The sequence below is a fragment of the Meriones unguiculatus genome, chromosome 19 (genome assembly GCF_030254825.1).
Source record: "Meriones unguiculatus strain TT.TT164.6M chromosome 19, Bangor_MerUng_6.1, whole genome shotgun sequence".
Taxonomy (NCBI): domain Eukaryota; kingdom Metazoa; phylum Chordata; class Mammalia; order Rodentia; family Muridae; genus Meriones; species Meriones unguiculatus.
Genome location: NC_083366.1, coordinates 50,506,027 through 50,650,205, shown reverse-complemented (window position 1 = coordinate 50,650,205; position 144,179 = coordinate 50,506,027). Strand labels below are relative to the sequence as shown.

The 144,179-nt window shown below is 42.7% G+C and overlaps 2 protein-coding genes and 1 long non-coding RNA gene across 8 annotated transcripts; 2 read left to right on the top strand and 1 right to left on the bottom strand.

Annotated features, from left to right (window-relative positions):
- Positions 1–42,130: 42,130 nt before the first annotated feature.
- Positions 42,131–72,887, top strand: Eci2 (enoyl-CoA delta isomerase 2). Of its 3 annotated transcripts, none has more exons than XM_021652072.2 (10): positions 42,131–42,250; positions 59,235–59,397; positions 61,191–61,289; positions 61,619–61,807; positions 62,335–62,404; positions 63,159–63,258; positions 64,556–64,676; positions 69,767–69,856; positions 71,834–71,977; positions 72,569–72,887. In XM_021652072.2, the coding sequence occupies exons 2-10, from the start codon at positions 59,290–59,292 to the stop codon at positions 72,722–72,724; spliced, it is 1,077 nt and encodes a 358-aa protein (XP_021507747.1). In that variant the 5' UTR covers positions 42,131–42,250; positions 59,235–59,289; the 3' UTR covers positions 72,725–72,887. The 3 variants fall into 3 exon arrangements, with proteins under 3 accessions (XP_021507747.1, XP_021507745.1, XP_021507746.1); XM_021652070.2 differs by lacking the exon at positions 42,131–42,250 and adding an exon at positions 58,385–58,556; XM_021652071.2 differs by lacking the exon at positions 42,131–42,250 and adding an exon at positions 58,453–58,743.
- Positions 72,888–74,680: 1,793 nt separating this feature from the next.
- LOC132649255 (uncharacterized) lies at positions 74,681–83,786 on the bottom strand. 4 transcript variants are annotated; one of them, XR_009587691.1, is made up of 5 exons: positions 83,483–83,672; positions 80,358–80,444; positions 76,596–76,649; positions 75,575–76,495; positions 74,681–75,475 (listed from the first exon to the last, which is right to left on the bottom strand). It is a non-coding gene; the product is annotated as an uncharacterized LOC132649255 (long non-coding RNA). The 4 variants fall into 4 exon arrangements; XR_009587692.1 differs by lacking the exon at positions 83,483–83,672 and adding an exon at positions 83,680–83,786 and having other exon boundaries at positions 75,575–76,649; XR_009587690.1 differs by having other exon boundaries at positions 75,575–76,649.
- A 1,658-nt stretch (positions 83,787–85,444) lies between these two features.
- On the top strand, positions 85,445–120,805 carry LOC110557581 (enoyl-CoA delta isomerase 3, peroxisomal-like). Its single transcript, XM_060372525.1, is given in 10 exon segments — positions 85,445–85,603; positions 103,766–104,020; positions 107,604–107,792; positions 109,459–109,528; positions 111,521–111,544; positions 111,547–111,619; positions 112,605–112,677; positions 117,615–117,704; positions 119,324–119,467; positions 120,489–120,805. Coding segments are annotated over 10 exon segments (1,233 nt in total). The 3' UTR covers positions 120,645–120,805.
- The last annotated feature ends 23,374 nt before the right edge of the window (positions 120,806–144,179 follow it).

The following is a 144,179-nucleotide window of genomic DNA, read 5'->3' as shown; positions in this document are numbered from 1 at the left end:
AATTCGATACTACGATGGAGCAGCTGAGAGTGGCCATTGTCACAGTAAATTCTACCAGAGTGGACGCAGGACTAGCCACAGGATTATCATCATGGATTGCTGCAGCCATGAATCATCTGAAGGAATGGGTGGGCATGGGAGCGTTAGCAGGCCTTCTGGTGTTGGTCTCCTTGGTTTGCCTGTGGTATATATGCAAGATTAGAGTCTCACAACAGTGTGATGCAGCCATGATCATTCAGGCCTTTACAGCCATTGAAGCAGGACATTCTCCCCAAGCATGGTTGGATACCATAAAAAGCTAAAATGTTACGCTCAGGATGCGAGGCTAAGTACTGCACTCAGGGTCAGCCGCTTTGGACCCAGAAAAGAGCATGTCTGATTGCATGCGGGTTGATACCCCAGGTCCCGCCTCTGAGAAAAAGGTATCAGACGGGTCTGATGCTCTTTGGGTGGATGACACCTAAATGAACATCAGTACAAAGTCCCAATTTATTTCTAATATCAGAGATCAGACCTCTACTCTTGCCTGATGCGTCTAAAACAAAAAGGGGGAACTGTAGAGAGCTGCGGAATGCTGTGCCTCAAAGATGGAGCTGGTTTCCGCCTTCCACCTTCCCGATGGTGTTTGCTCTCTGTCACGAACAATTCCACATTTGGCTAAGGCTGAGGATCTGGCTTGCTTCCATGTATGTGGACCTATCTGCATTGCCCCCGTGGCACGCCTGGGTTGGCTACCCAGAGGCTATTTAAGCTGTGGGCTGGCTTTCCCCAGGGTCAGATGATTGTTCAAGGTTCCTGAATAAACTGCATTGAAAAAAAAAAAAAAAAAGAAAAAGAAAAGTTTGCCAGGCCAAAGATGAAGGCGGAAGCTGGAGAGGGGAAAACAGTCATGGAAAAAGTGAGGGTGATGGTTAATGGCTAAAAGTGAATGTCCCAGAGAATTCACTGACACTTGAAAGTTACCTTCAATATCTTTCTAGAACCAAGACAGAGGACAACAGTGATTCAACTATTGAAAGGGAGAGCCTCTTTGTTTAAAGAGAACATTAGGGAAATATGAACCACCCACAAGAAAAATGCCTGGCCATGATTAAAATTCCTCTTAGAAACAGAATAGCTTACTCCTGAGTTACAGGTGGAGGAGGAAAGCAGGATCTTGTGTAATTATTTATACAAGCTGGTATGTATTTAATAAGTGTAAGTTACAAGTATAAGTTGACACTGTCTTTGATTTTTGTGGACTTTCTGATGTTTTTATAATGTATGCTCGTTACCTAGGTTATTTGGAAGACAAAACGCACATAGAAACCAACCAGAATTTCTCCAGTAGTATGAGCATCAAACGTGTATCTGTGACTCTAGTGTGTGTTGGGGGGTATGCACATGTGTGTACACATGGGTCTTCCCAAGCTACCATGTGCTCCATAGCCCGACCTCAGAATAATGATCAGTAGATGCATAAGAAAGCTGCCTTCTCCACGATGACATAATTACATCCCTGAACTGTGTTAATCTGGCTGGAGAAAACTTTCTGTAGGCATCTGAGTTTGATTCCTAACCCCTCCCATTCTCATGTACTTCTTGTAAGACAATATCTCTCTTGAATATTTCCAGCTAGGTGTGCAGTGATTTACCTCTTCACTTTATGTGTAAATAAGGCAATGAATTGCCTCTGATCTCCAGGTTCCCTCTCCTAAGTCTCACCCCAAAGGTAAGGAAGCTGGGGTGGTTATACAGCCAAAACCAAAACAACAACAACAACAACAGTTTTATGGCATCTAATCACAGGCTGATAGGACAGCTTTTTAGAGTCTCATTTTTTTCAATAGCCTGTTTCATATTGTAGGGTTAACAGGGAGAAGGGAAGCTGACAGTAAATTGAGAATAGAAAGTTTAAGCTATTTCAGGAAAAAAAAAAAAAAACACCCAAGTAATGATTACTTGGAGTAATACTTAATACTTCCTCACTCTGTGCTCGGAAGTATATGTTGAAAAGGTAAGAACTTCTATAGGAAAATCATATAAGGGGCTGGAGAGAAGGCTCAGCTCTTAAGAGCACTGGCTGCTCTTCAAGAAGTTCTGGGTTCCATTAACAGAATCTACATGACTCAATTGTCTGTTACTACAGTTCCAGGGGATCTGATGCCCTCTTCTGGCCTCCATGGGCATCAGGCATGCACCTGGTGCACTTATATACATGCAGACAAAACACTCATACACATAAAATAACAATAAATAGATCTCAGAGGAAAAAGAAAGCCAAACATGGTAGGACTTTTCCCTTCAGTGTGATGAACTGGATATCCTAACTCTTTTGCTCATAGAGATGACCCTAATTTGAAGAAGAAACCTTTCAAAATACTATTCTGTAAATTCATTGTGTAAAATGAAGCACATGGCAGTCTTCACAAACAAATGAGGCTTCATGAAACCCGGGGAGTGCCGAGGCTCACCCTGGCCTGGAGAGTTCTGCCACACCTGGAGACACGAGCTTCTATGCCAACATTTACGGGAGGAGCAGAGAGAAGAAAATTAAGCTCATACTCAAGGTGGGTGTGATGGCTAAGCTTGGTCAGCTGGATGGGATCTTGAGTCAAGTAAGCGACACACATCGAGGCAGCTCTAGCAGGCATTTCCTCACTGAGAACCAAGTCCCTCCCCAGAGTGGGAGGGCCCTTGCAGCATGAGGTCTAGATATAGAGAAGGGAAGCCAGTGCTGCCTGCCCTGCTTTTAGTGAGCTTGTTTTCCTTGCCACTGCTGTCATCCTCTGCTAGGATGGCCTTCTAGGGTGAAATGAAGACCAGCATCTCTCCAGGAACCATCTGGGCTTTCAGCACCATATTGGGAGTGCCGAAGCGACCAGCTACGTAGAGTAAGCAGCTGTTTGTATCTGAGCCTCTCCGGCATGCAGACTGTCATTTTCAGACTATCCAGCCCCTACTGTGTGGCACGTTCTCATAAACCTTCTCTTACACATATACTTTTCATCACTTCAGTTCCTCTAAGCGAACCCTGCCTAACGCAATGAGGAATAGCAACATGATTTCTATAACCAGAGAGGATCCCAAGGCCTTTGTCTACAGTGAAGCCCACTGCGCAGAATGGGGACAGCCAGGAAACTACTTGTCTCAATCTGAAGGTTGCTAGAGGAGAAGCTAAGACAATAGTACACGTGAGAATTTGTGTACTAGTTGGACTTCATACAAACTGGGATTCTGTCTATTTGTGTATGTACTGGAAAACCCTCCAAAGCAGTGGTTCTCAAGCTGCCAGATGCTGCAACCCTTTAATACAGTTCCTCAGGTGGTGGTTGGTGACCCCTAGCCATGAAAATTTTTCATTGCTACTTCATTAACTGCACTTGTGCTGTTTTTATGAGTTACAATGTAAATATATGGTATGAGGGATATCTAATATGTGACCCCTGTGAAAGGGAACTTTGTCCCCAGAAGGGGTTGTGACCCACAGGTCGAGAACCAGTGCTCAAAAAGAAATTAACTGTGGGGTCAGCTTCCGTTGGTAATACAGCAGAGTGACTAAAGGGGAGTTTCAAGTTCAGCATGGGCCTCAGGGTACCTACAGATAAATCAATTTCTAATAAAAATGAGAGGTCCAGAAATACCAAATCACAAGAAAATTGGGCACATTCTGCCTCCTTTAATTTACTCTTATTACTGGGGGTTTTGTTTGTTTGTTTGTTTTAAACAGGGTCTTGCTTTACAGGCTGCCTCTCCATCCCAAGTGCTGGAATTGCAAGCATTGCCACCACTATCAGCTATTTTGGTGCCTTTAACAATAGGTTTATTGTCTGGATAAAACTTCCTCATTGCGAGGTCAGGGTAGAAAACAAGGATTCTAGAAATTTTTGTTATGTGTGGGTGGATGTGCCTGTCTGTGTGTTGTTTTGTTTTGCTTTGCTTTGCTTTGCTTTGCTTTGCTTTGCTTTGCTTTGCTTTGCTTTGCTTTGCTTTGCTTTGCTTTGTTTGTTTAAGGGGAACACTGGTATGCCTTCTTCACTCTGGCCTGCTGGGATGAAAACAGCTCTCTTTCATGTACTAATGACCCATGATGTCCTGTTCAAGTACACAGAATCAAGCAACTATGGTCTGAACCCTCTGAAACTGTGAGGTGAAATAAATAATCCTTTCTATATGCTGTTCCTGTCAGGAATTTAGTCACAGCCATACAGAGCTATCTAGCTCAGGAAAATGGTGTCAGAGAAACTGGCTTTGCTGTGAACGAGTCTGAGCACATGGTTCCCTTGCTCCTTTGGCATTAGCCTTTAGGGTGAGGCAGAGTGATGTGCTGGAGAAATATTGTCTACCCGCCGGGATTGAAGTTACTAAAGCAAATCAAAGTCTAAGACTCTTGTTTTGTTAAAAAGAAACTAATATAATCATTCAAATATTTGTAAGTCAAAGAAAGTCAATAAAGATGATAAATGCTACCCAGAAAATCTGGGCTGTAACAGGTAAACCCATAGCCAACATTCTACTCATGGGGCCCTTTGAAGTGTTCCCTCTAAGACTAGGAATAAGACAAGACTATCTAGTTTCCCAACTTCTACTCAGCTTAGTATTGAAACATTCTGGCAAGGGAAAGAAAGAAATGACAATTAAATCAATAAAAAAAGAATATGCTAAATTGTTGCTGCTTTGGGGTGATGTTAAACAGCATGTAGACAATCCTGAATACTCCTAAACAAATCTTAGAGTGTGTAACAAATTCAGCAAAATTTCTAGATACAAAATATACACACAAAAATGAGCTGCACTTCTTTACCCCAAGAAAACTATCCAAATTGAAAACCAATCTCATTTGCAATAACATCAGAGAAATGAATACACAATTCAAGTCTTAAAATTATATGGAATCAGAAAAGACTAAATAGGTACCCCAAAAATAAAAAATAAATACTTAAAATTTTGAGGAAAAGAAAAAAAATGTTGCAGGCTTCCGGGTAGCCAAGCCAGCCTGCCCTTGCTGGTAGGTGGGGTTACAAACCATCCCAGTTGCTGTTTCCTGCCATCAGTTCCAGCCTGCAGAAAGGAAACCACCCTGGTCCTGTCCCCTGGTACTCCTTTCTCACAGGCTCACTGGAGATGGCCTTGATATGTGGCATGTTTCATCCCTATGGAGTATAATCTTCCGGCGTGCTGGGTGGTTCAGTGTGCCCACCTCCTCAAACTGTAACCCCTTAGTCTACCGACTGTCAGGGAAGTAGCTCAATGTTTCTCAGATGAGATGTCGTGTTTCCTAAGCCACGAGACGACCTGGCAGTGTTTGTCTCTTTTCTAGCACGCACTGCCTGGACCCAGCTTAGCCTAAGATAGAAATGTCCTTGGATGGCTTTTCCCTTTTTATTGAATAGCTCAGAACACATCTGACTGCTGATCTGGCAGGGACATTCCCTCCCTTAGCCAACCGAGATGTTCCTGAGTGGCCTCTGTTGCAGCTTAACCCCAGGTCTAGGTTTGGTAGCAGACAGAGATGGGTGGACATGGATCATGGCATGGGCGACTGTTACCTTGCTGTCTTGCTCCGTGGAATGCTAGCATGCAAAAGGAAGGGAAGAATTTCTCAGAGCAGGCCAGTGCCATCAAATCCTGGACTCCATATTCAGTGTTTTCTGCAAAGTATGGCAAAGCCTGAAGGCTGCTTTGCAGCCCTAACATCTAACATTTTAGAATTACTTTCATCTTTGCTTTATTAGCTTGTAATGCATGCATGTAAACTTTCTGTGTGTGTGTTGCTATTGATGAGATTCTCAATCTCACACACAGTAGGCAAGCACTGTACCTCTGACCTATATGACAAGCCCCATATATAACTTAATAATAACTGTTGTAATAATCAGCAGGGTTAGGCAAATGGGCCATAAGATCATGATGCTCATCTCAAAAGGGAACTTCAAAGGAGGGAAAATCCTCCAAGTCAAAGCTGGTTCCTCAGAAAGAAGGAGAAAGCTGGTAAGGCCCCAGCAAGATTCACCGAGAGAGAACAAGAAAACTGGAAAAGGAGAACCCAAGCTGCTGACCCATCAGTCACACTGAAAGATGATAAAAGGATATTATGGACATTTTGTACCAGGATATTTGTCAACTTATACAAATTCCTTGAAAAACACAATATCAAGAATAGTCTTCAATAGTCCTGTGTCTGTCAGAGTAATTGAATGCAAAAAGAAAATTCTAGGCTCATATGTGTCACTGGAAATTCTTACAATTGTTTATAGCTGGATTATACCCATCTTATACGGACTCTTAGAAATAGACAATAAGGGTGCCCTCTCCCCGTATTTTATGAGGTCTTGATACTCTACGTTTGGGTAGCATAAGAAAGTACAATTACAGGTCAAATTTTACCAGACTATGACACAAAATACTAAAATTAACTATTAACAACCCAAATTCAGCAAGTGTGGCATCACGGCTTGAACAAGGAATATTCTTCACAGGTTCATATTTTAAGCACTTGATCCCCAGTGTGTGGTGATATTTTGAAGGACATGAGACCTGGATCAGTCGCCAGGATCAGGCCTTTGAAGGTTATGCCCATCCCTGATTCCAGGTGAAGTCTCTGCTTCCTGATCTACTCTGAGGAGAAAACACTACACCACACGCTCCGATCACCAGCTGCTCCTGCCAGGCCTCTGTGCTCTGATGGAAGAAGACCCCCCACAACAAGTGAACCAAAATAGGCCCTTCCCCCTTGCGTTGTTTCTGGCAGATGTTTGGTCACAACATAAAAGCGACTAATACATCAGGCTTACTCAAGGAATCCAAGATTTGTTTAGCATTCAAAAATCAATCTGCAGATATGGTTCACTTTGTTAAAAGAATGAAGGTCAAATATGTAACTACAGCATTAGATTTTAAATGCTATTTGATAATGCTTTGCCCACTCATAATTTAAAATAAAAAAAAAAAGAACCCTTAGCAGGAGCTGGGGAAATAACTCTGCTCCTGCAAAAGCGTGTGGATATGAGTGTGAGTCCCAGCACCCATGGGAAAAGCTGGGCACAGCGCCATAGGCTTGTAATCCTAGTTCCAGGAAAGTAGAGACAGGCAGGTCTTTAGAGCTCACTGACCAGCAAGGCAACAGAGATTGGCAGTTCAGGTCCCAGGGACAAACCCTGCCTTGAAAGACCTGAGGTAGATGGCTCCTTAGGAAAGACACCAAGATTAATCTCGGCATACACAAATATATCCACACATTTACAGAGAGAGAGAGAGAGAGAGAGAGAGAGAGAAAGAGAGAGAGAGAGAGAGAGATGCAGCACAAAATGTCTTCAAGAAGTTGGAACTAAAAAATGTACTTCCTCAGTGTGACTTTAAAAAAAATTGCAGCTAGAAAAGTATTTCACACTCAGTATTTCAAGTTTTCCATGAGTTTCAGAACAAGGCATGCCATTCATTGTTCCTTCCTGCAACTTTTGAGTTTCTGCCTCATTCACTAAAAAAAAGTGATAACAAAAAATATGAAGTTTGTGTAGAAAAAAAAATGTAAAACCTTCATTTGGAAACAACGGTTTATGTCATAAATTATTCCTATAATCTGCAAACTACTGAATTTAATGACTAAGTTCAGTATGGTGATTGGATGCATGGTGAACACACGAAAGTCAGTTAAGAGGTTGTCCCAACAGCTTAAGTTGGCTTCTAAGTTGAAAATGAGGCTCCGTTGGTCAAGCGCTTGCCTGATCCGTTCCCAGAATAGCGCCAAATCAGGTGTAAGATTCCCAGTTAGGATCCATATTTGAACATGAGTCACTTCTCTTTCTGGGACTGGGTGATCTTACTCGTAATTTTTTTTCCTGTTCCTATCCATTAACCTGCAAATTTCATGATCTCATCTCATTGTATGTGTGTACCACACTGAAATGGAAGTTTCTGGTTTCTTTGAAGAATCCGTTTGGCTATATGATGTTTTGCTGTGTGCTCTTTTGTGCAAGGAGAGTGACTTTTGGCCAGCTGAGAACATCCATGGGTGGACTCTGAGGAGAGGAGATAGAGGCCCACACAGAGAGAGACATTGCCTTTTGGATTGACACCGCCGCTGCGCTGATCTTTGTGCTTCAACATAACTTTGAAGAGAGAAACGTTCTAGAGAACTTCTTTGGGCAATCCAGTATTGCAGTATTGAGTATTGAGTATTGCAGCTTTCACTGACTTGTCGTGCTGATTTGTTCTTCTGCTTGGTGTTGGCCTTTGGACTGGACTGCTGGTATCCTGATGACTGAGTTTGGTAATCCCTTAAAGACCCATCAACCCTAATCAGCAGGAAGTAAATAAAAGAGATCTACAGCCCCTTTCCCTACTAATCTCTTATCTAAGGTGGGGAGGCAGGGTTAGAAGGGAGGCAAAGATGTTTAAAAACCCTAAATAAAGTAGGTTTAATGAAAAATCTCAGCCTACACTACACTTTCATTATCCATTCATCAGTTAAGAGATGTGTTGGTTGATTCAGTTTCCAAGCTATTGTGAATTGAGCTGCGATGTTCAATGAACATATTCACTGAATAGGTATCTCCATAGTATGAGATTAAGCCCTTTGAGTATATGGAAAAGCTGAGTCATGTGGTAGTTCTAGTTCTAGTTCTTTGAGAAATCTCAGACTAATTTCCACAGTTCCTGAACTAGTTTACACTCTTACCAACTGTAAGAATTCCCTTCCTCCCACATCCACACTAGAATCTGTTGTCTTTTGGATTCCCAATTTTGGGCATTCTGACTGAGGTAAGATGGAATCTGAAAGTAACTTTAATCTGTATTTCCCTACTAGCTAAGGATATTGACAGTTTTTTGTTTTGTTTTTACATTTTCAGCCATTTGTGGTTTCTGTTTTAACAACCTTTTGTTCAGTTCCGTGGCCCATTTCTCGATGCTTAGTTGTTTAAGTCCAATGTACATTCTAGACACTACCATATATATAACTGGACAAATTTTCTCCCATTCTTTATATTGGCTCTTCGCGCATTTCCCTATTTCCTATCCTTTACAGAAGCTTTCAAATTTCCTGAGATCCCATTTATCAATTGTTGGTCTCATTTCCTGCATGAGAAGTCCATAGCTGTGCACGACCTATAGGTGACCAAACACGGTCTAATCTTGTGTTCAGGCCTGCTCCACAAAATATGCCGTAAGCCTGGTCAAAATCCCATGACTAGAAAGATTATAGACCCTAGCAGGGGAAACCTACGGTTTCTTGTCAGGTATTTGATGAAAGCTAATACCATGTCTTATGTCCTCTCTATTGTCCTCCAATGGCTTTAGTGAACCGTAACTACTACATTGGTGTGTGGTTTATTTAGCATTTTGTTAGAAGACAAAGAAAAGGCTGTGATCTTGTTGTTGGGTTAACTGGACCACACACACACACACACACACACACAGGCACACACACACAAGGCCATAAAAGTCTCTATGAACACCAAAGCACCAGAGCACCAAAGAGGGAACCAACAAACAGCCAGTAGTGACCCTGAGTAACTCAACTTTTGGAGTCTGCAAGTGACAAATGTCTTCTTAAATTTCTCAGAAATCTAAGGAGAAAACTAAATTTCCCAAAATTACATATGAGGTGAGAACCTGGGTTGTTTTGCTCTCTGTAGAAGAAAAGTTCCATTGTCTATAGACTTGAGAATATCCAGGTTATAATTCCTCTATCAATAAATAACATCTTTCAGAAGCTATGATACCCTAGCTTGCAAAGCATTTTCATTTTTTATTATACCATTTCAAATATAATTTGTTACTGTTTTGCTCTCTGGATCTACCTTAGAAAGGTGATATATTTTCTCTAAATAATATGTTTGGAGGCTTCTAAGAAGAACCAATTCACACTTAGAATAGAGCTATGTAATCATGTTTTCCACAGGTATTAAATACACCATCCTCTTTACAATAAAGTAAACATTTAACTTGTTTGGAGTATTATGTTTCAAAAGTTAAATTTCTGGACATCTTTATTGAGAGAGTTAGTTCATGCCCGGCAGTAGTGTTTCCCTGTGGCTTACAGGCCTGCTCTCCTTGGATGCTGTGATGAAGGAACAGAAAAGTAAATAAAAATCACAGCAACCACTTGTCTCCCTCTGCAAATGTGGACCTGGAGCCTCTATGGGGAGAATAAAGGTCATCTGTGCTTCACAAGAACATTTCAATGGCTTTTGTTTTGCCAAGGAATATTTTTGTGTGTGTGTTTTCCTTCCCTAGTCTGGAGTTCATTGTCAAATTATCTATTTCTCAAAAAAAAAAAAAATCCTTCCTTCTTCATTGCAAAAAGCACTTGCAAAGATTTTCCAGATGCAGCCCACAATAACTAAGGCAAGAGGCTCTATGTGTGACCAGAGCATGGCGCCCATCTGAAATTCCTTGCAGATATAGCTAGTGCCAGGTAGAATGCTGGAGAGTGAAAGACATGAACGTTTACAAATCTGGAATGAATATTGTTTTAACAATTCATGTTATTCATTAGTTAAACAGTAGCAGAATTGTGAAGTTAATGCAAAAGAAATTGGAGACAATGTGTGTACCTAGGCTTCAAAAGAATGAGATTCTTGACATAAAAATTTGGCTCCTGGCCAACAGGGCAATAAAACCATAACCTTTGTTAGCTTTTATTTTCTTATTTTTTATACCTCTGTGAGTGCACATGCATGCCCATCTACGTGCATGTGCATTATATGTATGAATGCAAGCCTACATGTGTGCACAAGTAGAGGTTAGAGGATAACTTTCAGGAGTCAGTTCTCTCCTTCCATAATGGGTTCTGGGGATTGAATTCAGATTATCAAAATTTCCGTGCAGAAGCTCTAAAGAGTTGCACTACTTGGATAGTTCTTGTTATCTTTTTGAATGAAGAGAAATTATAGCGACATTACTAAGAAGTTAATGCGCCTGAAAATATTACATGGTAGATGATCTCACACATGTTTTTATGTCTTTGTGCTTCTATTAACGATATACTTAAAATTTAAAAATCATTTCCACTGGTAAGTCTATAAATTAGCATTTCATCTCACAGAATCTGTACCCTGCAGTACCGTGTATCAAATGGTCAGTGGGACAATTAAAAGCATGGTCTTCCTTAAACACATGGGGTCTGGGTATTTTTCTTCACATCAGGAACATACAAAGAAATAAAATCAAATATATTTTAAGCATGTGAATACAAAGATTTAATATTTTCAGTCTATAAGTGCTCATCACTTTTCCTGTGTTTTTTTAAATTTATAGGTATATTTGCTTATTTATTTTCACAACAAAGAACTCTAAGTCTGTCTTGCTCACCTAGGAAGTTGTGCAAAAGTTATCAGATCTCATTTTCTTTGCAGTCGCTGTTGTCTTCTGAGAGGTCAGGCCTCATGAGAAGGGACAGAAGTTTCAGAACATTCCAGCCATTCCCTGAACCATCAGCCAAATGCAAGAAGATGCTTATGACACTACGAAAGAAAGTTTGAGGGACAAATGTCCAGAAAAATGGGTGAGGCCAATGCTGAGAACAGCAAGACAAAATACTCTGCCTCTGCTCTGAAAGGCGGTTAATAAAAAGCAAAACAAATACTAATATTGCCCACATGGGTGTACCATGCTGTGAATAATTAGACATGAGTAGAAACTACAGATTTGGGGAGAAACTAGGTACTCTATTGGAAGTTCCATGGGACAATACATTCCCTGATGAGTTGGAACACCAAAATGAAGAATGCACAGAAAGATCACATTCAAGAGTGACCATGGCAGAAGGCAGCTCAGAGAGATGAAAGCACACACATTATAGCATGGAGTAGCCAATCCCATTCTGTAATGAAAAGGCCACCCCTACCTCTTGAAAAGAACGTTTGGAGTAAAGCAGAGATGACCACAGAAGTTGATAGATGCAAATTTGGTGTTCATCGACAACTTACTGTCTAGGCTGGTTTGCAGTCTTAAAACTCAAGCCACAAATGTCAGTACATATCAACACCAGCAGCACTAACCTAAATAAGGGTATTTAGCTCTATGCAGAACAGAGAGAGCTGAAGACACCCAATCCTGTTGAAGGTGGGTAGACTGTATCCACGACCTGCTTGTTGGCCCTTGGAAACAAGGATTGACCTGTGCCAAATCTTTGGCTTGGTTTTTGAAGCTAAAAATAATAATAATAATCTCAATTTCTGTGTGTACACATTTAGTTCTGTGAGACTGAATTATTTTAGAAGATTGGTACAAAGGGAAAAAAAATCTACACCTACAACCCAATGGTTTATGACCTCTGTGTACATGGTTCCCTATTGACACTGCATCATTAAAGCTCTATAAAAATCCTTAACCATCTGGTCCCCATCCCCAGACAATGCCTCCAAATTGTCTCTTGCTCTCTTGTTTCTCTGTATGGAAGACTCTCTGCCAAATGTTTAATTCAGTCTCTCCTAAGATTTGCCTTTCAAATCATATCTTGGCGTGGTCCTCTGCAGGCTTTGCATGAATAATACTCTACCTGTGTCTGACCTTGGTATCTACAAAATAGACTCCACTCTGGGCCTGGAATCCCTTCTATTGCTTGCATAGAAAGCAGTGGGGGAGGAGGGCATGGCCATGGTTAATAGTAAGAACACTGAATTAAACTGAGAAAAGGGGATTTGTCCTGACACACAAGCTGAGATATGAAGAGCATGTAACACGGAGTATTTAATAAATCAAGACTACTTCTTAGTCACACTGCTTCACAATTACCAGCCCTGGCCCTCAACCTTGGCTACACATAACAATTCTGTAGAAGCCCCAGAGATACAAAGCAATTTATCTGGATTATGCAATCTGGGATCAGAACTTTTAGACGATCTCTTTTGATCTAAAGTGTAACAGGACTACAAATCAATGAGTAAGAGATAGATGCTAGAGAGCAGGGTTCCAAGGATGATTCCCTGAGCTTATCATACCTTCGTCTCCAGCTTTATTATTCAATAGCATGTTACCTTTGCAAGAGGGCCCGTGATGCCAGAGGTAGCCCATTACTATGGTAAAACACTATGACCAAGGCAACTTATGGATCCTTATTTTAGCTTACAGTTAATTCCAGAGGATTAACAAGAAAGCTGAGAGCTCAGTCTTAAGCCTCAAGCACAAAGCAGAAAGAGTAGCTTGGGAATTGTGTGATGCTTTGAAACCTCAAAGCCTGTCCCAGTGACATACTTTCTACAGCAAGGTCCTACCTCACAGACCATTCTCCCAAAGCAGCGCCACCAACTGGGAACCATGTATTCAAATGCCAGAGCCTATGGGGGACATTCTCATTCAAGCCACCATACCATGTCATCTAAAAAGTTCAGAAAAAAAACTAAATATACACTTAAATTCACAATAAAGACTGGGTGAAATGTGAGAGGTTTTAAATAATTGAAATAATACATGTAAATCAGTGCATTGCTCAGCCCTCAAAGGAATGTCCTCTTGCAGTAGATGACAATTAACATAGAGACCTACAATTAGACAGGATGTCTGTATCAAACCCTTCCCCTCAAGGCTCAGGGATATATGTGGAAGAGCAGGTGGAAAGGCTGGAAGATCCAGAGGTGATGGATGGCTCCAAAACAAACAGTGTCTTGGAGACACACCAGGGCCGATGCACCTATGATCTCACAGAGACTGTGTCAGCATGTGCAAGACCTGCACAGATTCAAGCATGAAAGTAGGTAAGTGGGCACAAAGCCCCACCCTAGCCAAGAAGCTATTCACAAATGATAATTGCTTCAACAGGGAAAATTAATTTTCTTCAATGGAGTGACACTGAGTATATCAACTACACTCCAGAGCAGGCCCCATTCTCAGGGGTAGTTAGCCAACACAAGACTCCATTTGTGTGTGTGATTGTGTGTGTGTGTGCACCTGCATGCATGCTTTTTTTGTTTGTTTGTTTTAGGTTTGGATTTTTCTTCAAGAGAGAAGAAAACATGAAGTTGGGTGAATGGGGATGTATGGGAGAGCAGGGAGAAGTTGAAACAGGAAGAAATATAATAAAAATATATATTGTATGAAATTATAAAAAAAACTAAAAAATAGTTGAAAGGAGAATAAAAATTTTTTTAAATGTTGAAAACTGAGACAGTTCAAGAGCAACACTGAGGCAGATTACTAGGGAATAAAGAGGTTTTTATATTTTTATATAAAATAAGCTATTAACAAGCCAGGTAATGGTGACACATGCCTTTAATCCCTGCACTCGGGAGGCAGAGGCAAGTGGATCTCAATGAGTTCGAGGCCAGCCTGATCTACACAGTGAGTTCTAGGACATCCAGGGCTACACAGAGAATTGATTGACTATCAATAAACAAACAAATAAATAAATGAGTGAGTAAGTGAATGAATGACAGAAAGAAAGAGAGAGAGAGAGAGAGAGAGAGAGAGAGAAAGAAAGAAAGAAGGAAGGAAGGAAGGAAGGAAGGAAGGAAGGAAGGAAAGAAAGAAAGAAAGAAAGAAAGAAAGAAAGAAAGAAAGAAAGAAAGAGAAAGAAGTTATTAACAGATGGCAGCATGGAAGGGACTGTCAGGAGAGTTCAGGGCCACTGTCACCAGAGACAGACAGCAAGATGTCTGAGTCAGAGCCTATGTGACAGAAATTCGGACTCTCTACTCTTCTGAGAATGAGGATGGTTTCACAGGACAAGTCTGTAGTCAGGCTCTTCAGTTCTCATGCAGGAAGTAGAGAAAAAGATGGGGAACAAGTTCCCCTTCAGGTGAGATATTCCAGACCAAAGAAACAGTTTCATTGAAACCTAGCGTGTAAACAGTCTGTTAGGTACACTAGGCGACACACAGGTAGATGATAACACATGAGAGTGTGAAAGACTCCAGTAGCAGCATAAATGAAAAGTCTAACCCCAACCCCAAGACCATATGCAAGCTAGGGCAGAATTACACTCGACTGGAGGCAGGAGGGAGAGAAACCTCAAGTGATGGCCTGATGGCCTTCCTGCCCTTCTGTACAGAGACTGCTAATAGGCCTGATCTTATGAAAATCTTGTGCAGGCAATCACAGTTGTGCTGAGTTCAAACCATGCCTGGAAGACAGAATTCCATGGTGCAGAATGGAGTAAGCAGTTTTCTGCTCATGCACACTCCAATCATGGCTCTTGCCAGGCTCTTCTCTCCATGGTTGGAAAACAACAGCTATGGAGAGCTGCTTGTTTGTAGGGATGCTTTATTATTGAGCTCTCAGTGAAAAACACGTTTTCAGCCTGGCGTTCACCTGGAGACAGGCATAGACAGGGTGTGTTTGCCAAGTTCACTTCGTTTTGTTTGTGTGAGGATCACACAGACAGTGGTCGAGGTAAATAAATTTGACTTCTTGATGAACTTCATTGTATCAAAGTGCTTTGCTCTGACTACAAAAAGGGACTGTGGAATAAACCGAGTGCCTAGTTCCTACTAGAAGTCCTCTCAAACAGATCCCAGGTGTAGTGTCTTGTTTTTTTGTTCTTTTGTTTTCTTTCAATCCTCTTTCGACTCTGCCGGCGGGCAAACAGCATTAGAACAAACGAAGTTTGCAACCCTCTGACATCAAAAAGGTCACCCACCGGACATTTGCTCACACCCAACATAAGGCCTTCAACTGGGTTATGTTGGACAAAGCTACCTGAAGTTCCTGAAACACAGCTTCAGTGATCATTACTGCTGGGGCCACTGTCTACCAGAGGTGTTCTCTACAGCTCCATGCAGTCTAAAACTGCTAACAAAGGCAGGGAGCAACTTCTAAAACAAGTCGTAGAAGCAAGGAATGACAAGCTAGTGAACCTGGAGGATTCATCCAAGCTTACCCTTGGATTTAGTCATTCCGATGTCAAGTAATTCCTTGACACCCACAGCAAACTGCCACTCAGCCCCAGGAATGCCAGTAGGGTGCTACATGCCTTATGAATGTTTCATTGGTCCAAACATTTCATGAAGCATGCGTCTGAATCTACTGTGGGCACAAGGTCACTGTGGTCCGGAAACGGGACAAATTATCTCTCTCTGCTGTCCTGTGCTTGGACTTGAGTGTAGGGTCTGAAAGAAAAGCAAAGGCAAAATGAAAACACTCTGGAGACAGCCTCAGGGACACTGGGTCCAAGAAGGCATGAGATGTGTCATAGCTGACACTGAAAACCGTGTTCTATTTTCATGACCCTTGGCAACAGACATCGATCCACTGGCCCAGAGTCAAAACTACACTTGCTGGGTCAGGGGTCAGGAGCATACAACTACTGCATTTCAGTCAATCCACTATAGCCTATAGGCCACAGTACCCCTCCATTCATTAGCATCTTAAACAAATAACGGTGTGTCTGCTAAACTGAGTATCCTGAAATCTCTCTCCCACTGCATTTGCATTTGGTCCATATTTCTGCAAAGCTGCAATCTTTAACAGCGTATGTGCATATGTGTCTATGTCTCTGTGTGTGTCTGTGTTTCACTAGCTAGAGGAGGAAGATGTTAGGATGGGAGGGGGGTCTTTTAGTGCCTCTAAAACTTGGCTGCACAATGGAATCATCAGAAGATTGGTATAAAATCCCAGTGCCAGGCTATCTGGATCCATTTCAAGTTCATCAGTCTCTCAGAACGAAGTAGTGCTCAAAACTCTCTTGGGGATGGGCAGGTTTAGCCAAGGGTGTAAACCCCCAACTCTTTCTCATAGCTCATCGCTGCTATGATATGATGTCTTTCTGTCTCCCATATTTTAAACTTCTCCTTTGACCAAGGTTGAGAACCATAACTGAAGACTGAGTTCCCTGCATCAGTCATAAGTAGAGCATGTTCTCCTTGGTGTTTATTTTAGAATAACAAAGCAGTCAAGTTAAAAACAGATTGGCCTCTGCAGGCCTGCCTCCTGCTGGGGTTTAGAGCTTCCGTCATCGTCATCCTGCCCCACGTGTTATTGTCTGTTGTGCTCTGTTCTCAAGAGGATGCACCTCTGGGACCTGGGTCAGAATCTGCCACCTGAATCCTTCCCTCACTTTGTTCTCAAAGGGGGTTCTGTGGGCCTGTGATTTCCAGAGCTTTGCACTTCTGCCAAGTAGCAACATTTTAAAGTGGGTTTGTTTTTTGGGGGGAATGCTGTAGGATAAAAGGGCCAAGGGAAAGAACATCCCTGCCCTGACTTGGAACACTTACAGGAACTAAATGTACTTTTCCTGCTTCCTCTGAGCATGTGTGTTCACATTTCATCATACAATCCAGGAACAGCTCCTTCTCACATCCCTCTTTCAGTATTTGCCCACCTTGCTTGACAAACTGCCTCTTCAGAATGTTCTAGCCGGATTTGGTTTCCATGGAAACCTGTCTCCAGTAAAAGGGGGGAGGGGTGTACCTTTAGGAAAGAGTATCTGCTGAAGTCCCTATTTACCTCCTGGTGTGAAAAAGCCACCAAGAAGGCTAGAAAGTGAGTACAGAGACTCACACAAAACTCCAAAGAAAAGTGAGTTTGTCTATACAGTCCAATACTGCATCTACAAGAGCAGAAGTGTTTTGTTCTGATTGTTGTAGTTGTTTCCCAACTCAAGACAGAAGTACTTAGAAGCACCTGGTCACACAGGCTGAAACACATGAATTTAGCATGTTCCTGTCCCTGGCCATTTCCCCTCCCAGGGTAAGGTAGTAGATGAGGAGGGTATCAACACTAAATGAAGCTTTGCATAAATTCCCCCGGACTGACCAGTGCTAGGGCAAGAGAAAATCATTTAGCAGAGATCTTAGATGCACTTCCCAAGCACACCACGAGGGGTCACAGTGATGCAAGGTAAGACTTTCCTCCTCTTCATGAGACACAGTGCCTGTCTTCAAGCATGCGAAGAAACTCTCAGGCCCCAAGGGAATGCTCAAAGGAAGCTTGATTGAGACCAAAGAAGGATGGTCACCCAAGGAGAGGTGCCTATGCTTACTATTAACCAGGGCTCACAATTTAAGAAGTGATGTGTAAGATCTTGAATTATAAAGATTATTAACTCTTCAAGCCTTTACTGTGGGAACTCAAGATGTCAGGGTTTGCTTGTCTGTGTGTCTGTCTGTCTGTGTATCTGTCTGTTTTTGCAGAAGGGTCTCCCTGCGTAGCTCTGGCTGTCGAGGAACTTGCTGTGAAGACCGATCTGTCTGGAAGTCACCCTTTGGTGGTTATCCAGTGCCTGATGTACAGCAGGCACCATAGAACAGGCACATTGGCCATTCAAGGCTGCTCTGACCAATCAGAGAGGAGTTTATGTGTTTCTGTTCCCAAGTGTTTCTGTGTCACTGATGGTTGTTTAGAAATGGTTACTGTGGCCAAACTACCTTCTCATATCAATTCTAATATTCTAAACAGGGAGTCGTTATGAATGCATCAAGTTGGCATGTTCACGGTAAAGAGGGTGAGCTTTACCTAGAGCTTGAGGGTGTCCTTCTCCCAGTCCATGTATTGCACACATAGTGCTTAAAGTCATCCCCTCCCAAAGACGCTGGTAAATATGTGGATCACTCTAATAACAGAGTGGCCCCACAAATATGGTCCCATTTGGTCATAAAACTTAGATCTTGCCAGGCACAGTGATGCACACTTTAATGGGATCTTAGCATGAATGCAAACCTGTCCCTTCAACCCACTGTCCAAACTGCTGAACTATCCTTGCAGGCTAGGAACATGGGTTTCAAGAGAAAAATGCACACAAGTTCATGGGTATGATCATGTTCTCTGGGGTCTCTAAAATGGCCCCTCAATCATCAGCAAAGGAGTCCCTAGTCACAGTACTTTGGAAACCAAGAATCTTTCCTGAGGGATGACTTCACAGGGTTCGAACCGAGGTCCTTTTTGGAAACAAAACTGTGATTAAACCAGCTAGAACAGCTGTATGGGTAGTCCTTTAGGCCGAGTGTGTGGCTGTGCCTATCAGCAGAGTCCCACTTCTGGTCAGAAGCTGTGCAACCATAGAGAAAACACCTGGGGCGAATCTGTCCCAGCTGTCAGTACTGATCAGTTTGCTGTGTGGATTTAAAAGCACCTATAAGACTGTAGTACAGAGCCTCAAAGCAGAAAAGAACAAAGGAAACATTTTAAGATCAGAGAAGGACTGCCGGCAAACAAACTAAATGGATTCATAGCTTCAGTGAAATTTACAAAACCAGGTTAACATAAAGTAAGACCTTCTTGTCCGTGTCAAGAGGCACACTCATTGCAGTAAAAGTATAGCAGCTACAAATATATAGATATTATTTAATTATATATATTAATAATATAATATCTAATTATATATTAATGATGTAATTATAGTATATTATTTAATATATAATTTAATACATATTATTAGATATATATATTTAAAACTGACAAAGATGCTTTGGTTGGTCAAGCTTTAACCAGTATTCTGAACCTTCTGTGAGCTGCTTGTGCATTTCCTTGTAAAAATCTAATTTAAGAACCTTGCTAAACCAGTTCAGCCAGAAACCTGCCCCTCCTTCCGTATATCTAATCAGGTCCCTCGGCCTCCACCATCCCTCACATGATATCTGGTCACCTGGGATTATCTTCAGCAAGAATACCATTTAGTTAGATTGTCTAGAACTCCCCTTTTCCTTCATGTGACTGTTATTACATCTCTACCCACCGGCACCCTGCTCCTTAGCTAATTCTGCCCTCTTCCCTCTTGTATGCGGACTTAAATCCAGTCCCTCCTCAACGGTAAGACCCATTCTCACGGCCTCTGTGCCTTCCAAGTGGTCTTGATAGTCTTTCATACTGTGCTGCTACAGTTGGGTCTTGACTGTCTCACCAAGGCCCGTGTGTAAAAGGCCTGGTTCTCAGCTCGATGCTGTGGAGAAGTGGTAGAAGCTTCTAGAGATAGCATCCAGAGGAAGGCCTTCCGGTCATTGAGGCTGGACCCTTGAAAGAGATAGCAACTTCAGCTCTCACCTCATTCTCACTTGCTTCCTAGCCACGAGGTGAGGAGTTTTGCATTGTCATGCATTCCCTCCTTGCCTCACCACAACCCCAAGGTAATGGGGGCCACCAAGGAGAGACTAGGCCATTACAGAACAATGATCCAGAACTATGTCTTCAGAAGCTGATTTTCTGGAGTATCTGTCATAGTGACCGAGAGCTGCTGCACGTACCATGTTTGAATTGTCAGCAGGTACTTCTGCCTTGCTCAGATGAATTCTATCAGCAACATTACAGTTTGAGGACGTGGATTACTTCCGGTGTTCTCTAGAGCTTAACCCAGCCATGCCTGAGGCTGAGAAGGATCCCATGGCGGACCCCTGAATAGAACAACTGGAAATGGAAGAGGGGCAGATGTGGGCTCAGGTGCCCTTGCCAATCTCCTCAAACCTTGAGCAAAGCACATGCCACCTGGCTCTTCACCTTGTTGCCACCCTCACCATACTGAGCTATGATATTAAGTACAGTTCTCCACAACGAAGCGTAAAATGTGCTGTGACAAGAATTATACAGAGGCTCTTTTTCTCTAAAATCTTTAGAATTTTAGACATAACTATTGAAATAAGGATCACGGGGCTCGGACATTAACATGTCACAATAATCACCGCAGCACTTTTAAACCTCCAAAGACTTCAAATAGACAAGGAAAGTGTTAGTTGAGAATGGTTTCTTTCTCTGCTGTGCGGTTAGAGCTCTGTTGAGACCACAATACACGCTCATAACAGACGCACAGTCCATTCTGGTGTCCATTTCTGACTTCTTCAAAGAACGCAGAGAAAATGTCCCGAAGTTCTTGGAGTTTTAAAAACAACAGAGCAGAAAGCTCTAGGCCTCTTGCTTCAGTGAGACACAAGAGGAGAGGCGCAGGATGCTCGGACTTCTTCAAAACCTGGTGACTCGGCACTTAAGACCAAGCGCCGCCGCTCTTGCAAAGGACCGGAGTTCAGTTCCTCGGACCCACAAAGGCAGCTCACAGCTGCCCGTAGCTCCAGCTCAGGGCATCCAGGGCACTCTTCTGGACTCCATGGCATCAACGTGCACATACCTAGACACAGACACACACAGATGTTCATAGTTTTAAAATAATTAAATCTTTTTTAAAAAAACGGATAGAAAAGTATAAAATTAACAAAATCGCTTTTAAATTCAAAGCATGATTCTACTTTTTTTTTTCCTACAGCATGATTGCAACATGTTCAAGATACAGTAAGAGTCTCCAACAAAAGGGGCACTGTGTGGATAAATTACTAATTGTGTGCATCCTTTGTTAATTTACTCTTTTCTTCCTCCTCTTTCTCTCTCTCTGATAAGAAAAAAACACAGTATGAATGATAATTCAAGTTGTCTTGAGCCAAGCCAGTCTAAAGTTCCACAGGGAACCAACTGTGTGCTGAGTCAGCAGAGCCAGCAGGCAAGGGGCTGAATCCTGGGGGACAGCCCCAGGAGAGTAGATATGAAAGCAGAAATGCTGACGCTGACAGACAAGCACTTAACAGAGGACAAGTGAGAAAGTAACAAGAGGATCAAGGAGGCCTTGTTTCTATGTGCGCCCTAGGAGGCTTGTTTTCACGTGTGCCTCAAGGAGGCCTGTTTTTATGTGAGCCTGCTATAGAACACAAGGGTAAGAGGCTAGATGCCTCCGAAGACAGACAAAGAGAGTGACGGGACCAAACAGAAAGCCTTGAAGTCAACACACATTTTAGTTCCTCTAGAGGCAAGCCCTTGAACAGAAACGACTTCCCTGGGGAGGTGTGAAAAAGTGAGGTGGTGGAAGAGGAGGCACGCATAAAGGGGGAAACAGCGTAAGCAGTCACAGCAGTAGATGGTGAAACCATGTCCTGTGAGGGTATTAAAACTCGTTTCAGTCTGTGAGTCTGAGGCCAGCCTGGTCTACGGAGCGAGTTCAGGACTGCCAAGGTTACACAGAGAAACCTTGTTTGTTTGTTTGTTTGTTTGTTTGTTTGAAGTGTATTTCAGAACCAGCATCGGAGGCAATGTGGAGTACTGATAGCCCAGACCCTCTGACTTTAGGTTGTGAACAGGCCCCACAGGGTTTTGACTCCCCGTCACTTAGCTGCTGTGGTTCTAGAAAAAGTCTTCAGAGCTCCGATACAACCGTGGCCACTGGCATCCCCAGCAGAGCCCTGAAGTTCCGTTATTACATATGTTATCCTTCATATACGAAAGTGGTACCCTACAAACAAATAAGGAGAAAATGGTGAATAAGTGATGATGACCCTCACAATGGAAGTAGCTTCCTATCCCCCAGATGGAAACACAGATCTGAAAGAAGAGACACATACAAAAAAGCATGAACAAATATCTGTCTGTAAGATATACACAGGAGATTTTTTTTAAAGGCTAGAAAAGCCATAGATTATAAAGGAAAATGCATATTGACTTTCCTAGAAATTACAATATCCAGAAAAAAAAAAAAGTCTAGTTGTATGCCCCATAAAAACATGAATGGATTTAATTCAGGGTAGCAAACTTAATGTTTGTGTTTCACCATGATAAAAAGTAATATATACATGATAACATGATAAAGGAGTGTTGTGTATCCAGAAGAACCAGCTTACAGGCTATAGGAGTCAAGGATCCAGGAGGCAGGTCAAAAGGTAGTGGAGTTCAGAAAGGCATCCTTTCCGTTGGGTGAAGAGGCAGGGATCTCTCTCTGCCTTGTGCTTTCAGCTCAAGATCGAGCTCTGCCACCGTGCCTGCAGTCTATTCCTGTGCTGCTCCTGCTATTCTGGACACTAACCCTGTGGAACCGTAAGCCAAAATAAACTCTTCTGTAAACTGCCTTGGTCCCGGTGTAGTATCGAAGCGACATAAAAATAACTAATGCACTTTAGTAAAAATATGTAAGCAGAAAACGCCAAATGAGGAAAACAAGAGAAGTCAAAATCTTTACAGGGTATTTCTCTAAATGGTGTGACTGTAGGTTGTTACTTTCCTCCTTGCTCTTCCTGATTTTTTTTTTTTTTAATAATTGAGACTTTTGTTGGAAAATGGATACAACAGATTCTAAGGCTGAATACCTGACTGGCCAGTCTTGCCTTACCTCTGGGAGATGTTGAAGGAGCCATGGCATAGAGTTAGTGCCAGGAAGCTCTGAGCAAAGGCCTGGAAGACCTAGCACTGCTAGACCAACCAGCAAACAAGCAGTACTCTTGTACTTGAACTTCAGGGCTCTGCTGGGGATGCCGGTGGCCACGGTTGTATCGGAGCTCTGAAGACTTTTTCTAGAACCACAGCAGCTAAGTGACGGGGAGTACCTGGGCACACCAGGTTCAGTTTCAGCCCCGGAAGGGGTCACTATGCATGTCTGATGGCCAAGCATGGCTCAGGGGTAGATGCCCCATGTGAAAGGAGGGCAGAGATGGAGCACACAGGAGACCCTGCTGTCCAAAGAGCCCTGCCTTCCAGGCTGAAAATGCCCCTCGGAGCCTGATTCCAAGGAGAATGGTCTGCTCTGAGGGCGGAGAGGCTTCCATCTTAGAGGGGAAACTAGAGAGCCAAGCAAGCACCATTTTTCACTTGTGTTCAGAAAAGGTCCTTGAGGGTTACTGAGGGCCCTTCACACAGCTCTAAACTGCGGGCTTCCAGGCAAGTCAGATGGATCAGGATGAGGAACAGTGACTCAGCATTGTAACTGAACCCCTGAAAACCAGTCAATGTATAGACAGTTCGTTTCCTAGAGCTGCCATAATAGCATACAGCGACCCATCCTTGTCCTTTATACGTTCCAAATACACTCCTGAAACAGAATAGCGGCAAACCCCGTGTATACTCTTTACCTACACACCCACACCGGTGAAGAAAAGTTCACTTCTAAGTTAGGAACAGTAAGAACCTCGCACCTTACTGTAGATCTAGGTAACCTTAGCCATGGTTTTTTCTTTACTTATTAAGTGGGAAAGGTTCATTTTTTTTGTTCTCTTGCAGGAAGCATTTTTTGCGGCTACTCTTTCGAGTATCCAAATTGCCAGCACCGCTACTCTCATGTTTTGAGGACATTCAGGAAAATATACATCACCTGAATCCAAGCACCGCAGCACACAATTGATCTGACATATGTGACAGCTGCCAAGTGATGAGTGGGTGGGTGGCCCAGACAGTGACTATGCCAGACAAAAGGCTCATTATGCTTCTTTGAATAGCATGCAAATTAAAACTTGTGGATTATCTTCAGAGGCTACCATTTGCTCTTTTTAGACTATAGTTAAATGCAGGAAACTATGAAAAAGGAACAGTAAACAGAGAGAGGAGAGATGAAACGCGAGGGATATATTCTTTAACTATAAAAGTGAACTGGTTTTAAAGAAATGTATTGTCTTATAATTCTGGAGATTGGAAGTCCAAGGGCCAGGTAAGGAGGGCCACGCTCCCTCCAGCAGGCTGTGGATGAATCTCCTGGTAGCCAGGATCCCCTTGGCTTTCAGAATGTACCCCGAATGTTCACATAGTGCTCTCCATGTGTGCGTGTCTGCCTATGTCCACATTTCCCTCCAAGGGCACCAGTCATACTCGATTAGAGCTCACCCTGTGCCAACGCAGCCCCATCTTCACAGAACTGCATTTACACTGACTCTGTTTCTAAATAAACTCACATCGTAAAGCCACGAGCACAGGGGCTTTCATCTAAAAATTCCAAGGTAACGCAAATATTTCCATACAAAGCCGAAAGTTAATACGTACTGTTCGAGTATCCGGATTCAGCCTCCACCAGCAGATGGACACACATGTACAAGTAGTTCTGATGTAAAGATTCCAAGGGAAATAGAAGCAGGATCAAAGGATTAAAATTCTCTCATGGGCAGATGAGAATAGAAGAAGGGAAGGTCTTACCCATTTCATTTCAAATGTCATACATGAGTCTAGCAAAATGGGATGAAGAATCATCAGTGATACCACTGTAAGAATCACCATCAAAATCATAACCCAAAACCGTCGTGCTTGTCCACAGAGTGCTGTTTCACATGTCTTCTAAATACAGCTGATGAGTCTGTATGATGCTCCCCTCCATGAGTTCTCCCCTAACCCCCAGATCTATGCCAAACTCCAGGCTTGGGCCAGGATGCACACCTCTCAGGTTTTCCTAAGCCCTGTGTCCACCTGACTTCATTACACCTAAGCCATGTCCAACTGTTAGGCCCAACCTGTCATGTCCTGTGTATCATAGTGTATTCCGCTTCAACCTGCCTTATCCATATCTGACACAGATCTAACAAAAGTCCATGTATGTAGGTCTCATCACAAAAATATAAACAACATGAAAGATCAAAGCACTAGATCCCCCTTTATAATCCACCAGTATAAAAATATTCACCAATGAGAATTACCTACATGAATCCAAGGACACAATTTAAAAGAAAAATCATAATCATGAATTTCATCAAAGAATTCAAGGAGTTTAAAGAAGACAAAAAAAATTCTCAATGAATGAACTTAAAAAGAATAAACACTTGAATGGTGCCCAAAAAAAACACAAACAGAAAGCTGATGAAAATGAAAAAGATAATCCAGGATTTGAAAAGGGAATTCTATACAGAGATAGAAGCATTAAAGAGGACTTAAAAATGAAATTTAAAAAATCCCAATAATCCAACTAGAAAACTCAAAGGTAAACCTTACAAATAAAATGAATCATACAGAAGAGAGACTATCAGAGCTCAAGATAAAGGAGAGAATCTAGAAAAATAATAAAAAAAAAAACAAAAGTTTGTTTAAATGCATGAAAGGAACATACAGAATCATGGGACAAAGTGGTTAAAAACCAAAAAAACAAAGCCTTTGAATTATGGGCATAGCCTTCAACATCATAAAACTTCTCCCAAACTAATGTACAATAAGTAAATAAATAAATAAAATAAAAACCACACTCACACAGACACAAGAAACACACAGAACACCAAGTAGACTAGACCAGAAATAAAAATAACCACAGTATACCATCACTAAAGCACTAAGTATATAGAACAAGAAAAGAGTACTGAAAGCTGCAAAAGAAAAAAACACAAGTCACATACAAAGGAAAACCCATCAGAATAATAGCTGATTTCTTAATCAAAACCATGAAAGAACAACCTAGAGCAATGTATTCCAAGTCCTAAAAGACTATGAAAGCCAACCTAGACTAATATGCCCAGCAAAACCATATATCATAAAAAAATTTCCACGATATGGGCAACCTAAAAGAAATTTATATCCAACAGATGAAACTTAAAGAACAGGAAATAATATTTCATGCTGAAAAAAAGAATGAGAATACAGAAAAAAAAACAAAACCATAATTACTGAAACACTTAATAACTACTGAGAACAGAAACAAAAATACCAAAAATCAGCAATACAGTGACTATAATCAACACACATCTTTCAAAAATTACTTTAAATACTAACAGCCTCGATTCTCTAACCAAAGGACACATGCTGACTGAATGGATCAAGAAACAAAATCCAACTATCTGTTGTCTATAAAAAAACACATCTTAGCTTTAAACATAGGCACCACTTTAGAGAGAAAAGATGGATAAAAGTACTCAAGTAAAATATGGGACCAGGAAGCAAACAGGTATCACTAGCCCAATATCTGGCAAAATAGTCTTCAAACTAAAACTAATAAGAGGACATAAAAAGACGTGGGTGTATTTTTTAAGCTATTTTATTTGGGTTCTTATATTTACCACCCTTCTCCATTGCAATTCCTTCTAATCCCCCAACACTAGGTAGGCGAGAAAGAAGGATAGAGAGGATAGAAGGGAAAGAGGATGTCACCTCTGTAAACTACTTCCTGCTGATCAAGATCACTGGGTTCCTAGGGGCAAGTCCAGTCTTCTTCATCAGAATATCCAGCAATCCAGCAAACCAGCAATCCAGTAATTCAGCAATAGCAAATGCAGCAACAGGAACCAACCACAGCAGAAACCAGTGACAGCAGGGACAGCAGCAGGAAGGCAGCAGCAGCAGCAGCACTCTCTCAGAGCTTTCCTATTTCTAGCTTCTCAAGAGTGCCCAGAACTAAACTATTTACAGCTGGCAAAAATCACACCCCTGCCAGAGCAGGAGACACGTTGTAGTTAGCTACTTTGGACAATCTGAAGCAGCCCCATATTCCACACCTGGGATTAAAACAAAAACATATTCACACAACATAACCGGGACAGTTCATTTTAATCAATGGAACAGTTAACCAAAAATACATTACTATCCTAAACATATATGCACCAACCTCTGTAACACCTAATTGTATTAAACATGTACTATTGAAATAAAAAATGCAGATTAACATCAAACCATTAATAGTAGATGGTTTCAATACCTTACTTTTTCCAATAGTTCATCTGGGAAAAAAAAAAAAAAAAACAACACCCTAACTACACGTCATCACACAGCAAATGGACTTAACAGATGTCTACAGAAAATTCTTCCCAAATACCAGAGTATACATTCTACTCAGCAGCACATGGAAGTTTCTCTAAAATTGACATCTTGAGACCCATGAGGAGATGAAAGGCCTCTACAATAAAATCTCTAAAGAAGAAGAAGAGGAGGAGGAGGAGGAGGAGGAGGAGGAAGAAGAAGAAGAAGAAGAAGAAGAAGAAGAAGAAGAAGAAGAAGAAGAAGAAGAAGAAGAAGAAGAAGGAAATGAAATAAAGACTAGAAAATAGAAAGACATCCCATGCTCATAGATTTGTAGAATTAAGAATTAATGTTGTAAAAATGACTATTCTCCCCAAACCGAAAGAGAGACCCAATGCTATCCCAATCAAAATTCCCATCTCACAGAAATAAAAGGAAAAAAAGCCATCCTAAAATTTATCTGGCACCACAAAAGACCCCAGATGATCAAATCAATCCTGATCAAGAAGAATAATTACAGAAATAAAGTAATAAAAAATTATATGGCACCGGTACAAAAAGAGACAAACATCAAAGCCTCAAACATGAGTATAGCTAACTACAGACACCTCATATCTGACAAAGATGCCAACAGCACACACTGTAGAAAAGACAGCACCCCCAACAAATGGTGGGGGGGAGAAGAACAAAATTAGATCTGTGTCTATCACCTTGCACAAAAACTAACTGCAAGTGGATCGAAGACCTGAGTGTGTAACCTGAAACACTGAAACCACTAGAAAACATGGCCAGTACCCTGCGTGACATAGGTGTAAGAAAGACGTTTCTAAATAGGAGCCCATTTGCCTAGGAACTGAGGCCAACAACTGACAGGTGGGACCTCACGAAGCTAAAAAGGTACTAGACAGCTAAAGAAACAATGGACTGATTAGGAAGCCCACAGGATGGAAGACAAACTCTTCCAGATACACATCTGACAGAAGATTAATATCCTTAATATATAAAGAACTCAAAATGCAATGAAATTTATATATTTATTTAGATAGATAGATAGATAGATAGATAGATAGATAGATAGATAGATAGATAGATAGATATGACCCATTCAAATAAATGGTATGGGATCTAAACAGAGAGTTTTCAAAAGATGAAATCAAAACCACTAAAAAACAACTAAGAAAATGTTTGTCATTCCTAGCAATTATTGAAATGTAAATCAAGACAACTTTGAGTTTGCATCCTACTCCAGTCAAATGGCAAAGATCCACAAGACGATAGGCAATAAATGCCAGAGAGGATGTAGGGAGAAAGTGAACTTTCATTCACTATTGGTGCGATTACAAACTGGTACAAACAGTGTGAAAAGCAGCATGGAGAACCCTCAAAATGCTAATAATAAATCTATCATATTGCCAGGCTACCGCTCCTCAGCATATACCCAAAGGACCCAACATCTTACTTCACAAATACTCAGCTGTGTTCGTTGTTGGCTTTATTCACAATAACTAGAAAAAGGAAGCAACCTATATGTGCCATTGCTATTGGTGATGAAATAGCACCGGAAAAGGAGCTCGCCCTCCAAAGCTGTTTGACTAGCACATACTGAACTACAGAGGGTGAAATTAAGCTGTCATAGTCCTGCTGGCAGAAGAGAAGCAATTAGAGCCCCGTACACTGTTAGTGAAGAGGAAAACTGGCCAAATAGGAATGAAAACAGCTTTTTCTTAGAAAGTTACACATCTGAATGCAAGTGTTCCACATCCCCAGATACATCACACACACACACACACACACACACACACACACACTTACACACAAACACACATAGAAAAAACATGGCATCTGTATTGAACTTGTATAGACTTCTTTCTTGTCATTGCTCCCTCAACAATGCAGTTTCACTGTTTACATTCATGTTGTCTTTAGTATGTAAGTCATCAAGAGATCATTTAAAGACCATAGGAGTCTATGCTAGAGACTGTGGAAACACTCTTTTTATATGTGGGGAGTGAGTGACCATGGATTTTTCATATCCAAGGAGGGTTCTTGGAACCAATCCTCAGTGAATACTTGTGGCTAGATACACTGTAGTCCTCAGCCACTGAACTTCTAAACGCAGGTACCTATGAGAAAACAAGGTATCAGCATACACAAGGAAACCCAAGTGCACAACTGTGCATGAGGCTCACAGGAGCTCTATGGAAACAGCCCACACTGTGAACACCCCAAGTGTTTTCAACAAACAGACTAATAATCAGTGATACTGTATCCATATAGTGACTGTTTAGCCAGCAATAAAAGGCAGATGGAACATTCAAGGTCATGGGCAACTCTCAAATCACAATGCTGAATAGAAGTCAGACTAATGAGGGCACGTGTTGTGTTACCCCGTTTACGGAATGCTAGACAACGCAAACTTATCTGTAGTGACAGAAAGCAGATTCATGATTTCTGGTCAGGAGAGATCAGTAAGAGGCATGAGGAAACCTCCCATGGTAATGGGCAGGTCCGCCATCATCACCTGAGTCAGAATTTCAGAGGTATCTACATCATCAAACTGTAGGCTGGAAATACATCCATTTTATTGAATGTCAGCAGAGAGCAATCTTTCAGATGTTGTCATTGTGCAATTTTGAGACCAAAACAAGTAGCTTGGTCTTCTCTGAGTAGCTAAAGATGCCACCACCACCACCCCCCACCATCTCCTTATCTGGTTGTCTTATTATAGAGGATCAGAATTCTCCTACTCCAATCAACTCAGGGCCAGGTACTAGACAACTAGGGGAAGGCTCTGTGCCATTAAATCCTAAATACATAATCAATAGCCAAACTGGCCAGTTTCAGAACCAGGTGATTATCCACAGTCTATCACTCTGGCTTCTGGACCCATCTGTGCTTCCCTGAAGGACTCTGCCGCTTCAGCCTAGTGCTTCTCTTCAGGGAGGTGTGAATGCAGCTGAATTCTAACAGTGCTTCTTTCCTCACATCTCTCCAAAGTCACGGAGTTAAAATATCTAGACATGGTCTAGGGGTGAAGCTCAGTGGCAGAACACTTGCCTAGCCTGTGCAAGCCCTGAACTCAATCTCCAGCACTGGAAAAGGAAAAAAAAAAAATCAAAGAAAGAAGAAGAAAAAGAAAAAGAATTGAGTACTTTTACACAATGGAATACTACTCAGCAATTAAAAACAAGGAAATCATGAAATTTGCAGGCAAATGGTGGGATCTAGAAAAGATCATCCTGAGTGAGGTAGAAAGACACACATGGTATATACTCACTTATAAGTAGGTACTAGACCTCTAAGATAGGATAAATATACTAAAATCTGTACACCTAAAGAAGCTAAACAAGAAAGAGGACCTGGAGTAAGATGATCAATCTTAGAAAGACAAGTGGAATGGACATTGGAAGTAGGAGAAAACAAGTAACAGGACAGGAACCTATCACAGAGGGCTTCTGAAAGACTCTATCTAGCAGTTTATTAAGGCAAATGCGGAGACTCATAACCAAACCTTGGGCAGAGTGCAGGGAATCATATGAAAGAAGATTTAGTATGACCTGGAGAGGACAGGAGCTCCACAAGGACCAAATATATCTGGGAACAGGGGTCTTTTCTGAGACTTTTTCTCCAACCAAGGACCATGCATGAGTATAACCTAGAACCCCTGGATGTAGCCATGTAGCCTATGGCAGCTCAGTATCCAAGTGGGTACCCTAGTAAGGGGAACAGGGACTGTTTCTGACATGAACTCAATGGCTGGCCCTTTGACTGCCTTCCCTGGATGGGGGAGCAGGCTTGCCAGGCCACAGAGGACATTGCACCCAGCCCTGAAGAGACCTGATAAGCTAGGGTCAGATGGAAGGGGAGGAGGACCTACCCTATCAGTGAACTTAGAGAGGGGCAGGGAGGAGATGTGGGAGGGAGGGTGCGATTGGGAGGGAATGAATGGGGGGGGGCTACAGCTGGGATACAAAGTTAATAAACTGTAACTAATATAAAAAATAAATAATTAAAAAAAAACAAAAAAGAACTGAAAAAAAAAAAAGAAACTAAAGCATAGACACTGTGCCCCCATAGCATTGCTTTTCTTCCTTCCTTCCTTTTATTTCTTTATTTCTTTTTTTGGAAGTGAAAAAAAAAATATAAAGATGGCTTGGGTTTACCCTGTTACTGCTTTTGAAGTTCTGGAAATGGAACCCAGAGTCTCATACAGGTGAGGCGAGTACTCTATCACTGAGCTACCCTTCTAGCCCACCTCCAACATTTCACAAAAGAGAAAGAAAAAGAAGGAGAGAACCATTTTCCTGGCTTGAGGCCATCAGCTGAGTCCCCAGACCACCAGCCACAATGAGGAACCTTTACGTGTAACATTTCCAAGCCTCGTTGATTGCATAGGGGAGGAACATATCCTGGAGCAGAAAGCACACCTCTGCAAAGAAAATGATCACAACAAAAACACAGGCAGAATGAACAGAGCTGTTATACAGAAGGAGAAAGCAGCTGTGGCCACATGTGTAGGAATTACATAAATAATTAGACTCCAAACCATCAATGCCAAGGCCCACTGAAGAGAACCGACACGTGCCAACAGCCACCAGAGAGCCCGGGACAAACATGGTAGTACCTATCTGACCAGAGGAACCTTTCTTCTTGAGTGAGATTTGGGCACCAAACCAGTTCACATAATGATAGTCTCTCACCGAGCAAAGGGCCAGACATATTTGGCTCTGAACAAAGGCCCAGGTGACTCACAAACCCCGCCATAGACATCAAGACAGCATTCAGTGTGATGCCTCCTGATGCCTCCCACTGTGAGAGGCACTTCAAAGCAGTCCTCCCTCTTCTTGCTTTTGATGCCCTGGCTCCATGCAGCATATGTTAGCTGTGACACTGTCTTCTGATCCCTTCTGGCCCTGCTGGCCACCTGCAGAGGAATTAAGGGCACAGCAGGTGTAGGAAGGTTCTGCCTAGCTGCAGTGCTAGCTGCTGCTGCACTCCAAAATCCAAGTCACCCAGAGGCTCATAGGGCCTTATCTGCCTTTCCAAACACCTTTGCCTCCCTCTGGCTACCACACTATGAAGCAGGCTCTCAAAGGTTCTCATTTATTCTTCCAAAAAATAATTCCTTAGGAACTAATGACCAAATTTGCTAAAGCACTTATGCCCAAAGCCAATGTGCTAATATATTTGTTCACTGAGGCTTTGAAATGATTGAGTAGGCCAACAAGCAAAGACCAGGGACTCCTCATAGGGTTGAGATGGAGAGATATATTAAAATAATAAGCATAATTTTATTTGTCTGTTTTGCACTGGGGATCACAGCATCTTCCACATACAACCAGAGAATTGTGTTAGCAATTGGTCCAAGGATTTGGGGATCTCAAGTGTCCACCATTGCCCTCTTAACCTTGACCTATTACCCAGGAGACGCAGTGTCCTTCACTGTTCTAGTGTTGTTCATAAAGGTCTATTTGCTTTTGGGTTGGAAATCAAGACTGCTGGTCTCCAAGGCAGAAGGTTGGGGGTGGCAAGGCACAAAATCTCCATTGTCTTGGTGTCTAAGGGGTCCATATAGCAACCTGATGCTCTTGACAAATAAACCTAAGGACGTATTGGATTATGAGTTGGAAACAGGGCAGCTTCCCAGAATGCCTGCATCTTTTATGGCTCCCAGTGGTGAAGTAGCTCACCCCTACCTCACCATTGCTCTACCCTCTGTCTCAATTACAATCTTATTATAAGAAGTGATCACCAGTGGGTTAATGATTCATTTTGAAATGTACCCTTTGGCTTCCTTGTCAAGGTTCAGACCATCTCAAGGCTTGCTTGGCACGCTGCCACTTTCCAAAGAAGCCAGAAGGTACTTTGTCACTCAGCCATTGATTCTGATTGGACTACTACAAAATGAGCTGGCTTGCTGTGGCCTGATCAGCGTGGAGCCCAGCCCATCTCCGGACGCAGGCTGCAGACCCTTGGCAAGGATGTGATACCAGGACTGTAGTACCTGAGCTGCACCGCCCTCCTCAGCTTCTGCAAAGACCTGAGGAATATGTTTTGTTGACCTCTTTCCTGGCACATGATACAGTCTTTCCACATCCCAGCAACAAGCTTTCATTCATCTCCTTCCTGTTCCCTCTAGCGGCTCCCTCCTCTCCATATTCCAGCTCCATATCTTCCCAAATTCTCCTTTCTCTCCAAAAGGAGAATTGGCTTTGTTTAAAAGCTGCCATCAAAAATATTTGTCTCTGATCTCTCCTTTAAAATTTTTGTAGGACAAATGTAAACTAATGGAAGACCTAGAGTCAGGGAGAAATGAGTACACACTTTAAATCAGGAAATGAGAGAGAATACCACTGGCCCAACCTAGCTGCCATCCCACATTTCATCAGTTTAAGGAGCCTTCCCCGAGAGCCCTTCCAAGCAGTGAGAGCTAAGCAAGAAGCAAATGTGTCCATGGCAACAGTCCATATGGGCAGATCTAACCACCAAAAGCATGTTGAATTCAGTACTTTGAAATGCAGGTGTCAAAAGCCAGCTGTTTTCCTGGCCCCTTTAGTGGCCCTGAGTGGTATGGAGTAGGGGAGCAAAGTCGAAGAACAAAGAGTCAACATGGGTGTTGACCTTCACAGAAAAGTGAGGGCAATGCCTTTGCTCTGACTTACCACTGCTGGGACCCGGCTGTGCTCTAGTGCTGGGGCCGAAGCTCACAGAGATGCCTGGGGGATATCAGAACAAAGACTAATATTTAAGTTTTCCCAGACCACGGACGGGGTCTTATGACTATTACATTAGGACTTATCCCCAGCAGCTCCAGGGTCCCTCATCCTGCACATTGACATGGCTCACACCTAGATGGCAGCCTTAGATGTTTCTCCTTTCAGCTATTTTTTGCCTTTTGAGTTTTATGGATTCCATTTAACATCCCATGTGCCAGACTGCCCTGGGTCTCTGCTATTCTAAAAATCAGGAAGAAGCCCCTCAAAAAAATCAGTGAGAATCTGGCTGCCTCATATATAGCCACTTAGCTTGCATCTCCTTGAAGCTCAGAGCCACATTCAGGTTTCCAGCCCAGACATAACAAGACAGAACAGACTCCAGGGAGTGGGCATGTACCAGGGAAACACCAGCAGGGCTGGGCTACAGAGAAGGTGCTTAAGTAAACAGCTCTCATACATGTGAGGGACACAATCCGAGGCAAGGGCAGGCTGATGCTTGAGGTAACAAAGCTCAAGAGGAAATAAGGGAAGTTGGAGGGCAACCAGGGTAAGGCATGAGAGGCACAGGGGTCTTTGCGCAGTGATTCCAGCCTCCCTCTGATGGCTGCAGGAAACCTGGCATCCATTCTTACTGCTGCCACTGCTAATCTTCATATTTTCAACACAGTCTGACATTTCAAAATTGTAGATGAGCTGAACATCAAGCATCTTAGAGTGACAAGGCCAACTAACCCTTAACGCCACCCTCCCCCATGCAGAACAGTTTTATGAGCAAGACTGTGTACCTACCAGTGTTTGTGAACTCACGGCAAATGCATGGATGGAGATTAGGGTGCTGTGGTTGTCCCCATGTATATTTGGTGTGTGTGTGTGTGTGTGTGTGTGTGTGTGTGTGTGTATGTGTGTGTGTGTATATATATATATCTTAGGGAGTTATCATTCATTGTAAATTACTCATTGAATAGTTCAGAATGTATTAGAAAACACCATAATCTGTTATGGTTAGAATATCACTTGTTTCCCCGGTGACTGGTGGCTCATTTGTTGGAATCTGAGAGCTGGGGCTTGGTGGGAAGATGCTGGGTCACTGGGCATTTTTCTCTTGGGATTTTCATAGTTCTCTTGGGACCCATCTCTGGCCCCATCTTACTACATGACCTCTTTTTCCCATGTACTCCCTGCCATGATGTCATCCACCATGTTGTGACACAGCCAGGGAAGCCCTCTCCAGAATCATTGCCACTACCAACGAAATGGTAAGGTAAATGAACCTCTCCCTTTGTAAGTTATTCGGCCTCTGGCGTTTCATTATGAAGCAGAAAGCAGACTAATACATGAAGGATTGGCGAGCAAGCCATGAGAAGAACAGGGGAGTTCTTAAGTCTGACAGCAAGAATAAGAATGTATGTGTCACTGGGAGCCTTCCTTTATCTCTCTGTACCTCCCTGCAGAAGGCTCCAACCTTCTCCCTCCCTGTAGTGGAGCTTCTGCAATAAGGCAAGAGACATGGAGTCCACACCCTGACTCTCGCTTCCTGCTGTTCTGACCTCCACAAAGGGACATTCATTGGCAATTCAAAGCACTCTGGAGACTGTCTCTACAGACTCAGTGAGCACTAGCACGCTAATACTTACTTGAACAGTCACCTGTGGCCACACCCCCAATACTAGTTACTTGTAATGCTCAAGGAAGGGCTCTCCAGGAGCCCAGCAACTCCCGAACTGCAGAATTAAAGCACAGGACCCGCCACGGTGGGAGGGAGGGAAGAGGCAGGTGTCTGTCCCACAACATCGTACCCAAGGCAGGCTCAGAAAGTCCTTGGGGCTCAGTGGGCAAGAGATCTTACTGTGCAAACATGAGGAGCTGAGTTTGGGTACCCAGCACCTGCGGGGGTTGGAGTTTCTGTTTTTTGTTCATTTGTTTTGTTTTGGTTTTGCTTTTTAAAGAGCTGGCTTTGGCCACACACGTAAGCCTAAATGACAGTTGTAGGGGTGGGGCAAGACAAGAGGATTATTTGTATTTGCTTGCTTAGCTAACTAGTCAAACTATTGGGCTTTGGGTTGAAAGACCTAATTTCAAGGGAACAAGGCTGAGAATGATGGAGTGGGACACCCACAGACTTATGCACGTACACTACACACATGCTACACATACAAACATACACACACATACTATACACACACTACTCATACACGGCACACATACACACACACACACACACACACGAACACCACTCCTGCACATGCCCTTCCTCTTCACCTGGAAAATGCTCTACCTAAATACACAGAAGTCCTTGAATCCCATGGAGATCAGGAGCCCCGCAGGTGAGCTCCTGAGCATCCAACACACATCTCTCCTTAAAGTCCCACTCTCCAGATGTGTGTCCTTCAGAGTGGCAGGCACTGTAGGGCTCAGCCCTGCAGCTGCCAGGTGGCAAGCCCTCAATGAATATTTCTCTAACAATGCACCAAAGAAACAAGCCTAATAAATACTGGTACAGCAGCAAAAGGAAAAGGGCCACATTCCAGCTGCCATAAGGCAGCCCCAGAAGCTAAGAACATGACAGTCATGGGACAGATACTGTCACATATCCAGCCTCAGGCTACTGACATTGTTGGGCTGCAGAGAAGCCTGTGGCCCCAATAGAGGAAGGTAGTACATGCTCAAATGTATTGTCCCTGGCCATGGAAACAAAGGAGAGGAGTTATCTTTCAAGATAATCAGTTGAGAATCTTCCAGAAGCTTTGTTATAGAAGGTGAGAGGTAGGTTAATTGGGGTTTTTATAGTCTAAAAACAGGGTCTGACTGTTTCATTCCAGTTTCTCTTGCTCTCTCAGAGAACCCGTGAATGGGTAGCCTAAAAAGAAAAGAGGTTCGCTTGGGCTCATGGATCTAGACATTTATAATCACGGTGCCAGCAGGTGCTCAGCTTCTGGTGAGGCCTTTCAGATGAAAAACATGAAGAATATGGTGGAAGGCTTCATAGGTCAGAATTCTGGGTGAGTAGGGAGTAGAAGCTGCAAGAGGGGAAAGCTCCCAAGGTAGCTATGGCCTTGAGAAATATTCATTCATTCATTCAGACACTAATTCATCCCCAATGCCATATTCCCTTCACAATGAGTGCCTCTTAAGATCCCACCATCCCCTCACACCATTGCACTGAGGACCAGATGTCAACACGAGTTTGAGGGAAGACAAGACTTATTCCAATAATAATGGCCGCCTCTAACTAACTCAAGCAAAATGGAACAGGTGAGAAAGAATAAAACCAAGGCTGATTCAGGCAAGCAGGAGTTATGGCAGATCAAGGAACCCAGGCAGCAAGGACTCAGTGGCCAGCAAGCTGGAATCCAGAGTTCCTGGCATGGGTTGTCATTCCCTGTAACACTTTCAATCATGGTGGCAAGTCGGAGCTGAGAACCTAGGAGCCCAGGCAGAGTCACGCCTTTTCTGCTTGGTTTGGAGGGCAGAGCCTACAGCAGACATACCAACCACCTCAGTATACAGTGGTTTAGAGAACACAAGCTCTGGAGAATCAGGAGGAGGGGCTGCTGATTGAAGACTAAGAAATGTCTGGCAACACAGAAATCAGGTAAGCGAGGGGAGAGGAGAGCTTTGAGGCTTTATGGAGAAGGGGTTAATGGTGTGATTACAGCAAAGAGCCATTTTGAACGGGACAAGATTGTTTAAGAGCAGTAGACAGGGACTAGCCACAAGGCACCATCCGAGCCACACCGCTGTGTGTACTTTATCCAAGCAGCCTGACTGACAGACCACTGAAAGTTTGAAGATGGAAATTAACATGATGAGACATGCATTTCTCAAAGATCGCCTGGCAGAATCAGAGTCTGCTGGAAGGTGGACAGACCAAGTAAAGAGCTACTGTGGGACTCAGGGCATGAATGATGAGGGGCTTGGCAAGTGGCAAGAAGTGCTGAAGGAGGAGCCCTAGGATTTGATGGCTAAACATGCTATCAGCGAAAAGCATAAAGAAATGGTTTATCCTGAGCCAAAGAAGGCTATAGCATGAGAACAGTGATTCAAGTTGCTCTGAGTGGTATGCCCCACTAAAGAAGAAGTCGCTTAAACATTTATAGTCCTGGAACCAAAGAAAGTTATCAATGCATCTACCAAATAACTCAGTGAGGACATCAGACAGGTGGGGTTCTGACAGAGCAGCAGGGATTTCTTCTGTAGGTTTTAGGTGCCATCTTGTGGTGCTCTTAACTTGGGTTTGGTGGAAGCTAGTCGTCTGCTAAATTTACAATACATCCCACAAGTTTTACTTGGCATCATGAAGATGTTAGGTCAGATACAGAGACTATTACGAGGATTAAAGATAGACGAAGATATTTGGCTCCATATGCAACTTTCCATCTTCCCATAATTATGAATTTCTCATCAGTTTGTCTTTGGGATCTTCATATAGATGCAGTTTCTTCCAGGAACTACAGTCCGCTATGAATAATCGGCGAAATGGGGCTTCCTAAGTTCAGCAGAAGTTTTATACTTTGATGACTAAGTGTATGTGGGGTTAGGATGAAGATGAGTCAGAGTAAAATGAAAGCTCAACTGGGACCCATAAAGCCTAAGGCTCTTATGGGGTCTTAATACCCCGAATCCTACACACTCAAATTTAAACAGCAGCAAAAATGACAACATCATCTCCTACTTGTTATAAACACCCCTACTTAAAGAATCACTGTCCAGTACAGTTAACCAAGGCATGCAATACAGAGAGATAACGTGCTGTTACATAAGCGTAGGTGTGCCATTGCTTGTGTAAACTTCCTCTTTTACTCTCTGACCTAAAGCCAGCATTGGGCAGGAAACAGAGATGGATTTTAATGATTATTGTTCTCCTGAGGTCATTTTCTTGGGATCCCCATAATGAACATTTTCAGCTCTACAAATATCTTTAAACTGTGACCATATGGAATTGTTTTTTAATTTTCCTCTATAAATCAATTTATTAAGTAAGTGTATTTATATTTAAACATGTACATATCTGCATAAATGTGTGTAAATGTGTCACATTGCTGAGCATGAACTGGTGGAGAAGAGTTTGCAAATGGTGATAATCAAACAAAGGCGTGGGTTGTGAAACAAAGAGCCCTCCCAGCTGCCTGGCTGCAGGAACAGGGCATAGTCTTGGTGTGTGGGTAGCTTGCTCCTGTCTACACATTTGAAGACAGCTATGAAAACAGCTCTAAGGTGCTTCCCTGGTACCTCTTGGGGTGGTTAGTTTTATGTGTCAACTTGACAGGCCTACAGTATCCAAACATCAGGTCAAACACAATACCAGATGTCCTGGTGGAGCCCTTTTTTTATGAAGTAAGCATTACTTTGGGTTCATAGACTTTGAGGAAAGTAAATAATGTGAGTGAAGATCAGCTAACCAGTTTACTATTAAAGCAAAGACAGAAGCCTCCTGGCCAAAAGAAATTCTGCCAGAAGCCCGCCTTAAATTCAAACTGAAATTCTCCAGGTCTTCAGCCTGCTGGCCATCTTCAGACTTTACACCGGAAAAGTCCCTAACAGGTGGCTAATTCTTTAAAACACCAAACCTCTCTTACAAGGTCTCCCTAGTTCTTCCTAGTGGTCCCTTTCAGCCTTTGCCTTTAGTCCATCTTGACTCTGTTGACCCGCAGAACCTCTTGCTATACCAGGGACCCACAGCTGCCTCACTAGGCTAGGACCCAGGTAGAGGACCTTCATCCTCTTTCCTCTACCTCATTCCAGTTTCTCCAGACTCACCCTGAGTCCTGCTGCATCCTGCCTTCCCGAGCCCCTCCACCAAGACCACATCCAAGACTTAGCCTCTTGGTGTGCACCCAAGGTCCCCTGACTGTTCCCTGCCATGAATCTCAGCCTTTCCTTCTAGTCTATTCCTTTGGGACTCCAGTTGACCTGTGGAACAGTAACAGGACCTGCACAGCCACCACACTTGGCTAGCACCAAAGAACAGAACGTTCACCCACCAAAGATAAGACTGAATATCTACACCAAGAAATGCTTATAACACCATGACTCCAGATTGTCTAGAAAGTGGCCAAAAAACACAACCATGACAACGTGCCTCCTCCAAAGCCATGCAGTAACCCTATTACAATAGGCCCTAAGAAACGCAATTTAGCTGAAGAGCAAGACAAGGACCTCAAAAATATAGTCATTATGAACATGTTCAAAGACCTCAAAGACGGTATGAATAGAGGCCACAATGAAACCATTATAACACAAACAGTCGAATGAAATAGTGAAAACAAGTCAAGACATGAAGGTAGAATTTTAACCAAGAAATAGAATCACCAAAGGAAACCCAAACTGAAATAAAACTCAAGCCGTCAAACAAAAGCCTCAGAGATCAGAGCATTGCTCAGCCCTTATCAGAGAATGGTAATTAACAGAGAGCCACAAATACACAATGGGCAGACACTGAGGTACTTTGGAGTACTAGGCTCCCAATGGCTTTATCAAACCTCTCCCCTCAAGGCTCAAGGATCTAATGCAGCGATTCTCAACCTGTGGCACTCCAATACAGAGTCTCAGGTTGTGGTGACCCCCAAGCCATAAAATTATCTTGTTACCACTTCACAACTGTAATTTTGCAACTGTTATGAATCTTAATGTAAATATTTGATATGCGACACCCACCCCCGCCCCACCCCCGCCCCACCCCCCGCCCCACCCCCGCCAAGGAGGTCGTGACCCACAGATTAAGAGCCACTGATGTAAGCAGAAGAAAAGACAAAAAGACTGTAAGAGCCAGAGTTCACAGATGACTCCAAGAACTGCATCTTCCAGTCACAACAGGACTGATGCACAAATGAAGGAAGAGGGACAACACGCCAAAACCCGCACAGGTTCGAACCAGACACAATCCAGCACTGCGAAAGGGGAAATAGACACGCAAAGTCCCATCCCTCTAGTTAAGAAATCAGCTGTCTCCGATGAGTATCACTGGGCCTGTCAATCATTCCAAGGCAGCCCTCATGCCCAGGAGTAGTTGGTCGACACAAAATAGACTTCCCAATTTTTGTGTGTGCTTTTGTTTTGTTTTGGTATTTTTTTTTTTTGTCTTAGTTTTGGTGTTTTTTTTTTCAGTTTGTTTTTATTTTTATTTTTATTTTTATTTTTGTTGGGTTTTTTTTTTAAGAAAAAAGAAGAAAGATCATGAAGTTGTGTGGGTAGCGATGTGGGAAAGATAGGGGAAGGAAAAGAAAATAATCAAAATATATTGTATGAAACATTAAATAAAATTTAAATCTCCTCTCTCTCTCTCTCTCTCTCTCTCTCTCTCTGTCTCTCTCCAGTTTGTTCTATTTTTCTAGAGAATCCTGGCCGATACATTCATTTCCTTTTTGAGCAATTTTGTCCAGACATTTGCTCCTAAGACCTTCAGCCGTTTCTGTCACCTTCACTGCATCAGTTTCTGGAACTTGCGGTCTGCAGTGCAGAAGGAAAAGCGGAAGCAGGCAGTCAGCCGCAGCTTGACAGTGTGTGGGTCTCTGAGAGCCGTCTCTACTTCCTGTACCAACCAGCCTGCAAGATACAGGCTTCAAACAACGCTGCATGTTATTGAGAAGAACGGCAGGGAATGACGTCACCAAAAAGTCTAACCACTTGAGGCACCCCTAAAAGAGACCATTCAGTGTGTCATCCCTGTCTCCGACACATTCAAAACAATTTACTTAGCACCTAACTCCAATTAAACTTTTAAATATAGGGACATAGATGGATGGATAGATAGATAGATAGATAGATAGATAGATAGATAGATAGATAGATAGATAGATAGATAGATAGATAGATAGATAGATATTTAGAATGCTTCCTCGTGGCCATGGTTAGTATCATTTATCCCTCCTCTGCCGAAGCTTCCCACTCATCCATACCCCCATTTAAATCTTTCCCCTATCCCCCGCTATATAGTTTTTAGAGTTTCTAAAGTAAAGACAGTTTCGTTAAAAGGCAGATCTTTTAAGTTTGTATGAAGCTAATGATTTTTTTTTTTTAATTTTAGTAAAACTAGAGCATTAGAAGAGAATTGCAGGCTTTGTTTCCAGTGTTAAAACTTTTCTCTGCACCATGTAGTTGCGATGTGACGTCACCAGGGGGCAGCAGAAGGACTTCGTGACTTCTGACTATTGTTTTTGGAAGGGAAGACGACTCTCTGTTGTGTTTTCCTGGTCAAGAGTGTGGGGATATTCGTCTTGGCCTCAACGACATCGAAGCAACACAGGTCAAAAGTAAGTACCAGTACCCGGAATCTTGGAACTGATTTTACAGCCCACTGCCAGCTGAGTGTGTGGGCAGGAATGGGTGTAGGCACAGGCATTGAAGTGGTTGGTTGTCAGACCCAAGTTCGGTTGCGCTACCCTTTGCTTGCTATTCCCGGAGGGTTATTTGAAGGCTGGTGGGCTCCTGCGTGTTCTCACAGCTCCATTGTCTCTGCCCCTCGGGCATTAATTAGGACCCAGTTCTGTCTACTCAGACTTCCGCAACACCAAAGCTCTTTGTCCTCAACTTTCTAATCTGTATCTCAAGAACTCTTAGTAAAAGTCCGCCCGCCAAGCTGCCCCTTGAGATTCCCAGGGGGTCAGATCCAGAATCCCTCACAGGTATCAAAACATGCTGACCAAATCCCTTATAGGAACTTATGACGTAGCTTTTTCTGAAAATATCTCATTTTCAGAAACAGGACTTTTGCCAGACCTTGAAAACAAGTTAATAATATGCCTTGCGGTCATTTGAAACTATGTGCTCTCCATACTGAGTGATCAGCCTGTTTTAGTTTAGTCTGCCTTTAAGAACACAATTTTCCCTCTCTTCAACCGCTGTCCCTAGACCCCCTGCACAGATATGGCCCATGGGCAGCTCGCTCTTCACGTGGGTTCCCTAGTAAGGGAAGTAGGGGGCTGTCTCTGACATGGACTCTGTTGCCTGCTTTCTGATCCCTTCCTTCCGTCTGGCAGGGCTGCCTTGCCAGGCCGCAGGGAAAGAGGATGCATGCAGTCCTGATTCGACTTGATGTGTTGGGGTGGGCTGAGGAGGGGGCTCCCCTTTTCCAAGGAGTAGGGGGTAGGAGAAAGAGGGAGGGTAGGACTGGGAGGAGAGGAGGGAGAGGGCTATGATCCAGATGTAAAGTGAATTAATTAATTATTTTTAAAAGGAGCAGAAAGAAAGAAAGAGAGAGAGAGAGAGAGAGAGAGAGAGAGAGAGAGAGAGAGAGAGAAAGAAAGAAAGAAAGAAAGAAAGAAAGAAAGAAAGAAAGAAAGAAAGAAAGAAAGAAAGAAAACTATGAGCCAACCTTACCATACCTTTGGACTTTCCACGTAACCAGCTTTTACAACGCAAGCTAAGGGCATAGTTTTAATTTTAAACCAAATACTCTTCCATGGCTTTGAGCCAGAAGTAAGTAAATAAACATGTGTGTGTGTGTGTGTGTGTGTGTGTGTGTGTGTGTGTGCGCGTGTGTGTGTGTGTGTGTGTGCATGCACGAGTGCGCTGATGTAATTATTTGCTAAAAGCAGCCAGCAGGTTGAAAACAACCTAAAAAAAAAAAAAAAAGAAAGAAAGAAAAAGAAAAACACAGATATCCTGTGAATATTGAAAGCAACATGTGGATACAGGATGAGGTTTTAAGCACCATTCCGTGTCAGCTGGAGTTAGTAAAGTAATTTCTTCCCTCAGAAAATCTGCTAAAAATTTTTGAAAAACAGAGTCCTCATTCTTTCCCATATCATGTTTCCTGTGGTGTACAACGAATACAGAGCAAAGCCCTTTGTTATAGGGCTTTGTTATATAGGCTGCAGGCCACAGGTGACACAGAAGGGAGACACGGGCAAAGAATGCAGAATTCAAATCTGGCCTTACTCTTGCTCTCAACGTCTCCAAGAGGAAGAACCTTATTTATCAGTGAAGAAAATGGTAGTGTATTTTCAGGGAACCTACCCATGCACCTTAAATAGTCCAATGCACCTTAAATAGTCCTTGCATTGGCCGTGATACCTAATATATCTACAATGCAAATACTCAGTAGACTGTATTGGTTAGGGACTCAAGAACAGAAAAACATGTACGTACTTATTGCAGGCTTGAATTTGATTTTACAAATATTTTGGTTTGTGGTTGGTTGGATCCACAAATACAGAACCATGAGACGGAAATAGCCTAGTTGATTGTTATTTAAAGTACTTGGAAATGATGTACCAATGGCCAGTTAGGTGTGTTTCTAGGGTACAGAAGGATGAATAATAGACTAGGAGCCTAAGCCCATTCTAGTCCTGGGATGCCACTGTTTATAAACACAGCAATTGCAATAGCCCCTCCCCAGTCCTCATAGTGAGCATCCCTGGGGAGAAGCAGTTCCCATCTGAGCCTCAGATCAAACCAGGCAGCTTTGGGCTGGAGAAGCTGCCTCACCTGCTCCTTTCTCTGTTACCCTCACTGCTCTGACTTCCTTGGGCTTTTGCCATCACAGTGACATCACATTAACTGAGAGCTTATGACCTCAGGTCTACCTTCCAGTCTTCCCTGAGATCCAGTCTGGCTGTGCCGTGTCCTTTCTCTGGGGCTTTGCACAATAGTAGAAGCTCAGTTATTACCCGAATGTCTATCTTGGGCCCGTCGTTTTTCAAGGTTTGATGGTTTCTGAGGACCTGATGTTTTCGTGACCATTTCATACTTCACTGAGCTAGTCCTGGCTTTCTGCAGCTCACCTGAGTGGCCAGCGGTCAGTCTTTTGAGAAATCCTCCTTCCAGCAAACTTGACACTTCACTGACCCTTCAAGACTTTGCTTGAACCTGTTCTTTCTGCTCTAACTCCATTGTCTCAGGCTGCCACTGTTACAGAAACAACATGCCTTCCCAGTGAGAAATCAGATTGATAAAGAGAAAAATTTTGCTAAAAATAGCATGTGGCCAGCTGTGGCTAGTGCCCGAAGAAAGCCAGGCCCGAACAGAAGGTGTTAATAATGTATATAAACATATACTGTCCATCTTAAATCTCTCTTGGGCCCTTGCCCCAGATTATACTTTGAACAGTTTAAACAGAGACAGGAAGAGTGCAAGTCTGGCCACTTACAAAGCAAAGACTGCCATGATTAGAATTATTCCTTAAGGTCACCAGCCTTGTTCTTTTCCGATAGTTGTTCCCCAGGTTGATCTTGCTCACCTGGCAGATGTATGCTTCCCCCGATAAGAGGAGAGGGGTCCTAATAGCTGACCAGGACTTAAAGGTGCTTGTGACCCTGTTCTGCCCACTTGAGCTTCCCTTTAGATACATGTTCTTTGCTATGGGAATGGGCCTAATGGCTGACTGTAAGTTAGAATTGTCTCCTTTGCTATGGGAATGGAGTCTAATTGGAGGTCAATCTTGATGAAAAAACATAAGGAAAAACTTTCTCACCAATACCAAACCCCAATTATGATACAGAATTTTCTTTCTTACACTTTCTGGTAAGCCTGGCTTGTACTGCTTATCTCCAGTTGCATTGCAAGCAGCATTATTTTAGCTAAATTCTACTTTGTGTAATATTTCCTACGCAGGCTTATTGGTAAATTCTTTATAGCACAAATTTCACTATTTCAAGTTTCAGGAGAAACGTCACCACCTCTGTTCAGAAGCTAGCCACAACAATAATAAACACATATTCTCACTAGCTTTTACCAAATTTCGTCTGAAGACAGCCAGTCTTTTCAACATTCAGAATTCCTCCAATGACATTGTCTCAAGGGAGTATGTGTCTCTTTGTAGCCCACAGAGCATACAGCCTGAGGGATTTACCCCAAAGATCAGCAGAAAGGAGCTTGCAGAGTTAAGATATGACCCACTGTGACCTTCAATGGCACTTTTTTTCATTTCATCACGTGTAACCTTTAGTTTTGTTTTTGGTAACGGAAGGTTTGTTCAGATAGACCTCAACATTCCTGAAAAATCTGTCGTTATGGCTGTGGCATTTGTCCCAAGAACAACTACCTGATCCCAGGTGAAATGAAGCAATAGAGGTTGTTACCCAGATGGCTAATGTTGAAATATAATGGCTGGGTGTTTAATACATATATTTTGAGCAAGGCCCAGTGGAATTAGGCTTCCCAAGAGTACTAAGCAAGTGGAGTTTCGTCATCTGTCAGTTAACCCCTCACCCTTTTCAGTTTTCCCAAGTACTTAACCATGATTGCATGACATATAACAATGAATGATTTTTTTTTCTGAGACCTCGTCAGGAGTGTGCTTTGCCAGAAAAAGTCTCATTTATGTCTTTCCACAATGTCATTTTTTAAAATAACAATAAATTCACAAGCTATATCTGGGTGTTGCTGGCTGCAGTTTGCCTAGTTGTGCCACTTTTCTTTGGTAGATGGCCATTGGCAAACATTCTTTTCTTATTAATTTAATTACTTACGGGGAGGTTTGAATAAAAGTAGTCCCCATAGGCTCAGATATTTAAACACTTAGTCACTAGAAACTGAAAGGATTAAAAGGATTAGGCGTTATGGTTTTGTTGAAGGAAATATGTCACAAGGGGTAGGCTTTGAGGTTTTAAAAGCCTACACCAAGCCCAGTCTCTCTCTCTCTTGCTCACTCTCTCTTTCTCTGCTAACAGATCAGGATATATCTCTGAACTACTTCTTCAGCACCTGCCTGCATGCCCCTGTGCTTCATACCATAATGATAATGGACTAAACTGTAAGCAAGCCCCCAATTAAATGTTCTATGTTAACAGAGCTACCTTAGTTATGGTGACTAAGACAACACACACACACACACACATATATACATGCTACAGAATGGCTACAGGCTACAAAGAATTAAAGAAGTTTCAGAGTTCAAAGAAAGCTCTGAAGAAGCAGGACAAAGGGCTGACATGGATGCTTAGGAGCCCTGAAGCTGCTAAGTACCATATGAGGTAAGCTCAAAGGAATGGTGGCAAAAGGCACACAGCTGTGTTGCAATGTGAGCCAACCTGCAGAAGCACGGGACTGGTTTGAACTGGACAGAAAGGCTGAGTGACAGCAGGTGAGCAAAGGGCAAGGCCAGCCAGCTCTGTCATTGAAAATCTCATAGAAGCTGTCAAAGTTAGGGTTTTATTGCTGTGAAGAGACACCATGACCACGGCAATTCTTACAAGAAACTGACTTGCTGTTCAAAGTTTAATCTATTACCATTATAGCAGGAGCCATGGTGACATGGAAGCAGACATGGTGCTGGAGAGATAGCTAAGAGTTCTACATCTGGATTCCCAGGCAGCAGGAAGAGACACTGACCAAATGGCCAGACTTGAACATCTGAGACCTCAAAGCCCCCACCCCTACTGCCACCCCCAATGACAGACTTCCTCCAATAAGGCCACACCTCCTAATTGTGCCACTCCCTATGGGCCTATGGGGGCCATTTTTATTCAAACCACGACAGAAGGTGTGAGAAATTGGCCGAATGTTTTTTTTACAGCCCTGTGTTCTCAATCAAATGCAATGTTAGGTGAATTTAGAGACTGTCCCCACTGCACCCCCGTGTCTCAAGGCTGTCTTCTGCATCTGTCTATGGCTGCATCTGTCTATTGAACTGAAGGCTAATTGCCCCAGAATACGGTCTTCTAGCTGAGTGTCTTCAGCAGGGTGGCATAGACTCCAATTCAGAGGGTCTTTATCCTTATGACATATCCGGGGTCCGTTGACTCAATAAATGGCTATTACTTTCTCTAAGTAGGAAATGAAATGCCAGCTCACTCAACTTAGAAACCAAGAGAAGCACATTACAAAAAAAATTAGCAGGACAAAAAAATAAACTTGTTCTCCCCACTTAAATGTAGTTCATCTTCTAAGAAAGAGACTCAACAGATATTCAGGGAACATTGGTTCGAGAAGAACAAAGTCAACAACTGGGTATGTGACCCTTAAAGCAACAGTCACAATAGTCAAGTTCATAGAAACAGACACAGAATGGTGGTGGCTAGGGTGAAGATAAGAGCAAAATGCAAGGCACAGGTTTGTGGGGACAGTAGACACAGCATGGGGACACCCTAGCTTTGAAGGTGAAAAGGGTTCTGGAGATGGAGAGTACAGCTGTGTAAAGGCTCCTATCACTACGGAACTATACACTTAAAAATGTTCAAAAGGGTAAACTTTGTGTCAGGCATGTTTTACCACACACACACACACACACACACACACACACAACATAACCTCAATATTCACTGCTCATCAATGCTACATTTTCCTTAAAACATCCGCACCTGGGAATATCAGATAGTCTTAGACTGAAGCTTATTGTTGAGAGCTTTTCTATCACATCTTTTCACTTAAATTTAGCATTAACATCCATGTTGGTTGGTTAATTTTGTCAGCTTGATCGGGTCAGTAATCGGCTAAGAAACAAACCATTTGGCATGTAGGCAGACATGGTTCTGGAGAGGCAGCTAGTGGTATTCCCAGGAAGGATTATCTGACAGAGTTGGAAGACCCACCTCTGGGGTAGAAAACATCTTTCCAATGGTAGTGGGTGGGAGGGGGACAGGTATGGGAAGGTAAAACTGTTGCTCCTTGCCTATTCTCCTTTTCTGGCCCCTGCTGGTCAGTAGAATATAGCTGCTCTGTTGCCGCTGCCTTCCTCTGCTTCAGTAGAATCCAGCTTCTTATGTCTTCCACCAAAAACCAGGAGCTCTTCAGGAATCCTCCTGGCCCTCCTCACTAGATGGGACTTCTGAGTCACTGAGCCTCAAGGACTGAGCAGCTACTGGGCTCTTAGTCTCTCTAGTGCACAGGCAGCCATCTTGGACTACTCAGTGTGCGTTGTTTCTGCCAATCTAATTAATCCCATCTGTAAGATATATTCTTTCTATCAGTTGTGTTTTCTAGAGAAAACAAATACAATATTGCATTCATTTACCTAAATTCAATTTTACAAAGATTAGTTTTGGTTGCATCACAGTAATAGGTGAGTTGAATTTTAACACATTTACATTTTCTAACTTAAAAAAAAAAGATTGCCAACCAGAAACAACTCATGTTTTTATTAAAATTCTTGTTCACTCATGAGAATAATTACCAGAGAAATCGCTGTGGTCATGAGTTTGCGCTCCCAGATGAGAGTCACTAACTCCAAGACCCTGAGAAATCTACTCAGACTCCCAGCTTCAATTTCATGGCAGTAAAATAACAGAAACAATGCATTCTGTACACAGTACTTGTGGATGACCATGACTCGTTGATGACGCTGAGCTTAACTTATTGAACTTCAGCGTCATAGAATTCTTGCTAATGTTGCATTTCAAAGATGTGGCTCACAATACAAGATCCTCATTGAATGGCTTCCTGGAACTGATACTGATGGAAACTTGCTGTCCATACTCTGTATAGCAAGAGGAGCAGAGGCCTGAAGTCCACAGCCAACTCACTACTCCACAGCTACAAAGAGAACCACCAAAAAGCCTCAACTTTGATCCAGTGACCTTTGCTAATATCTGGCACCCAAGAAATGATCAATAAATACTTTCTGGGGACATGACTGACAAACAAATGAGTGAATGTTGCCAACATACCAATCTTGGCAGTGCTGCCAACACCTCCATGAAGCAGGTGTCTGTGGCAGATGAATAACAGATAAGTCATTTGACATGAATCATGCTAATGAGTTATTTGTCCTGTTGTCCTGTGATTGATGGCAACACTTTAATACATTAATTCCATCTGGCTTCCGATGACATCTCAGTACAGCATGTCATTAGATTAATGAAGAGTATTTTCAGTAATAATTGGGTGTAAGATCTTGAGGGATAGGAAATGAGTGCTAACTTTCTCCCCATAAAACTCTACAGAGGCTTAGAATTAAAGGAAAAAAGGGATTTATCCAAAAGAATAATCAATAATAAAGTATGACATTGGCTGGATGGGATCTGTGAATTTTCAATCAGTGAATCCACTATTTTAACATGGTTCAAGCAATTCATCACAACTGAGAAAGACACTATTTGGGAAGAGAGCTCATAGTTCAGCTGGGGACCCGAATCATGTCTCTTGTCTGACACTGTCCAGTCCAGAACTGCCCTGTGCAAGCTTAAACAGTACAAGAAAAGGAGTCCTGATACAGACAGGAAAACTTGAGGCATCAAGTACAAGAGACCAAACCTTTGAGCAAAATCAAACCAATGAGATGAGACAATCGGAAGCAGGCATTGTCATCTTTCTCCTGCATACTATATAAGGGGGCACGTTAAACTGGAAAGACAGATACAAACTGTTGCCTGAGAAACTGTTTTATTAAAAGCCAAAAGGAAAACTGATAATTAAGAAAAAGAGAGAGAGAGAGAAACTATCTCAGTTTTCAAAGGGTACAATGTAGGCACCACAGCAAATTGAGAAGATAAAAGAAGGCGTCAATAAACTTGAAAATAGATCAGAAGAAATTAATTTGGAAAAAAAGGCATCAAATGATATAAAAAAAATTTTAAAGAGCTACATGAACTGGAGTTAGGGTATCTCCATCACTGCATGCACAGAGAAAAGATAAGGACATTGGATTGACATAGGCAAGATATTTAAAGAAATCCTGATTTAAAACCTCCTTTGGGTGATGAAAGATATAAATTCACACATCTAAGAAGCTCAGCAAACACAAAGCAAGATAAACCCTAAGAACACATTGCTAACAAGCATCAAAACTGAACTGCTGAAGGACAATAACAAAGAAAAAAAAGTCATAACTAGAATATATGGAACACAGCTATGACCATTTGGGAAAGAAGTGCAGAAGGATTGTATAATACCAGCCAATCTGGGTGACGTGGATTGTGGCTGCAGCTGAGAGATTTTGGAAGAAAAAAAAAGCTTTAAAAAGACTGCAGCAAGGAGATGCATGTGTGCAGGGAGTAACAGCTCAAATGTTAGACAGTGCAGTACATGAGCAGTCATCCAAACTCGTGCCAGGAATGCAAAAAAAGTCTTCAAGTGCTGGAAGAAAAGAAAGGTCAACTCCAAATTCTACACATACTAGAAATACCTCTGGTATGGTATATGTGGTGTGGAATCCCCAAATGAAGGAAAACCAACAGAAGCTACTGCCAGTGTGCCTGAGGCAGGCTAGGTAGCGGAAGGCCAACAGGATAGCAGAGCTGCTTTCCAGCAGGTCCCAGCCTTGGGTGCTGACTCCTCACCAGAACCAAGTGAGATTCTCAGTCCTCTGGCACGAGGCCTACCCGTCCTTTGCTTCATTAGAACGGCATGTCTATTGTCTGCTCCCATCATGCGTCTAAGTCTCGGCGCATCTGAAAACCCTAGACGAGGACAGAGGTGGGGAGTAAATCCTCTTTTAACAGTGTGGAACATACTCTCCCCAATTTTGGAATCGCTGACCCCCCAAAAAAGACCAAGTTAATTCATCAATATTCATTAAAATTCGCTCACAGATGAGCTACCTAAAGCTGGTGCATGGGGCTCACTGTGAGAACTCCCATACTCACACCTTGAGTACTTTAGTTGTGTAAGAAAAGTTCCCTCCCAATTCCTTACACTGACTTCTCTCTGAATTCTTTAGCCAATGGTGGTAATTACCTAGATATAGTGAAAAGAAGTCTCTGTATCTCTCCCCTAGGTCTCCTCAGGCCCTCACAGTCAGCAATGTAGCTACTGTAAAAGAGTTATTAAACAAAAATTAAGACTGAAAGAAAATGTTCTCAGAAAGAAACTCACAGAATAAATAAGAAGAATGGCAAGCCCTTAGACAAACTAACAGAAAGAGAGAGAAGACCCATATTGACAAAATTAGAAGTGAAAAGGATGGCATTGTAAAAACAAACGAAAAACAAAAAGCAGAAAGAAAGAAAGAGAGAGAAAGAAAGAGAAAGAAAGAAAGAAAGAAAGAAAGAAAGAAAGAAAGAAAGAAAGAGGAAGAAGGAAGGAAGGAAGGAAGGAAGGAAGGAAGGAAGGAAGGAAGGAAGGAAGGAAGGAAGGAAGGGGAAATCTATATCATCATTAGGGAATTCACTGAAAACTTATATTCCAAAACTTAAAGAAACAAACAAACAAACAAACAAAAACAGAAAGAAATGAAAAATTTCTAAATGCATGCAACTCATCAAAATTCAAGTCAGACTATATAAATAACTTCAATATATAAATAGCTTCAGTAGAGCCATTACCAGCAATGAGATTGAAGCTATAATGAAAAGTCTTCTCACAAAGAAAATTCCAGGTCTACAAGGATTCACTGTTGAATTCTACTAAAGATAGGGGAATATCTAGCTCCAACATGCCTCAGATTATTCAACCAATAATGAAGGAGAAAGAATCAAAATTATTCTGTGAAGCCAGAATTATTCTCGTATGGAAACCAGACAAAGACACAGCAAATAAAATTATAGAGCAATTTTTCTGATGAACATAGATGTAAAAGTTCTTAACTAAATACTTGCATACACAATTCAGGAACACATTATGAAGGTTATATAATGTAGGCTTCATCCTGAAGTTGCGAGGATGACTCAACATATGTAGATCAAAACACTTTTTAAAAAATCACATGATCTTCTGGACAGATGCAGAGAAAACATTTGCTAGTGCTCAACATGCTTTCATGGCAAAGGTTCTGGAGGAATGGGGAATGGATGGAATATACTTCAGAACAGTAAACGCCGTGTACAGTAAACCTATGACCAATAGTACCCGACATAGGGAAAACGGTAATCACCTTCTATAAAATCAAGAATGAGACAAGGATGCCTACTATCACCTCTCTTATTTCATGTACTGCTAAAGCACAAGGGATTAGAAAAATATGAAAAGAACATGTCAAACTATCCCTACCTGCGAATGACATGGTTGTATAATTAAAAGATCCTTTATTCCCTACCATGAGGATCTTAGACCTATAAACAGTATGAGTAAATTCGCAGGATACAAAATCTACATACAACAATCAGTAGCCTTCACACATAACGATAATGAACTCACAGAGGAAAGGATTCCATCTGAAATAGCTAGAAAAAAATTATATTACTCTTCTAAGTTGCTTTTCTCTTACTGTGATGAGCACCATGACCAAAGGCAACAGAGAGATGAAATGGGCTTCTCTCAGCTTGCATTTCCCAATTACAGCCTATCATGGAGGGAAGTCAGGGAAGAAGTTCAAGCAGAAAGCTGGAACTCAAACAGCAAGCAGGAGACAGAACACAATCTATTGAAACCTCAAGCCCGTCCACCAGTGGTATACCTCCTCTTAATCCTTCTCAAACAGTTTCACCAATGGGGGTCCAAGTACTCAAATATAGGGGTATTGGGAGGCCATTCTCATGAAACCATCACAAAACTGTAGCCATCATTCTCATTTTACTTTCTCTGTTTGAACAGAGTGAATATTAAACTTTGTATAGACCAGGAAAATGGGGGATCTATTTCTTACACACTAATAGTTAGCACTTGCAATTTTTCTAGAGGATGTTACCTGGAGGACATTTATTTGCTACAGGAAAGTAGTTGAGGATAATCATTGACCATGAGTTGTGCTGATACTCATTGCAATACGTGTGCTGTTATGTGAGACCGGGATGCACAGTCTAATGAGAAAAAAAGTAGAGACAAAGAGAAAGCAAGTTGATTCTGTAAAGAATACTTAGCAATTGTGTTAACGGAGTTTCGGATTCTGGGCTGCTGGCTGCTGTCTTGAAAACCAGGGAGACAGGCAGTATCAGAAGGAAATAAATTCATTCCTGGTGGCCTTCGGCAGGACAGCTAGTTAAAAAACAGAGAACATGCCTCCCCCCTCACTTTCCTGCTTCTAATTTCCATCTCACTGGCTCACATCCTGGAGCTTCTGCATAATGAGCCCCAAAACCTGCAAAAGGAGCTGAGCTGGACTTTCTGAGGGCATCCCAAAAGACTGTTTAAGATGGTATAAGCCTTAGTTCACCCTCTTGTGATCAAGGTGTTAGTAAGGGTCCCACTGATCAGCGTTCTCTCTCTACTAGCACACCCTTCTCCAGCATCAAGCATTCGCAGAACACCTTCAACACTGTCTCCTCCTCAGGGGCTGAATTCTGTAGATAAGAGAGAGAATTCAGCAGCACACACTTTCCCTGACATCTACATTCAGTCACAGCTTATCAGCCTCATGGCCCCCAGGTCACACACAGCTACTGCCAAGGACATATGGGCATTCATCTCCTGGTGCAGGTGCTTGACCCATTCAAGTGTCTCTTGTCTTCCTGCTTCATCAGTAAACTCACTAGCTGCTTCATTTTCACTCATCCAGTAGATGAGTCAGGGGGAGACTCTTCCGTCTCCTGAGTCGTGAAGGAGCTCCTCTGCCTCTCACGTCAATGAGCTCTCCTTCCTCCTTGAAGATGAGCATCAGGCTACCCTGTTAGCTTCGTCAGGTTCAACTTCCCGCAGCTGGTTAGAAGGCCTAAAGAAAACAGAAGTCTGTCCTGTCTCAGATCTCCATCTTCAGGGCCTTAATGGATCAAAGGGGGATGTTGAGGCACACAGGGGTTACAACGAGACAACAGGAAGAGCCCTTCCCCTGGGGGGAGAGGGCGCCTTTCTCCCAATAACTCTTATCTTATCTCTTTCTCTTCTTTACCATCAAAATCAATTAATCCTTGACCTCTGGACTAGTGTTAAAGATATCTTTATTTGTTTGAAGCTGAATCTATTATGAGATGAGAAAGGAAAGGATCATTACAGAGTGATGCCTTTAGACTTAAGAACACCCTTTGTCATATCAAATACAGCTGTAATGCCAGAAAGACTGAACAATCCTGATATAAAGCACAATCTGGACTGTGTGGCAAGACCCTCCATTGACAGGAAGCAGGGAGGAGGAAGAAGAGGGAAAAGGAGATAGACAGGACAAGAGAAGGAGGAGGTTAGGCCTGGTGCACACTTGTAACTCAAACATTGGTGACACTGAGGCACAAGAAGGCTTTGAGGACAGCCCAGGTTACATAGTAAAACTCTGCCTTAGAACACAACACAACAAAACAAAACAAAAAGTCATAGTGCCATGACTAAGGATTCAGCTTAACTGGTACAGTTCTTGTCTGGATTCAATCCTCAATGCTGCAAATAATACAAGCATTTGACAAGAGGAGGCAGGAGGGCCAGAAGTTCAAGGTCATCTGTAGCTAAGTGGAGTTTGAAGTAAGCCTGAAATACAGGAAACTTAATCTGAAAACAACAACAAAAGATTAGGGAAAAGACAAGGGAGGACTGGAAAGGCCGACAGAAGCATACGTCTGGCCAGTTCTGTTACCCAGGTTTAATTCATCTCAAGCAGCATCATGAAAGTGAAGCAGGAAGCACAGGAGAGAAAGAAGAGTGCAAAGAATCTTTGTGACTAATGGAGTCATAATAGGCCCCATCCCCCTGCAAATACAGGTGAACATCACAGTTTCCTTGGTACCACTTTCCCTGGTGCTTTCAATATAGGAACCTGGCAAAAAGTCCAATTCCTTTGCTTGAGCTGTGACTCACTGTAAAAGAAATACCTGTAGGCAGAGTCACTTCATTTAACACCTTCTGACTGCCTCCAGAAAAGGCGGCAACTGACCCCGAAGTTGTCATCGTGTGTGGGAACACACAGGTTAGACAGAAACTTTCAACAGTTCTTTTACATTCAACAAAATGACTTGACCCCTCAATTCTAATTCAGGAATAAGAGTCCCAAACAGCTAAGCTTCAAATAGGAGGACTTGGGATCAGAAATGAAGAAGACAAAAGCAATACCTAGGACCAGGAGGTCTTGCATGAGCTTGTGGCTTATTGCAAGAAAGTTTCTTAACAAGTTCAAAGTCCTATATATTCCTATCAGGAAGAAAATTGCCAAGGTCAGCACAGAGTCAAATCAGATAATATTGGAAAAAAAGAACACATGATACCTCAGACAGAGCTGAGCTAGGACTGATCATCACAGCCTTGAGGGAAGGGTCATGTCACCAGAAACTGCAGCCTTGAATATTTTCAGGTTCACCCCTGGACAAGGACACAGAACTAAAGTTCTGGTTGTCTTTTCAACAGGGCCTCTGAGAAAGTCTTTGGCCTCTCTACCACCCCACCAAAAAAAAAAAAAAAAAAAAAAATCCGCCATGTTTCCTGTCAAGCGAGGGATGAAAAAGTTGCTAATCAGAAATAAACTTACTGACATTACTGACATCCATCCTAGGAAATAGAGCAGCTCTGGAAAGAGTAGAATCACAGGAGGAGAATGGAACCAGTGAGGGGGTCAGAGATTTCCCACATAAAACAGTGTCTGCACTGAGAAGTCCTGGGCTACAGAAACCCAGAGGGAAAGAGGGCTGTGCATCCATTTCTAAATGGACAAAGCAGACAGGGATGTCCTCCTGTAATCCAAGCACTTAAAAGGCTGAAACTGGAGGATTAACACAACCTCGAGTGAAGCCTTTATCATGAGATGTTGTCTGAAAACAAATATTTTTAAATTAGAAAAAAAAAAAAAGAATTCAGTACCATGATGCAAATTTATAATCCTAGAACCGAAGAGGCAGAGGCAGGAGGATCACCCATGTTTGAAACCAGCCTGAGATACATAGTGAGACTGACTCAAAAAACTAACATGATGAATAAATGAATGAGTGAGTGAATGAAATGGAAAGAGCAAGCATGAGAGATGATTAGACATTATGAGACAAATCTCAAAGGCCTTATGTGCTGCACTAAGAACTTTGGGTTTACTTATTAGGCAAAAGGACCCACACAAATTCCAGTGACAGAGGAAGGACCAAGAGAACATTGTGAGTCATGACAGCATCCTGGTCCATTTTATTTTTCCACAACCAAAAGCCACCAGCTGGGTACATTACAGACAACAGAAGCCAGTTCAGCATTCTGGAAGCTGGGAAGTCTAACTGTCAAGGTTCTGGCAACTGCCAGGGCCTTCACACTGCATGTTAATGTCTAACCTTAATCTTTGTTCAAGGTCCTTACATCCAAAGGCTATCAACACAGGAACTGGGAGATGCAGTTTTACAAACATGAACTCGGGGATGGGGAGGAACAGTTCAGAGTGCCATAGACAAGTTTACAATGTAGGGGGATCAGTCAGAGCAGGAAGAAAATGGAGAGATGGGAATCAGAGCAAACCCAGTGAAGGCTGCAAGTAACAGCAATGTCGAAACAGTGAAGCCTGAAAGAAAGACTGAACGGATAAAGGAAATTGCGGGCGAAGGAGGAAAAAAGGCAAGAAGCAGCTGTGAAGGGACAGCAGATCCACAGAGGGGAGCCAGCAGTGAGACAGAGGGGATTCAGGCTTCTTTCAGATTGCTAGCTTTCACTGTTGATTGCACATTATTAAAATTAATCCTGACAGTATATATGTGGTAGGATGTTATATGCTCTAATAATAACATGATCCAGTGGAGATTAAAACTCTGGCTGAGGTCCTGAGGAGGATTGTGCCATTCTTACTCTAGTCCAGAAACAAAACCAGGCGTGTGCTGGGCATCATTGCCCGAACTGGGAACTAGGTAAAAAGCATGCCAATTGGATCTTTTAAAAAATGTATTTAACTTTGTCATTTAACTTTATTTATGTTTGTTTATTTTATATGTGAATGGTTTTGCGTACCTATATGTGTGCACACCATCTGTGTTTGGTGCCTGCAGAGGTCAGAAAATGGGGTCTGTTCCCCTGGAAGTGGAGTTATGAATGCTTGTGAGCCAGCGTGTAGATTCAGAGAAAAACAAACCCGGGTGCTCTGCAAGAGTAACAGGGGTTCTCAAGCCGCTGAGCCAACTCTCTAGCCCTACCAATTAGCTCTTCCATGGCTCCCTAGTACTCCTAGCACAGAATCCAAACTCCCTAGGATGTCCACGGTAATCCTCACACTCAAATGGAGTGCTACCCAACTCACAGAACTGGCCCACCCCAACCTCAATCTTGAGCCTTGTTTACTCTGCTCCCAGTACCATTAATCAGTTGCTAAACAAGCCGGGCACTTTCAGGGACAAACGCCTACATTAATACAGCTTATACAGTGTTCTTTCATGTTTAGCGTAAACTTTCTTGTGCAAGATAAGCATGTCCAGAGGCATTCTTCTCCATTTAATCTTTTAAACATATGTTCCATGACCTTGAACTGAGTGTGCTCAGGAAGGTGCCCCTAACTGAACATGCTGAGAAATGGTCCGGTTTCTAAATGCATATGCCGAGGCGCTCTGATTAAAATTCCCAGAGCCCAGTGCCCTGCTTCCGGCCCTCTTTGCCAGGCTTTGTGCCAGTCACCTATGTACAGAGTTGGACCTGGTCCAGGGATTCTTGGCTCCTCCCTGAAACCCGCCCATTCTCACAGCCCCGCCCTGGGCTATCCCAGCTCGGCTCTGCCAGTCCTTTAGTCCCAGGGTCCTCTCAGCGCCCAAGCTCACTTCCTGGCTCCGCCCCTGAGGCCTGGCTCCGCCTACGCCCGGGGCTCACTTCTAGCTCCGCCCGGTCCCAGTCCGCCCAGTAGTTTCAGCTGGGCCCGACTGAGCTTCAGGGCTCAGTTTGACCTCCGCACCGAGCCATGTCGGCGGTGATCTGGAGTCGGGCGCGGTGCTGGTGTCCGAGGTAAGCTTGACGCCACGGCTGTGCGGACCAAAGTCGCCAGCGGGGTTTGTCGCCCACGCGCGGAGCCGCCCGCTCTGTTGTCATCTGGTCTGGCTAGCAGGACAGCAGGCTATTCCTGTGGCGGTGTCCCTGGGAGAGAACCCTAAAGAGTGACCTCGAATGTCCTTCTTCCACTGAATCCCGAAGGGTAAGGATGGACCAGGCTCCTGTCGCCTCCGCCCACCAGGGAATGTTGCGAGCTCGGGTCCCGGCGGCGTCCGGGCCTGCAGGCCCAGCCCGGGAACTTCCTAGGGCACGTATTGCATTGTCTAAGGTGACGTTATACTCAGGATTTCTAGTTAGCTGAGCGCCGCGGATGCCCGATTCGTTATCGCCAGCATGGGTTTCAAACAGTCGGTTCGTTGTGTAAAAGCGGCTGGATAGCGTGACCTGTATGTTAGAGGCCAGGAGCAAAGCCTGGTACCTGGTGCTTGCCATAAAATGGTGGCGTGAGTGGCTTTCTCAAAACTTACACTTCATTTGAGTAAGTTTGCACTGCCGTCTGTGGGAAGTTGTTCACTTAGAAACAATGTCGTACGTAGATAAGCATGCCGTTCTGATCAGTAGGGGTTGCAGACAAATCATCAATCCTGCTGCAGAAATGAAGGGCTAAGAACAAACAGAAGGCACTGTTTTCAGTCTCCAGCAGCTCTTTAGGTTCCCGGTGGCTCAGGTGCACCTCGGCAGACCAACCATGAGAGCCAGTCAGCAGGACTTTGAAAATGCAATGAACCAAGTGAAACTCTTGAAGGAGGACCCAGGAAACGAAGTGAAGCTGAAACTCTACGCACTGTATAAGCAGGTAATAGCCTGAGGTCTGAAATTATTTAAGCACGTTTTGAGCAAATGATGCCTGAAGTTATGTGTTTCTAACATGTAGCTTAGACAGGTTATAACATGCAAGGTGGCATGGCTGAGTCCCCTTTGGGGTGTACGTGTGCAGGCTTTGTTCTGTTTTGCTTTTTATGTTAGGCCTTGATATGCTATCCAAGCACAGAGTAGCCAGCCCCCTCAGCTTCTCTCCAGAATACAGAGATTTGAAAGATACAGCATTCACATGTTTGGTCTCTGCTTGAGTCCTTCCTGATGAGAGTAATTCACTGAAAAGGTATTTTGGGGACAATTGGGGAAATTTGAATATGGACTGAGTTTTACCAACTTTTATTTGGCAGTGTCCTGCCTGGTTCCATTATTATACAGTAAATTATGGGTGTTTCTGGAAATGGATAGTTAGTATTTAAGGATGAATAGTGTGGTGTCTGGATGTTTGAAATTAAAAGATAAAAATAGGTGAAGACAAGGTAAAATGTAATAACTGTTCAACTGATTAATTGTATACTGTAGCTCATATACTTGTGAATGATTGAAAAATTTTATAATCATTGAGGGACAAAAGGTTGGAGTGACAGACTTCATTCATATCTCTGCCAGCCTGGACTCCTGTGTCATCATTTATTCCTTTCATCGTTTCTACTGGGTGTCTCTTAATCATGGGTGTCTTGGCTGTTTCGGTTTGCTCTGTTTTGTTAATGTAGCATATGCTAGTCATTTGCCTACAATTCTGGAGCATTCTGTTGATGATTAATTAATGTAGAATATATAAAAGAGCAGGCTGAGCAAGCCAGTGAGCAGCATTCCCACTCCCCACCCCCACACATGCCCTGAACCCTGTCTTCTGCTTCAGTTCCTGTCTCCAAGTTCCTGTCTGCATTTTCTGCCTGGACTTTTATGACTGACTGATAGAGTGAGACCTGAGTGTTGTGAGCTGAAATAAACCCTGCCCTCCCAAAACTCAAGGTCATAGTATTTTATCACAGCAATAGACACCCTAAGGAAATGGATGTGTACGTTCAAAAATTTTACTTGTTCAAAAAAGACTTTGCCCTCAGCTTCTAGGAGGTATTCTCTGGCCCCATGGACTGTCTGAAGAAATGCAAGGACTAGGAACAAATAGAAGCCACTATCTGAAGTCTCCCGCAGGTCCTTAGGTTCCCAGTGGCAGAGGGAAGAGCAGCCCTTTGCGAACGTGGTCCCCTGTAGCTTCCCAGATGGCTGACTCTGTGAATTTGTCTGTGTGAAGTCAGAGCCTCCGCTGCCCATGGTTATCAAAAACCTCTTCTGTCCTCTGTTAACTATTCCAAAATGTAGAAAGTTTAAATTGTTTAAAATCACTTCTGACAAGGAGCCGACTGCTGACTGGCGTATTTTATTCATCTCTGGCTATTCACTCTATCTACCCTATAACAAAATCAGTTTTCTTTGTATCTCCTGGAGTGGCCCTCAGCTAAGCTTCCCGAGAACCGGGAACTGAGGGCCAGGAACTGTAAGACCCCATCCTTATCTGCAAGCAGCTGCAGCCCTGTTGAACAATTAGTAGGAGTTTACCACTAAATTTCTGGTCCTATCCCCATAGATGGGGCTTCAGAATACAGTGTGGACTTGTAAATGTTCTGTAACTTTCGGAAATTGGCTCAGTATTTTCACTGCCTATGGAAACCGAGGTCAGGAATACAAAATTGATGAGCACTCAGGTTTCTAGAACCAGTTTCTCCACAGCTTCCTCTTGAGTATGAATCACTCCTGTGCTCTTTTCAGGCCACAGAAGGACCCTGTAAGGTGCCTAAGCCAGGTGTATTTGACTTTGTCAATAAAGCCAAGTGGGATGCATGGAATGCCCTGGGCAGCCTACCAAAGGTAAGCCTGTTCACTCTTACTAACTAGACAGCACTAGAAGCCCTTTATGCTTTCCAGCAAATCTCCATCGATGAGCCTTTGAAATGTTTTTATTTTTTTCCCTCACAATTGTAGTTGACATTGGTCTTGAACTCAACAGTCCTCCTGCCTCAGCCTCCCAGAGGCTAGAATGACACATAAGGCTCACCTCTCCCGCTGCCGCTGAAGTTGCGATGTCTCTCTATTTATCAAAGCCTCTGTTCTTTACTGCATAGTGGTGTTTATTAGCATAGTATGTTTCTCAAACTGCTCATTATAAATACTGAAGGGGTTTGTCATCAACTCTTCAGGAAACTGCCAGGCAGAACTATGTGGATCTCGTATCCAGTTTGGGTCCCACATCTGAAGCCTCTAGCCAGGGAAAGCGTGGAGCCGATGAGAAAGTCCAGGAGTCTAAAGGCATCATGGTAACCTCTGAAGATGGCATCACGAAGATCACGTTCAACCGGCCCACCAAAAAGAACGCCATAAGCTTCCAGGTGATGCTACTGCCCAGGGTGTGGACACATTTCTCTCTTCTTCTATTTCTTTCACTCATGCAACTGTAGGATTTCAGCATTGTTTCTATTCTTGTGGAAGAAGATTAGAGCATTTAGTTTCATTCAGCAGACTTAGGCATTTGTTTATGTGTGAGTTTCCAGTAGGTTCTACATATCCAGAAGGCAACGAAGCTTTGCTATGAATGGAAGCACAAGTCAGTTAAATCAGTCTGAGTGAAAGAGTGTTGATAGGAGATGCACGGTGTTGATAGGAGATGCACAGAGGCCCGTTACGGGATCATAAACCCTGAGTCACCCAGGGTGACTCCAAAAGCACCAGGTGCTACACAGAGCACAAAGATACACGAGGCAAAACATTGACACATATAAACTAAAATAAATAAGTTAAAAAAAAACAATTACTTTGTTTGGCACTGTGTCAAGAGAAGGTCTACAGACGGCTACCCTGGCTCAGGATGATGGATCTCATTTTTATTGTTCTTTCCCCTATCTTTCTGTTCACATAGATGTATCAGGATATTATCCTTGCACTTAAAAATGCCAGCACAGACAACACAGCCCTAACTGTTTTCACAGGTAAGAGGACCACTTTGAGACTTACTCAATTTCTATTTTAGGGAGTCCCTCACTAGGTAGAGAACTGAACGATAATCGCTTGAAGGTCTTTTCCAGTGCTTCAGTGGTTTGATTTATAAATGTGCCGTGTTATCATGGACATCATATAACCACACTTTGATAATTATTCCTGATAAATCGCCAGTCTAAACCTGACTGATCAAGTAAAGATCATCGAATGAGTCACAAGAACCATGACAGGAAACAACTCATCTGTCCAAAAGCAGGTTAACTTATAACTATCTGTAGAACTCCGCTCGGCAATGAAAAGAAACAAATGTTTGAGACATGCAAAAATATAGCCTTTATAGCGTGGCTTAGCGGAATCAATGAAATGCAGAGAGCATATTGTTCAGTCCAGTTACCTAAGTCTTACTGTATTGAACAGAAGTTCTACTCTGTTGATGGAGTCTGAAAGTAATTTCGTTGGGGCAGTTGGAACGGCAGGCTCGAAAGAACATCTGGAATGTTTTGAGGTGCCCTGAACACCCCAATAGACCAGCCCTGTTCCATCTGTCACGTTGTACTCGCACCATCTTCATTTACTTGTGTTCTTTAACACCCATGTCTTGCTGGTCCCTAGTGTATAAATAAGGCTCACCAGTGTTCTCCTAGAGCCTGGCTCAGAGCCCTCTGCACACAGCAGATATACAAGAGCTCTAGAATGAATGAGTATAGGAAGGACTGATGGCTCTGTTGATTGCACTGTTCACAGGATCCGGCGACTACTACAGCAGCGGCAATGACCTGACTAACTTCACGAGTGCCGCTGGAGGGATGGAGGAGGCAGCTGACAAGGGTGCTGTGGTCCTAAGGTAAGAGTGACATTTGTTTGATCCTAGGGGGTTAATCTTCCCCCTCATCCCCCACTTACATGAGTCTGCTTGTGGTGTGCATGTGTGTGAGTACAAGTGCAATGTGCATGTGGGTCTAAGGCTGATGTCAGAAATCTTCATTGCTTTTTGTCATAGTTAAGACCAAAAAACACTTGGGGAGTAAAGGGTTTATTCCTCTTACAGTTCCACAGCATAGTCCATCATCAAAGGAAACCAGTGCAGGAACTTGAAGGCTGGAACCAATCCAGACACAGTGGAGGAGAACTTCCCACTTGCTTGTTTCCTCATGGCTTGCTCGGCCTGCTTTCTCATAGCATCTGGGGTCACCAGCCCAGGGATGGCACCACCCACAATGGCCTGGGCCATCCACATTAGTCAGTAATGAAGAAAATGTGCTGTAGACTTGCCTATACCCAATATTATGGAGGCATTTTCTCAGTTGAGAGTCTTTCTTTCCAAATGACTGTAACGTCTGCCAACTTGACCCAAGACTAGGCTGTACACTCTTTCACTTTATTCGCTGAAACAAGATCTCTCCATCCCAGAGCTCACTCATATGGCTAGTCATGCCAGCCAGCTTGCTCTAGGTTCCCATCTCCACCTTCTGAGGTCAGAATTACAAGCAGGCCTCCACACCCACACAGAGTTTATGTAGGTTCTGGGGATCCAAACTTCACTCCAGTCCTTGTACTTGATTGGCAGATGTTTTAAAGGATGAGTCCTCTCCTCAGCCCCCCAAGAGAGTTCATTCTTAACATGTCAGTAAAACGTCCACTTGTCCGTGCTGATGCTCTTAGCTGTGAGTTCTCATTAGATCCCCCTCTTCATCCTGCCCTCTACAGGAGATTGACTGGAAAGTGTGAGGAGAGAAGGAAGCAGAGGGAGTGTGCGTTCTCGTGCATGGGGTCAATAGACAGTACCTATGAATGCTAGCAGTACACCAGGAGTAGTCTTGGGAGGTGATGAAGGAGGTTTGAGGCTTCGGCTTCCCAGTTCTTCTGAGTCTCTGAGTCCCTGGTTCTGCAATATGGGACCATGCACTCAGTCCTCATCATGAGCTCTCGGGTCACACACAACTGGCACACAGTCCTGAACTCACTGCCCAGAAAACAGTGAATCAGGCTCAGTTTGTAGAAGTCGGTCTGACCTTCCATTAAGATCTTGGTTTGGTCTAGGAAAGTGATCCATTAGGGTGGTATAGCTTTAATGTACGTAATTCTTTCTATAGTTGTACCACTTTGGGATGTTTAATACTTTCCTACTTCCATTTCTTTAGGGATTTTGTAAACAGTTTTATAGACTTCCCCAAGCCTCTGGTTGCAGTAGTAAATGGCCCAGCCGTGGGAATCTCCGTCACCCTTCTGGGACTATTTGATGCTGTCTATGCATCGGACAGGGTAAGTGTCCTTCCACAAACATAGGTCAGTCAGTGAGGACTTCCAGTCTCCCTTACTGTGCCTGTCACTAAGTATATTACAAGGGGTTCATGGTGGTGCTGGGTTTGTTTTTTTGTCAGACGGACACAAACCAGAGTTACTTGTAAAGAGAGGAACCTCAGCTGAAGGATTTTCCTTCATCAAATTGGCCCATGGGCACGTTTGTAGGCATTTTCTTGATTAATGATTGACATGGGAAGGCTCAGCCCACTGTGAGCCATGGCACCACTGGGCAGACAATCCTGGGTTGTGTTAAGAAAGCAGGCTGAGCAAACCAGTGAGCACCATTCCTTCATGGGTCCTTCCTCTGCTTCTGCCTGAAGTCTTGCTTGGTTTCTGTGATAGATTGTAACTTGTAACCCAGATAACCCTTTCTCTCCGTGTTGCTTTGGTCAGTGTTTTCTCACAGCAGTAGAAAGGAAACCAAGACAGTGGCAGGATGCAGTCATTTAGATAGTTCTAAAGACTTAGTCTAATTTGACAGTTTATGTTTTCCCTTCATTGTTCATTAATTTTTCTAAGTACCAGTATTGTTGTGAACATTGCCCCAACACTGATGGTTCTGTATTTTAATCAGAGTGCATAGCTATTCAATTTTCAGTTTTCATATTACTCAAAAATGCTCAGGAGATGCTTGAAAACTTTCAGGGGAGGTAATAAGCTCTGTGTGATTTGATTGATCTTCTTTTCCTAGTTTAGAAGCCTAGCTTTTAGGCTTCTAAAATGGGAAGGGACTGTAGTCATTCACTCCTCTACCTCCATTGCATATATTAGAAAACTAAAGCTCCAAGCAGTCCTGAGGCCTCAAAACAGTTCAGACTCGTGATCACCTCTGTGTTTAGTGTGCGTGTTAATGTAGGCATCTCAGTGTCATTGAGACCTAGAACTAGCTGGCCTAGAACTCACAGGGATTCTCTGTCCTCACTTACTGGTATCTGTATTTGTATTCGTACTCTTACCATGCATTTCTCTGTGGTGACCAAAAATAAAATTTCTAAAAAATATAGAAAACACAATGAAAAGATTTAAGTTTCAAAAAAATGGGGATATGGGGGTTTTAATCTGTAGCCTCACATGGGAAAGGCTCTATATAGGATACCCAGGGCCATTTAAGAAAAATCAATCTATAGGATGATGGGTGGGGGCAGAAGGATTAGGGAGATACAGTTCAAAGGATACACAGTAGCAGATATATAGTGCCATAGCATCTCATGAACGGTGTGAGGACTGTAGTTGGTAAGAGTGAAAGGTATCCAAGAACAAATGAATAGATTATAGCTATATCTGGATATGACTGTATGACTTCATTGGTGTCATAAAACAGCAGTTTTACTGTATACCTGTATATATGTGTATGTATATACAGGTATACTAATGTATACATTATACATTACATTATACTAATACATCACCTAGCTTAAATATGTATCATAAAATTAATCAATTGGGGAAAAATGACTTCTTTTATCACTCAGATGTAAACCAGTGCTAGCATTTGGTTTCTGTAACTTAGCAAATTTCATCAGACCCTGGCTGCTAAAATCCTGGGCTGTTTCTAAGTTTCATTATTTTAAACTCGGACATGATGAAAAATTATTGTAGTGATTACCACAGAATTATAGACTAGTAGTGCCTTCTCCTTAGAAGGTACTAAAGTTTCCTGGTTAACCACTGAAGAGATTCCCTGGGGTTTTATTGACTTCATAAACAAATATTGTATTTGCTTTTGTGGCTAAAAATGCTTGTAGCTCCTCTGTCAGCAAATGCACCTTTTTGTGTGTGTATTTTAAATTTCTTCAAATGAACGTTTGTACTCACACAGTGTGTAGATACTCTGTCAGTGCACATTACACATATACACACTTTACAGGGTACACACAGCAGCCCTATGAGGTCATACTAGGTTTACAGATAGAGAAAACTGTCACAGGGAGGTAAGGAACTGTCCCAAAGCCTTTAACCAATCTGATGTTAGAGCCTCAGCCCTTAACTGCACCCACCATTCTATCTCCATTGTAACAACTGCTCATTGTCAAGTTCTTGTGTACCTGTTGATGGCTCCTTAGCTATGGCTTTTCCTATTTTTCTGATTCTATTCTTGCTTTGTAGACCAGGCTGGCCTTGAACTCAGAGATCTGCCTACCACTGCCTCCTAAGTGCTGGAATTAAAGGCATGTGCCACCATGCCTGACAAAGTACATTTTCTTGATTATGGTTTCTGGGGTGAAAATTAATGTGAGTGTTTTATGTTTCTATTTATATGCTGCATATATTATATTTTCTCACAAATATATACTAAAAAAATACTATGTCTTATTAGAAATTAAGTCTAAGTATTTGTCTACTTACATTCATGATTCTTTTTCAAAGTTATTTCTTACTCACCAAAAACATAAAAACAGATGTGTGTTGGCTTATACCTGTAATGCAAGCACTTGAGAAGCTGAGGCAGGAAGATTGCCATGAGTTCGAGCCAGCCTGTCTGGGCTACAGAGTAAGACCCTGTCTCACAAAAAATGTTTCATTAAGAATAGAAAAAGAAATGAACATGCTTATCATTTAAATCACCAGTATTAAAACTGGCTGTGAAATCTGAAGTCTGGAACAAAATGAAGATAAATGGAAGGTTAAGAAAACAACATTTTAATTTTTTAACTCACCCAATAAAAGCTGGTTGTGCCACAATATTTTTAAAGTATATCTATAAAGCAATAAATCAAGCAGTGAGAGAAATAAACAGCACACAAGAAATGAAACAATGAAAAAGAGCATTAAATATAGCCTGCTTCTTTAGGGGCCAGGCAAGATAGCTAGTAAAGGTACTTGCTACCAAGTGTGACAACTGTCTTAGAGTTCCTATTGCTGTGATGAAACACCATGCCAAAAACAAGGTGGGGAGGAAATGGTTTATTGGTTTACACTTCCACATCATAGTCTATCATTGAAGAAAGTCAGGGCAGTAACTCAAACAAGTCAGGAACCTGGAGGCAGGAGCCGATGCAGGGGCCATGAAGGAGTGCTGTTCACTGGCTTGTGCCTCAAGTCTTGCCCAGCTGGCTTTCTTATATTGTCCACTGGCCAAGAGGTTGCACCACTTCTTATGGGCTGAGCCCTCCCACATAAGTCATTAATCAAGACATTACCCTGCAGACTTACCTACAGGCCAACCGTATGACATCAGTTTCTCAAGCACAGTTCTTTCTCCTTGGGTAATTCTAGCTTGTATCAAGTTGACATAGAGCTAGCCAGCAAAATGACCTATATTCAATCCCTGGGATACACATGGTTGGAAGGAGAAACACAACTCCAGCAAATTGACCTCTGACCTTTATACATACATTTACATGCTTGTGCTCCCATGCACACATACACAAAATAAATAAATGTGACTTAAAGTTTCTGTAATGCAAAGAGAAGCTGGGTGTATAATGGTATATAGATATAATCCTGTATTTGTGATGAAGAGGAATTAGACCATCAAGCATCCAAGCTGATTCTTGGCCACATAGCAAGTTGAAGGCCAGCCTGGACTGCATGAGATTCTCTCCCACACCCTTCCTCACCCCCATATCCAAAAGGCCACCCGGGTATTGTATCTCATTCCTGTAATCCCAGCACTGTTCTGGGAGACTGAGACAAGAGAACTAAGTTGGAGGCTAGCCTGTACTACACAGCAGGACCCCTTATCCAAAACATTTTTGTTGTGGTGGTTGTTTGGGTTTTGGTTTGTTTGTTTGTTTGTTTTGTTTTTTTCCAATACAAGGTTTCTGGTTTATCTGTGTGTAGCTCTAGCTGTTTTGTAACTCATTCTGTAAACCAGGCTGGCCTTGAACTCACAGAGCTTGACCTGCCTCTGCCTCCCGAGTGCTGGGATTAAAGGCATACACCACCCATGCCCAACTCAAAAACATTTTCATTTCAAAGAAAAGATAAGCCATAAACCAGTAAAAAGTATTTGTATGATACTTACTTGTAATCTGTGTCTATAAGGAATTCTTACAGTTCAAAAATAAGGCAAATAATTTAATTGTAAAAATAGTGGGAAACAGGTTAGCAGTTACTTCAGCAAAGATGCTATCCCCATGGCTATTAAATATACAAAGAGATTCTCAACATCATTAGTCATAAAAGACATATAAACTGAAAACATGGGCATCACTGTGTATGTAGTGATGTGATTTAGGCTACAAGGACTTCTCCTGGTGATGCTGAATAAGGATATGAGGCTAGTGGACTCTCCTGCCTCAGTGTGAAATGTGATGACACAGTTGCTCTATTCATAACTACTTCTTTTTTGATAGAATAAATCTGAAAGGATTTTTTTTAAATTCATTGACGTATTATTAGCAAATGAGAACTATGTGTTATATCAAGCAAATCTATGGTTGTGGCTGACCCTACTGATAATGGCCACAACACTGGAAACATTAGGAAAGGCACTAACTTGTATATTGGTCAACAGCATGCACACATACACACAATAAAAACAGCAATAACAAGAAAGAAGCTACCAGTATGCAGTAGCACATGAATGACTCCCACACCTTACACCAAGTCACAGGAGCGAAAAACAAAGGTCTATTGGATATAGGATCCCATAGGTGTGACGTCCCAGAACAGGGGAAAGGGACAGAGAGCAGATTGTTGGCTATGAGGATGACAGAGGAAAAGATTGCCCACAGAGGCTACAAGGGGATTTGGGGATAATAAATATTTTCTCTGCTGAAATTGTTGGTGGCTACATAATTTACATATTTGTAAAACAATGATAACACACTACAAGTGAGTTGCGTGTCTTATGCATAGTATAACACAACTTTAATTTAAATGTCCTCAACAATTAGAAATACTAAGCTAGACAGGTAGTGCACCTGTAATCCCTGTAATTCCTGCACTCAAGAGGCTGAGGCATGAGAGCGTTAAGTTCTAGGCCACACTGGGCTATGTAGCAAGCCTCTGGCTCAAACGCACACATGCAAATTTGAATTTAAAATCAAATAGTCATTTTTTAAATGCTTTTTTTTTTCTCTCTCTCTCTCAATCTCAACTAGGCAACATTTCATACTCCATTCAGCCACCTCGGCCAGAGCCCAGAAGCATGCTCCTCTTACACCTTTCCAAAGATGATGGGCTCAGCAAAGGTAACTTAGAAAAACTTAAAATGTTGTATGTGTTGCCAAGCCAATCCTGTACTCCGTCTTCTTTCCCTTGGGCAAAGCTTCAAGGATGATTGTGTGTTCTGCAACATGAAGGAACCAGGCCAGGGGGTAATCTGATATAAGGGCAGGGACAGGAAATTTTCTCTGTACCTCCTAATGCAGGGACAGTTCCTGACAGCTGGTGGCCTAGAGCTGGAACACAAGACCTTGTCCTCCACAGTTATGTGGCGCCTCTCCAGGTGTGATCAGTTCAGGACTGACAAGCAATATCTGTAGGCCTAGATTTTTTCACGAAACCTACTTTACGTGTCTTAAACACTTCTAACTCCCTTCCAACCCCCAGACCTTAAGTAGATTAGTAGGGAAAAGGTCTATAGACCTCTTTATCTACTTCCTGCTGATTAGGGTTGATGGGTCTTTAGGAGATTACCAAACTCAGTCATCAGGATACCAGCAGTCCAGTCCATAGGCCAACACCAAGCAGCAACACCAATCAGTATTCTTCAGAAGATCAGGACAAGTGAGCAAATACTGCAGTTGGGTTGCCCTGAGTAGTTCTCTGGAACATTTCTCTCTGTGAAGTCAAGCTTTGAAGGACAAAGCTCAGCACAAGGATGTTGATCCAAAAATTGATGTGTCACTGTTAGTGGGCTTCAGTATATCTCCTTTCTTCAGAGTCCACCCATGGATGTTCTCAGCTACCCAAAGTCATGCCCCTCACATGAGAAAGCTCACAGCAAAGCATCACGTGTCCTCTCACAAGCCAGCCTCCAGCAAAACATCACATAACTCAACTGTGTCTTCAAAGAAACTAGAAACTTACACTTCAAACATTCACAGAGGTGACATGGTGGCATCTCCTTTTTGGGGCCATATGAGTACCAGCAGTCACCAGCTCTTAACAGCCCCATCAAGTCATAGTCACTGATGACTCGTAGTCACAGTTGTGTTTTACAAGCTGTTCTGTTGTGCATTGAGACTCCTAAGGTGGCCCACTGGCCACTCAGATCTAGCTCTTTATTTGTGCAAACCTAGTTGTCTGTCCTCTGTGGAGTGACTCCAAGGACATCAAGACAGGACTGGAGATGGGGGTCAGAGGCAAGGGCTTAGCAGGCATTGCTCACCATCTCAGTATGGTGGTAGAGGCTGCTTGATGACTTAGATTCCTTTTTATAAATGTCTTACATGTATACACATACATAGAGAGATAGATAGATAGATAGATAGATAGATAGATAGATAGATAGATAGATAGATAGATAGATAGATAGTGTGTGTGTGTGTATACATCCACTTCTTTAACCTCATTGTGCTGTCATCAACCTAATCCAGTGGTCATCACAGAGGCTTGAATAGAGACTGTGTTAGTTAAGCTTTGAAGAGTCGAACAAAACAAGCTCTTCATACTTAAAGCATTTGCAATTTGTTCATGTTTTCAGAGGAAAAAATACAACTATAGAAAGAACATTTGTTCATTGTCCTTGATTTTAATAGAACTGCAATATAAGCCACCCCTGAGTCCCTTCGTTCACATAGAAGTAATTTGAGTACCTATGCAGATGAAGAAGCTCAACTGTTAGATATCAAGTAAGGGAACGGAATTTTGAATGCTTCAAAAGGTTGGCCCTATGAATACAACGTTTCTGTCCCACCCCACTTTGCTATCATTTATAGTGTTTAATGGGGCTCGGGCCATGTTTGCCCTGGCCTTCCCATTCTTGCCACTTCAGTGTAGACCCTTACAGAAGCAGCTGCCCTTCTAGTCCCTCAGGAGGCAGAAGCAGTTACGGCGTCAGCTGTTTGCAGACCCTTGCCCAGTGAAGCCATCAGCCTCCTCGTTCTTGTGAAAGACAGGCAACCTCAGGAGCCTTGAGTCCTGCTGCGTCTCCTGAAAGCGGGCTGTTCTGAAGTCAACTGAAGGTTTATTGAGCTAAGGTCACATCTTGCTTTACATTGCAGGCAGCTGAGATGCTTCTCTTTGGGAAGAAGCTCACAGCAAGAGAGGCTTGGGCTCAAGGCCTTGTCACTGAAGTTTTTCCTGAAAGCACTTTTGAGGAAGAAGTCTGGAGCAGGCTGAAAACATATGCAAAGCTCCCGCCAAACGTTAGTACTTGGATTTTACCTATGGGGACCATGGAAACCATTTCCCAAGGGGAGAATGTGCCTTAGAGGACACATCCTAAAAAGACAAGATATATCTTTAGTTGGCTTTAAGCACAACATCTGGATTTTGTATTAAAAGGTACTATAATGTTGGGAATTGTGATTTAGACAAACAATAGTCATTTTGTTTCTGTGCTACAAAGGCAAAGGGGAGATCCTTTATGGGGATGACCCCAGGAGATGACAGTAGACACTCAGCTCTCTTACTCTGGAATTCAGGTGGGAGGCGAGGAGGCTGACTATATTTAGGAGATCCTCATTATAGCACTCCATTTGTGTATGCGGCAGCTGGCGGCTGATAGCTCTGACATTCTTGCTGATGCTTTTGCAGCCCTATAGGACTGTTTAGAATGTACAATAGCAGACCTGTCTCCCACACATACTAGAGTTATCTCTGTATACATTAAAGGTGTGTTATGTTTCACACGTCTTAGTAAAATCTAACAGGATCCATTCATTACAGTGGAGGACAAGAATAGACTAATCCCATTTCCTGTTGGACTAATGTAACTCTTGGTTTTGTTCCATCAGGCCATGAGAATTTCCAAAGAGCTAATCAGAAAAAATGAGAAAGAAAAGCTCCATGCAGTTAACGATGAAGAGTGCACTACCCTAAAAGCAAGATGGCTATCAGAAGAATGCATCAATGCAATCATGAGCTTTGTATCCAGAAAAGCAAAGCTGTAAAGACCCACCACAGCAGCTAGACTTCTCAGAGGAACAATGTGCTGTGAGTTCCAGTTTGGGATACTTGTATGACAGAAACTGCACTGTGCCTTTCCCTTGATTAACAGCAATATCAATGAGAATGCTTCACAGCACTGACAAATAAAAAACTTTCATAAATCGAGCCTTAAGAATTTACATGAGTTTTTGACAATAGCGTCTTATATCTCTTGACATGAATGGATGCTGCCATGAACCCTTGGACAGTGTACTTGGGACCTGATGAGGAAAATGTTTCCAGCCTTACATGCTGAGATCACATTTCAGACACCACGATAACAGTTTATCATCCCCAGGTGTGACTAAGAAAATTGGGCCAAACATCTTAGGATCATCAAGTTGAGATATTCTGTGAGTTGTGTTTTCTTTTTCCAACTAGCTGGCAAAGGAGCAGAACAAATAATCTCAGTTGCCATTTTTCAGGGTTTCTGTTGCTGTGAAGAGACACCGTGACCACAGCAATGCTTATAAAGGAAAGCATTCACTGGTGCTCACTTACAGTTCAGTGGTTTAGTCCATTATCATCATGGTAGGAAGCACGGTGGTGCGCAGGCAGACATGGTGCTACAGAGGTAGCTGAGAGGTCTACATATGGATCAGCAGGCAGCAGGAAGAGAGAAAACACGAATCTTCAAAGCCCTTCCCCAGTGATGCACTTCTGCCAACAAGACCGCACCTACTCTAAAAAGGCCACACCTCCTAATCGTGCTAGTTCCTGGTGAGCTGGCATTCAAATCTCTGAGCCAGTGGGGGCTATTCTTGTTAAAACTACCACCTTTCCCCCAACATACACCAAAATTTACTCAAGAGGCAAGGAGGGGACAGTGGATCATTTCACTGGGAAAGCAGTGTTGCTCATTGTTTAGTGTGGTGGTTGTGAGGCACCTGCAAGCTGCCCTAACCTTCCGACTTTCCATTTTGATTAATGCCATCCATGTTGCTTGTCGAGGTGTCTGTGTTGGGGGGTTACACTGGACAATTGAGTGAAGAAAGAGAACCACCAAGGGATAAATTCAGGCTTCTCAGTAACAGTGGGATCAGCCACTGAATGACTGAACCCTGACAGCTTCCTAGGAGCTCTTTTTATTGGTACACAAAAGGGGCACCCTTAGCAAGTCAATTTCCACCTACCTAAAGCTCTTACCTGGTCTTGGGGCTACCTTGAAAGATCCATCACCCATGAAGTTCTCAGACGTGACAGACTTCGTGGTTTGCCAGGCCTGTCTCCTGACCAAGACTTGCAAAGGTTCTGAGAAACCTTCAAAGGAATAACCCCAAAAATCTCAAATAACAATCATCAACAAAAGACTGTTTCAAAGCTTAAGAGCCATCACTCCAGATTTCTGCCAGATATAATTCTGCTAAAATTCCGTAACATCAAGGTCTTTGCTGAGCTGGTTAATGCCCACAAAATTGGCATAGGTTATTTTGCTTATTAAAATATTGCTATTTTTTTTCTTTCTTTTAACAACTAGTTTCCTGGTAGTTAACATGTGAAAACCTGCAAGTATTTTAAGTCTTAATTCTTCATTCCAACAATCTTAGCCTGAGGTGTTCAGTTTTATGGAAATGTGAACAGAAATAACCATTAATGTTTATTGATAATTAGTAGTGCCTGGTACCCATCACATTTTATCCCTTGAAAATTATGCCAGAGCGTAAAGATGAGATTGAGACTACTGTTTTCACAGGTTAAGATCCTAAGACAGAGAATGGAGCTTTTCTAGAGTGAAATGCCTATAAAATTTCAAAAAATCCAGTTACAAAGCCAGGAAAAGCCCAGTCCCACCACATCCAGGAAGCCAACTACTACCCAAAACTCCTATTTCCTATGAGGATTTAGCACCAGAGTACCTTGCTGGGTCCAGGCTAAGGGAGGTCGCAAGGGTCACTCCACACAACAGAGCTCACGAAAGAGATTTATTAGGGCAGGGGAGCAAATTTATTAGAGCAGGCCTCTCAGTATGGGAATATGAGAGAGGCGAGAGAGAGAGACAGACAGACAGACGACAGATCAGGAGACAGAAGAGAAGGACCTGGGATGGTGGGGACCTTTCAGTGGGTTGGCAACTAGTGATTAGGCAGCTTCTGGCGCTCAGTCCCTGAGGGCAGGCTGGGAAGCAGCTGATTTCTGACATTCGCTACAGCCAAAATCTCTGTACAAAATATGGAAAGAAACGATATGAGAATCTTTAAATTAGGAGTAGATCACGAGAGGCTGGAAAGATAGCTCAGTAGTAAGAGCACAGGCTAGTTTTCCAAAGGATCCAGGTTTGGTTCCCAGCACCCACAGTGCCTCACAACCTTTCTATAATTATAGTTCCAGGAGATCAAATGTACTCTTTTTGCTTCTATGGGCACCAGGAACACATGTAGTACACTGCTAGGCTATCTCCGCTGACAAAATTAAGCCAATTCAAGCCAAAAGAAAAGAAAAGGACAGGTGTATTTGGGAATGGGCTCCTGGTCAAGCTCAGCCTCAGGGGACAAGACCAGAGAAAGTCACGGGCAGACCATGACAGGAAAGATTTTCAGATTGTAGGTAAAGGAAAATGATGTGTCTGTCACAGGCTCAGCTTGTGCCCAGGTATGGTTATCTCAGGTGGCGCTTGGAGGGGCTGATGACTTCAGGTGAGAGGGCTTGGGACAACTGTCAGGAATGCAGGGCTTGGCTTTTTGGAGCCTTTATCTGGGATTTTGGAGCTTTCTGAGCTGGTGGGGTTGGAGAGGGAGAGAGGAATGACATTTACTGACCATGTTGGGAAGGTGGGAGGGGGAGGAGGGACAGGGGACCCCAGCTATACATCCTACCTCCTTGGGTGTATGGGCACAGATTCACGTCTGGATACTTCCTGTTGAAAAGGGATGGCAATGGGTTGGGGAGTAGAGAGTTGGTGGGTCTGAGGTTTGGGTGAAGAAGCATTTGACTGACTGTTACCCATGAGACCTCATGAATATGTCCTAGAGAAGGCAGAGGAGGCAAGGGGTAAAAAGAAAAAAATGGGCAAGTGAGAATGAGGGGTCTTATTACTGGAGTGAGCCATTAGGACAGGGGAGACTGCCACCAGTCCAGGGGGAGGCACCCTGGTTTGACCATCCATTCTGGAGAAATGAGAGTAGGAAGGTCCCAGTTGTTGGACAGACTACTCATCTTGGGTAGGTGCCCTCTTGAGCCTGGAGACATGGTGCCAGCACTGGTGTCCTAGGAGCTTGGTGGCTGAAGGAGTGGTGAGGATGACAGGGTAGAGTTGTTTCCACAGAGACTCTAGAAACTTGGGAGATAACTGCTTGAGGAATACTCAGTCCCCTGGGGAGAGCCGGGCACTCAGGAGCAATTGGCATGGGAGCAGGCAGCATGCGAGCAGAGAAGGGACCATAAGGAACAGCCTTCATATGGGACTTCAAACATACCTGTAGGAGATGCAGGGTAGCTCAGAGTAGGGTGAGGGCAATGGGGAGAAGGGAAGGCCAAGATAAACCTGAGCTCAGAGACTTGGTGAGCCTCTGTTTGATGAGTCTGTTCGCTCTCAGCCTTTCCCGAGGATTGTGGGTGGTAGGGGATGTGGAGTTTCCAGGATGTGTTGACAGCTTCAGACAGGAGCTCAATGACCCAGGAGGTAAAGGCTGGACTGTTGTCTGTTTGGATGGTCTGTGGCAAGCTGAACGGAGGAGCGAGCACCTGAGCCACCCCATCTGCCATCTCCATGGAGGTGGGAAATGCCTCCATCCAATCTGTGAAAGTGTCAGCAGGGGGTAAGAGAGAGTGGGTGAAGTCAATCTTCCAGTCCTCTCCGACTTGTCATCCTTGGAGCTGGTGCACAGGCTGACGTACCTGGAGTGCCCCCTGTGGGTTGGTCTTGGCACAGGTCTGACAGGAAGCATGGACCTGTAAAATGTGGGCTCAGGGCACTGTGGGGTTCAAAAGGGGCTCTGTGGGGCTCTGCTGGATAAGTTGAAATTGGTCATCCCGGATACTGAATTTATTTGCACTATGATGATAGACTCCCTTTTGATTTCAGGTCTTCACATAGCCCTCAGGGCAGATTACAGGCAGAAAAGCCCCACCCTACTAAGAATCTTAGACCAGCAGTGACCTTCAATTGTACTTGGAGACCTCCTCCTCCCCCAGTAGAATAATTAAGTACTCTATTTTCCTTCTCATGAGAGGATCAAAACAATATCCCTGACTCTCTGACCCCAGGTAATCAAACACACTCACTCTCGAAATCCCTCCCTCTGCCCAGGGTTTATATTGCCCTTGATTTCACATGATTAAAGGTAGGAGCTTTCTCACTTCAAGAACATCTGAGATTCATCCTTTATCCTCTGCCAGGTTGCATCTCACTGACCCTGCCCTCCAGGCTGCTGGGCCTGGGCCAGTACAGCCCCCAAATGCCGAGAAGCAGCTTTTCCTGGCTGGGAAATGCAGCATTGCTGCCACCTCTCTTGAGTAGGAGATGCTTGTCTCAAAGGCAGAACTCTATTCTGGTACGCGCTGTGGCGGCTGTGGTGTGGCCAGATAAACAGACATGTGTCAAAGAAAACAAATAACAACAACAACAAAAGGTCTCTCTGTCCAGGTAAAGGACTCCCTGTAGTTTAAAGTGAGAGTGAGAAGAAAATCCCAAAACTGAGAAAGAGAGAATGTTCCAAACTAAAAGGTGTCTCAGTGGAAGAGCACTGGCTGCTCTTCCAGAGGATCAAGGTTCAATTCCCAGCAGCCATATGACAGCTCAGACAATCTGTAACCTCAGTTTCAGGGCATTCAAGCAGTCACACATGTGGTGAACAGACATTCAAGTAGTCTAAACATCCATACACATTTTTAAAAAAAATGAATCTTTTTTAAAAAGAAAGAACTCTCCTTAATTCTGTGCTTGAACCTTCAAGTCTCAGGTTCATGAACAGGACAAATGCAAACAAATGTAGCAAAGGCTTGGAAAATCAAAGTGAGATCATCACTACCACTCACAGGAAATCAAGAATGAGCTTGATTGAATCAAACCTGGTTGGTTACTTGCTAAAACAATCCTCCAAATGATTGTAACAAGACCCAAAGGCCATGCAATGTTATAGTCACATTGTCCAAGACATGGTCCAAAATCATATACCATACATACGAAAACTATGAAAGTCTGACCATTCTCAATGAAAACGACAAGGTATGTCAATCCCAAGATAACTGAGACATTGGAATTGTCACACAGACCAAAGCAGATTTTCTAGCTGTTCCAGAAGGCCAGGAAAAACACATGTGAAATTTCAGCCAAGTAGAAATTTTGTAAAGTTTTATGAAGCATAAGTGGAAAAAATGATGAAGTATAATTCTAACAAACACACACACAGCCATGATATACTTAGGTGTGATGGTTCTTCCTGTTTTTCAACATGACTATAGTAGGAGTTAACCTAAACCCAAGCTGCTGGTTATAACTGTGAGAGGTTTTTTTTTTTTTTTTTCTTGATTGGATCATTCAGGATGATCATTCCTGACCCACCCTAAATCTGGGCCATACCTTTTGGTAGCAGCTTGTTTAAAGGACTTGGAAGGAGGAAGTTCTTGCTATTTGCTTGTTTGTCCTCTCTTGCTGGCAAGTTCACCCCTTCACTGGTAGTAGACCCTACTTCATCAGGATTGGCAGTGTATACTGAAGACCATGTGACATGCTCAGTCTCCTGTCCTAACAGTGTAACAGTCTGGCGTGCTGTATTTGATTGTCTGTCTCCTATGAGCAAGCCCAAATGTTGCTATGTAACCTTGCCTCCAGAATTATCCCTGACTGGCTAAATAAAAGGCATCCATACCTGAGCAGTACAGAAGTGAAAGGCAGAGCTAAGGTTCTAGGGCTTTGAGGACAGAAGGATCACAGTAAGGAGAGAGACCGGTAGAGGGGAAGAACCACGTGTGCCGGGAGGAGGAGCTCTGAGGATTGGCATGGAGAGAGGCAGCTCAGATGGAAAGCGTCGCAAGTATTTATGGGGATATTGGGTGGGAAGTAGCCCAGATAGGAATGATTAGAGCAAATGGCATGAGATGTGGGGCTAAGAGGAAACAAGGTAGATTGGGGGTGTTATCCGCCTAGCCCCAGGTGAAACAAGTCGTATTTAAATACAGCAGGTGTCTGTCTTTTATTGATTTGATAGTGGATTAATAATAACGGCCGTAATAATTGTGAGCTTTTAATAATAAACATTATTAGAGATTTTTATTTTCTGCAACATAACAGCTATTGGATTCTTGAACTTTCTGTCGGGAGACAACCATTGTTGAAATAGATGTACTACAATCTGTAAGCCACCCTAGTAAGTTCATTCATTGATATGATAGACAGAGTCATCCTATCAATCGTGTTGTTCTATGAACCCGGACTAATACTATGCTTCCATATAGCTTCCTCAAACATCTCTATTGCTGCTTATCCCTCCTCTGCCCTACCCTCCCGTCCCCACCATCCAAGCCTTCCCTGTATTCGTCCCCTTTCTCTTATCATACAGTTTTTAGGGTTCTGAAAGTGAAGGCCGATTCCTTACAGGGTGGATATTTTAAATTTTTAACAGAATAGAGTGGTCTTCAGTTTTAGAAGGAGTTCTTCTTTAGAAGGAGTTTCTTCTTCAGAAGAAAGTTGCAAGCTTTCTTTTGAAATGTGGTTAAATTTTTTTCCTTAAAATCTGAAATTACTGGCTGCTGTCACTAGGTGGCAGTAGAAGGACTAGGTGACTTGTGACTGACTTTGGAAGGGAGATAAATTACTGACTCTGAAGAACGGTGAGTGTGGGGGTTTTCTTCTTGGCTTCAGATACATCAAAGCACCACAATAGATATTACTGATGGAGAGTAGTGGAACTGATTTTACAGCCTACTGTTAGCTGAATATGTGGGCAGGAATTGGTCTGAGGACAGATATTGGAGGAGCAGGAGAGATTGTCAGACCCCAAGTGTAGTTGTTCCCCCGAACAGCCTTTTCTTGGCATTCAGGAAGGGCAGTTTGAAGGCTGGCTGACGTCTGTGTGTTTCCACAGCTCCAGTATCTCTAGCCCTTGGGCACTAATTAGGATTCACTTCTTTCTATTCATGCTGCTGGCTATACCAAGCTCTTTTCCCCCAACTTTTCACTTGTGACTCAAAAAATCATATGAAAAGCAAATAGTTGTCCCTAGAAATCCACAGGGAAGTGATACAGAAGCCATGGATACCAAATGTGCTCACTCAAATCCCTTATAGAAAATGGCACGGCGTTTGCATTGAACTTACCCATATCACCTGATGTATTTTAAATAGTCCATGCATTGGCTATAAAAGCATTAAAAATATATAGATAGATACAACAGGAAGAGGCCAGTGGGGATAGAAGGACATGGAGGAGACAGGACCCATAAGGAGACCAACAAAGCTAAAAATTCTGAGCACAGGGGTCCTGTAGAGACTGATGTACTAAACAAAGACCACACATGGAGAAGACCTAGATGCCCTGCACAGATGTAGCTGACAGGCAGCCCATGTGGATCTCCGAGTTAGTGAGGCAGGGGCTGCCTCTGTCATGAACTCGGCTGTTGCCTACTCTTTGATCACTTGCCCTCAGTGATGATGCCTTACCAGGCCACAGAGAAAGAGGATCCAGGCAGTCCTGATGAGACTTGATAAGCTATGGGCAGATGTCATAGAACTCCTTCTTTCAGTGGACTAGAGGAAGAGAAGGGGGAGAGAGGATGGGAGGGTGGGACTGAGAGGAATTAAGGGAAGGGACTTCAATCGGGATTATATAATAAATAAATTGTAAATATATATATATGTATATATATATATATATATATATAGAGAGAGAGAGAGAGAGAGAGAGAGAGATACCATGCAAATACTCAGTAAACTATATTGGTTAGGAACTGATAAACAGGAAAATATGGATATTTTTAGTACAGGTTCAGTTTTGATTTTGCCGATATTTTTGATCAATAATTGGTTGGATCCACAAATTTGGAACCATGAGGTGGAAATGGTTTTTACTTGCTGTACTTGGAAATGACACACCAACAGCCAGTTAATGGTGTTTCTAGGGCACAGAAGGATGAATAATAGACTAGCAGTCTAAGCCCATTCTAGTCCTGGGATGCCACTGTTTATAAACACAGAAATTGCAATAGCCCCTCCCCAGTCCTCATAGTGAGCATCCCTGGGGAGAAGCAGTTCCCATCTGAGCCTCAGATCACACCAGGCAGCTTTGGGTTGGAGAAGCTGCCTCACCTGTTCCTTTCTCTGTTTCCCCTTACTGCTCTGACTTCCTCAGCACCTTTGCCACCAGTGACATCACATTAACTAGTGAGTTTGTGACATTGGGTCTACCTTCTAGTCTTCCCTGAGACCCAGTCTGGCTGTGCAGCATCATTTCTCTAGGACTTCGCACACAGTAGGAGCTCAGTTTATCCCTTGATTTTCATTGTTTTTGTTTTGTTCCCATTGTTTTTCAAGATTGGAAGTTTTCTGAAGGCCTAGTGTTTTCATGACCATTTCACAGTTTACTGAGCTAGTCCTGGCTCTCTGAGTGGCCAGTGGTCAGTCTTTAAGAAATCCTTGACACTTCAAGACCTTTCAAGGCTTTGCTTGAACTTTTTTATTCTGCTGTAGCTCCAGCGACTCAGGCTGCCACCTCCATACATCCATGATAAATACATATTTTATCTTTTACCTACATGCATCTGAAGACAACCAGCTGTTCTTCGACTTTCAGAATTCCTCAAATGATGTCTCAAGGGACTTTGTGTATCTTTGTGGTCCCAGAAGACACAGCGGGAGAGATTTACCCCAAAGATCAGCCAGTGTGCTGAGAAAGAAGCTTGCCAAGTTAGGTTTGTGACCTGCTATGGTCACTGATGGGCTTTTTCTTCACTTCCTGAAATGGAACCTTTTTTTTTTTTCTCCTAAACAGAAGGTTTACTCAGACTTACCTTCTCTCTCCTGCTCCTGAAAACTGTGTCATTATGGCTGTGACATTTGTCCCAAGAGCAACAACCCTATCCCAGGTGAAGTGAGGCAATAAATAGATGTTTTTACCCAGATGTCGAATGTTGAAATATAATGGCTGGGTATTTAACAGCAATATGTTGAGCAGGGCCCAGTGGAATTACTTCTCTCAATAGTAACAACCAAGTGGAGTTTCATCATTTATTGGTTAACCCCTCACCCTTTTCAGTTTTCCCAAGCAGGCCAAATGATTGCATGAAATGGAATAGTGATTTTTTTTTTTTTCTGAGACCTTGTCAGGAGTATGCCTTACCAGAAACAGTCTCGTTTCTTTTCAAAATGTCAGAATTTTTTGAAAAACAATGAATGCATAGGCTGTATGTGGGTGCTATTGGCCACACCCACAGTTTACATAGCTGTCCCAATTTCCTTTGACAGTTGGACATTGGCAAACATTGGCTCTTTTATCATTAATTTAATAATATTAACCCTCAGATAACACCTATATGGTAATATGTATGTGTAAAGGCTACAGAATGGCTATAAAGAATTAAAGAAGTCTCAAAGTTCAAAGAAAGCTCTGAAGAAGCAGGACAAAGGGCTGACACAGATGACTACGGACCCTGAGGCTCCTAAGTGCCATATAAGTGCTGGTGAACTCAAAGGAAGTGTGGCAGAAGTCACACAGAGCTGTGTTGCAATGATAGCCAACCTGCAGAAGCACAGGATTGGTTGGAACTGGACAGAAAGGCTGAGCGACAGCAGGATGAGCAAAGGGCAAGTCCAGCTGGCATTGTCAAGCACTGAGGACCATGCTTAGCTGTAGCCAGGAAGCAGTCTGCTTCTCTTCTACTCTCTCCATCTCTCCCTTCCTCCGTCCCTCCCTCTTCCCCACCCGTGTGTGTGTGTGTGTGTGTGTGTGTGTGTGTGTGTGTGTTTCCCATTGTAGCAATCAAAAGTACTAGGGAGATGTGGAGATAAAACAGTGACATTAAGAAGACAAAGCTACCTGTCACTTAAGAGTTCCCTGACCTCTTAGGGACGTCCCTTTAAGGTAGTCAGATCATTGACTGTGCCATAGAAAAGAATTTCAGGATAAGCCAGAGTGAGACAAAGTTACTGGGTTAAATATTTAGACAGGAAGTTACACAGGGAAAGGACATTCCTGAAGCAGGAGGGTGGTCTCCTTGAAGTATTCGTGCTCACAAGTCTTCCTAAGGCTGCATCTGAACCTGTGGCTTCCTGAGTTACCATCAAGACTTTAAAATGAGAGAAACTCTTAAGTTCAAGAAAAGTTTTAAAGGTCAGCTTAAAATATGTGAGCTTGTTTACTTATTCTTTGCCATAAAGAATTTTCTATTGTAAATTACATTAAGGTGGTCATATGAAGTATTTTGTATAGATTGAGGGATCAGAGAAGATCGCTGATAGGATAAAACTCTAGCCACAGACATTTTAGCCCTAAGTAAACATATTTCATTTGGTTTTATTTGTTTGTTTGCTTGGTTGGTTTTGGTGTTTGTTTGTGTTTGATTGGTTGGTTGATTTTTTTGAGACACAGTTTTTCTGTTTAACAGCCTTGGCTGTCCTGAAACTCTCTTGGAAGACCAGGCTGACCTCAGACTCACAGAAATCCACCTACCTCTGTCTCCCAAGCACTAGGACTAAACGTATGCACCAGCACACCAGCTCATTTGTTATTTTTAACATCCTTGTTTGAGGCATCATTAGGAAAGCACACGTTATAGACAGCATTAGCTTACCCAGTTTTGTTGAATTCCTTGATTCTCAGTCAGCAGAAAATACAATCAGATCCCAGTGCGAGGAGATTTCTTCCCCTTCTTCTGTCCCCTGTATCCCCCTATCTTTCTATGTGCTTCAAGGGAAGTTAAAAAGTAACTGTTGACCAACCATGGGTAGATCTGGCATGATGAGCCTTCCGAAGGCTTCTAGGACTCACCTGACAGGTATTTATTTCACCAGGATCAGATTAACTGCTGTTCAAGCAGGGTGCCTACATGGGACAAATGTGAGCACTGTTGAGAGTCTGAACAGCGGAAATGTTGCCCAGAGAAAGGGGTTGAACTATGGGACTTTGAACACAAATAGGTAACTGCCTACCAAGACAAAAGAAATGCGCAATGGTTAATATTCTCCACAGGGCTAAAACAAGAGTCAAAACTAGACTTTGCATTTGTGTGTGTGTGTGTGTGTGTGTGTGTGTGTGTGTGTGTGTGCATGTATTTCGAGACAGAGATTCTGCATAGCCCAGCCTGTCCTGGAACTTGTTCAGTAGGCCAGGCTGGCCTGAAACTCAGAGATCCACCTGCCTCTAACTCCCACATGCTGAGATTAAAGGCACACACCGCAACCTGGCTTGGGCCATGGAAATATTAGCATTACATGAAAAGAGACAGTCATCAATCACCAGTAACACAAGGACATGAATGTACAAGTTATCTGCCAAAGCTTTGAATGTTTTGAGTGAGAAATCTTGAACACCTTTAAAACAAAGGTTAAAATAGAAAACATCACTCTAGGCATAAAAGCTAAGAATGAGAACAAAACAGGAACTTTAGAAAGTAATATAACAGAACATAATATCCAATATAAAAGACAGAAACCGAAGCAAATAACTCACTGGATAAATACCACAGAGCATATGATAGCGTATCCTCACCAGATGTGCCATAGTGCAGTGGCAGAGCAAGTGTGTTTAAGTACCAGCACCAGTCTGTAAGGAATAATATAATTGATGCAGACCTCTCCAGTTTGGCCAAAGGTTAAACTACAGGTTTTTAAAAGGTAAGTAAACTCCAAACAGGATAACTGTAAACAAATGTATATCTAGATACAGCATCACAAAATTACTGAAGAGCGAAAGTAAATGAGATCTCTTGAAAACAGCCAGAGAAAAACAGCATGTGCTCATGTCTTAGTTATTTTTTTTTTAAATTGCTAGGACAATGAATTTACAAAAGATTCAACTTGAGGCTCCACGTTTCTAGAGTGTTATAATTCGTGAGCATCATTGCCAGGTGCATGGCAACAGGCAGGCAGGCATGGCAATGGAGCAGTAGCTGAGAGCTTACATCTTGAGAAACAAGCACGAGGCAGAGACTGGGAATGGCATGAGCTTCTGAAACCTACAAGTCATACCTCCTCAAAGAAAGCCACACCTCCTAATATTTGTGTCTTAGTCAGGGTTCCCTTGCTATGAAGAGACACCGTGACTATGGCAACTCTTATAAAGGGAAGTATTTAATTGGGGCTGCCTTACAGGTTCAGAGGTTTAGTCCATTGTCATCATGGCTAGGAACATGGGGGCATGCAGGGCAGACATGGTTCTGGAGAAGATGCTGGGGGTTCTACATCTGGATCCACAGATATCAGGAAGAGAGCTCTGGCTTTGGCATGGGCTTTTGAAACCACAAAGCCCACCAAAACCATACTTCCTAAGCATTTCAAATAGTGCAATTCCCTGGTGACCAAATCTATGAGCTTATGGAGGCCATTTTTATTTAATCCACCACACTTTCCTAAACAGGTCTACCTTTGAAGATCAAACATTCAAATACATGAGCTTATGAGGGCCTTGTTTTCTAAAAACACCACAGCCTAATACAGGATTTTGAAGTTGAGTGACTACAGAGTTCTCATCAGAAAGCGTGAGCGCCATGAGGAAGTGGAACCAGATTTTAAACTTCTAATGAACAAAATGAATTATGCACTCAGAATCCTGCAAGATAAAGGCTCACTTCCATGAAGGAAAACTAAAAATCCATGACCAGTGGACCTACTTCAGAGAAAAGCCACACAGGTCCTTAATGCCAGAGGATAATGATTTGGAGAAAAGCTTGAACTTCGTAGAAAAAGGAGCAACAGTAAGTGTTCTTTTGAGTTCTCACATCCATTTGTTGATTGAGAGCATGATTATAAAGTCCTGAAAGTACTGCGTTGCCTGATGGAATATGCAGTGTAATGGACAAAGTGACTAAAACATAAAGTGGAGAAATTAAGAGACCAACGAAATAGGACTTTTGGACATTCCAGTGGAAATGGTAAAAGTCTCATACTAAATTACCTTTGAAATGTTCAGTTTACTGCCTTGGGTTGGCTTTTTAATATCCCCCCGAAGCCAGTGTGTTAGAGTCTTGTCAGCAAGGCATCACCAGTTGGGTCCTTAGGTCATGATGGGTATGCCCTTGAAGGGGGCTGTGGGATGCTGTTCTTCTCCCTTCCTTTCTTCCCTCTCCCCATTTCCCATTCCAGCCACCCTACCTACAAAAAGTGAGCACTCACTCACCAAATTCTCCAGCTATGAGGCATCATCCATGTAGAGGCCCAATCCAATAAGGCTGCCTGATTTTGGACTTAAATCTCCAGAACTATGAACCCAAGGAAAGCTCTATTTCATTTTGGTTAAGTTGCCTGTGTCTGGTGAGTCACTGTAGTACTGTGAATAAATTGTAATTAATAAATAAAATTTTAAAATTAATTTTTTTTTTAAAAAAAAAGGAGGAAGCATGGCTTCTGCAAGCAGTTACTATCTATCCCAGCACATTGATACATCACCAGCGACCATGGTTGGCAGCAATTGATGTTACAGTATAGAGAGATAATAGATTACTTATCCAGAAAATTCTGATTTAATTATTGGCATCTAGCATCTTGCCACATCCCACAAGAGATCTAATTCCTCTAATGCCCGGGGCTCTCATCCAACTGGCACCCTGAGTCACGTCCTCATCCTTGCTTGGCTTACCTCTGAATGTTCCTATTATGTCTTGGAACCAAGATCTAACAAGACCTTCTTAACCTTTGATAATCTCTAGCTGTTGTTTTAGAACAGTTCAGTGGGCAAGTTGTTGTCAGAACCAAGTTCCCATCAGGAGAGGTCATCTGATGTTAACTGGCGTACTGACTTAACACATAGTAACAAACAAAGGAGTAGCCACCTGTTCCATTCCCATGATCCTGAGACAAACGAGAGTGAATCACAGAGCTTTCTTTTCCTGATTCCGGGGAAATGTGTGTCACAGATAAAGTGAAAGTAAAAACTTGCAATAGCAAAGCCAAAAATGCAAATGCCTTGCGATTCTTCACCAATATCCCCACAGGGCCTTTGCCATATGGGAACCCAACTCCTTGGGCCTTGCCATAGGGAGAGCTGTCTGCATTACACTCCTGCACCTTTTCCAGAAGAGGCTTGGGCACTCCCAGCTTTTGGTATATTTCCTATTTACTTCTTTTGAAACAAAGTCTCTCTCTACAGTTCAGGCTGCTCTGGAACCTGCAGGCATTCTTCCTGCTGTTGCCTCTCAAGTGGAGACGTTAAAATGTCTGACCGACATTTCCTCCAGAAGAAATTTGTGACTGTGAGGGTGATCTGGCTGTGACATCTGTCACGCCATGTTTGCAGGGTTGATTCACTTGATCTGGCTGGCTAGAAAGGTGTTCCCCTCCTCAGGCCGTCCCCATCCCCAACGCACATATGTTCTTCCCTAAATTACAGGCTCAGTAGTGTTGGCATATTTTTTATGCTATTTGATTGGGGCTCTTATACCTCTACCTCCCTTCCAGCCCTTACCCTGCTGTTCAGAGTCATTGGGTTCCTTGGTGCAAGTTCAGTCTTAGTTGTCAGGATATATCAAACTTCTCGTCAAATCATAGGAACAGTAGGAAGAAGGAGGGGATACCTTCTTTCTGTCACTCATCCCTCCCTGAGCTCTGGTGTTTATACCCTCTCAGACTCCCCCAGAATTAAACCATCTGCACCTGGCAAAGATCATGCCCCTCTCAGAGCCCACATGAGGCAAGTAGTCTGCTTCTGTGGACAGTCTGAAGCAGCTCCATATCCCACACCTGGGATTAAAACAAAAACGTGTTTACGTAGCATAACTTTTAAAGAAACCAAAACACCCACTAAACAGTAGATTAGGAAAACTTCCCTGAAGAGGAGGACCACAACCTGCCATCAAGCCAGGAAGGAATATACTGTCTTAGTACCTAGCATCAGGGACAAAAAAAAGGGGAAAAACGACATAGATCACCTTAGTTTATCTACTATTTCTCTTTCAAAAGACTCTTTTCTAAGTATGATCTTGAATGTAGTAATTATCTAACAGGAAGAAACCTTATCTTGCTCAGCTCCTATTATTTGGAATGTGTGGTACAGTACATTTTGATACCAGACACAGGTAACTTTAGAATTCTACAGTCTAAGATTTTTAAGGCAGACCAATAATTCATACTACCAATAATTCACAATAATTACCCTATATTACTGGGTATTACCAAGCCAAGTTTGCTAGGAAGGATGGGCTTTACCTTGCAAAGAAGAAAATAAAATTTCCTCTAGAGAGAGAACACCCTCCTACCTCCATTCTTGACCACTCTTGTCCACATCTCTGGGCTCTGATATCTACTTCCAGCCTGCTTTCAAAAGACTTCCGTATGATGTGCTGAGCCAAATTAAAAATCATTTTCCTTATCAACTGTGGTGAGGGAGGAAGCCCTTAGTTAATGTGTTTTTGATATAGGCACAAGGTCCCTGATGGCTCAGACCTTTGGGAATGGCAAAGCCTTCCCCAGGTCAAGTTCAGGAAACTGGCAAAGACTTCCTCTGATCCTAGTACTGTTAATTCCAAAGATGGGAGGAGAAAGACCACTGACCCAAATCATCATGGCCAAATTAATTAAAGCAGCAATTAATTAAAGGAAGCTTTGTACACAGGCTGCCGCCTCCTAAGGTGGGGTTTGAGATGTCAGTGTTGGATGTGAGGAAGACAAGGCTTTTATAGCTCAGGGGTAAGGGGAGGTCTAGTGGGGGGTGTGGTGGTCAAAGTAGGTAGTGTTACAGGAGCAGAAGATAAGCGTGCATGTTAGTCCTGACCAACTCTTGAAACATGGTTGCAGGGTGCGCATAACAAGGTAGTCATAACCGCAGGTAGTTATAACCACAAGTAGTCATAGGTGGTCATATAACCTTTTGAAACAAAGGTAGGGTTGCAAAATGGTTATAAATAGCTTTTTGGAAAAAAAAGACATGATTTCCATCCTTGGAACAGGCAGCACAGAACGATCTGTAGTTAAGGTTACAGGTCTGGCATAGCCCAACACTTGAGAAACTAATTTAATCATATACAGGAATGAACCTAGTTTGTCTTTACTATTAGATGGCTTTAAAGCCTAAGAGGGAGGAAAGGCAGGTTCTTCAGTATTCAAAGTTTACAAAAGATCAAACCAGTAAGTACAGAAACTGTTAACCAGGGTTTCCTCTTCCTGGGTTTCTGAAGCCTGGGGCTTCTCCCCTACAGAGCCCTCCTACTGAGGTTAGCTAAATCTGCTTCTTTGTTTAGCTGTGTACCTGTAAGCCCTCCTCCTTATTCAGCTGTAAACAATCACTCTGCCTCCTCTACTTAGACGTATGAAGTCAACACCCTGAGTTGCTGGTGATGCTCTTTCTCAGAGTGAGCACACAGGAGGACTTGCCCCAACCCAACCCCAGCTTTCCTCACATCTGTCTGTTGTAAGACCTGGGGTCTCACAGCTCAGGAGTTCAATCGCGCCCTTCCCAGAAACTCCCCCAGACCAAGACTCGTTGCAAAAGCAAGAGGTTTATTAACCATTGTACAACGGGGTCACCCCTGCTGGTCAGCAAAGAGTGGCACCGGGAGACAAAGGCCTTTAGGTTTTTAAAAGAAAAATTGCGGGAAATTTGAAGTTTTAGTTTTGGCAATTTAGGATTGGATGAGGAAGCTATAAAGTAAGATAATTGGTTAGTCTTAGGTGCTCAAGCTTGGCCAGTCCTGCCAAGTGTGGATGCAGCTGCAATTGAAGGTGGGGTGGTTAGCTCATCCTTGAAGATTAGGGGCTACAGACTTTTGGCTGGAGGTCAAAAGCTACTCAGAAGAAGTCTAGGTTCGTTACTAAGAAACACTATCTCAAGGTCAAGGGTCTGGTCCTTCTTTTGCTGAGTGAAGGTCATTGCTTGCTTGCCTTTTTTTTATATCTGTCCTCACAGATAGGGTCACATTCCTTCACTCTCTGGAAAGGTACTAAGAGGCTTTAGCTTAACCTGGACCTAAAACTCAAAACTATAGGCTTTAGAAGACATATAGGTTACAAAATTAGTCTAACCCTTTCAATCCAGCCTGCTCAAACTTGCATCCTGTGCCTGTGGGCTCCATGTACTCAGCCAGGACACTGTGACTCACTTGTGAGAGTGTGCTGTGTGGCTAAGATCTTTTTGAGGCTAGAAGGGATGAGGAGGACAAGGAGTGCTCAGCTGTACCTGTCTTATAGTTTCTTTTGACTTTAAGTTTTTCGAGAGGAAGTCTCATGTAGCCTAGGCTGACCTTGAACTCTGTCCTTCTTCCTCTCTCCCTCAAGGGCTGATGTTACAGATGTGTGGAACATCTGGCTGTATGGAAGGGGATGCAGTAAGAAGCTGCCAACATGCCCACTCCACTATTAGTTGGAAGGATTTTATTATGTGTAAGAGAGAGAAAGTATCGAGTTATCTAAAAGAGTACAGAGCTTAGCCCTCCCATATCAACCATCAATGAATCAAGGCAGTTCTTCAACTGAGGGTCCTTCTTCCCAGGTGACTTTAGGTTGTATCAGGTTGACAAGAAAAACTCACCAGAACACGATCGAGGAATAAACCTAACCAAGGGAATGAGAGGCTCTACAACAAAATCTTTAGGACACTGAGAAAAGAAACCAAAGAAGATAGTATGATGAAAGGACTTTCCATGTTCCTGGATGGACAGAATTAATATCATGAAAATTGTAAGTGCTAGTTTTTCAAACACTACTTTATTTGGGGGTTTCTAAAGCCTATACCTCCCTTCCAACCCCTCCCCCAGCCCCAGGTACGAGAAACAGAAGGTTAGAAGAAAAAGGGGACATAGACCTCTTTACTTCTTCTGGCTGGGAAGGGTCGTAGGATTCTCTCTGGGGCAATACCATTCTCAGTCATCAGGATATCCAGAAGTCCAGATAACCAGCAAACTAGTAAACCAACAAACAAGCAAATGAGCAAAATGTGAACAAAACGCCAGCAGATACCAGCAAACACAGGCAAACAATCCTCCATAGCAGTCTTCTGTAGACCTCCTCCAAGCCACTGCACCTTCTCCCTCTGGGCTATTATATTTATATCCTCTCAAAGTCCTCAGAATTCAACTAACTCCAGCTGGCAAAGACCACAATTCTGCATGAGGCAATTATCAGCTGTGGACAAAGTAAAACCTCACACACACTTGGGATTATAACAAAAACCATGTTTATACAATAGAATTGAGTTTTTAAGGAAACTAAAACTTCCATTACAGGAAATAGCGACATGGCAAAAGTAACTTACAAATTCAATGAAGTTACCATCAAAATTCCAATGTTAGCTTCAATGAAGTAGAACACGCACACAAGAATTTACATGGAAATACACAGGACCATGAATAGCCAAAGTGATCCTAAGCATACAGAACATTGCTTTGTTAGCCCATTATGTAACCTCAAGTCATATAGACAGTGTTTCAGTAACAAAGATAGCCTGGTGCTGGCCTAAAAACAAACATATGCCTCAATGGAACTGCCTAGAGGGCCCAGAAATAACCGGCCATAGCAATGCCCATCAAATTTTTACAAGGTATCAAAAACACACACTGGAGGTAGAAGGTAAGTCCCTATTGCTGAAGACTCCAGGCACTTCAGAAACGGACACAGAGGCTCCTGTGCTGGAACTGAGCTGAATCACCCTCTCTGAGGACTAGCATAGTCCATACTACTTATCAAGGAAGCTTCGATTTGCAACAGATGGAGATCACTACCAAATACCATAACCAATCAATAAGCAGAGTTATGAAGCCCAGTCCCAATCTACACAATCTACACAATACCCCCACACCAAGTTGGGTCACACTGAGAAAGATAGGGCAGAAAGACTGTCGAGAGCCAGAGGTTTCCGGGACTTTTCTGTGAGACTGTGTCTCCTGGCAACATGAGAAGCTCATACTGTAAAATCTCACTAATGTGACCACCCAGATGTAAGCTGAACAATGAAGATATGAGCAAACATGTCAAACTATACAGAAAGAAGCCCATGAGTCGGGGAAGCAGCCCTCCTCAGGAAAGAGCACACCAACCCAACCGGATGTCCCGTGACAAAGAGTCAGTCCTGAAAACACATATACAAGTAACATTAAACGGACTCAACAGGTTATATTTAGGGATATATATATATGTCTATATAAATACAAATATGCATACAATAATAACTGATGGAAAAAGGGGCCATGTATTTGAAGGAGAGCAGGGAGGGGTATAGGAGAGGGTTTGAAGGGAGGAAAGGGAAGGAAAAAACTGTAGTACTTAAAATACAATCGCAAAAATAAACAAACAAAAAAACAGGCATAAAGGCACACACCTTTGATCCCAGCACTTGGGATGCAGAGGCAGGCAGATCTCTGTGAGTTCAAGGCCAGACTAGGCTACAGAGTGAGTTCCAGGATAGCCAGAACTACATAGTAACACCTCGTCTTGAAAACAAACAAACAAACAAAAAAAAAAAACAAATAACTCAAAATGAATAGTAACTACATGACAATGAACTTATACAAATAAAACTCAACGCTATGAGAACTCTTAATATAGCATCTACATTGCATTAATTATTACAACGGGTCTACAGCTTTAAAGTATAGTGGAAGACATGCCTACATTTTGGGAAATACTAGGCCATTTCAGTTTTTTTCAAGGGGTCCTCAGGCCTAACTCCTGAGTCAAAATTAGGCCTGTTATTTTTAACATCTTTGATATGAATGTGTACTAGGGTGTGAGGCCTTGATGCGCAGCTTAACTAGAGGGAGAAAAAAAAAAGTAGAGACAAAGGAAAAGCAGGTCAGTGCTGTAAAGAATACTTAGTATTGTGTTACTGGAATCTTGGGGGTTGGTCTGATGCTTGTATTTTGATGCTAATTACTGGCCCTCAAGATCTGGTTACTGCTCTATCCTTGTGTAAACCTGCCTAAGACATTATACCTGATTGGTTGAGTAAAGGCCTAAAACCTGGGCAGGGCAGAATGAGCTAGGCATGGCTAAGATTCCCAGGCTTCGGATTCAGGAGAATCATGGGAAAAAGATAGACGGACAGGAAGAGAGGAGGAGGGAGGACACCGTGATGGGTTAGCGTGGAGAAGGAACCACGTGGGCCAGGAGGAAGGACTCCAATAATGGTTTGGAAGGGCACAGATGAAGAATAAAAGCAAGTATTTATAAGATTATGGATGGAAGGTAGCCCAGATAGGAATGGTTAAAGCAGGTGGCATTGGATGGGGCTGGGAGGTAGATGAGGTTATTGAGACAGTGTAGGTGAGATATCGGCCCGCCCAAGATAAATAAGGCAATTATAAAATTTAACAGGTGTCTGTGTCTCAGTATTTGTGATAGTGGGTTAAATAATAATGCCACAATAATTATAGGGCTAATAATAAATTACATTACTTAGCCCAACACCATTTTAATTTATAACAACATTGGAATTTTGGGTTCTGGGATGCTGGTTGTTACAGCCTGAACCTCAGGCAGACAGATAGTATCAGAAGGAAATAAATTTATTCCTGGTGGCCTAAGGACAGACAGGTAAAGAAACAGAGAACATGGGAAAGGAAAGCCACCTACCTACTCCCCTGCTTCTAATTTCCACCTCGCTGCCTGGTACCCTGGCCCTTCTGATAATGAGCTCCATAACCTGCAAGAAGAACTGAGCTGGCCTTTCTAAGGACATCCCAAACAAGACTGTTTAACATGGCTGATGATGTAAGCTTTAGTCCACCCTCTTGTGATTAAGGTGTTACTAAGGGTCCCACTGATCAGCGTTCTCTCTCTCCTAGCACACCCTTCTCCAGCATCAAGCATGCTCAGAATACCTTCAACACTGTCTCCTCTTCAAGGGCCGAATTCTGTAGATAAGAGAGAGAGTTCAGCAGCACACACTTTCCCTGACATCTACATTCAGTCAGAGCTTATTAGTCTCATGGCCCCCAGGTCACACAGAGCTACTGCCAAGGACATATGGGCATTCATCTCCTGCTGCAGGTGCTTGACCCCACTCAAGTGTCTCTTGGCTTCCTGCTTCATCAGTAAACTCACTTGTAAGGGTCTGAGAATCACTGAAGAAAGACCCCAGACTCAAATAGTATGCAAAAGCAAAGAATGTTTATTCTGCAGAAACAGCCAGCAGGCAGGGGTTGACCATTCACACAAAGTGGTGACCCCCAACAGGAACTCACAGACTCCTTTTAAAGCCAGTTAGAGGATTTCTAGCTGTGGTCATCTGTGTCAGGACCAAATAAGTGCTGATGATGGGCACAAAAGATTTTATATGAAAGAGGTTATTAGATGGAGATGAAGAGAGAGAGTGAAGGAGAGAACGAGACATGATAGGGGGAAAGGGGTCACCCCGACAGAGAAAGGAGAGACGGCAAGAAAGGAGGAGGCAAGAGCCGAGAGAGAGAGACAAAGTGGTGGGTTGGTCCTTTTAAGGAGCAACATAACCACACCTGCCAGGTGTGGCTACCTGGCCAGCAATGCATAATGCCATCATAGATTGCTAGGCAATCCAGAAGCAGGCTGCCTAAATACTAACATTCCTCCCTTTTTCTATAATTAAAAATGAGGAACTTGAGTTGCTTCTCATGTAAGGTAAGTTAAAGTGTATAAATTTAGGTTCATTGGAAGCAGCTCTTGGTTGCCATGCAAGGGGTTAAGAGAGAGAGAAAAAAATAATAGCAACAAAATGGCCAGATTACATGGTCAAGAGGAGGGGAAGCCACTGCCCTGGAAAGTTCAGGGTAGGGTGGCCAGTAGAGAGTTGCCAACCATGCAAGGCAGCAGGTAGGGGCTGAGGAATGCTAGGAGAACCTGGAGCTGCTTGTCCTGGGCCTGAAGCACACCATTCCAGCCTTTTGTCAATAATATGTGAATAAGGCTGTAGATGCTCTTCTGGCTACTTCCTGCCAACACTGGGGGATGCTGTAGGGAGGTCAAAAGGCTAAAATGCTGACCAAGTCCAGGAAGAACAGGCTGGTTTTATGCTGTCCAGGGTATGTGAGAACATCTATGGCTGGGAAGGAAAGTACAGGTCCAGCTTGATGGAAGTCTGTGAGGTCAGACTTGAACTTTGTGGTCGTTGTTTTGATGATGTTGTGGATGTAGGAAACACCTGTGTCTGGCAGGATACTGAAACATGTAAGATAAAGTTAAGTAGGTTGTGTAGAGAATTCTTTAGGTGTACACTTAAAACTTTTGGGAGAGCAAGCAAAGGTGGAAGGTTTGGATCAAAGAGACTTGAACATGGGAACCTCCATTTACCTGATCCCTCATTTACCCAATCACTGGCAGTAATTCAAGAAGAGTTTGCTTTGAATCTTTCATCTAAGGAAATTGAGGCCAAGTTTGGTTACAGAAGTGTGTAAGCTTAGAGGCCCTTAAAGCAGGCACTAGGTGTAGAAATCTGAAATACTCCAGAAGACATCCCAGAGGAGAATATAGAGGAATGGACGAATGGACTACCCCCATTGGGATGGTAAGAGTCAGTGACCTGCCAGAGGTGTCCCAAAGACAAGGTTTGGCTCAGTAGAGTATGGTCCTACCTGATCCAACAACTTGTCAGCATTGGCCAGAGACAAAGGGCACAGTTGTTCATAAGAGACACAGTTTACCTAACACTAGGATTTTTGTAGGTGAGCATGAGGGGGAAAAATCTCTCCCAAGGGAAAGAGGAAGTCCTAAATGGAGGTCAGCAAAAAGATTCAACCATAGCCAGTGAAGACCATGATTGGAGGGTTCCTCCATCTCAAAAGGTAGTAAGAAATTGCCGGACGCTCAATGGTCATGCTTCCCCTACCAAGAGAGGCATTTATGCTGATCAGTGAGGGGGACTCACCAATCCAGTGGCTAGCCAATGAGGAGAACTCGCCAATCCAGCCGGTGTTGCCTGTAGAAGGTAGCAATCAAGTAGCCAGGAAAGGGAAGTCCCAAAACCAGGGAAAGGGGAGGAATCCCACCCTCTGAGATAGGTAATAAGTGCAGTACTTATCTGGAGCCCAATTGACCTGAGAGGTGGATTCAGGTGGATTTCTTGCAGCTTACAAGAATTACTTTTAAGTTTTACAAAGGAGATAAAACTTTAGACCTGTTAGCATCACAATTGTAAGCTGCACTGAAATATACTTTGTAGAAAAGGCAGTAGACATACACATTTGTGTTAACAGCATAAGGTGAGCTTTAAGGTGAGCTCTGAAAAGGCAGAAGCCTTTTGTGAAATAGAAGGGGAAGCTCACTTGATCTTAACCTTTAGTATAAGTACACATTGTGGAGATTTAAAATCTTGAGCTTGGAACCATGACAGTGGGTGGTATAGTGGAATGCTTTTGTATTAGAGTTAGATTAATACATCAGAGCTCTATTGATAAAGGTCAAAGCTCTGGATAGTCAATATAACAGTAGCATAGCAACAGGAAGAAATATTAAGCATTTTTGCCTATTCAGGATACCTTAAATTACCTTAGATCTTGAAACATTTATAACTTGCTTTTACCAACATTAAAATATTTTCTTAGACTCTCAAACATGTATAACTTGCTTTTACCAACCTTAAGAGACTTTATTAGACAAACAACATTTTTTAGGTCTTTGTATCTAGTTATTTACCATGAGACACAGATGAGACTGTTATGAACATTTATTGTCCTTTAGCTAAAGGAATGGTAAAAGGTTCCATTCAGGCCTGTTTCTTGAGTCTGGCAACAAGGCATATTGTGTCTAGGCCTGACAATAGCAACTCTAGGACTCAGGCTTAAGGCCTGGTCTCCTGCATATGAAGAGAACTGAGAAGCCTTCTGAAGTCTCCCAAGACAGAAGTTGGCAACGTGTCCATGGGACCCCAATGTTAAGCCAAAACAGACCTGCAATGTTACCCTGGGCTGGGTAAGGGTGGTGGAGGTCGCTGAATCAAGGAGCTATTTGTCCTCTGGCAGGCCAAGGAGCTGGAAGGCTGAAGTGTCTATGGCTCTTGTGCTGGTTGAACCTCCATGGGTGGGCACAGAGGACAACCCTGAATGGGAGGGAGCATTTTGACTTCTAGAGGCCAGTCTGCTGGCAGACAGCCATGGTTTGTTCAGGCAACTGTGGGACCAGTGTCCCCTTGGGCTGCATTTCAAACAGTAACCTGGCAGAATTGACCTTTGGCTATATCACAGCAGGATGGGGCACTGCAAACCTCTTGTTTTCTGTGTGGGAATGCTAACAGCCTCAGAGCAGCAGGCAAGGTCTGGACCATAGTTTTTGTTGTAAATGAGCCTGTTGGGAAGGTTCTTTTCTTATTATTTTTACCGACCCCTATATGGTGACTCAAGGACCATCCTTGGCTGTTTATTAAAGATGTCAGTGAGACCATGTTTGCATCTGTAGGACTGTAAATACATTTTTGGATATGTTAGAGAACTTGATCATCTATGAGATGACTATTAACTTGTATTCATCAGCCATCAAAATTAGGACTTAAGGTATTGTTGTGGTCTGTTAAGTCGGAGCCTTAAAAGTCATAAATATAGTCCATTAAAGTGAGAGCATAACAGTTTTTTGTATGATTTAGTATATAAAAAGTTCATAGCTTATAAAAGTATAAGGCTATACTATAGATTAATAATAATACCATTTTTAGAAAACATATTTTAACCTTTTGATAGTAAAGATATAGCACAACGACCAAGTTTTAACATAAATAAATACCTCTAAAATTAATAGATCTTAATTTAGAGTATTGGTAAAAACTTGTATGTAGTAACCCTTAAGTTATGAGTTTTAAAACCAACGATATAGTAGAACAGCATAAAGCAATTTTAAAATTATATTTGAATTTATTATAGCAAACCTATTAGCCAGAAAGCCTAGGGGTGAATCTGAATCACAGGTAGCTCATGGAAGAAGAAACAGCATTTGTTAATTTAGGAATTGATAAAGACATTATATATATTGTAAAATGTAACTTTGAATTTTTATAAAAATCCATACCAATTTAAAATGAGACTTGTTGCTGTCCTAGTCTAAAAGGAGATAATAAACAGAGAATTAATTATGATTAAAATTGTTCATACCACGTGGTCATCTTAAGGTTTACAGTTTAAGCTTTTTTTCTTGAGAGTATAAAAAGACACCAGAGAGTATATTTAGTGAAATAGCAGGCAGAGAGAAACAAATAAGACTTTGAGAAAAGGGAAATAGAGAATTGTTTTTTGCTTCACGGATCCCTCTTAGTGTTATTGGATATTAAACATTTGAGTGGGGCAAATATAGGCGTAGAAGCCAGAGGTTTCCCTAAGAGGAGAGAGTATGAGGAAGCTGTTCCCGAGAATGAGAAAGGAGAAATGGGAATGGGCCATGCGGCTAGTGGTTTGTCACCAAATAGCATGGCAGGGCAGGCAGGGGCTTAGAGCGGCTAAGCCCGAAAACCTCGGTGCCTGGTACCAAGGCCTTATCAGCAGTAAGGCCGAATTCTCCTAGAGGAAATCTCATCAGCAGGAAAGGATAGGGGCAGACAGGAGGCTTTAGAATGGCGGTAGGGGCACAGTTTCCTTTTAGGACCTGTAAGAGACTGCAGTTTTGCAGCTCCAAAAACAGTGGGACAGAAACAAAGTAGTAAAAGCAGCCGGCAGTGAGGGAAACCACAGCGTTTGTTTTTGTTTGTTTGTTTTATAACCAAGATGGTGGCCAATCATGTGACTGTCCTTGATTGCCCTAAGTTGAGATGGCTGTGAAACCATGTGCTTGCCCTTAGTGGAGATGGCAGTGAAGCTATGGTTCCACAGGTGTGCACGGTAAGGGCAGGACAGTTGAGAGAAAGTAAAGGTTTTAAGGCATAGGTTGTTGTTAGGGATAGGGAGAGCAGAAAAAAATCTGCTGCAGGCATCATGGTCTAATTAAAGGGGTCCTGGCATGACCAGACCAGGTGCTACCAGGAGAGTTCTTACCAGCCAAAAACACCAATATTAGGACCAAATAAATGATGATGATGGGCACCACAGATTTTATATGAAAGAGGTTTATTAGATTGAGAGAGAGAGAGAGAAGGAGAGATCCAGACATGATAGGGAGAAGGGGGGGGTGCCCCGACAGAGAAAGAAGAGAGGGCAAGAGCCAAGAAAGACAAAGTGGTGAGGCTACCTGGCCAGTGACGCATGATGCCATCATAGGTTGCTAGGCAACCCAGAAGCAGGATGCCTAAATACTAACAATCCGACCTTTGTTAAAATTAGTTGGGTTCATGGTAAGGGGTATTTGTATGTTTCTGATTGGTTCCGACCTTCGGGACAGACCAGTTATCTCATATCTAGTTTAGCTCCAGGCCAGATGTTGGGGCAGCCACTGATTGGCTGCCCATCTCTTGTGGTTTTGCCTTTTTGTTTTCAAACAAGAAAGGGGAAAGGGTATCAAGAACTTTGGCCCAGCTTCGGGGCAAGTCTCAAAATGGAGTTAGTCAGGTCCTCTCACACTAGTTACTTCATTCTCACTCATCCTGCAGATAAGTCTGGGGGAGACTTTACCGTCTCCTGAGTCATGAAGGAGCTTCTCTGTCTTCTCATGTCGATGAGCTCTCCTTCCTCCTTGAAGATGAGCATCGGGCTACCCTGTTAGCTGCAACAGGTTCAATTTCCTGCAGCTGGTGACAGGGCCTGAGGAAAACAAAAGTCTTTCCTGTCTCAGATTTCCTTCCTTAGGGGCTTAAGGGCACAAAGGGAGATGATGAGGCACACAGGGGTTACAGTGACACAATGGGGAGAGCCCTTCCACTAGGGTTCTTCTTCTTCTTCTTCTTCTTCTTCTTCTTCTTCTTCTTCTTCTTCTTCTTCTTCTTCTTCTTCTTCTTCTTCTTCTTGTTCTTCTTCTTCTTCTCCTCCTCCTCCTCCTCCTCCTCCTCCTCCTCCTCCTCCTCCTCCTCCTCCTCCTCCTTCTCCTTCAAAATCAATTAGTCCTTGACCTCTGTGGACTAGTGTTGAAGACATCTTTATTTGTTTGCAAGCTGAATCCATATGATATGAGGAAGAATGGGAATCATTACAGAGTGATGCCTTTAGACTTTAGAACACCCTGTGGATGGGGCAGATTTTTTTAAAGATAAGGCCAAAGAAAAGCATATTTCATACATCTATAATGCCAGAAAGCCTGCACAAACCTTATTTAGAGCTCAACACAAGCTACATGGCAAGACCTGGAGTTGAAGGGAGGTAGGAGAGGAGAAAAGGGGGAAGAGAGGAGGGCAAGGGAGAGAGGAGGAGATGGGAAAAAGGAGAGGAGAAGAAAGGAGAGGAGAGGAAAAGAGAGGAGGTTTGGCCTAGTGTACACCTTCAGTTTTAGCTCTGATGAATCCAAGGCAGGACAATGACTTTCAGGTCATCCTGGGCTACATAATAAGAATAAGAAAAATAGTGGGAGGGGTACATGGGGATGTGGTTTGGGTTGCTTGCCCATGGAGCATGAAACCCTAGATTGGAACCCCTTGTTGCATAAAATCCAACACTTGGGAAGTGGAGGAAGGGGGATCAGAAGTTCAAAGTCATCCTCAGCTAAAACAAGAGTTTGAAATATGCCTGAGCTACATCAGGCCCTGTCTCAAAACAACAAAAAGAGGAAAGAAAAGACAAAGGGTGGAAAGAGAGCTAGAAGCATAAGTCCAGTCTGTTCTGTTGCAGTTACATAGGTTTAATTCATCTTAAGTAGCATCATGAAACTGAAGCAGGGAGAAGAGTGCAAAGAAATCTTTGTGACTAATAGAGTCATAATAGGCCCCTCCCCCTGCAAAGGCAGGTGAACATCACAGTTTCCTTGATACCACTTTCCCTAGTGCTTTCGGTATAGAGCCTCGCAAAAGTCCAATTCCTTTGCTAGAACTGTGACCCACTGTGAAGGAAATACCTATAAGCATAGAGTCATCCCAGTTAACACCTTCCACTTGTTAGTGTATAGTCAGCCTGCTTCTGGGTTGCCTAGTAACCTATGATGTCATCATGTGTTGCCCACCAGCTGTGTGGCAGGGACAGTTCAGCTGCGCATGCACAAGCTACAAAAGGACCAACCAGCCACTTTGCATCTCTCTTACCTTCCTCTCTTTCTTACTCTCTTCTCTTGCTCTCTCTGCCTTGCTTTCTTTCCTGGGGACAGCCACCATATCTCTCCTTTTCCTCTCTGTCTCTCCACCTCCATCCAATAAATCTCTTTCATATAATACCTGTTGTGTGTGTGTGGAATCACTTTAAAATAAATACATCATGACTGCCTACAGAAAAGGTGGCAACTGACACCAAATTTGTCATCACACGTAGAAACACAAAGGCTAGACAGAAACTTTCAACAGTTCACTTACACACAACAAACATCTACAGTGTTTCTTGTCAAGCAGGGTGTCCAGGAATGGGAAATGGTGCTTAATAACAGGGCAGGCGAGGGCTGAACAAATGCTAGTCTGAAATAAACTTAGTGACATCTGTCCTAAGATATAGACCAGCTCTGGGGAGTAGGATTGCAGGAGGAGAAGAGAATGGATGAGAGGATTCCATTTTTAGCTCCTTTTAGCTGAGGATGGCTTTGAACTTCTGATCCTCCTCCCTCTACCTCCCAGGTGCTGGATTATATGCAACGAGGAATTGCTATTTACGGTTTTGTGCTTTCAAGATTTCCCACATAAAACAGTATCTGGACCGAGAAAGCATGGGCTGCAGAGACCCATTCCTAAATGAAAAGAACAGGCAGGGGTGTGTACCTGTAATCTGAGCACTTGAAAGGCTGAGACAGGAAAATCAACACAAGGTCAAGGGTAGCATTTATTGCAAGATTTTTTTTTTTTGCCCCAAAACAAATGTTTTAAAATAAAAAACAAAGTGCTAAAAGCCATGTTGTGTAAGCCTGTAATCCTAGAACTCAAGAGGCAGAGGCAGGAGGATCACCACATCTTTGAAACCAGTCTGGATATGTAGTGAGACTCTCTCAAAAAAAACTAACAAGATGAATAAATGAATGAGTGAGTGAATGAAATGGAAAGAGCAAGCATGAGAGACGGCAGACATTACGAGCCAAATCTCAAAGGTCTTATGTGTTACACTAAGAACTTTGGTTTACTTCATAGCAAAGGGACCCACACAAATTCCAGTGGCAGAGGGAGGATCAAGAGAACATTGTGAGTCGTGTCAGCATCCTGGTCCATTTGGTTTCTACAACCAAAGCCACCAACTGGATAAACAGAAGCCAGTTCAGCATTCTGGAAGCTGGGAAGTCTAACTGTCAAGGTTCTGGCAACTGGCCAGGGCCTTCACACTGCATGTTAACGTCTAACCTTAATCTTTGTTCAAAATCCTTACAATCCAGATGCCATCAGCACAGGAACTGGGAGATGTTGGGGGTTGGTCTGGTGCTATGTATTATAATGCTAATTCCTAGCCCCCCAAGATCTGGTTGCTGCCCAGAGAAGCACATTTTTACATACAGTGATCTTTGTTGTGTAAACCTTGCTCTATCTAATTTAAAATTAATTGCTTAATAAAGTTTCTGAATCCCATGACTGGGCAGAAGAGAGGAAAGTAGAGCTTACGTTCATTCCCAGGCTTGAAGTCTGAGAAGGACCTTAAGGCCACAGAAGGAGGGGAGAGAGGAAGGAGAAGATGTAGCAGGAGAAGAGGAATCCAGAGAGGAGGAAGTTGCCATGGTTAGTATAAGTGTTAGTATTTTGGAACACAACCTGCTCCTGTGTTACCCAGAAACCTATGATGTCATCATGTGTCGCCAGCCAGATGGCCACATCTGGAAGGTGTGGTTACCTTGCCCCGGGCCAACCCCGACAAGTGGTCTCTCTCTTACACTCTTACTCCCTCTTCTCTTCTCTTACTCTCCTCTCTTACTTTCTCTCTCTCTCTCCCCATGTCCTGCTCCCCCCTCCCTCCTAATAAACTTCTTGCAGAGAATATTGGTTAACCAGCCTCATGCTTTTTAATAAATAATAACAGTGCTTTTCTAACAGATAGTGTGGGCCATGGGCGCTTGGCCAAGGGGAGTTTGCACTGAGGACCAACTGCAACAGAAGCAGCCCAGGCAGGAACTATTATGGCAAGTAACTTGGGGTGTGTAGCTCGGAAATATCAAAATAGCTTAGAGGGTTGATACCTGTCCAGTTACTGTGCCTTAAAGCTTTTATAAATCCAAGAGGTCTCTGTCTGGCTTATTTGGGAACTAGCTGAGGTAGAGAAGCCAACAAGAGTCAAAATACCCCTTCCACAATGGGGAGATGTCTTTCAAAAGTGAACTCTGGGGGTTCAAACCACAACAGTCAGGTTTACAATGTAGGGAGGTCAGTCAGAACAGGAAGAAAACGGACTGGAGAGGTGGGAATTAGAGTAAACCCAGTTAGCGCTGGTCGAGGAACAGCAATATAGAAACAGTGAGGTCTGAAGAAAGAATGAACAAATGAGGGAAGCTGCGGGGAAGGGAGGAATGAAGCCAAGAAGCAGCTGTGAAAGGACAGTAGATCCACAGAGAGGAGCCATGTGTAAGACAGAGAGGGTTCAGGCTTCTTTCAGATTCTAGCTTTCACATTTGATGGAGCAATGTCAGAATCCTTCCTCTGGCAGCCTCCACACGCAGCTCTCCTCCAGCACTGAACTGCCCTAGAGCCTTCATATTCCACACAGTGCCCCCTCCTAGAACCCAGTGTCCTGTGGCCAGTTCGGCCCTGCCCACTGTCCCCTGACCCCAGCAACCTCTACCCCCAGTGCTCTCCCCTCTATGCCCAGAACCTGGTTCCCTGCCTTCTGCCCCAAAGTCCAGAACTCCACCCTCTGCATCCAATCCCCTGAGCCCTGTTCTCTGAACCCAGTTTCCAGAGCTGGGCCACTAGACTCTGCACCCATAGGTCCTTCCCTGCCCAAAGCGCCCGGTCCTCTGTAGACAGAGCAAAGTGCCTTGCCTCGCTCCCTCAGTCCTGCATCTTCACTTAGTCAAGTGCCATCCCAGCAATCCGCCGGTGTCCAACTCAGACCACGTCCCCAGTCCCACCTATACCCAGGTCTCACTTACTGGCTCCGCCTTCGTCTTTTCCTGGAGTCCTTGGTTCCGCCCACAGCCGGGACTCTGGATCCGCCCCTGCCAGTTCCTCCTACAGATTCCACCCTTTCGTAAGCGTCGAGGTTCAGTCCGCCCTCAACGCCGGCTTTAGCATCTGTGACCAGAAGAGTGGCGCCGTCGTGTCCCAGGTAAGGCTGCAGCCTCGGCTGTCCGGCCCAAAGTCGCCAGCGGGGTTTGTCGCCCAATCGCGGAGCCGCCCGCTCTGTCATCCGGTCTGGCTAGCAGGACAGAAGGATATTCCTTTGGTGGTTTCCCAGCGGGAGAACGCTCACGAGTGGCCTTGAGTGTCCTTCCTCCTCTGAGTCCCGAAGGGTAAGGATGGACGTGCTCGGGCCGCCCAGCAAGCCTGCCTGGACCTGCAGCGAGCGCTCGTCTCCCGCGGTGTCCGGGTCTGCAGCCCCAGCCCGGAACTTCCTAAGGCGCGCAGTGCCTTGGCTAAGGTGACATTTTGTCCAGACACCTATTCATTGTGTCAGCTGAGCGCAACAGATGCGTAATCCGTTATCACCCGTGCGGGTTCAAGCAATCGGTTCGCCATGTTAAGAGAAGGGGCTGAAAGGCAAAACCTACACTTCATTTGAATAAGTTTGTACCACACTCTGTTGGAAGTTGCTTACATGAGCCTTGGCAGGACATTTTTAAAACTTCCTTTCTTTTCTCCTTGGAATATGGCCCTTGTCAGATTCAAATGAAATGTAGGTTTTCCTTTATTTATTTATAAGAAAAAAAATCTGTAGACAGATTTTATTCAGGAATCATTTTGAAGCCAGCTTGTTGACACAGAGAAAATATAGATAAGCATAGCATTTTGTTCTGTAGGGTTGCAGACAAATCATCAAACCTGCTGCAGAAATGAAGGGCTAGGAACAAAGAGAAGCACTGTTTTCAGTCTCCTGCAGCTCTTTAGGTTTCCAGTGGCTCAGGTGCACCTGGGCAGACCAACCATGAGAGCCAGTCAGCAGGACTTTGAAAATGCAATGAACCACGTGAGACTCAAGACAGAGGACCCAAGCGGGCATGGTGGCGCATGCCTGTAATCCCAGCACGAAGGGACACAGAGGCAGGCAAGGACGCAGAGGTGGGGGATCTCTGTGAGGTCCAGCCAGCCTGGCCAACAAAGGGAGTCCAGGACAGCCAAGGCTACACAGAGAAACCCTGTCTCAAAACAAACAAACAAAGGACCCAGGAAACGACGTGAAGCTAAAACTCTATGCACTGTATGAGTCGTGTACGCCTGAGATCTGACATTGTTTTAAAAAACATTTTCAGTGGACTGGAGAGAGGGCTCAGCAGGTAAGAGCACTTGCTGCCCCTCTAACAAGATTCAGGTTTGGTTCTCAGCACTCACATCCCTGCACACAGTCTCTGACCCCAGTTCCAGACCTCTGTGTTCACAAGGCATGCCCCTGGTATAGGTACATACAGGAAAAAACACCCATCTACAGCAGCTTGAAAGTTTGGGTTGCATGGCTGACCCGCTTTGGAGTGCATTTATGCAGGCTTTAGATTAGGGTTAGGCCGTGGAATACTGTTAAAGCACAGGGTATCCCCGAGTTTCTCTCATAAAGAGATGCAATAAATGTAACAGTCAGGTGATTGGTCCTTGCTTGATTCTCCTCTGATTAGAAGAAAGCCACAGAAAAGATATTTTGGGACAACTGGGGAAATCTGAATATGGACTGAATTTTAGCAACTATTATTTAGTGGAATCGAGGTTGTCGTTAATGGTGCCAATGGCTACAGAATAAAAGGTTGGTACTTTGAGAAATGCATGGTAAGTATTCAAGGCTGAAGTGGAGTGATGTGTGGGATGTTTTGGATTCCTTGTAGTAAGCACAAAAGAAAGAAAATAAGTAAAGTACATGTTATAAATTTTAATTAATTTATTAAATTATTAATAAAGTGCTCAGCTGGATTAATTGCTTATTGTAACATCCTTTTTTGTGAGTGTTTGGCGACTGTTACAATGATATTGAGAAAGCTTTTCAGTTGTAATGGTAAAGCTGTCCTTGGTGTATTTGCTATTCTAAACTCCTGCGTTACCCTTTAATTTTCTACTAGATGATTGGCCTGAATATCTATTTATCTTGGATGTGTACAGTCAAGAATTTTAATTGTCTGAAAAGACTTTGCCCTCAGCTGCTGGGAGGTATTCTTTAACCCTGTGACCTGCCATGGTTGGCATGTAGCTTTGTTTGCCTGGAGAGTCTAGCACTGGATTCCAGGTACAGGGTCTTCTTAGGTTAGGCAGGTCTGTCTGTATGTTAGAGTACTGGCAAAAAGTGGACACTAGACCCCAAAGCAGCTTCCAAGATGCTATGTACACTATCACGTACCCTTCAGTCTGGGGCATTTCCTTTCCTAACTCTTGGCGGGAGGACAATAGAAGTGTCACACTGGCATCTGCTCTGACTCTATCCTGTGAGCTTTTGCCCTGTATCCTTTTATCCTCTCCTCTATCCTGTGAGCTTTTATTCTGTATCCTTTCCCTGGGAGGGTCTATAACCATGAATACCACAGTTTGCAGGGCTGCCATGAGCATTCCCAGTGGACTATTGAAATGAGGTGATCTTGAGGGCCTCCTCCCCCAGCACTCTTAAGCCTTGTAGTTAGTATCAGAAAGCAGGTAGAAGGGAGGGACAGCTCAGTGAAGCTGGTCTCCTGTAATGTCCCAGATCACTCACGCTTCCAGGGTGGATTTGTGTGACGTCAAAGCCTCCACGGCTGTGGTTTTCAAAGCCTCCTCTGTCCTCTGTAAACTAACCCTATTACAACATTTGAGCCAGGCAGTGGTGGCATATGCCTTTAATCCCAGTGATCAGAAGGCAAAGGCAGGCAGAGCTCTGTGAGTTCAAGTTTATCCTGGTCTACAGAATGAGTTCCAGGGCAGCCAAGGACATACAGAGAAACTCTATCTTAAAAAACAAACAAAGTTAAAACAAAAACAACATTTTAAAATTTTAAATTGTTTAAAAATCACTTCTGCAAAGTAGCCGAGTGGGGTATTTTATTGATCCACCTCCACCAACCTCACACAAAATTACTTGTCTTTTTGCCATGGCCCTCAGATAAACTTCCGTGGGACCAGGAACTGTAAGACCCCATCCCTATCTGCAGCGGCTACAGCCCTGTTGAGCAGTTAGCAGGAGTTTAATGCTAAATTTCTGGTTCTGTCCCCATCGATGGGGCATTAGAATATAGTGTGAACTTGCAAATGTCCCTTGGCTTTTTTAAATAGACTCGGCATTTTCACTTCCTGTGGAAGCTGCAATCACAAATTCAAAACTATTGAACTCCCTAAGCCAGGTGTGTTTGACTTCGTCAATGAAGCCAATGTGTGGAAGGTACATTTATTTAATGTTATTATTTGTTGTATACCGTTAATGTAAATTTATTTGATGTTATTGACTAGAGGACAATAGGCTTGGTTTCTCAGTGAATGGTTCTCAATGGAACCTTTGCAGTTTTTTCGAAGTTCTTTTTCTCATTGTTATGGCCAAGATTGGCCTTGAACTCAACATCCTCCTGCCTCAGCCTCCCCATGGCTAGAATGACACATAAGGCTCACCTCTCCCACTGCCGCTGAAGTTGGGATGTCTCTCTATTGAATCAAAGCCTCTGTTCTTTACTGCATAGTGGTGTTTATTAGCATAGTATGTTTCTCAAACTGCTTATTATAAAGGCTGAAGGGGTTTGTCATCTATTTTTCAGAAAACTGCCAGACAGGACTACATGGATCAAGTGTACAATTTAAGTCCCTCATCTGAAGCCTCTAGCCAGGGAAAGTATGGAGCCGATGAGAAAGTCCAGGAGTCTAAGGACATTGTGGTAACCTTTGAAGATGGCATCACGAAGATCATGTTCAACCGGCCCACCAAAAAGAATGCCATAAGCTTCCAGGTGATATTACTGCGTGGACACATTTCTCTTTTCTTCTATTTCTTTCACTCATGCAACTGTAGAATTTCAGCATTGTTTCTGTTCTTGTCAAAGAAGATTAGAGCGTTTGGTTTCATTCAGCAGACTTGATCATTATTTACAACTTGTGAGTTTCCAGTAGGTTCTACATATCCAGAAGGCAATGAAGCTTTGCTATGAATGGAAGCACAAGTCAGTTAAATCAGTCTGAGTGAAAATGCATTAAGAGGAGATGCACAGGGACCCCCTAAGGAGAGCATAAACCTCCCCAAATTGTCTTCAAGTCACTGCCTTCTGAGCTTTTCTGTGCTTGTGGACCCTAGTTTTGTACAGGAAAGGGAAGTGGAGGGAGATAATTTTTCAAAAGAAGAGGGATGGGGAAATAGGGAGGGTGAGGAGGAGAGAGGAGTTTGTCTGGACAGAGCGATAGTAGCCCTGTTTAAATGAACTGTTTCAGGGGGCGATTATGACTTTCCCCTTGAACTACGCTGATAATAAGTTAATCACTTAAGCCCCTCCTCCTTGATATTACAGGGAGTTTATTAGATGCTTGGAGGTGAACTGGGAATAATAAAGGCTTCCATCGACAGTATGCAACAGCATGCTAACCTTAAGAATCTTGTCAGGTTGCCTTCAAATTGATAAGGCACTTAATTCTGAGAATTTTCTGTCTGTTTGCCCTGAGACACTTGTCTAAGTGTCTAAGACACTTCTGGATACTTTACAGCTACACACTGAAGAATCAGGACTTCTTGCACAGAGGTTTATGTGTTTTTGCAAGGGCCTTATCACCATTATTTAACAAAATAGCTCAGCAGATAAAGAAGTAACTTGCCAAGTTCCTACAGCTGATAAGCTGGAGAATCTAAATTGACCCATCTATTTCCTGGCCTTTGTTCTAGCCAGTCACCTTGGCTGCTGTGTCTCCTTCACTGTAATTCTCAGGAATTATTTCCCATCCCCTGCCTTGAGGGAAACAGCCCCAACATTATTCATATACCTTTACTTTTCCAGTGTCTTTATAAACACCAACCCTCCTCAACACTCTTTCCCACGTTGAGTCTTAGTAAAGTAAAATCTATACCAGTTCTGAAAACTACAGCAAGATTTTCAGAAATGCGCAGAGGGCAATGCCCTCGTCTCCCAGAACAGCGGTGCCTCAGGAATCCAGCCCCTGGCATTACTGTGACTTCCCAGACTGTTACTTCACTTCCCCGAAGCCACAGCTGAGATGCAGTTCTAGGGACAGTTTTCTCAGCCACCTTCCCTCTCGTCTGCTATAGACAACCTCAGTTCCGGCAGACTGTTTGTTGCCCCATGCCCTTTCCTCATTCCATCCCTGTTGGGGATGTCCAGCCACAAAGCTAAAGGATTGAGTTCTCTCTTGTTCAGTTTTGGAGCGAAATGGTTGGTCGGTATATCTGCCACAACACCTATCCATCATGTGTGCCCAGGAGTTGTCAGAGGAACAGAGATCCTCTCAGGCAGCCTTTTTTTTTTTTTTTTTTTTTTTAATATCTAAGCACAATCTCTGTAGACCATTTAGCACTGTGATGACAGGAGGCTTTCAGACTGATACAGTGGCCCAGTCCAGTGAATGGTGGATCTCGTTTTCATTGTTCTTTTATCTGCCTTTTCATTCACATAGATGTATCGCGAAATTATGCTTGCACTTAAAAATGCCAGCACGGATAGCTCAGCCATAACTGTTCTCACAGGTAAGGCACTTGCTCAGACTTAGTCAATTCCTACTTCAGGAAGTCTCTTACTAAGCAAGGAACTGAGTGTTAGAGGGTTAATTCTTGAGGTTTTTTTTTTCCCCAATGTGCAATGGTCCAATTTATAAATGCACCATAATATCATGAATCTAAGATAACTTCTTTTTGACAGTTATTCATACTTAATTGTTTGTCCCGATTAAATAAAGTTTATTGTATCTGTCACAAGAGTCAGGGAAGAAAACAACTCAGCTGTCCAGAAATGCGTGACTAGATAGCCTTTGCCCGTCCATAGATTCTGCTCAGCAATGAGAAGAAAACAAAGCTTGATACACACAAACACGCAGATGAGTCTTGAAAAGATGGTTCAGCAAAATCAGTAAAATAAAAGTACATGCTGTCTGTTTCAACTCATGCGAGCTCTACAGTACTGAATAGAAGTTCTAATCTGTTGACGGAGCCTGAAAGTAACTTCATCGAGGCAGCTGGAACGGCAGGGCTAGAAACAACATCTGAAACATTCTGAGGTGTCAGTACAGTAGCCCCTCTTAACTGAATGCTCCTTTCTATGGTTTTGACTCCCAAAATTTCATCACCCTTGGTCAAGAAAGAAGCAAATGTTTCTAGAAAACTAATAGGATGTTTTAGGTAACTCACATAGTATATTGTCATTTTTAAAAGTCTGTTATTGTAAATATCTTACCTAACCTACACACTGTCACAGGATGTGTGTACAGTCTCCGTCAGCATCCTCTGGGCACTAGTTCCATGACTCTCATCAGTATACATTGCTGTTCCCTGTGTAAAATCATGTGGTATTTGTATAGACAGCCCACACATTCCAGATCCTTGTAAGTTCATCCTGGGTGTCTTACAATGCCCAACACAGTGATGCCCTGTCAGTATTCATTACATTGTTTAGAAATGAACAGTCACAAGGAAAAAAAGTCTGCGAATATTTGGTACAGATGACTTTTTTTTGTCCTCAGATATTTTCATTGGCTGAATCCATAGATATAAGACCTGAAAACATGAGGGATCAGCCTGGAAAGGGAAAAACACAATGCCCACTGTAGAGCCTGGCACCACGCTCATGTTTCAGGGATTTGTGGGCCATCTTGGAATGCATCTCCTGAGGATAAGGGGAACCACTATGTCTTCTTTTCGCCTAGGATCACTCCAGTTTTCATAGTTACCAAAACTATTTAAGGGTGATAGGGAAGTATCGAGAGAGAGAGAGAGAGAGAGAGAGAGAGAGAGAGAGAGAGAGAGAAAGAGAAAGAGAGAGAGAGAAGCATGCAAGAAGCTCTGGGTTTGATACCCAGCACAGGAATGGTGACACAGAACTTTAATACTGGTGGAGGCAGGAAATCAGCATCCTCAACTTAAGGTCATACTCAGCTACATGGGGAGGGTGGGGTCAACCTGGCTAATTGAGACCCTGTCTCAAAATAAAACTCATTAAGAAGTTGCCATTTCATTGTAGACAAACTATACTTTGATCCACATGCACCTCCAGCAGCTCATAACAGAGAGACAATGTTCCTTACTGGTATCTAGGCTGTCCCACACTGTCTATCAATTCTTCTTCCCTACAGCAACTGCCCTGCATCCAGTTCTTTCCCTGCTTCCGTCCTGGAGGCCCGTGTTTCAGTCTGTCACAAAGACCCTGCACACCTCAGACACAGAACCACGTTTGCATCGCTGTCTCTCTGACAGCCTTGCCTGTCCTTCAGATCTCAGTCCAGCTGCCCTTTCCTGAGTGAGCTCACCAAGATAGACCAGCCCTGTTTCCATCTGTCATGTTGTACTCACACCATCTTCATTTACTTTTATGTTCTTTAACACCCATGTCTTGCTGGTCCCTAGTGTGTACACCAGTGTTCTCCTAGGGCCTGGCCTAGAGCCCTCTGCACACAGCAGATACACAACAGCTCTAGAATGAGTGGATACAGGAAGGAATCGTAGCTCTGTTGTCTATACTGTTCACAGGGTCTGGTGACTACTACAGCAGCGGCAAAACCTGACTAACTTCATGAATTATGTGGTGAAATACAAGACGTAGTGGAAAAAGTGTGCTACAGTACTGAGGTAAGAGTGATATTGGTCTGATCCCAAGGGGTTCGTTCTCTTTCCATTTTCCCACATGTATTTATGGTGGAACTGTATATATGCATGTTTTGCATGTGTGAATACCCAGGTGTTTTGGGATGTGTATATGTATATGGGTGTAGAATCATAGGTAGATATCACAATCAGTATCTTTGATTGATTGTTTTTTTTCCACGCTTATTTATTGAGACCCGTTCTCTCCAACCCAGAGCTCACTCATATGGCTAGTCATGCCAGCCAGCTTGCTCTAGGTTCCCATCTCCACCTTCTGAGGTCAGAATTACAAGCAGGCCTCCACACCCACACAGAGTTTATGCAGGTTCTGGGGATCCAAACTTCACTCCAGTCCTCGTATTTGATTGGCAGATGTTTTAAAGGATGAGTCCTCTCCTCAGCCCCCCAAGAGGGTTCACTGTTAACCCATCAGTAAAATGTCCACTTGTCTGTGCTGATGCTCTTAGCTGTGAGTTCTCATCAGATCCCCCTCTTCATCCTGCCCTCTACAGGAGATTGACTGGAAAGTGTGAGGTGAGAAGGAGGCAGAGGGAGTGTGAGTTCTCATGCACGGGGTCAATAGACAGTGCCTATGAATGCTAGCAGTACACCAGGAGTAGTCTCGGGAGGTGATGAAGGAGGTGATGAAGGAGGTTTGAGGCTTCGGCTACCCAGTTCTGCTGAGTCTCTGAGTCCCCTGTGCTGTAATACAGGGTCATACTCTCAGTCCCCACCATCATCTCTCAGGTCACACAGGTGGCCCACATCCTGAACTCACTGTCCAGAAAACAGTGACTCAGGCTCAGCTTGTAGGAGCAATGGTCTGGCCTTTCATTAGACCCCTTATACAAAGTTCTTGGTTTGGTTAGGAAAGTGATCCATTAGGGTGGTATAGCTTTAATGTATGTAATTCTTTCTATAGTTGTACCACATTGGGATGTTTAATACTTTCCTATTTCTATTTCTTTAGGGAATTTGTAAACAGTTTTATAGACTTTCCCAAGCCTCTGGGACTATTTGATGCTGTCTATGCATCAGAAAGGGTACATCTACTCTCTGCTAATCAGTAAGTGCCCGTGAGTCTCCTTATAGCGGCTAGGACTAAATATATGATGGGTGGCAATAGTTATGCTGGTTAGTTGACGAAAACTAGAGTCACCTGTAAAGAGGGAACTCAGTTGCCTCCATCAGATTGTTCTGTGGGCTTGTCTAGGGGGCATTTCGTTAATTAATGATTGGTGTGAGAGGGCACAGCCCATTATAGACAGTGTCTCCACTATAGACAGTGTCAAATGTGGCTCTGGGTTGTGCTAAGAAAGCAGTCTGAGAAGCTGTGGGAGCAAGCCAGTGAGCACTGGTCCTCCATGGTTCCTGCTTCTGCTGCTTCTTGAGTTCCTGCTCAGTTTCTGCCAGTGATGGATTGTAACCTGTATCCCAGTTAAATCCCTTTCTCTCCATGTTGCTTTTGGTCAGTGTTTTATCACAGCAGCAGAAAGCAAACTAAGAAGGGGTAGAATGCGGTAATTTAGATAATTTTTTAAAGAGTTAATCTTAACTTGACAGATTATGTTGGTCCTTGATTGTTCATTGATTTTCTCTTTGTTTTGTCTTGTTTTGCTTTTTGAGACATGGCTTTTCTGTGTAACAGCTCTGGCTGTCCTCGAACTCTCTCTTGTAGATCAAGCTGACCTTGAACTCACAGAGGTCCACCTGCCTATGCCCCCCGAATGCTGGGATTAAAGGCCTGCACCACCACCTCCCAGCTGATCCTGCATTTTCTTAAATACTTGTATTATTGTAAACATTGCCCCAACTCTGATGGTTCTGTGTTTTAATAAAAGTACATGGGTGTTCAATTTTTAGTTTTCATATTACTCAAAAATGCTCAGGAGATGATTGAAAGCTGTGTGGTTTGCTTGATCCTCTTTTCCTAGTCCAGAAAGCCTACTATTTAGGCTTTTAAAATGAGAAGGGACTGTGGCCATTCACTCCTCTCCCTCCATTGCAAATTAGAAAACTAAAGCCTCAAACAGTTCTGAACCCTCAACACAGTTCAGACTCATGGTCACCATTGCATTTAATATTTTTTATTCTTACTACAGTGTTTCTATGTGGTGGCCAAAAGTAAAATATTTTGAACATAGACAAAATACCAAGAAAAAGATATGTTTAAAAAAACTTGAGAATAGGGTTTTGATCAATAGTGAAGCCTTTACCTACTGTGAGCAAGGCTCTGGCGTTGGATCCCCAGCAACATCAGAAAAAGGGAGGGGAGAGGGAGGGAGGGAGGAAGGGAGGTAAGAAAGGGAGAAGGGAGAGAGGGAACAAGGAGGGAACCACTTTTTTGGGGGTGGAGGTGATGCGGCCGAAGGGGATGTAGCAGATACGTAGGGTCAACAGCTTTCATGTACAGTGTGATGCTTGTAGTCAATAGTCGTGGACTATATCCAGAAAGTTTGCTAATTGGGACAATTAGCTAGTTGAATGCTATATTACGGCTGCCCCTGACTGGAGTGGGACAATGTGAGTTAACCGGTTCCACTAAAGTGGCTGTTTGTCTTCATGTATCTCATAGTAACATGCTGTTTAACCTTTAAAAACACATTGTGAAGCTTATTATTTGGGTAAAAAAAAAAAAAAATCACTCGGATGGAAACCAGCTAGCGTTTGGTTTCTGCAACCTGGCAAATCTCACTAGTCCCTGACTGCTAAAGCCCTAAGCCTTTTCTGGGTTTTGTTATTGTAAACCCAAATGTGATAAAAGTTTTCTTAGCACTTGAATCTAGGACACGGACCCCAGAATTGTTGCCCAGTGGCCTTCAGGTTCTTCTGGTACCTTCTTACTTGGTTCTAAAGTTTTCCAGTTAACCACTGAAGAGATTGCCTGGGTTTTATTGACTTCATAAACAAATCTATTTGTTTTGTGGCTAAAAATGCCAATAGCTCCTCTGTCAGCAAATGTATCTTTTTTGTGTGAATTTTAAATTTCTTCAAATGAATGTTTGCATGCACACAATGTGTCAATACACATTACATATTTACACTTTACACAGAGCACACAGCAGCCTATGAGGTCATGCTAGGTTTACAGATAGAGAAAACTGTCACAGGGAGATGAGGGGTTGTCCCAAAATCTTTAACCAATCTGCTGCTAGAGCCTCAGCCCCTAACCGCACCCACCATTCTATCTCTGGAAATAAACATTGTACCAATTGTTCGTTGTCAAGTTGTTGTGTACCTGTTGGTGGCTCCTTAGCTATGGCTTTTCTTAGTTTTCTGATTACATTCTTGAAACTATGTTGTCTGATTACATTCTTGTAGTATATTTTCTTGACCAAGATTTCTGGGGTGAAAACAAAAGTGATATTAATGAGAGTATTTTATGTTTCTTATTCATAAAAAAAATAATAAAAAAACAGATGTATGTGTTGGCTTATACCTGTAATCTTGGAAAGTTGAGGCAGGAAGATTGTCATGAGTTTGAAGCTAGCCTGTCTTGACAGTGAGCTATAGAGTAAGACCCTGTCACACACACACACACACACACACACACACACATGCACACATGTCTTCTTAAGTATGGACAAAAAAAAACCTGAACATACTTATCATCTAAAATCACCAATATTGAAAATGACTATGGAATACAAAGCCAGGCAGAAGACCTCTAGAGCAAAATCAAAGCAAATGGAAGATTGAGAAAATAGTTTATCAATTCACCAACAAAAGCTGGTCATTCAAAAATATTTTAAAGCATATCTATAAAGCAACAGATCAAGAATCTAGTATAAAAATGGGAAAAGAGGAGAAGTGGCACATAAGAAATGAAACATAATAGCTCTTTAAACCACGAGACAGAGCACTGAAAATAGCTTATTTCTCTAAGGAGCAAGCAAAGGCATGCACACATGCACATAATAAATAAATAAATAAATAAATAAATAAATAAATAAATACATAGATGTACGCAGTGAATTTGAAGTGGATGTAGATGCTGGCTATAATGGTGTATAGGTGTAATCCTGGTACTTAGAAAGAAAGCAAAGAGGACAGAGGGTCAGGAGTTGGTCGTCTTTGGCCACATAACAAGTTCATAATTGCCCCTCCCCATACAGAGAAAAAAGGCTATCTGAATATAGTAGCTCATGCCTGTAATCCCAGCATGCTTCTGGAGGCTGAGGCAAGAGAACTTAGTTTGAGGCCAGGCTGTGCTGCACAGCAAGACCCTCTATCTAAAACATTTTTGCTGCTGTTGTTGTTTGTTTTGTTTGTTTGCTTGGTGGGTTGTTTTGGTGGGGGGGGTGGGTTGTTTTGTTGTTGTTTGTTTCATTCTGTTTTCAAGACAGGGTTTCTCTGCATTGCCCTGGCTGTCCTGGAACCCACTCTGTAGACCAAGATGGCCTCGAACTCACAGAGATCCACCTGCCTCTGCCTCCCAAGTGCTGGGATTGAAGGCATGTGCCACCCCTGCCCAGCTCAAAACATTATTTTTACTTAAAGGGAAAGATAATCTATAGACCAGAAAAAATTCTTTACGTGATACTTACTTGTAACCTGTGTCTATAAGAAATTCTTACAATTCAAAACTAAGAAGGCAAATATTTTGACTTTAAAAATAGTGGAAAACATGTTAGCAGTTTCTTCAGCAAAGATGCTACACTCGTGTTTATTAAGTGTACAGTGAGAGTCTCAACATCATTAGTCATAAGGGTCATACCAACTGAAAACATGAGGCACCGCCATGCATGCAGTGACATGACTAGGTCACCAGGACTTCTCCTGGTGAAGTTGAACAAGGACATGGTGCCGGTAGGGCTCTCCTACCTCAGTGTGGGGTACCAATGGCACAGTCACTCAGGGGAGGAGGTCAGCATCTTATTTAAGATAAACATACACTTTTCTCATAACCAGGGATTCCACTCAAAGGTAGTTCCCATGAGAATTTTAAGTATCCATTCAGCCAGACACCTGCACACAGATAATCACAACTACTTCTTTGACCTAATCAGAAAAGGATTTATTTTTTCAGCTTCACTGAGGTTTCATTGACAAGTGACAGTCATGTGTACTATATCAGGCAAGTCCATGGCTCTTGACTGACCCGACTGATAATAGCCACAACACTGGAAACAGTGCATGTAGATCAGAAAATGGTGACACAACCACACAGCAACAACAATAACGAAGAAGCTACCAGTATGCAGTAGTGCAGGAGTGACCCCCAAACTTTATCCTAAGCGACAAGAGTGAGAAACAGAGGTCTATGGTATATAGGATTGCATGACCATGATGTTCTAGAAAAGGTCAAAATAGTAGGGATGGAGAACAGTAGTGATGCCTGTGGATGGTGGGAAGAAAGGATTGCCCACAGAGGCTATAGGGGACCTGTGGGGTCGTACATAGGGAGTTGGTGATGTCTGTATTGTACAAATCCACTGATAACATAGTATAAGTGAACTGTATATAGGAAGAATAACACATAGTATTCGTTTAAATATCTTTTGTCCATTCACAACAGTGAACGGCCACAGATAAGAGCGTTGGCTAAAAGTAAATAACCTGTGATGAATATTAAAAAAATAAAAATTAAAAAAAAAGAGCGTTGGCTACTCTTCTAGAGGACTGAGTTCGAGTCTGTGCATTCACATGGTACCTCACAACCGTCTCTAACTCCAGTCACAGGGTTATGACACCTTCTTCTGGGCTCCATGGTCACTGTGCATATGTGGTACACAGAAGTACATGCAGGCAAAGCAGGCATGCACATAAAATAAAGGGTTAAAAAAAAAAGAACAGTGAGATGGGAGTAGAAACACATATCTATAGTTCCAGCCCTTGAGAAGCTAAGGTAGGGATGGTGAGAATATAAGCAACACACACACACACACACACACACACACACACACACGTGCACAAATTATAAAGCTAAAATAAAATGATAACTCAAACGTTCTTTTCTTTTCTTGCCCATCTCAACTAGGCAACATTTCACACTCCATTCAGCCACCTCGGCCAGAGCCCAGAAGGTTGCTCCTCGTACACGTTTCCAAAGATGATGGGCTCAGCAAAGGTAACTTAGAAAAAAACGTAAGATGTAGTATGTGTTGCCAAGCCAATCCTGTATTCTGTCTTCTTTCCCTTGGGCAAAGCTTCCAGGATGATTACTTGCTCTGTAACATGGAGAAACCAGGCTAAAGGGCAATATAAGAGAAGGGTCAGGACATTCTCTCTGCGCCTCCTAATGCAGAGACAGAGCCTGACAGCTGGTGGCCTAGAGCTGGAGCACTGGGGACAGCACAAGGCCTTGTCCTCCACATTTGTGTGGTGTTGGTTGAAGGCCTAGGGCTAGAAAGCCTTTCCAGGTGTGATCAGTTCAGGGCTGACGAGCAACATCACAGAGATGACGTGATCTTTGGGGCCATGTGAGTGTCAGCAGTTACCAGCTCTGAACAACTCCATGAAGTCATAGTCACCATGACTTGCACTTACAGCTGTCTTTTACAAGCTGTTCTGTTGTGCATCGAGACTCCCAAGGTGGCCCAGTGGCTGCTCAGATCTACCTCTGTATTTGTGCAAACCTAGTTGTCTTTCCTACATTGAGTGGCTCCAAAGACCCCAATGGGGGACTGAGGGAAGGGCCTAGCAGGCACTGGTCACCATCTCAGTAGGGTAGGGGAGGCTGCATGGTGCTTCACAACTGTCTCTATCTCCAGTCACAGGCCAAGCAGGCATGCACACAAAATGAAAATAAAATGAAAGGTTAAAAAAAAAAAAAGAGAGAATAGTGAGAGGGGCGTAGTAACTAGATTTGTTGTTGGAAATGCTCCCCACATGAATACATGCATAATGTATATTTGTACATTAATTTTTAAGATTTATTTTTAATTTATGTATATGAGCGCTTTACCTACAGAGGCTAGACAATGATACTGGATCCCCTGGAACTAGAATTACTTGTGGTGTGAGTCACCATGTGGGTTCAATCATGTACAAAAGCAGCCAGTCCTATTAGTAGCTGAGACAGCTCTCTAGTCCCCATATACGCTTCTTTAAACCTTGCCATGCTGCTGACATAGAACCCAAGTTATTAATCAGTTAAGCTTTGAAAAGGATAGCAGAGGCAGCTCTTCACACTTAGATTGTCTAGAATGTGTTCACTTTTCCAAAAGAGAGCTTGCAGAGAGGACAGTTGCTCACTGGCTGAAGTTTAATTTCTATAAAAACTACTCTATAAGCCATCCCTGTATTCCTTCATTCACATGCTCAGAGCTCAACACTAGGACAAACAACCAGACAAGGGACTTTTCAATATTTCAAAAGGTTGACCCTGTGGTCATAATTTTTCTGCACGTCCCCTAGCCTACCTCAACTTGTTATCATTTACAGTGCAAACAGAAAACCATAGCTACTAGGGGTTCAGGTAATTTTTTGCCCTGGGCTTCCCATTCTTGCCACTTCAGTGCAGACCCTCACAGAAGCAGCTGCCCTTCTAGTCCCTCAGGAGGCAGAAGCAGTTATGGCGTCAGCTGTTTGCAGACCCTTGCCCAGTGAAGCCATCAGCCTCCTCGTTCTTGTGAAAGACAGGCAACCTCAGGAGCCTTGAGTCCTGCTGTGTCTCCTGAAAGCGGGCTGTTCTGAAGTCAACTGAAGGTTTATTGAGCTAAGGTCACATCTTGCTTTACATTGCAGGCAGCTGAGATGCTTCTCTTTGGGAAGAAGCTCACAGCAAGAGAGGCTTGGGCTCAAGGCCTTGTCACTGAAGTTTTTCCTGAAAGCACTTTTGAGGAAGAAGTCTGGAGCAGGCTGAAAACATATGCGAAGCTGCCACCAAATGTTAGTATTTGGGTTTCACCTGTGGGGACCATGGAAACCATTTCCCAAGGGGAAAATGTGCCTTAATGGATACATCCTAAAAAGACAAGGCATGTGTGTCTCTAGTTGGCTTTAAGCACAACGTCTGGATTTTGTATTGAAAGTTTCTATAATCTTACTATAATTATGATTTTTGAAAAACTGGTCAGAGAGACATTTTATTTCTGTGCTACAAAGGCAAAGGGGAGATCCTTCACGAGAATGACTCCAGAAGGATACCAATAGACACTTGTTGCTTTTACTCTGGAATTCAGATTGAGAGGTGAGGAGGCTGACTATATTTAGGAGATCCTCACCCTATAGCACTTCCATTTGCGTATGTGGCAGCTAGCAGCTGATTGCTCTTATATTCTTGCTGCTGAGTGTATGATACTGGAACCAGAAGCATTTGTATCCATATGGGGCTCTTTAGAAATGTGCAGTAACAGGCCTGCCTTACACTCAATGTAGTGATCTCTAACAGTCACAATTGGGAAACTGTGTCCTATTACACGTGTAATTTAATAGGGTTAGTTCATTAATGCAGAGGAAGCCAATAGTAAAGTCTGTCTTGAGGGTGGGAGGAATGTCTCCACAGCCAAGAGCACTGGCTGTTCTTCTAGAAAACCCACATTCAATTTATAGCACCCATGTAGTGGTTAATCATCTGTAACTCCAGTCTTAGGGGATCCTGGACTCTCTTCTGGCTACCACATGTACATGGTACAGAGACACACAAGCAGACAAAACACCCATACACACAAGTAAACAATTTAAAAAGTAGGATTAGCCAGAAATAGTCATGTACACCTTTAATTCTGACACTTAACAGTCAGAAGAAGGTGGATCTCTATGAGTCTGGGGCCAGCTTTGTCTACATAGTGTGTTGCAGACCGGCCAAGGTCACATAGTGAAACCTTGCCTCAAAAACAAAACAAAAAAGAATAGTGTGATATCATTCCTGTTTGAATAACTTTCAATGTTGTTGGTTTTATTTTATTAGGCGATGAGAATTTCCAAAGAGTTAATGAGAAAAAATGAGAAACAAAAGCTATATGCTGTTAATGCTCAGGAGTGCAATATAATCCAGGAAAGGCTGACGTCAGAGGAATACACAAATGCACTCATGAACTTCATGTCCAGAAAGGCAAAGTTGTGAAGACCACCACAGCAGCTAGACTTCACAGAAGAAGAATGCTTTGTAAGTTCCAGTTTCGAGCGCTTGAACTGCATACACGTCTCTGTGCCTTTTCTGTTACTAATATAGGAGTAATGGTGAGAACGCCTCAGTCATGACAAATAAAAACTTTCATAAAATGAGCCTTATTAACTTATGTAGGCTATCTAGGATTAACCAAACCCAGGAGGTGATAGACCTCTACAATGAACATCTCTGAATAAGGAGATAGAGTAAAACACTAAAAAATGGAAAGCTAGCCTATGGTCATGAATTGGTAGAATTAATATTGCAAAAATGACTAGTCTACCAAAAGTCACTTATAGAGTCAATGTTGTTCCAGTCAAAATTCCCATCTAGGTCTTCATAGAAATAGGAAAAAAATATTCTAAAATTCACATGGATCCACAAAAGACCCCAGTATTTCCGAAATAAGCCTGAGCAAAAAGAGCAATGCTGTAGAACTTACTGTTTCAGACTTCAAAATATACCACAGAGCCAAAGTAATGAAAACAATATGATACTGGCACAAAAAGTACATGTGGACCAATGGAACAAAATCAAACATGAGTACACATAACTATATTCATCTAGTATTTGAGAAAGATGCCAAAAATATATCCTGGAAAAAAAACAGCATCTTCAATAAATGGTACTAAAAAAAAGATGGATGTTCCATTATAGAAGAATGAAATTAGCCCTATACATATCACCTTACACAAAACTAACTCCAGATAGATCAAAGACCTAAATGTGGAAGCTAAAACACTGAAACTTCTGGAAGAAAACAGAGGCAGTCCAATGCAAGATATAAGTATAGAAAAGTGCTTTCTGAATAAGACCAAATTTGCCCAGGAATTGAGGTGAACAGTTGGCAAATAGACCTCATAAAACTATTTCAAACACTCTGGAAATCATGTGGAGATCCTTCAAAAGGCTAAAAATAAATATACCATACGATTCAGCTTTACCACTCCTCAACATATGCCCAAAGCACTCTCTATCTTATTCCACAGATACTCAGCCATGTTCTTTGCTGCTCTATTCACAGTGGCTAGGAAATGGGAACAAACTGTCTTAGTTTTCTTTTGCTCAAAGAGACACCATGACCAAGGTAACTTTTAAAAGAAAATATTTAATTAGGGGCTTGCTTACAGTTTCAGAGGGTGCATTCATGACCATCATGGTATGGAGCATGACAATAGATAGGCATTACACTGGAGCAGTAGATAAGAGCTTATATCCTGATCTGCAAGTTAGAGAGAGGGATGGAGGGAGAGAAAGAGAGACACAGAGAAGCACTGGCATGGCCTTTTGAAATCTCAACGTCCATCTTCTAACAAGCCAACACCTTTCATTCCTTCCAAAACAATTCCACCAGGTGTGAAAGATCCACATATATGAGCCCTTGGGGGGTCATTCTCATTTAAACCACAAAACCATCTAAAAGTCCTTCAACTAACAGTGGATAATTAAGACACGATATAAACATACTATGGAATGCTGTTCAGCCATAAAGAGAGAGTGAAGTGACGAACTTCGCAGACAAATGAATGGAACTAGAAAAGTCATTTAGCGAGCGAGGTTACCCGGACCTAGAAAGACAGCTATCACACGTTCTCCCTAATCTGTGGCTCATAGTGTATGGCCTGGAATAACCATAGAAACCATGGAAGTGAAAAGATACCTCTAGGAAAACAATAGGATCATAAAAGGGTACAAATGATTTGAATGGAGAAATGGAAAAATGGAGGGCTCTAATTAGGGAAGGGTGGAAGATGGATACCGAAGAAGAAGAAGAAGAGAGGAGGGTAAAATAACAGTAAAGATATATGAAAAGTCATAAGGAATCATACTGTTACCTCTCTACCTAAAAACACCTACAATACATGTAAGTATAAGCACACCTATATATTTCAAATGAAATTTTTTCCATGTGAGCTGACAATGCATGCTTCTCCAAAGAGCCATAAACGATTTAATAAACCACCCCCAAAAGCAAACATAAGAAACCTTCTTTTGAGTTGTCCAAGAGACTTGCAAAATATTATCTACTGTTGCTGTTGCCCTTGCTTGTCCCCTGAAAGGAAGGGTATAAGCCCCTATTGCTGAGGACACTATGAACTCCAGATACAGGGCCCAGAGAACCCAAACTCCATTTGATCTGAAAATCGCCTCTCTGAGGACCAGCTTTCATGGGGACAGAAGGTGCCATGAAAGCTTCCAAGGGAGAGGAGCAAACAATATTCCTACTATGATGCCTATGAACCATAACAATGACTAGTGTGGCACAGTTACACTAAGAGCAGATAGTTGTACTGATCCCTTGACAGTAATCAACAGCTCTCTAATTGGGCTTAGGGCTCACTCAACAAGAAAAACAAAACAAAACAAAACAAAAACAAAACCATGATTGGTACTAGTAACAGCCATCTACCCAGGGTAGTCATGGTTCTTAGAGGTGAACCTACAGCCATCTTACTAACTAGTGTAACTCCTAAGTACATTCTAAATATTTACCCTTAAACTCACAAATATGTGCACCTCTCATGCCTCACCAAAGAAAGTTCTCTTTGAAACAGACAGACACCATCACAGAAAACCACAACTGGTCAAAATGCAAAACACAAGAGGTCATGTGGTACCAAATTGGTGAGCCCCTACTGCTGAAGTGATGAATCCATAAAACAATTCCTGTATCTAAAGCTTGGGGATAATTACAAAAGAGGATGTGAAGAGTGTGTGGAAAGCAAAAGGGAAAGGAAGTTTTCTGTGAGACTGTACCTTCTAGAAATGTCACAGAAGCTATGCCCATGAAGTCTCATCAACATGGCTGTCTAAACAAGATGTGAGCACCAACAGGCATGCTAAGATGGAAGGGGAAAAGCATACAGAGCTACAGACAACTGGGAATTGTTGACAGTGGGAGGAATGGTCTTCCCTGCCCATGGGTCATCCAGTATCAGCTGGTCAGCCCTGATATCATACACACATATGAGTAACATTCTACAGACTGAGAAGGTTGTATTTATGCATTTACTCACACATACACACATTCTCTCTATATACATCATATAATATATAATAAATATATAATATAGTATATGCTCATATTACATGTAACATACACATACATTATAAATATATGCGGTGTGTGTGTAAGAACAATGAAATAAAAAAAGGTCATGAATTGAGAGATGGAAAGCAGTGCAGGAGTTGGAGAGAGGAAAGGGAGGGGAAATTATGTAATTACAATTTCAATTTTTTTTCAATTATTTTAAAATTCAGTTAGTTTTTTGGCAATAGAAAGTCTTACCGCTTTTGACATGAATTGATGCTGCCATGAGCAGTGGAACATTGTGCCTGCAGTCTTAAAAGCATTCATAGCCTTGCAAGCTGAGGTTGTATCTTTGTACACCACAACGGCGCTTTTTCGTCCACATGGAGTGATGGAGACAATTGGGCCAAACTCTGCCAGTCTTTGACTCACCGTCTTAAGGTTCTCTGTGGGCCGCAGGGTCTTTTTTGCCCAGCTGGCAAGAGAGGAAAAGGGAGGAAAACGTGTGAGAATATTCATTGCCACCCCTCCCCCAACACACACCTACACTATTTACTCAAGAGGCAAGCAGAGGGCAGTGGGTCATTTCATTGGATAGGTCATGGACTTTACATTATCGACTTTACTTATCGACTTTACATTCCTTGTTCTTTAGTGTGATGTTTGGTGAGGCATTTATAAGCTGCCTAACTTCTAACTTGACAAGGCCTTGGAAGACCTATTTGAAGCCTACAAATTTGTCATGTAGTATTTTGCTTTTTAAAATACTGTTTTTAGTCAAAACAGAAAACCACAACTGACAAAATGCAGTGTTGTGGAGCACAGTCCTGGCTGATATGCCTTCAACACAGCTCCTTCACCTAAGGCTCAAGGATCACTGAGGAAGATGGGGTAGAAAGATGAACAGGAAATTTACTGTGAGATTGTCTCTCATAGAAACGTCAGAAACTACATACAGCTATGAATTCTCACCACCATGGCTGCCTAAACATCTGAACAAGGACAACACCTTCCATGTTAGATATGCTAACATGGAAGAGGAAAGTCTAGAAGGTCTCAATCCTAGACAAATAACTACAGACAAGTAACGAAATCTGAGCGGGAAAAATAATCTTCCCCAAGCAGGGGCACACCTATTGGTTGTCTATTACCAAGTGGTCAGCCCTGAAAAGGTATACCTAAAGTAACATTGAATGGACTGAGCAGGTTCTATTTAGGAATACAGAAACATCACTGTAGGAGGTAGATAAGTTCTTTTGCTCACAAATAAGCACTAGGAGAACCAGGATTGTTAAACACACAGGGTTGTCTCTTCAAAGGGAGAGACGTATAATCTGTTTTCTGTTCAGAAGGCCAGGAGTTGACATATTTAATTCCTGGTGACCCTTGTGCTCGTTGTATGGCCCAGGCCATACCAAATTCTCCCCAGAGCCTTATCTAGAGCTTTATTGTCTCAATCAATGTATAGAATCCATATGGAAGATGTCACTTTTACTTTACAAAGAGTTTCAATGTAGCCGTGTCTTATGCTTTGTAGTGCACATAGAATTGCGTTGTCACTCCCGAAGTTTGAACCAACCCCTTCTCCTTAGTCATGTTGAGCTGTCTTTTTGCCTCCCTAGATTGTTATTCTGCTGGCTGTGGGAGTCACAGAGGCCTCCACATATTAGATACACACACACACACATATATATGTATACATATTTATACATATATGCAAGTGTATATATATATATATACATACATACATACACACACACATATATAGGAAAGGGAAGGGGGGATGGTGTAATTATATTACCTCAAAAACATTTAACAAAATTTTAAATACCATTCATTTTGTTCATTCAGTAGTTTGCAAGGAGGTAACATATTAAAACATGTAAGTTTTCTGCCTTAATTTTTACTTCAATGATCTTAGTCTGAAGTGTTCAGTTTTATAAAAAATATGGAGAAATAGCCATTAATGTTTATTGACAAGGTACTAGTGCCTGATGCCCATTTTACTTTTTCCCTTGAAAATTATGCCAGAGATTAAAGATGAGGTTGATACGCTGCTTACACAGGTTGAGACCCTAACACTGAGCGAATGGACCTTTTCTAGAGGATGCCAAAATGTAACTAAAAAGCCAGGCAGAGTCCAGTTCCACCACATCCCAGAAGCCAACTACTGTCCAAACCTCCTATTTACTACAGCCAAAAAAGTCTCTCTACGAAATATATAAAGACACAGTTGTGAGAATTTTTAAATTAGGAGTAGATTTGGAGGGGCTGGAGAGATGGTTCAGTTATTAAGAGCACTGTCAGCTCTTCCAGAGAACCTAGGTTCAATTCCCAGCACCCACATGGCAGCTCACACCCATCTGTAACTTCAGTTTCAGGCATCCAAGCAGTCACACATGTGGTGAAAACAGATATTCATGTAGTCTAAACATCCATACATATTAAAAAAAAATCTTCTTTTTTAAATACAAGGAACTTGAACCCTCAAGTCTCAGGTTCATGAATAGGACAGATACAAACAAATGTAACAAAGGCTTGGAAAATCAAAGTGGGATTGTCACTGCCACTCACAGGAAATCAAGAATGAGCTTATCCTCTGAATCAAACGTGGTTGGTTACTTGCTAAAACAATCCTCCAAATGATTGTAACAAGACCCAAAGGCCATACAATATTATAGTCACAGTGTCCAAGACGTGGTCCAAAATCATTTGCCATACATATGAAAGCTATGACCATTCTCAATGAAAAGGACAAGTTTTGTCAATCCCAAGATAACTGAGACGTTGGAATTGTCACACAGACCAAAGCAGATGATCTAGTTGTTCCAGAAAGGCAGCAAAAATCACACTTGACTAAATGTGAAATTTTAGCTGATTAAAAATATAGCCAAGTAGAAAATTTCAAGTGGAAAAATATGAAAAAAAAAAAAACAAAAAAAACCAGAAACAACAAAACAGTAACTGGAGGGACTGATGACCAGCTGTAAATAACAGAGGAAGAAATCTGTGAAGCCAGGCATGGTGGCACACATCTGTAATCACAGCACTCAGAAAGCAGAAGCAGGAGGACACCAGCTGCCAAACTGCACAGAAAGACAGTCCTGAAAAATACTTTTCTGCTCTCAAAGTTACTGGTGAGAATAAAAGGGTCCTGAAAGAGGGGGAAATAATCCAGGAAGGAAACCTAGAAATGAAGCTCAGTCCCTAAGAAAATAAACTTGAAGCCAGAAGCTTCTGGGGAAAGAAAAAAAAAAAAAAAAAAAGACGAGAGAAAAGCAGTCTCTGAAGATCAGAGCTCAAGAAATGCAACTGAAACTGTGAAGTAGAAGCTATAAAACAATCTATGTCAGCAGACAGGAAAACTGGTCCTTGTGGAGAGCCGCTTGTTTGTCAGTCTGCTTTGTTATTGAGTTCTCAGAAAAAAAAAAAAAAAAAAAAAAAAAAAACATGTTTTCACCCTGGCCTTTACCTGGAGACAGGGATAGGCAGGATGTTTTGCCAAGTTCACTTTCTTTTGTTTGTGTGAGGATCACACAGTCAGGTGGTTGAGGTGAACAAGTTTTATTTCTCCGTAAACCCCTTCATTGTATTGAGGTGCTTTGCTCTGACTATAAAAAGGAATTTTAGAATAAACCAGGCGTGACAGTTTCTACTGGCAGCCCTCTGGAATTGATCTTGCGTGTAGTATTTTCTTTCAGTCCTCACTCCCCACTCAGGAACTGTTTGACTCTGCCGGCATTAGCCGGCGTGTTTCTGCTGACGTGCTCTGACAGGTCCACTTTGTCTCTGCCTCCCTCACGTTTGTGTGCGTGCGTGTGTGTGTGTGTGTGTGTGTGTGAACAATATGGTAGTGCACACAAGTTTAGAATATAAAATCCAGATATGGAGAGATAGGTGATTTCGTTTCTTTTGGATGAATACCTGCAAGTGAGATCTCTGGATTGTATAATTCCCTGGAAATTATTCTTGGATCGTTGAAAATGGCAAACTCTACACGTTACAGAAAGATGGCTTCAATGTTTTACCTCCTGATTTAGAAGGAGTTCGGTGGCTATCATTTCTGGCTACAAATTCTCTTCATCAAAAGAACATTCTAAAAATGGCAGGTCCTGAGCCATGCTCCTGAGATGACAACTCATATAGTCTTTCTTTCGAGGTCCCCGGGCACGGGTGTGATTGTGTGTGCAGGCAAGCAAAAGAAATAGGAACAACCTGGGGCTCTACCTGGATTGGATTATGCACAATTTCTCTTCATCCTTCTCCTTCTTGTTGAAGGTATATCTATTTTATTTTATGTGTATGAATGTTTTTCCCCCCATACGTACACTTGGGATGTCTGAAGAGGCCTGTGGGTCTCCTGGAACTGGAGTTATAGGTGATTGTAACACGTGGGTGTTGGGAACTGCAGCCGGGTCCTCTGCAAGAGTATTTTCTGCTCTTAGCCACTGAGCCATCTCTCCAGCCCAACCCCCTTCTTCTACTAGTAAACTTGGCAGCCCAACTCCTTTGACACACACATACTGTGCACCCACACTCTCTCTCTGAACAATGCATTTAGCAACCTTGGACCACTACCTGCCTCATATATTATATGACCTAATATATCAATCATAATAGAGGAACACCTTCAGTGCAGCCCTTAGTAGCCAAACTCCACCTTCTCTTGAACCCTAAAAAAGAGAGTCCCAAAGAATAATTGAGGCTTTTGACTATCTTCACTTTTGTGGCCTGTTACTCTTTTGCAGTGTGTTCTAGCCCACTTTATAGCTTTTAAAAAAATAAAATTTATGTGAGGCTTTATTTCAATCTCTTGAATAAGAGGCCGAGAACCCAGAAACACCTGACCCAGACCCCCAACCACATGTAAAACTCTACCAGGTCTTTAGTTATTCCTCGTCTCTGCTAGGAGCAAATTGCTTGCTGGATTGGCAAAAACAAGCAAGTGAGCTTTCTGGAGGCAGCCCACTCATTTTTGCACAGCTAACAAATGGGCCTATCCCTGGTTTAGGCAAAGCCTTAAGGGATTTTTGCCTCAAGACAGCTTATTGTTGCTATATTGCCTTCCTGTGACTGTCTCATATGCCTGGCATAATGCAGTTGAGCATGAGTAAGATCCTTACTGCCTATAGTTAAATACTATTTCTCCATAGGTTCTACTCTCTCTGTTGAGCAGATTTTCTGCAGATGATTTTTATAATTACTGATGATGATTCCTGAATTGATTTAAGTAACTTCTACCCTCTTGCAAAGTAGCTAAAATCTCTGTGAAGCACTTAATTTACAACAAGAAGGAAAACAAGACTGAAACTAACTAATAATAAAGGAAATACATTCATTCTGGGTTTAGTCCAAGGATAAGGCCCAGGTATACACCACAATAAGAAAGACCATGTGAATATAGAAACAAAGAATGAATGGTTAGCTATACAAGACAAGACAGAAACCTGTTTCTTAGAAAAACGTTGACATTCAGAACTATCCTTTGAACACATAATGTACATATGAAGAAAAAGATAAAACTTTTGCTTTAGTCTACAGATTCAATGCAATTCCCATCAAAATACCAACATAATTCTTTACAGACTTTGAAAGAAAAATTCTCAGCTTCATATGGAGAAACAAAAAAACCCAGAATTTTCAAAACAATCCTGTACCTCATCTGGAGGTATATCATCTTGAGTACCTCAAGCTGTACTGCAGAGCAATAGTAATAAAAACAGCATGGTATTGGCATAGAAACAGAAAGGAGGATCAATGGAACCATATAGAAGACCCAGAAATAAACCTATATACCTATGAATACTTGATTTTTGACAAAGAAGCCAAAACCATTCAGTGGATAAAAGACAGCATCTTCAACAAATGGTGCTGGTCCAACTGGATGTCTACATGAAGAAAAATGAGAATAGACTCATATTTATCACCCTACACAAAACAAAGTCCAAGTGGATCAAAGACCTCAACATAAAACCAGATACTCTAAATCGGTTAGAAGAAAAACTGGGGAAGAGCCTAGAACTCATTGGCACAGGAGACAACTTCCTGAACAGAACACCAACAGCACAGGCTCTAAAAGCAACAATCAATAAATGGGACCTCATGAAACTGAAAAGCTTCCGTAAAGCAAAAGACACTGTCGTCAGAACAAAATGACAACCTACAGACTGGAAAAGGATCTTCACCAACACTATATCTGACAGAGGGCTGATGTCCAGAAGATAAAAAGAACTAAAGAAATTAAAAAGCAATAAATCAAGCAATCCAATTAAAAATGGGGCTATGGAGCTAAACATAAATGGGGTATGGAGCTAAACATAGATTTCTCTGTAGAGGAATATAGAAAGACAGAGAAACACTTAAAGAGATGCTCAACATCCTTAGCCATCAGGGAGATGCAAATCAAAACGACCCTGAGATTTCACCTTATACCTATCAGAATGGCTAAAATTAAAAAGTCAAGTGACAACACATGCTGGAGAGGCTGTGGAGAAAGGGAAACCCTCTACAACTGCTGGTGGGAATGTAAACTGGTACAACCACTTTGGAAGTCAATCTGGTGCTTTCTCAGACAACTAGGAATACCGCTTCCTCAAGATCCAGCTATACCACTCCTAGGCATATATCCAAAAGATGTTCAAGTACACAACAAGTACATTTGCTCAACCATGTTTGCAGCAGCTTTATTTGTAATAGCCAGAACCTGGAAACAATCCAGGTGTCCATCAATGGAGAAATGGATACAGAAATTATGGTACTTTTACACAATGGAATACTACTCAGCAATTAAAAACAAGGAAATCATGAAATTTACAGGCAAAAGGTGGGACCTAGAAAAGATCATTCTGAATGAGGTATCCCAGAAGGAGAAAGACACACATGATATGTGCTCGCTTATAGACCTATAAGATATGATAAACATACTGAAATCTAGACACCTAAGGAAGATAAACAAGAAAAAGGACCAGGGGTAAGATGATCAATCTTCACTTAGAGAGACAAATGGGCTGGACATTAGATGTAGGGAAAACAAGTAACAGGACAGGAGCCTACTGCAGAGGGCCTCTGAAAGACTCTACCTAGTAGTGTACCAAAGCGGAAACTAAGACTCATACATAACCAAACCTTCAGCAGGGTGCAGGGAATCGTATGAAAGAAGGGGGAGTTAGTATGACCTGGAGAGGACAGGAGCTCCACAAGGACCAAATATATCAGGGTACAGGGGTCTTTCATGAGACTGTTTCTCCAACCAAGGACCATAAATGATATAACCTCGAACCCCCGCTCGGATGTAGCCCATGGTAGCTCAGTATCCAAGTGGGTTACCCTAGTAAGGGGAACAGGGACTATTTCTGACATGAACTTAATGGCTGGTTATTGACCTACCCCCCCCCACACACACCGAGGGAGGAGCAGCCTTGCTAGGCCACAGAGGAGGACTTTGTGGCCAGTCCTGAAGATACCTGATAAACCAGGGTCAGATGAAAAGGGAGGAGGTCCTCCCCTATCAGTGGACTTGGAAAGAGGCAAAGAGGAGATGAGGGAGGGAGGGTGGCATTGGGAGGGAATCAAGGAGGGGGCTATAGCTGGGATACAAAGTTAATAAATTATAACTAATATTAAAAAATTAAAAAAACTTCTGCTTTGAACTCATAATGAGCATATAGATAAAACCACTGATTTAAACTTATAATGAGCAAAAGTATCTAGTTAGATATAGTTCTAACAAAAGAACTTAGAATCAATAGTCCTACTATAACTTCCTTTTTGTATAACAATTTTATTTATTCTTGAATGGGGTAATGTTTCTTACATAGAAAACCTTTGTCTTAGAGGGTATAAAACCCAGGACAGAAATAAAGCTGTTGTTGGTTGATTGGAATTTTCTGTCTGTATGATTGTGTACATGTTTATATGTATGAATGTCTGTCTGGTTGTTAGTCTGCATGTCTATATACATATATGTGTGGGTGTGTACAAGTCTGTAATTATCAGTTTGTGTATATGCATGATGTGCATGTATGATGGGGAATCCCTTGAATGTGTGTATGAATGTGTACATGTCTTCATGTCTGATTGTTTGCCTGTATGTATGTATGAACGGATACTATGGAATGTATGGGAATGCATTCTCTCTGTCTCTCTTCTTTCTCTGCATACATCTCCTCAGTCTTTCCCCTGTCCATGTTGGGCAGGACATGGGCTTTGATACATCCCGGCATCATACCAGCTATTCCACGCCAGAGAAACATAGCACGGTAACATCTTGACTTCCTTATTTAAGCAATGCTCAGTTCCCACTCTCCAGGTAATTCTGCTTAATCTGTTAATTTCCATGGTGAGACCATTCTTCTTAGACTATAAAATCAACTCCACTTAAACCCAGATATAATCACACAAGTGCTGAGTCTGTGGACTGTAACAGGGTTCCCTATAGAAATGTAGAATGGTTTTTGTCTATGCCTGTCCCTCGTGCTTGTACATAGATACACAGTCATCACCTAAGAACAGTCCATGATGGACCACAGGTACAGGGATGTTAAGGAATTGAAAAGTTCCTAGTGAGATTGTAGCCATTTTAAGGTTGTAATGCAATGCACCGTGTTTGTGTTGAGTTGGGTGTCAAAAACACCCCTACAATGCAGTCAGTCATACATGGCACATAAGATTATGTACAGTACATAATACCTCTCAATGATATGTTGTTAGTATAGTATTTACAATATTAGTTAGTATAGTATTAATAATATTATACTTATGCAACATTATGCTAAAGTTTGCTTGTACCTATTAAAAAGCATTACTATAGATTTGCTGCTATATAACACGTGTATGAGTACTTGTCTCCCAAGTACTGAGACTAAAGATGTGCACCATCATATCTGGCAAAGTCCGTATCTTTTATTTCCCTCTTTTATCCCCCCCCCAGATTCTTTTACATCCATTATATTTCCCATTTTACTTTTGTGTCTCACCCTGGACAATTTCACATGTAAAGGAAAACGTGTGCTGGTCAGGTTTTATTGTCGACTTGATGCAACCTAGCGTTACCTGGAAAGAGAGAACCTCAATTGCTTTAAGCAGATTGGCCTGTGGGCATGTCAGTGGGTCATTGCCTTATGAATTGATGTAGGAAGGTACAGACCACTATAGACAGCATCAATCCTTAGGCAGATAGTCCTGGTCTGTATAAGAATGGTAGCTAAACATGAGCCCGAGAAGGAGCAAACCAGAGATCATAACAGCAAGCAGCATTTTCCCATATAAGTTTTGCCTCCAGATTCCTGCCTTGAATTCCTGCCCCGCCCTTCCTCAGTGACTGATAATGGCCTGGAAGTCTAAGCCAAATAAACCTTTCCCTCCCCAAGTTGTTTATGGTCAGAATGTTTTATCACAGCATTTGAACAATATGAAATTTTGTGTGTTTCTGCACCTGGCTTGTTTTGCCTACCACAAGGAGCTCCCATTCCACCCACTTTCCTGCAAACAACATCATCTCAGTCTTCATGACTGAGTAAAAGTCCATTGCATATATTCAACACACATCCATCCGCTGATGGGCACCTGGCCACTCTGGATCATTCTGTGATAAACATGAGTGTGAGGAGGCACTTGTATGTGGACATTGATTCATCTGTTACCACCTCTTTAGTGGCATCTAGAGGTCACATACACACATTCTAGGTTTGTGCAACTGTTGTGTTCGCAACAGTGATGAGACTGGTTGCCTATGACCCGGTGCATTTTTCAGAATGTGTCTGTGGGTTTGACAGCAAATGACCATAAATGAGAACAGAATGCCCGTGTGTGTGTGTGTGTGTGTGTGTGTGAGAGAGAGAGAGAGAGAGAGAGAGAGAGATTATTGGAGCTGACAAGTTGGACATTTCTGGTGTTAGTGAGCTTGCTGGAAAACCCAGTGGAAGCTCACCTTGTAGTCTAGAAACCAAAGGTTAACCTGAGGCTAGAATTTCACCTGTTTATGGAAACTTTGTCTTTTCTATTAATGTTTTAAACTGACTGAATGATAGGCCTACCACAGCATGAAAAGCCACATCTTTTACTCAATGACTATTGATCTAATTGTAAATCTCATCTGAGAAACACTTTCACAGTAGTTCTGGACAGGTGTTGAAACAAACAACTGGTACCATAGATGTGCCAAGCAGACATGTATAGTTAATCATCATGTACAACCAGGCTACAGTATCCTAAATCCTCACTGGGAATGCTGAGAAAGGAGGATTGTTAGAACCTCCTTTCTAACCTTTCTAACCATAAGTTAGAACCTTGGTTCTCCATGTCCTGGTGGTGGGGTCTTTAATAAGATGGATTAATGTCCATCTGATGGGACTATGCTAACTCTCATCCTAATAGGAAAAAATAGTTCATTACAGGCTGGATGATGCCACTGTCAATAAAGCATTTGCTGTGAAAGAATGAAGACTAAAGTTTAATCCCCAGCACCCACATAAATGCTGGCTGTTGCAAACACTTACAATCCCAGGGTCAGGAGGTGGAAACAGGTTGGTTCCTGGTCTCATAGGCTGTCCAGTCTAGCTAGTTCAGTGAATTATGGGTTTGTGATAGACTTTGTCTCAAAAATAAGCTGGAGAGTGATTGAGGAAGACGTCTGACATTGGCCTCTGGTCTACACACACATCCAAACACAGAAATAGGTTGTTACAAAGAAAGGCTACCTGTTTGCTTTCACCCTCTCTTCCACATGAACCTACTTGCCCTCTCAACTTCTGCCATGTTTTAAAACAATATCAGGCCCTTACCGAAGGTAAGGCTCTTATCTTGGACTGTCTGTTATCTGGAACCATGAGCCTAAACGGAGTTGTTTTCTTTATAAGTTATCCAGTCTCATGTACCCTGCAATGCTCCTCTTCCTGTCTCCAGGATTTTTCTTGTGCTGAGGGCTTCTTCAGTAACTTGAGATGTGTGGAAGTAGAGGCTGTGTGCTCTTATACAAGGCAAGGCCTGTTTCCATGTCCTCCACATTAGATCTTTTTTTTTTTTTTTTTTTTTTTTTTTTTTAAGGGAAGGAAGAGTTTCTGTTTGTGATCATTCTGTGTTTCTTTAAACATGCGGATGGGACAAAAATCCAAGAACCTACCTCACAGTGATGCTACAAGTTGGAGGCTCAAAAGTGGTTTTTCGTCCCGCATCACATTTCTTCCAGTTGTTACTCATATTGTTCATTTTTCTTTTCCACAAGCAGATTTGGCCTGGCTTTGGAGTCAGACTAATCTCTTTTGGCAACCGATGTCTTGCTAAGATCTTTTCTAAGCCAGAGAGGTTAGATTTCTCACCTGGTGGTAGAATAAGTATTAACATAATTCAGTGCTCTTTTCCACCTCTGCATAACAAGATTCTGAAATGTCTTTGTGTAGGTATGTGGTACTGAGGATGGAACTCAGAACTACCCATGTGTTTGTTAGATACGTTTCCCAGCTGTATTTGTGCAATTTAGTAATTCTTTCTCAACTTTGCCATCCCTTTACCCCAAACAATGTTTTTTACATCTTAGTCTAAGAGATGCATTGGCTACAAATGCCTGATTAAGTATACTAGGACCACTGTAAGTATTGTTGATTTCTTATCACAGTTTGAAAGCTAACAGTAAGTTATACTATTACTACTACCACCACTGCTACTACTATTCATCTTGCTCCTCATTTGGAACACCGTCTTCCTGCTATTTTGCTTGAGAACTATTCTGCATGTAGAGACCCAATAATTGAGACATGGGATTTGGACCTTTGGCTTCTATTGCTGGTACTCTCTGGGTGGTCAGCAGCAGCTGGAATGACAGAATGGTGGAACTGCTTTGAGATGGTGAGGCCTGTCATCAGAACTGGAATGGTACCACTCTCTGGTCAGACAGCAGCTCCAGAAAAGGTAGGTGTTGCTGGTTATTTCTCCATGTGACCTTGGACCAGCATAGATCCTCCCCTCTCCTCACTTGTTCTCGAGGAAACTATGGAGTCCCCAAAATGTATTGTGAGGTGAAAGAGAGCTGGCTAAACAGGTTCTATGCTAAGGTCAGACGATGTTCTTCGCTAATCTTCTAGTTAGTTAGAAGCACGATGTTGTTCAATGCCCTGTCTCTGTGACTCACATGACCTCAGGGTGTAAAATCCAGGATGGGCTGCTTTCCAGAGTCCCTTGGACATGGTGCCAGAAAAACATACACAGTCAATACCTCAGTGATCCTGAAAAGCTTCCATGGCCTGGGGAACCAGCTCTCAATGCATCCTGGCTTCTATTGTCCCTTACTGCCTGTGAATACAAAACCTGCATTGTATGGCTCATGTGAGGCGGAGGTTGTCCTATCATACTGGACTCAAACAAGTAAGAAAGTGATGTCCAGGCTCACTGGGAAGCTGCCTTCTAGGCTACCACCCTTGTAAGACAAGGGGATCTGCAAAGTCACTTTGAGAGTTAGGAAGATAGTCCAGACACGGAGGAGAGACAGGGGAGGAGCCAGAAGCAGAGCTACCACAGCTAGTAGCCCATTCTCTAGGCTATGGGATGGACGTGCTGAAGTCCAGTCAGGAGGAAGACTTTTGGCAGGTGACCCCTGGCAAAGGCAGGACTCTGCATTCCCAAGCTCAGTCTTACCAATCTTCGGACCTGTTCAGTGCATTCTACATTTGTATCACATCCACTGGCTGGTTCACATTGAGCCAAATGGCTCCAATGTGAACCATAGTTTTTTTTTGCTACGAGACATGAAATTAGTACCAGGATGGAATGAGTCTCTCTCACCACAGGAAGTGAAAAGAGAGCTAAACAAAAACAGAGAGGGAAGGAATGAGGGAAGAAAAAGGAAGAGAGAGGAAGGAAAAGCCAGCTAACAGAGCTACACAGTGCTTGCGACATAGATTACCTGGATTGTATGACTATACAGTTTTAAGTCTCCTTCAACTGATAACAATTTAAGAACAAATAGCACGTTTGAAGGCCCTTCCTTGAGTAGCTCCATAACCCATTTGGATGTACCAGAAGGCAGAAGGCCAACAACTGCCATGCACATGATGCTGTATAAATTGGCTCAGATGACCATTGTTTCAGAATGAACAATTGATGGTTCTTCCTATAGCATGAAAGTGAAGGCACACTCTAAAATATCAACAATGGTTCTTTTGAGAAAGAACCATTGCTTGGCAATTTGACTTAATTGATACATCCCAAAAATATCAAACCTGTTCCAAAACTGGCTCAATAATAGAGCTGTAAACTGTGATGAAACTGCCTCTAACTATTGTCCTCAGTGGCCATTTACTTATTTCAGTGACCAGGGAACAATCTTCCACCAGCATCCCCCACCCCCAACACACACACACACACACACACAAAGTGGGGGTGGAGAAGCTCACAAAGAGATAGATTCTTCTCGGTGGGAAGGGACAACAGAACTGGTGTCTGAGTCTGCCCAGAATGTCAGGATTTATATGTTTGGGGGTGGAGGGATTTTCCTTATAACCTGAGAATTGGCTAATTTGGGCCAGCATGGTCTAACTGGTTCCTGTCATAGAAGGACTCCCCTGTCTTCCCAGGAAAGGCAGGGAGCAGAACCAAGGTGCCAGACACCCCAGATGTTAGATGAAAAGGACATTAAGCTTTGTCCCCCTGTCTATCTGCCTGCCCAGGAGATGGACTGCCTGATTTCTAGCTCTTTGCTTTGGTTGCCAGAATTTCCGAGCTGAGCTGAGTTGAATTCATTGAGCTCAGGTATTGGGTTGCACCTGTTTTTGTTGGTGGTGGTCTTTTGCCTCAAGTGAATTGTTTATAAAATTGTTTTCACAATTTCACAATATTAGGATTGTTTGAGTGAGCATCCCTTAAATGTCAGTGTATAAAGACTTGGTACCTATGGTAATGCTTTTGGGAGGTGCTGTATCTTTAAGAAATGGGGTCTAGGGGAGACACTTAGGTCACGGTACCCTTGAAGGAGCTAGTAGAATCCTGGTATTTTCCTGTCACTCTCTGCTGTGGTTGGATGTGTACTCTCTCACTTGTTCCTATGCACACTGTTTCTATGAGTGCCAAAACTACCGTCTTCACCAGAACTGAGCCAATGCAGGAGTCATTGGTCTAGGTTGGATGGCTTGCCAGTGAGCTTCAGGCATCTCCCCTGAGGCATTCTCTCAGTGCTTGGATTACTTGCACTCATCACCATGCTCAGTTTTCAATCTCAGTGATGAGGATCTGAACTCAGGGTCGCCTACTTGTTCAACAAGCACTTTAGTGACTGTGCCACCTCCCCGGCCTTCACATGTCTCACTGAATGGGATTCCCACCATAGGAAAGTTACTTCACCTGGACAGTCCTGAAACAAGGCACCTAACTGCTACACACAACAGCTTACGGGCAAGAAGTACCATTATGTTGTTGTCAATCCGCATCTATGGGGGCAGAATAAAACATCAATACATGGATACATTGGGATCAATGGGAACAGTTCGGAAAAGACTACAGTCCTCCTGTCCTCTATTTGATGCTTCTTTCCCATTTTTTTTTACTTTTAAGACATCCATGTACATATTTACATGTTCAAATGCACAGATATCTTTGGGTCCACATATTTGCCACAGTGACAAACCGGCTAATTTGTAAAGTTTTGTAAAGATGTTTAGATGGCCTAAACATCTGAGGAAAGTCTGGTCGGCACCAGGGTCCCTTCTCTACGTAAAATGCATACGTGTGCACATAGTTTGTGTGTTTAACTTAAGCATTCTTTAAGGCACTGAGGATTTCCTTAGGTACAGAATCATTGTGGACCAGCCGAGTGGGGCCAGGTCTTTTAACTCCTGCTTTATTAATTTCCTAGGGCTTTTGTAATAGTATCACAAATAGATGGATTAAAACAACAAAGTTATCTATCTCATGGTCGGAAGGGATGAAGAGGGCCAGGCTCTCTCTGGACCCCCTGTGGGGGAATCTTTTCTTGCCTTTTCCTAGTTCCAGATACTGGCCAGATGGCCACGGGAATCCTTGGGACTCATTTGGCATCACTTTTCACCCCTCCCTCTCTGGTCACATGGGCACTTTCATCCTGAATGTGACTTCTCATAAGGTTCTCACCTGAACATACTAAGTTATACTTATTTCCTTAGAGATCATATTTCCAAATGCGGCCATGCTGTGACATGATAGAGTTAAGACTTTAACAGGGACACAATTTAACTTTTAACATCTGTAAGCATGCAATGGCAAGGAGCTGGGACCAGAGCTGCCTCTAGCTATAGAGCAAAGAGGACACTATTGGAAGCCACTAAAGTATTATATAAACTTCTGGAGGTATAGGAAGCAAGGGCTCAGATCTTTCACATTAATTAACCCCTCTGGAAAGTAATGGTTTTGAGCCACATTGAGTAGACTCTCAAGAGGTATTTGGTACAGCTTAAGGGAACATCACTTGAACTAGGAAGGAAGAGTACCACACAAAAGCTACAGAAGGGTGGTGTTATTATTTGAGAATTTGTTTCTCCCAAAATTCATATCTTGGTGCCAGAATGGTGGTTTAGTGGTTAAGAGTACTTACTGGCCCTACAGAGGACCCTGAATGAATTCCCAGCACCCACCAGGTAGTTCACAACTGTCTTTAGTTCCAGGTCCTGGGGATCTAGTGTCTGCTTCCAGTCTCTGCAGCCATCAGACACACATGCAGAGCACTCATATAAACATAACGTTAAAATAAATAAATATTTTTTTAAAATAAGTAAGCTCACTTTAAAATATTTACTACCTCCACCGAAGGATGTGGGAGTTTGAGGTGGAGCATTTAGAAGGTGAGGCAATCCTGAGGGAACAGCACTCATAGGGTCCATGCCCTCATAAACAGCTGTGAGAGCCTTTGCCTCTCTCATCATTTGGGGCACAGAAAGAAATTAAAGGACTCGTTGTCTGTGGGGTCAGAAAGTCCTCAAAAGATATTGGATCTGATTTGATCTTAAAGCTCCACGAACTCCAGAATGTGAGAAACAAATTTCCGTTGTTTATGAATCATTGTAGGTTTCTTTTCTTTTCTTTTTTTACAGGAACCTGGACTAAGATGGGTTGAGAAAAGAACATGTTGGCAAGAGGATGAGACAAGGAGAGGCTCTCAGCGAGATTCCCACATGGATGCTGGAGAGGAAGGTTTGCTGAGTTCTTCTGCCAGAGAATCGGGGTGTCGGGTCACGACTTGGTATTTTACCACTGAAGAGGAGGCTATTTAGTGGCTTTGCTTCCTTTCCTCACTCCCATACTCTTGTCAATGAAACAGATGCCACTGAAGGGGAGAGCTGAGATGGGAAAAGACAAACTCAGAACACCACCATGCCCTCCTTTGGTGCCTAAGTCTCGATACACCAGCGTAGAGGGGAGCAGAAAGAACGTAAATGCGCTGCGAGTGAGTGCTTGTGTTAGAATTGGTATTTCATTATCAACGTGGGAAAGCTAAGCAATTTGCCTGTATTTTCACCTAAAGTTAGGAACAAAATGTCAATCAAATGGATCAAAAAGAAAAGCTAAGGCAGGGGTGGAATGGGTGTGGAAGGAGCTGGGGAGGGGGGGGCTATTAATGTGACCAAATACACTGTATGAAATTCTAAAAGAATTAATTTAAATGGGAGATAGGAAGGGAGAGCTGTTAGAAGAAAATTCTTCTCCTCACTGCTAGGTTCAGTTTGCTTAACTAATCGCATATGCTTTATAACTTCATTATCCTCAAGTTACCCTCCCTCCCGTAGGCCTGAGCTAGTCACAGCTAGTCACATGTCGGTGTGAGTTCACCCTCTTTAGTGGCATGTCTGGTAGATTTTAATTGAGCTGGGTGGTAGCCAAGTACTCGTTGCCTATTTTCTGGATAACCTGTGGACTGCCTGTCCACACAGCTATTTTATTAAGTTGCTTAAAATGTATGTGTTCTTTATATAACATGTGATGTAACCATATGTGGAATTATTCAAAACACTCTGGATTAGGAAGCAGAGATTAACCAGAATCCAAGTGACCAGTTTTGCCTCAACAGTTTAAAGTCATTGTGTGAGTCCCTACCTTTGTTTTAATCAGTGTGGAAGCTTCTATTTTGTCTTCTAAGTTTATGAGCACAGGCAGCTGTCACCTAACATATCTTCCAGTTAATTACAACTAATTCAAGGTCAGGGTCCATTAAGTTCTATAAATCAAATTCTCAACCATCCTGGCCTAATTCCAGGACTATCAGGCCACTCCAAACTGCAAAATCTAAAGACTACTGGCTATATTCAGTGGCACATGCCTGCGGTTTCTGCTAACCAGGAGGCTGAAGCACGAGGATGGCTGGGTCCCAGAATTCCAGGCCAGCTTGGGCAACCTTTCAAAATAGTAATACTAAATACCAAACAATATTTAAAATTACTTTTAGGGAAAATAACCAACTTCTTCCTAGCAAAAGGAGAAAGTAGTAGGGAACTAACCAAAGGAATGAAGGTTATGGTCTGGTCCACACCTGGGAAGTTCTCTTACCAACCTCGGAATCAAACCAACATCATAATTTGTAACTTGGCTACATTCCAACAAGGCTCGTTTTCATCTTTCCATAGGTGTACTTTGCCTAGACATAATTAACAACTTATCTCGGCTCACAAAAGACTATGTAAAAGACGAGACAATGATATCTACCCATGGGCAAATTCCACAGTCCACTCAGAGAACACAGGCTTATCATGCCAGGATGTGGCAAGGGTCTCGTGAATTGATGGCGCCTGTAATGTCAAGAGGTTAATTACCACATCTAGAAGAGCAGAGTTCATACCGGCACGCAAATAAAAGCATTCTCTTCCTCCCTCCCCCACATACATTTGCTTTTGTCCACGTTGCTTCTGTACGAATGAAGCAATTCCACCAAATTATTTGGGAGCAACTTGTGAAGGTTAGAAAGAAGATCAAAGGTGCGACACAGGACGTCAGGCTGGGCATAATTTGTTGACTTCTCTGCCTCGGGGGGTTTCATGACCGGAGAATTGCTGTTGGCTTTTCCCATGATGGCCGGTTAAGTCAGAAAAAAAAGCAAGTTGGAGCGCATAAGACGTAGCGGCATGCCATACAACTGTTCTTTGTCTCAGCTTGCTGCCATCTCCAGGAGGAGATGGTGGAACCCACTTTCTAGCCTCTGACTGCTTTGCATTCTGAGTGTCACAATGGCCCAGGTGTTGGGTTGGAACCCTGAGAACTTGTTCTGCACCTTCAAAGCAGAGAAAAGCCACCCATGGAAGGCATCCTGCCAAATAATTCAGAGGTTTTCCACAGAAACTCCATTTTCCTGTCTGGATATGGATGAGTTCTGAGGCAAAAAGAGACAGTTTTCCTGAAGGGGATTGGTGAGCACATAGCCTGTGCTGCCTTCCCTCTTAGAGGTCTTGTACCTGGTGTGTGCATAATTACGACTTCAAGGACCTAGGAGGCCCCAAAGAGAGTAGTTACATCAGCGCTGCCCCTCTAGACCCAAGGAAGAGCTTTATGGTCCAAAACTAAGGAAATGTCCAGATTAACACAGGTAAGAGGACCACCAGCTTCTTGTTCCTTTTTCCATATTTACAAGGGAAACAAAGCAAGCAAGCAAACAAACAAAACCTCCTTCATGCTAGTTTGTCTTCACTGTAGACGAAGGAGCAGAGGATATTGCAAGCACTAAATAACAATGAAGTGCCAGACTTCATAGCTCATCTGGAGCACTAGGGAAGCAACTGAGAACCACTCCCCAGTTTGGGATGAAAATGCAAATAATACTGTGGTTAGAGTTGCGCCTTGGTTTCAGGCCCCACCAGCCAGCCAAGGAACCAGAGCTCACTACGATTACCCAACTCTTCCTGAACCTGCTTGCAAGCCACACTGCAAAATGGCGAGAGATTGGGAAGAACACGTGCTGTGCACCCTGGGTAGTGCCTGCTCACGTTGGCCAGCATTTTAACCTTGCTGCAAAGCCTTTACCAAGATCTTAAAAGAATATGGCTGTAGCTTGTGGAACATTTGTATCTGCAGCAGGAATAAGAAATTCCACCTTTTTTTTTTTTAATCCGCAACTTGCAAACTAAAAAATTGAAAGCTTAAATAACAGAACAAAACCCCATATAAACCCACTTATAATAGTTTATAAAGCTGACAAGAGCCACTTGAATACAGTGTGCTTATCAAAACTGCATACATACTTTTGCCTGGAGAAAGGAATTGATGTTGAAAGGAGGACAGAATATGTTAACAACAGAAAGAAACATACTCCAGCTTCTTCTAAGCGAAGTAGAATGCATTACTCTAAGCCTTCATTTTTATAAACAGAAAAGGAAGAAGCCATGTTTTAAATATGTTCCTTATATGCTGTGTAAATTGACCTAACAAAAATATAATGGGTCTGTATCTTGGGAAGTGTCAGGCCCAAATGAGCAAGGCCAGAACATAAAAGAGTGAGGAAAGACTTACTACCCACAGCAAGCAAGGCCAGCACAGGGGTTATTTCCAAAGCAGTGTCCCTGTAAAGAAAACAAACAAACAAACAAAGCAGGAACCACAGGGATTTTCTTGGGAAAGCTGGCACATAGTTATTTAGGAATGGGCACATTCTTGAGCATGCTCTGTTAAAGGTTATAATTTAGGAAGGACAGAGGACCCACACATTTGCTCAGCTCAAGGTTGTGGCGCACATGCTTGGAAGGTTAGAATAATGAACAGGAATACATTTGGGCATGCTCACCTTGCTCACCTTGGGCTGAAAATAAAGGAAGGGGCACGTTGAAGTAGTATTTACGTACAATTTGTTCCTAAATGTTGCCTGCCTTTAGTGGCTAACGGTACATATGTGTGTGAGAGCAAGAGTGTGCATGGGATGTGTGCACATGTGCATGGTATGTGTGTGTGTGTGTGTGTGTGTGTGTGTGTGTGTGTGTGTTTTGACGGGGTTTTCCTGTGGAGCCCTGACTGGCCTGGAACTCTGTTTATATAGATCAGGAAGGATAGCCTTAAACTTGCAGAGATCTGCTTGAGTCTTCCTCATGAGTGCTAGGATTAAAGGTGTGTGCCTAACCATATGGTCCGAATTGTTACTCTAAATAACACTTGATGGAATATTCATAGTTAATTGGAGATGTGTACATTGGTTGAAATCAGAAGCGGATCATAACTATTGAAAGTTATCCTTGAAAAAAATAAAGATGGCTGTTATCAGGAAGACAAAATGGGATGGAGAGAGCATTTCATTTGCTGTTTTTGCAGAGGACCCAGGTTCAGTTCTCAGCACTCACATGGCAGCTCACAGCCATTTGTAATTCTAGTTCCAGGAGTTCCAACACCTTCTTCCAGCTTCCACAGGCTCCAGGCACACATGTGTTGAATGAACATACATATATGCAGGCAAAACACTCATACATATAAAAATTTAAAAATAAAGTAAGTCTTTAAAAACAGAAGACCGTGTAAAATACTGTCAAGGGGGC

Bases quoted from the DNA above. Each gene is read 5' to 3' on its own strand.
- Eci2 (XM_021652070.2), top strand. From the start codon at position 58,513: ATGTCGGCGGTGATCTGGAGTCGGGCGCGGTGCTGGTGTCCGAG. The intron at 61,290-61,618 runs GTAAGCCTGTTC...TCAACTCTTCAG, and splicing joins CCCTGGGCAGCCTACCAAAG to GAAACTGCCAGGCAGAACTA. The intron at 71,978-72,568 runs GTTAGTACTTGG...TTGTTCCATCAG, and splicing joins ATGCAAAGCTCCCGCCAAAC to GCCATGAGAATTTCCAAAGA.